Source organism: Coturnix japonica, chromosome 4 (genome assembly GCF_001577835.2).
Source record: "Coturnix japonica isolate 7356 chromosome 4, Coturnix japonica 2.1, whole genome shotgun sequence".
NCBI lineage: Eukaryota > Metazoa > Chordata > Aves > Galliformes > Phasianidae > Coturnix > Coturnix japonica.
In genome coordinates, this window is record NC_029519.1 from 3,489,230 (window position 1) to 3,593,165 (window position 103,936).

General features: G+C 47.5%; 1 protein-coding gene across 1 annotated transcript; it reads right to left on the bottom strand.

Annotated features, from left to right (window-relative positions):
* Positions 1-8,473: 8,473 nt before the first annotated feature.
* On the bottom strand, positions 8,474-102,891 carry HS6ST2 (heparan sulfate 6-O-sulfotransferase 2). Its single transcript, XM_015860409.1, has 2 exons — positions 102,278-102,891; positions 8,474-11,134 (listed from the first exon to the last, which is right to left on the bottom strand). The coding sequence occupies exons 1-2, from the start codon at positions 102,787-102,789 to the stop codon at positions 10,435-10,437; spliced, it is 1,212 nt and encodes a 403-aa protein (XP_015715895.1). The 5' UTR covers positions 102,790-102,891; the 3' UTR covers positions 8,474-10,434.
* Between the last annotated feature and the right edge of the window lie 1,045 nt (positions 102,892-103,936).

The following is a 103,936-nucleotide window of genomic DNA, read 5'->3' on the forward strand; positions in this document are numbered from 1 at the left end:
AGAAAGGATGGGAATGCACTGGGCCTATGTGCTTCTGGACAGGGCAGGAGAGCTGAAGGGACCATACAGCTGCCACCCAGCCTACATCTCATCCACGTTCCCAAACCTCCTGTGCAAGAATTAGAGAGGAGAGGAGGGATATGAATGGGGTTTTGTGCAGAAGCAGGTAGATCTCTCACCCTTCTTATTGCAGTCTTTATGCACCACGGTGCACTCACCTCATCAGGCTGTGGAAAGCAAGGGACCTTTTGCTCCTTACTACTAAATAAATCATCACGCCGTGCCAGGTAGTTGTGATGACAGAGGCAGAAACACACTGCACATCTTCCCCTTTCTCCCCCAAGGTCCATCTACACAGCAGCAATCCTTAAATCCCTTCAGGTGATGCCACAAGAACCCATGCATGTGGACTGGAAGGAGCCTCCAGTCCCCTCACAGCCCCCTCTCCACCACGCCATCCCCAGCATCACCCTCCTGGACAGCTGTCTGCCTGCACAGTTAGCAGGTCCAGGGCTGTCACTGCCCTCTCCATTGACACAACAGCCATGCTTTAACTTCAGTGTTGGCTCACTCCCAGCAAACCCATTTGGGTCCCATTCTGGGAGTGCTGTGAGCCCGTGCCCAAAGCACAGCTGCCAGCAGCAGTGCCTGGGCACTAGGACACATGCAGCATCACTCCTGCCTGTCCCTAATGTCCCCTCGGGGCCCACTGCCTCCTGCAGAAGCACTGCTGGCATGCACATGGCTCCCCATAGAAACAAATCCACGTGCTGAGCAGAACGAGGGCTTCAGAGCTGCATCCCAGTGATGATATGTATATATAAACACCATTACAAGGAGCATCTGGGAGGAAGCCCGCTGCAGCTTCCATCAGGGCTGTGACAAACCACAAGAAAACCATGGAAAGAAAGCATGTGGAGCAGAATATTCACCCTCACATCCCCACAGAGCCTTGCCTGCTCTCCTGCCCTGCTCTTTGCTCTCTAACAAGGCGTTGCATTTCCTTGCTGAAGACCTTGTGCAGAAGGTTGTTCCCAGAGGACAGAGGCTCCAGGTGCGTCTTTACCTTGCACAGCTCTCACACCAGTGGTGATGACACTCAGCTTTGCTGTGCCAGGCTCCTACACAACATTCCAATGACTACACTACTGCAAAAACTCTGCAAAACCCAACCTCACACAGGCAGCAGTTGCTTTGAATGGTCACAGTTGGATATCGATCCTGCATGCGATAGATACCACAGTACTACAGCTTGAACCAAAACTTCTTCTGGCAGCTGGGCACAGACTTCAGCTCTCCTTTCCAGCAATGGCTGTAGCAAAGAGATATGGAGAGGTGGAACAAACACACCATCTCGCGTCGTGGTGACACTGACAGATGTGACGGCGTGGGGCTGCATGTGACGTTGAGATTTTTTATTAATAAATCTGCACTGCAGAACTGAGTTAGGAAGAGAAGAAATGCCTCAGTGCACGGAAGGGCTGCTTTGTTCTTTGGACTTGCAAGAGAAGTCATGTCACAGTGAAGGCAAAAAACACCAGAGGGCAATAAGGGCTGTGGGTAGCCAGGCACAAGCAGCAGACAAGATGGGTGTTGAGGCTCTGCAATGAGCTGCTTTGCACCTTCACCCCTCTCCTACACAGCCACTCGTCAGGGGAAGGCATGGCTGTGCAAGCAGCCGGGCAGCACTGTCACTGTATGAGGAACACACTGTCCCCAGGCACATTGCTGAGCTGTCTGGGGAGGGAAGCAGAGCCCCAGGGTGGGCAGCAGCGGGGCAGGAGTCCCAGGCCACACACTGCATGTCAGCATCTGAAGGACGAGTGAAAGTTGTTGCTCTTTGGCTAATTGCTCCAGACATTTGGGCTTTGCTTTCACATGCCCTCTTTATTTTTTCTTCCTTTAATTAACTGTGAACCCCATCATGGCTGTCAAACAGGGATCTGCAGAACGGAGGCTTGTGGGAAGGCAGTGATTTATGGCTCTCTGGAAACGAAGTGGCATTTCTGAAGAACCCCACCCAGGCCTGGCAAATACCGTGGCTGCGGGATGACTCACTGCCTGCTGGCACTGCTGCTCCCCGTGGCTGGAGCCTGCAGCCAGCCTGGGCACACGCATGGCAGCGACCCAACCCTGGCTCTGCAGTGACATTCATTTCCACCTGAGAGTTCCTGCCGTGCCCTCCCGGTGCCAGAGGAGGTTGGGATGGGAATAGCAGTGTCGTAGGGCTGGAATAGCAGTGTTGTAGGGCTGGAATGAGCTGTGAGCAGAGCTAAATGAAGCAGCGTGTTGGCACAGCCCAGTGAGGGCTGAGAGCCTCCTTGTATTCACCAGCACTCAATCACCAGAATGCAGACAGCAGCCCTGGGGAGCAGCCCCTGCGCCCTGCTCCACCATGAGAGCACATGGGTGGGATGGGTGACCTTGAGGAGGCTCTTGCAGAATCCTCTGTGTGCTGCTGGAGGATTAGCTGAAGAAGCAATTGCCCCATGAGCAACTGCCATAGAGTGGGAGAAATCAGTTCAGCCATTTGCAGGTGTGGTGAAAAAACAAAGAGAGAGAGACAAAGGCATTACCGCCTGGTTAAGATGGCCACTGCCTACTCAGCTGCCTGCTCCCTCACACTGATGTATTGAAAGAAGTCCCTTTGGATGGCTGTGCTCCCATCGGCTGCACAGAGCAGGCCCCTGCCCAGCTCGTGGAGCATCCCCAGAGACCCACAGGCTGCCATACACCTGTGTACCCCATCCCAAGGCTGCTCTGTCCCTGGGGGCATGTGCTGCAGCCCCTTCCCTACCCCACACAGTGGTGCTGATGCGGTGCCCCAAGTCCCGAGGGTGAACCAGCTGGGCTGCTCTTCCCCTGCTGTTTTTCCATAGCTCCTCATCCAATAGCTGCTGTAATAAAAAAGGCAAATCAGAAAACAATGTGCTCTGTTGGTGTGTTGTAAACTGGGAGAACAGCTGCTGCTCCTCGGCTGAGCAGGAAATGTCGGTATGAGAGCCATAAAAGCTGAGCTCCTACTTTCAGTTGCTGCGTCGTGCTGCAGAGCCGCTCCTGCCTCAATGCCTTTTTTCATAACTAAACCCACCGTGGCAGTGGGGAACAACACAGAAAACTGCTCTGGCTCTCGGTGCTGAGCTGTGGTTTTGGAGAACCTAAAATGCATCAAGAAGGAGAAAAAATGGTTTCCCAATGGTACCCAGAGTGCAGGGAATCTCCAATGAGAGCCATCCCTGGAGCGTCCCTCTGGATTGCAGCACTGTTGGGCTGAACCAGAATGGCTCACTGGTGGGCTCAGAATAGGGCTGATGCTGAAGAGGATCTTCCTTTTTCCAGAGAGATCCCCATTTATTCCTCTGGCATCACTGGCCCATGCACAAGCACATGGTGGGCTCCCTCAGAAGCCGATGGCTGCCCTAACCCCACCTCTTGGTGCGGCTGGGCAGTGTAACCTGAGTGCTCCCCTCAGGGCGCAGGGACACACAGAGATGCTTTGTTGAAGCATTACTCAGCTAACATTATTTTCCTGATTCACAAAAGGTGCGCTAATCCCTGTGGGAGAACAGGAGGGCCGGGAAGGGTTGTGAAATGCCACACATTCCTGCACCATGATGCTCCAACCCTCCGTCCCTGAAATGCAGCCCTGTGCTCACCCAGCTGGGTGAGCCCTGCACCAGCTACTGTGTCATGGTGCGGCTGGAGACCCTTCACACCATTTCACCCCCAGACTATTGCTGGAGCTCCTAATTTTATAAAATCACAATCATTAGGGTTGGAAAAGACCTCTAAGATCCCCAAATCCAGCCCCAGCCAACCCCACCATGCCCATCACTGCATCCCTCTGTGTCACATCCCCGCAATTGAGGAGCACCTCTAGGCATGGTGACCCCAGCACTCCTTGAGCAGCCCTGTGCCACTGCAGCACCGCTCTTACTGAGATGAAATTTTACCTGATCTCCAAGCTGAACCTCCTCTGGCACAACTTAGAGCCATTGCCTGACACAGCTGGGAGGCAGGAGGAAATAAATAAACGGGAGATGTCTACTCTTTGCTGAGAATAATCGTGCTAGACAAGAGAAAACTTCCGTCCCGTTCTCTGTTTTATCAGTGGAACAGCCCTTGACAAGACCAGCGCTCGGCTTTTCTTCTTGCGCCGTTCAGAGGGAAATGTTTCTGCCTTACCAGAAGTGCTGCTTCCTTGCAGACAAAAAGGCAGCCCTTCCCCGCGCTGCGGCACAGACAGCTCATCAAACTGCAACAAAGCTGCCCTTGTGCTGGAGCACAGCTCAGCAAACAGCCCGCGAGTGCTGTCATTCAGGCCTCACATACACAGCACTGTAATGACTACGGATAACCAGCACGGGCTGTGTTCCTACACCTCCGTGCTGCTAACACAGCTGCAAGCTGACACTGTGGATAGCGGGTCCTGGTGCGTGGTGCAGTGGTGCTTTGACCTCCTTGAGGCTGCAGCTGTGATGTTACCATCACCTCCTAATGAGAAGTGTGTGCTCCTTCCATAGGTGTGTGCCTTTCTGCCATCACCCTTTGGCCGTGACACACAGCTGAAGGAACCCAAGACTGTCAGTCCCAGTGCTTCAACATCAGACCCAAAGGTTTTAACTGCGTGCTGTGCACATGCAGAGGGGGCAATCCGTCCTGCTCGGCTGTATCAGAGCGTTCCCAACATGCTGGTGCAGAGCAGGAGCACAGATAACTTCAAGCAGGGAGCTCAAAATGCAACATTTTGGAAACAAAAGGCTTTTTTCCCATCCGACACTCTGACAAACATCCCTATGACCCCTACTAAGAGAACTGCTGCCCCGGAGTGCCATGCTGCCCTACTGGGGCGCGCTCCTGACATCCGAGGGGAGCGGAGCGCAGGGCGCAGGGCGCACAGCTGCTGCATTGGCTTTGCCGGGGCTCCCTCTAGCGTGCACAGCCCGGAACATCCCTTCCAAAGGATGGATTTGATGCAACTCGAAATGGATCTAAATACGATGGTCACTTGGCTTGGACTTCCAGAGAAAACGCTCGCTCTGGGAGAAAATCCATCATTTCTGTGCTGGAAAATGGAACGGCTGACGGCTGTGTGCTGTGTGCTCACCATCCTGCAGATGGGAACTGAAAGCTCAGGGGTCAGAAAGATTCCTCCGTAATAGAAGCTTTGGCCTAATTTTCACCTATCACTTTTACTTTTATTCCTGTCTTCCTCGGGGACTGATCTACGTATTATTACAATCAGGTTATTTTCTGAGTCTAATCTAAGAAAATAAATTAAAAAGGCTGAACTTTCCATTAGATCTCGGAGAGGCGGCATTTCTCGGTCAAGGAGAACGGAGACACTCGGGAATAGATGGGTGGCAAAGCGCAGTTATTAATGATGCATATGAACACACACAGCCTTGTCAAGCTCAGGGAAGGGGCCTGAGCCCTGTGTGTTAAGTAAATAGCTCCTTTGTTGGTCTGAGGAGTCACACAGCAAAGCAGCTCACATTTCCAAGAAGCCGTGGAGCAAAATAATACAAAAGCTATTAAAATCCAGAGGATGACAGATTGCATTACGCTGCCTAAATTAAAGCCTAAATTAGTACGGATGTAAACATTAAGGTCCCTGCTTTCCTGCAGTTCTGAATACTAAACAGAACTTGGCCAACAAATACAATAAATCTCTTCAACAAATGTTGTTGGTTTTTTTTTTCCCTGTAATTTTTTTTTTAATCTTTGCATATATTCTAAACCCAAAGGCGTGACTGTACTGGAAAGAGCCTTCGGGTAAATGAAGAGCAAGGAGCAGCCCCTGCTCTGCACCCAGTGCTGGCAGCTGAAGGATGGAAATGGAAATGGAGAGGGCTCTGAGGGCAGGGAAGCCCAGCACTGCTGCCCAGAGCTGTGGATGCCCCATGTCTGGAGGTACCCGAGGCCATGGATGGGCCCTGGGCAGCCTGAGCTGTGGGGTCAGCCAGCCCATGGCAGGGGTGGGACTGGGTGCGCTCTGTGGTCCCTTCTAACCCAACCATTTTATAGCTCCATTAAGGTGCAGGTGCAATCCCTTCCCCTCTGTGCGAAGCAGCAATGTAAAATTAATGATTTCTTTCGTCTCTATCCTTGGCAGCTCGCTGGGGCTGCTTGTTCTACTGACAGCAATGATTCAGGAAGCTGGAAAACATCGTTCTTCATTTACAGTATTAACAGCTGAGCGTACAGACACAGAGACTGTAGTTATCCTGGAGGAAAGGTGACAGGATGAGTCACCTTTACATCTTCATTTCTAATGTTGCCTCTGCAGCTTTGGGACAGAACAGCAGTGGGGTCAAACAGGCTCCTTTGGGGTTAGGGTCAGGGCACAGTTCCAGACTCACTGGAGCAATTTGGGAGTTTGATGCTTCCATTCTGAGTTTCCTTCTCCCCCCCCCCCCCCCCCCCCCATCCATAACACAATTCTCTGCTTGTAGCAAATCAATGCAGCAATACCAGATAATGCCAACCCTCCGCCCTGCGATGGGGAAGGGAGAGAGAGAGATGAGCTTTGACAAACGCAGAGGGCCACAAATTGCGCTGCCTTAAAGAGACATCAAAGTAATTTTCAGATCAATGTGATGCTTGACACAGAGCCGGCGCGACTCCTTCCAGATGGGCAGTAACATCCCCAAAGGGCCAAGAGCAGCCACAGCTCTGCAGCAGCGCTCTGTGCACTCAGGAGCCACGCAGCTTTCTGTCAGCCATGAGAAAGAGGAAAGGGAAAATAAAAAGTCATCTGAGTTGAGGAAGACCCAACCAAGCAGGGAAAGGACTCAGCAATGACTTAAGCCATCTGCCTGAAAGGAGCCAAAGGAATTAAATAGGGATCCAGAGCCCCTCCTGCTCCCCTGCTCCAGGGAGGTTGTGGAGATACGCACTCTGGCTGCACACCATGGTCCCACCAGGATCTGTCTGTGGTCCCACACAGCTGTGCCATGCACCGGTTGGTTCCCATCCTGGGGAGGACAACAACCTCCCACTGAGTTGGAAATAGATCATCACAGATCTGCCTGTGGCACAGCTGTGTGCGCAGGTCTGAGAGAGATTTATGATTCTTCACTGCTGTTGCCATTCCTTATGCCTAAAAGGAGCAGCGTGTCAGACAGGGGAAGACATTTTTCTACTGAATGAAAATAACGTGTCCATAAAAACCTCTGGGGATGACATCAAATGGGGCTATGGCAGCAGTAAACGTGCTGTCCAGAGCAGCAGCAGCACAGGTCATCCTCACTGTATGACTGCACCACCAGTGCTGGGAATGGGGAAAAGGAGCCCCTGACATCAACCTTCAACCCGAAGCAGACCTCAGGAAAAGGCAAAAAGGCGCCAATGATGTAGATTTGTGCCTGCCCCATTACGGGAGGTGACCTGATGGTGTGCATAGCAGGCAGGGCACACAGTGTGGTGCTCAGCACTGTGGGGTTGTTGCTTCCTCCTGTGGCAGAGCAGCCCCAGCTGCCATGAACTGTGCCGGCACAGCCCTACGACAGCAAAGCTGCATTGATTTTGTGTTTGTACAAGAGGATGGCTGTGCAGGAGGCCAGTGCTCTGAGGGGCTCTGGGCTCATCCTACTGCTGCTGCAGAACCCTATGCTGAGCCTCAGAGCCCTGTGCAGGATCTGGCCTCCACCCTGTCCCGTTTCTGTGAGGTTTGGCTTCACAGGGAACAAGAAGCTGAGGGTGCTGTGGCCATTCCAGCTGCTTTATCCATCAGTAATTAGGCAGGCATTGTATGGCTTCGAGATTAATCCCACTTTTAATTATTTTGAAACTGTGTGAGTTTTCCCAGGCATTAAAGATTATGTACACGCTTGCTGATTCCACAGCAATTATTCTAATGTAATGATGTCTATTAATACGCTTCCCAGCTTGCCATGCCCAGAGGGGAAATTCCCAGTTTCTCCCTACAGAGCACACATCTCCAGCATGATGTAGGACCATCCACCTACCTGCTCAGAGCCCCTGAATGCTGGACTCCATGGTCCCACTTCAGACGTTCTATGCTGCTTTCTGTACAACAGAAGAGACAACGTTCCCTCTTGATGAAGCTGCTGGGATGGGGGGAGACCTTGAGGAAACACAGAGCTGAGTTCCATGGGGCAGTTTGGGAGCTGTGCCGTAAGGGAGGAGTGAGAAACCCACAGCTCAGCAGAGTAGGGGCACTGAATGCAAGGAGGTTGAAGTCCATCACCCACTTGGAAGCGGTCCTTGGCAGTTTGGGTCCGTGCGTGGCTGAGCCAGGCTCCCGCAGTTCCCACATGGCTCTCTCAGAGAGAGCTCAGAGCAGCTCTGCCCTCGGAGGCTGCAGTTTCAGACACACGTCAGAAAAGCCATGCTTATAAATTCACATATTTGCCTGTCAAGAGCTATTGCATTTGTGTCAAAATCAGCCCTCAATGTGAACTGCGTCGTTCCCAGCACACCTTCAGATAAGGAAATAATCACAGTGAAATCAGAAGACTGCAGTTAAATTTTATTTATCAGTTCTATTGTTAAATTACACAATCAAAGTCAGTGGATTGTAAATCTACACGGTAAGACAGCATCTACAGTGGGAATCAGCAGAATTGGATATGATCATGACAAAACGGCATCCTTATATTGGTACATCCTCTATATACAACTGACAGTATACACAAAGGAAATGCAACTAGTCGCTGTAAACCATGCACACCACAGCAGGATAACAAAACGCACCTTCTGCAATGGGCCCTCAGCTCGTTCCTGATTCAGCCCCGTTTACAGCAGCGCCTTTTGTTTCAAAGAGCGACTTAGTTCCCTCCTGCCAAACCCAAAATCCAACCGAGCCTTCGTATTGGCAACCGTGATCCTCATTAAAACGGTGATAATTGAAAAAGCAAACCCAAAGAACTGCTGTAGGTGGCGCGGCACTCTCCTGTGCCCAGCTCTTCATGCTGTGGCACAGGGCACAGAGATGGGCCACGCTCCTACAGCCTCTGTCCTCACTCCGTGCCCCTCTCTGCTTATCTGCTATTACAGGCAGGAGAAGGAGACAGTGAAGGAGAGCTGAGAAGCACCATGCACACGAGGACTGAGATGGTGCAAAGCTTGAGAGCGCTGCAGCCCACCTGCAGGGCCCGCGACCGCGCTGACTCGGGAGCCAAAGTCTCACAGAGGTGGCTTTCTTCTTTTTGTTTCGTTGGCTTGTTTTTTGCATAGAGATTACAGGAGCCCCTCACCTCCCGCACCAGCAGTGCCCGCATCCCGCCCCGCCATCCTGCGCAGCTATGGCTATGGAATACTTCTTCCCATCGTTCCAGCCATCTCTAACCTGTCAGCACTAAGAAGGGCTCGAGAGCGTAGAAAAAAAAAAAAAAGCCCTATTTTTACACTGCGTAGCAAAGATTTACTGGAAGTAAATCCTAATTCAAGTTTAAATCTACTTCTTCAGTCGAGCGATTCTCTTTATAATATTGCTGGGATTAGAGAGCTTTATGACTTCTCACAGACGCCGTACAAAGAGCCGCGACACGATCTCATCTAGTTTATATCACCAGTTATTACAGAATGATAAGCTCAGCATTATGTACTCTAATGGGCAAGAAGGACTTACAGTCAGATACTGTCACAAGACCGTAATTTGGAAAAGGCTTTATGAAACACGAGGATGTAACTCCTCCAGAATGGCTAAAATCACAGTGCCCTGCAGGCTCCAGAGGCTGTGCCTTTAACATTGGCACTGAGCTCAGAACAGTGTTTTGTGTTTTCAGTATGAGACGGACAGAGCTGAAAACTCTGAACAGCGGCAGGTAGACAACAGTTTAAAATGCTGAATATTTGTATGACAAGAGAAATTACTTCTAGACCCTTTTAAAAGCCAATATCTTACATAAAACCGGTCGGTATTTTTTCCCAGACCTTCAATGCTCTCCTCGTTGTCCACTCGTTAACTCGGTAAATACCACAATCAGTTGGTGCCCTTTGAAAGCCCCTTATTAAAGAAAACTAAGACAAAATCGAAAGGAAAAGGTTTTGCTTGTATACTGCATTGTGAGAGTATGCAAAATGCTCACTGTTAGGAAATGAGATTGCTTCCCAGATCGATTTCAGCAGAGCATCATCAACATTTGCCAGCATCCCGTTTTGTACTCATAACTAATTTAAGGATTTTTTTTGTTGTTGTTGTTTTAAATGAACGTCCAAGCAACCATTTCCGATGAGCTTACTTGGCTCCCGTACCCCATAAATAATCCAACGAACCTAAAAAGGACAATTTAATTACACACTAGGATTAAGTGTTCCACGTACAGTACGACATTTACTGCAAAGGCAACTGCAAAGGCAACGTTTTAACCTCTTTTTGCTTCCAGAAGCATCTTCCATCCGGACCATGGCCGGTTCCCACGTGGGCGCTGGGTTCCGCTTTGCTTTCGGTGTCCTGAGAGCGTTTCCCTACCGCCAGCGCTCCACGTTCCCCAGGTAGTCACTGCTGGAGCTGTTCTCTCCCTGCTCCCGCAGGTGTGCCTGCTTTGCCCGCAGGATCTTGCGCTGCTCCTGGCGTTTCCGCCGCGCCTCCTGGTGCTCCTTCTGCCTCATGTACTGGTAGCGCTGCAAAAACAGGTCTTTTGCATAATCGTACAATTCCATGTCTAAAAAATTGAGGGCCTCGATGCGCTGCTGAGTCTGCTCGTCTATCTCCACGCTGGAGGCCCTTGTGCTATTGTACTGCGTGAACGGCGAGATGAAGTTCATGTTAAAAGTCTTCTCAAAGAGATACTGAGTCTTCCTCTGAAACTCTGTAAGGCCGAAGAAGGCCATGCGCTTCAGGTTCTCCTTGGCACTGTCCAGCAGAACCTTGTTTCTCTGCTCCTCCGGCATGACCGACAGGTTGTAGCATCCCACCAGGCTCAGGTCGGCCAGCATGCGCACCTGGCGGTTGTTGGCGAGGTTGTAAGGGCAATCCATGAACTCCTGCAGGGAGCAGCCCGACCAGTCGTCCCCTGTGTAGCAGCTGGGCAGCTCCTCGGTGGTCGGCGAGCGCCCATCGCAGACATGCAGGGACGCCTTCCACGTGGCTCCCCGCTGCACGTGCCGCCATTCGCTCAGGTACCGGGAGACGGGGTCACGCAGGATGGTGATGTAGTAGAAATTCCTGCAGAGGGGAGAGAGGCAGAGCGGTGAGTTCTGTGCTACTCAAACACAAGGCAAATGGATGGCCCACATCACCAGAAACCTGGGACAATCTTCCCAAGGGAAGTGATGGAGTCACTGTTCCTGGAGGTGATCAAGAACAGAGGAAACGTGGCACTGAGGGATGTATTAAAGGGTATGGTGGGGGTGGGCTGGGGATCTTATTGGTCTTTTACAGCATTTTGTAACAGAAGAAATGCCCAAGGGAAGCAGTGGCTTTTGTTTAGTGCAAAGTGGCACACAGGAAACTTGTATGACATGGTAGCCAGGAGATATGGGACACCCCACCAGGATAAGAGCAATTTGTTTAAGTAAACTGAATTAAAGTGGCTCAATAAGTAACTGCCCTGCTTGGGAAGCCCACTCCTCCAGGACAGGCATGCCAAACACAGTGATGGCCACATCCTTGGTGCTGCGGAAACAAGAAATGGGATGTTGGTTTGCTCTCCAAGTGATACCAAAAGTGGCCACCCCACAGCCCAGCCTCTGATCTGTGCCGTTCCCTTCAGCAGAAAAGCCACTAGATGTCAATGTTTTACAGAAAATTGTCTCTGGATGGACTTGAAAGTGAATCACAGGCACCGAACGCATCCAGTAGCACAAGGGAAAAGGAAACGCAGAGAGTCGCCATTCCCCTTCTCATCTAGGGCACTCGAGCTTATAAATGAAGTAGGAAGCACAATAAACTCACCAAACCAAATAAAGCTGAGGAGCCCAGGAAGGCAACAGCAGCCAGACACGGCAGCACCTGCTGTCTGGAGCAAGGACACAGCCATCAGCACAGCCACGTGCCCATGGGCTCACCTGGCACCCTGAGCTTTGACTGGGGATGTAAACACACCAGGAGAGCCAAAGCCTTGGTGCATGGCCCAGAGGAAAGGTACTTTTGGCCTAGGAGTATCACTGCAAAGTGTGGGGATACAGGGACATGGCAAACCCAAACCCCTTCTTCAGCACCTGCAAGGACTTCTCACCCTTGGACCCAGTTTGTTGGGACCCTGCACTAAACTAATGACTCGATTCTTAAGCAAGGATAAATCAGTGCTACTGAGCAAAGCTGTGCTTACCCCTCTGTACAAAGACCGTGCTTCTGGATGGGGCCATGGGGTGCTGCTGGCAGAGTGAGTTGGCCACAAACCCATGCTCTGAGGTCATCATAGCAATCAGTGGGGGGTTCATGCACAAATGGAAACAAATCCCAAGCCAAGATGGATGTACCGAGCATCTTATCATAGCTCATATGCTCAGCTTCTCTCCTTTTGTGCTCTTTGGTCACAGGCAGTGACAAAGAGCCCCTCCCGGCTGCGGTTGTAAAAACAAAGGAATGAATAAAATGTGTACGTTGGTGGAAGAAACGGTGCTGTAACGGAGCACAGTCACTCTGGGGGGCTGACGGCCTCAGCCAGGCAAGTCTCTCCATCAGGAGCTGTCAAAGAAGTCGAAGGAGAGCAGCTGAAGGCAGCTGCACAGAGCTGCTCGCTTGGCTCTGCGGAGAGGTGGCAGTGCCTGGGCTCCCTGCAGCACCATGTGCTTATGGGATGCCCCACACAAGGCTCCTGCCTTGCCTGGATTGAGCACAGCATCCTCTAGAAGGTCAGGGCCGTGCTTTATGCCACGCTGTACGCCCCCAGCTGAATCCTGCTTTCGAGACATGGGGTCAATCTCAGATGTTTTGAGCACTTCTCCTCCTCTTCTTCAGTTTCGCTGTTAAAGTTCTACCAGAAAAGGCACCATTCCTTTTGGGAACACCAGCTTCTGGGTCAGCCCCAAGCCACGCTCATCCAAGTTTGAAATCACAGCAGCTCCCATAAAGCAGCCACACTGCTGTGAGTTTATCTGAATTGAGCTACAAAAAGTCATGCAAGCTTTAATGTGTCACCAAGCCAGGGCTGGATTCGGCCATCGAGCACCCAGAGCATCCTCCTGCTGCAGCTGGGAGGCAGATTAAAAGCCTGGCAATTATTTTTAGCTCTGTGCATAACGGCTGGTTCCCTCTGCTGCCTTAATGAGGGGGTGTGGAGCTCCTGCCCATTCCTTGAAGCTCGTGCTTCAGAGCCCCAGACAGCATGTCTGCAGGTAGAGCTCAGCCTTGGCTGCGCGTCACTCCTCTGTCTTGCAGAGTTGTGCTCATTGCAAGTACAACTTTCTAACAGAGCTGAGCTGGGCGCCCACGCAGCACAGAACAAAAGCAGCTCACAGGCAACTCAGAAAGCAGGCTGGCCATCAGGAATCCGAGGTGTGTGACAGCCCTTTGCTCCTGGTATCTCCCTGCACACAGCTGTTTCCCAGACCCACGGCTCCCTGTGCGTTCAGCTGTCTGCTCCATCAGGAAGATGACTTTGTGCAAACACACCAGTGGCTGAGCACAACAGCTCTACATGATCCTGGACAGGAAAAGGATGACTTAACTCCAACAGATCCCAGCAGACAGCACCTCCACAAGGACTGCACTGAGCTCTGGCTCTGCTGGTGCCAAGCAGAGGAGTATTGATCCCCACTGGAGGACTGAGGCTGTTTAATTGCTGGCAGAGGCAGGGGAAGAGTGGAGGTCAGTGCTGGCAGCTGCCATGCCTTCAGCCTGGAAACCTGAGCCCGGCCTGATGGAGCTCTGAGCTGGGGGACTTGCATCGCAAAGCTGAAAGCCAAGCACTCACTCAACATTACACCCATTAGCAGATCGGTCACTGGGGGAGGGACTAAGCAACCTTTTCCCATTTCCCTTAAGAAATGAGGCTGAAGCAAAAGGGGCTACAGAGAGGGAAAAACCTGCAGCCTACACACAGGGAGCACACAACCCAGGGACACCTCAATCTCCTGTTGAGGTGGAAGATAACACCATTTTGGCACAAAGCTGAGGAAGCAGAGCTGTGACTTCCAGGGGACATGCCAGGACAGTCCACTCTCCCAACAAATCTAAGGCTACCCTAGGAATTTGCTCAAGCACGTCAGCTTGCATCTAGGTCAGGCTCAGCCAGGTGACAACAGCAGTCGAACACACCGATGGGCTTCTGCAATGAACGGGAGGTAATTCCACATCCCAATGTGTTGGATGGAGATGGGGGAGGAGGAGAAACTTGAGAGCATTCCACTTCTGGAAGATTGCTTCCCCACAGGGGCCCAACCGGGGGCTTGCTGGTCTAACAGCACAATTGTGCAACCCAGTTACACTGCAGGTGAGGATGGACACAGTGAAAGACATTTAGAAGTGGCACTGAGGGACGCGGTTAGTGGGCATGGTGGGGATGGGTTGATGGTCGGACTCTGTGATCTCAGTGGTGTTTTCTAACCTTTATGACTCTATGGAAGTTCCCTTTGAATAGGGCAGGGGGACAGATGAGATCTGTATTGTGTCCAGTGGGAAAGCAAATAAAATGAAACCAAACCCTGCAGCAGGGATGCTGCATACGGTACTAAAAAGAGAAGCAATTGTGTGGTTAGTGCCCAGAAGCCCACAATCAGAATTGACCAACAGCACAGAGACGACCAGCATCCTCCCCACTCTTCCCATATGCTGCTCATACTCCCGAATTAAACAACAGAGCTCATTTATCAGAGCACATTACTTTCGTCTTTTGAAGCCAAAGAGTTTGGGTTTCTTTCTTTTTCCTCACCTGCAACACATGGGATGAGAGGCACACAGCTCCCCTCCTCTGCACAGCTTTACAGCTCCAAAGCCACCTGACCTCTGTGTTAGTGGGTTTTAATTTTCAGTAGATGGGGCACAAAGCTGGCGTGGGTCTCCCTCACCCATCCATCATCCCCAGCACGTCTCCCACAGAAGTCAAACTCAATTACACCAGGCCGGATGCCCAGCGCTCCCGGCTCCTGCTAGGTGAGGTTAATTCCCATAAAGAGCTGCCCACAGAGAATTTGATTTGCTAATACTGCAAATTGTTCCTCAAAGAGAAGCACTGCTAATTTGTGAGAGGCAGGCATCTGTTCGGAGGTCACCTGGAGGGAAGCAGAACGTTGATATATAACATTGCAACTCACCCTGAATCTAACAGATTTTATCACCTATGGACATAACTGTAAGGCTGGGGAAGAGCTGCAACCAACTGTGCCTGGGAAGCCCCAACACTGGTAAACGAGCAGCTTTTCAGGTTGGGAGGTGCCCAGGGCAGCAGTGAGCACACAATATTTGGTAAGCTCAGCCTCACTGTGCTGGGAATGGAGAGTTGGCTCCAGATTGGCCCCAGATGCTTCACATCAGCAGCCAAAAAGCATCCCATGGTTCTCCCCTGTGCTCCCAGGGAATGGAGGGGAGGAGCAATGAACCCCACTTTTCCCTCCAGCAGCAAACCTAAACACACAGGGACTTCTATCCCTTTGCTCCGGTGTCACCATGGTGCTGGAGAATCACAGGATGCATTAGCTCAGAACAACGGCCCATGAGGAAAAGAGATAAGTATTTCAGAGCTGTGAATTAAAGCCTTTAGCAAATGTAAATTTACATTTCCTCTAAGTAATCATTATGTTTTCACTTCTATCAGCACCCAGTGACTCACGGAGATGTTTTGTCTAGAAACACTAATGGTGGGGGTAGGAAGCCAGCAGCCTGCCCACGGTAACCGCCGCGGGAGGAAAGTGCCAGAGGAACCCATAAAAAGGAGCTGGAATTTGCAAGAGTGGCAATTACAGCAGCTCACCCATCGCCTGTGGAATTATCAAATGGGAAAGGCTCGCAGCATTCATCGGATGGGGAAGATTTTCAGCATTTTAGGGGCAGAGGAAGGCAGAGTCTTCAGATATTTCAGCTGAAGATGGGTGTTCATGTATGTGCGGGCATGGAACCTGGATGCTAATGTGCTGCAAATCAGGATCTAAATAAGTGAGAAATATGCAGGCTCACACAGGCTCATGCCCCCAGGCACCCTCACGCACCAACCCGTCACCCGCAGCACTGCCTGCGTAGGGGAGAGCTGCCCTGCAGATCTGCCAGAGTGCTATTAATTTCCTAATTGCCTGTGTTATTAAGATCTCTGCAGGACACCCTTGCACGCAACCGATTCAGCAAGAACAGCAGCCCTCTTGTTTATGTTTACATACATACAGATATATTTTAGTGGCCGTTTTTGGACTTGGCCAACAGAAGGGTGACTTGGTGGTGTGCCCAGTCCCAAACCCACCGCTCCACCCTATAGAAAAGGGGATGATGTGCCCATAGAAACACCCATGTCCCAACACAACCAGCACTCCCTGCTCTCTCTTCGGGCTTGTTGCTGCAAAGCACAGCAGCCCTCCCAGAAGGAGCTGGTGAACAACCACAGGACTCTGCAAGAAATGAGATATTTACTACACTACTCACCCTGTCTAAATGCTGTTGCAGGAATTGGTTTCTGCTTGTAACTGATATTCCTGCGGCACGGCAGGCAGAGGTTTGCAAAGCCGACACTCCATAAGCGGTGGTTTACAGAGATGGAATAGTGGCAGTTTTTCATTTTCCAGAGTCCACTCACCCTTCCAAAAATCTTAATGCCTCATTGATTCATAATGCAGTACATAAAGATTTCATTTTTTCCCTGCACACAGTGATATATTATGGAGGCCATCTATTTTGCTACTGAAAAGTTTGCTTAGCAGAAAAAAATCTGGAGTTTCGACATTCAGGAAATTACAGTCATCTGTAAAGCACGACTGATGTGCCAAGGCCAACATTTTCATTGCACCTACGGAGCTGGGATAGCGATGCTAAATATTTATCGTACTTAAAAATAAGTAAATAAATTCAAAAAAATCCAGATTCTTGCTTATAAAAAGCGTGCACTTTGTATTAATGGAAAAGGCTCTCTCCTTGCATTTGTCCACCTTTAGTGTGCTACGCCACTTCCCAGTGGCAGTAACACGTAACGCTCCTCCCAGCTCCTGCAGGTACAAAGCCAGGCGCCATGTGAGCAGCGATGGTCGCACTGTGTGATCTCTGTCCTTTCCAGCCTCACTGCTTCCATCAGTCTCTGCTTTACCGCATCACTCCCCCCCCACGCTGGAGGAATCCCAGAGCTTTCGAGATCACCCACGTTAAATTCCAGAACTTCAAGTATCCTGCAGCAGGGAATTAACTCCGGAGAGATAGTCATCATCTACCTAAACCAATCCTCTTTAATAACCCATATAGGAATGAGGTTTGGCTCCTGTGAGGAAATGCACGGCTGCTGCTGTTGCATTTGCAGACACCTTCCAGCTAACACAGAGTGCTTTTAACAGCTGAACCAAGGATGTGCACTGCGCAGCAAAGGCATGTGGATGCAGCTCGCACGTTGCTTGCTGTAACCATCGGACAGATGGAACCCAAGGAAAACCTCTCACAGCCCTTCTAAAACGTAGTCCAAGGAAGGCATCTACTGAAAACGCATCTGAAATGTAATTAACGAGCTGGCACTAATACTTTCTCATTCGTACTGCTGAAAGGGATGAGGATGGACAACGTGCCTGCAGCTGCAGCTTGCTGCAGTTTTCATTTCGGCTTTCATTGATTTCATTTAGCGCCGTGAGACCGAATAATGAAGAAATCTGTATCAATGGAAAGCACCAAGCGCACTCCTGCCCCACCAGGGCACTCCAGCAATATCGTGGAGTGGAAGGGGATTCTCCTTTAATTGAATTGGAAATGAGACACACATTAGCTAAGAAAACTTAATCAGCGCAATAATATTAAAATGGGCCACTCAGACAAACTGTACTGATTAAGTCACTTGCAAACATTTCCGTCCTCATCAGCGAGACTTGTGGCGTTAATGATTTAAACTCACTTTCCTACTCCAGGGAACAAAACTGTAATTTCGTAGGAGATGATTAGAATGCTTTAAACCTTCCTTCGCACATTACAATGCAGTCTCCTGGTAAAAGCACAGAACCCGATCCTGCAAGGACACGTGCAGAGGCACAGGAAGGCTGTGCAGATGCCAGCATGTCATCAGATCTTTGATTTAAGCCAGGAGACAGCCCAGAAGGCACCTCCCTTGCTCTCTTGCTGCTGAAGCATTCCCAGCAGCTCCTCCGCTGCCTTCATCTCTAATCTTGACTCCCTGCACCGTAAAGCCGTGAGCTCCGTGTACCTCCCAGCACACCCGCATTTTAACAGTCTCGCTCACCCACAGTTCACATAACTGGATTTAAAATGTTGGTGAGATAGCAGAATGCGTTTCTATTAAAGCTCTGCCAATGCATTTGTGGCGCCTGAGCTCAGCTGGGAGGGGTTTTATTTCAGCTCAGCAATCAAGACTGTGCAGGTATTACAAGAAGAGCAGAGCACCCATTTCCCACATCCACTTGTTGTCCCACATACATTAAGCCATTGCTCAGCCTGAGCAGTGCCCTCAGGAAGGCAAACTCCTGCCTCTCCCACTGACCCAACACTGGGCCACCATGCCAGGACTGAGCTGGCAGCCCTTCATCCCAGCTTTCAAGGCGGCTAGCAAGAGCACATTCAGCACAGCTATCAGCTAAGACACACTGTGCACCTACCGATCTGAGGCCTCCTATATTGTTAATTAATCTCTAGCATTAAGATGTTCAAAATCCTATTTCAGGACAGCCAAAACCAAATCCCGTTTTTGCATCTTTTCAGTGCTTGTGAAGCAAGCTTCAGCCAAATGTCAGCTGCTCTGAGGTCAGTGCAGAGAGGAGATGCAGGCACCAGGCCAGGCAAGGCCCTGCTCCCTTCTGTGCCAGCTGAAGGGTGACAAGCAGCATCACCATGCAAAAAGCACAGAGATGCATGGCCCACAGACAGCGCTGCTTTCTTCACCCTTTGTTCAGCTCTCCTGCAGTGAGAATGACACAAAGATGGATCAAAGCCTGGCCTTTCTCTCAGCATCCTCTTGCTGTGGTCCTCCAGCCTGCTGCACCCATCACCCCCAGCTTCACACTCACAGAGCTGACCAAAGGCAGCACTAAGGAACTCCAATTCTCCTCTCTGAGGAGATAACCAGCAAGCCCAAGCACTGAATGAGCACACCCAAACCACAACAGACCACAAACGTTCAGGGTTATTGGATGAGATTGATGAGCTTTCAAAAGGAACTGCCATTGGTCCCATTTTTCTGCCTCACTTCTCAGAATAAGAAACAAAAAAAGGCAAAAATCCTCTCCTTAAGCAGCAGGGTATGGTTCAAAACAACACCGCTCCACCTGTTAGCATCTTCCGAATGATCTTCAGAAGATACAGCTCTAGTCCTGCCTGGATTACACTGGCTAAAAATGTGTGTGACATTTTAATTATCAAGTACAAATGTTACTGCGAGCAAGCAATGAAACAGATGGTGTCCTGAATTTTACAGTACAACCACGTTTTCCAGCTCAAATTTCCAGTTCACCAATCAGTGAGCTTTAAGTCCTGCCTTTGCCGTGTTTCCCCCAAACATCTGAACCGTGGTAACCAAAGACACCAGGAGCACAGCTCTGGGAGCAGAAACACAATGTGAGTCATCCTCCCCCAGGCCAATACACAACGTGTTTACAACAAGGAACCGAAACAGCACAAATCTATACAGCCCAAAAACGTGGGGTGTGTGAATTGAGAGAGCATCACTGCCCTGGAAAAAGGATGAGTACAAGGATGAAGGAATGACTGTCCTGCTCAAGGGGGAAAAGAGGTGACCTTGCTACCTCCATCTCAGTGAAAGGCTTCACTTGTTCAACACTAGTGAATCCTACCTGGGTCAAGACCGCCCGACTGCCTTCTCTTCCCCTCGGTGTGCACTGCCTCAAGGGGACGGGATGGGAACGGATGTATGTTCAGTCCAGTTCAAGCACTGTGTGAGGAGAGGCAGGACATGGGGAGGGAGCTGTGGTGGTAACAAATGAGTCACAAATAGGCTGTGTTTTTGGCTGTCATCGTGCTCCGTGTGGGCTATTTCCCCTGTCAGCCTGAGCTGCCCTCTCCAAAGGGGCTCCTGATTTAATAAGCTGTGGCAAAACTTAATCACAGAGAGCTTTCCTGATACTCTGCCCCATTCATCTTCACTACTGCAAGCCTAAAATGCTGGGGGGAGGAGATGCTGCCCTGGCTTATGGCATCACTGCTGTATTTACTACGAGAAAACATCTCCGGTAAGGTGTCTCAGAAAATAACACGCTGAACACTTCCTCACTTTGGAGCACAGGTGCCCTCCTGAGCACCTCTCCCCTGCAGAACAGGGAAACCCACCTGAGTGTTTAGTTACCAGGGCAGAAGGCAACGCACCAGCCTTACCGCAGACCCTGGAAGCAGCTTGGTTTGCAGCAGCTTGAGATATCTGCAGCAGGATGGAGATGTGCATGGTAGCAGCATGGGTTCTGCTCTCAGCCACGCCGGCAGCTGGAGTGCTCAGATAAATAAACCTGGAAATTGACTGCTTCTGAGTGACAAAGGCCTCCCCGCCAGGTGTTCATCCCTGGAGGGGTTAATATAAAACAATCCGATTTCTCCCCCAAATTGCACAAAATCCAATAAGCACCAGGCAGCGGTGTCTTCTCCCATTTAGAAGATTAAGAAACTCTGTTCTACCGACCCGATCGGAGCAATTCATTCCCACAGAATTACGCTGGGTTTTGAACCTGAAGTTGATACACCCCATTCAACCAGCAGGCTGAGCCATCCGCTGCAGGGCTGCATCACAGCACTGCCAAGCACCACCTGAGCTGGGTTTGCTGCCAAAGCACCTGAGCTGGGACAAGCATGAGAGCAGTGTGGGGCAAGGGGTTCCCTCCGCCCCCAGCTGCCACGATGAGGTCCAGCAGCAATACCTTCAGCAACATCCCAGCCATCCTGTTGTTAAACCAGCAGCAGCCGCGTAACTCATTTCGACATGCCGAGATGGGGCTTCTCTTGGCTTTATTTGAAACAAAATGACACTTTCTCTAGACACCAAAATGCATCCTCGTCTCATCCTATCAGCGGAGGAAGCATATTTCTCCTCTTTATGTGAAAGGTGATATTGGGTGCATCATGCATTGAAATCGTTTGCCGGCTCCCTCTCTCAACATAAATAAGGGAAAAGTAAGTCAGGGAAGATTGATTTTAAAGATGTATACATATGCATGCCGTTCTCTAACCCAGAACATTATTAAATTCTTTCATATATTCACGCCAAAGATTGTGCAGGTAGGGATGCTATCACTCGTACTTTCCCAGAGTGAGGATTAGGGAGCTTTCCTGCTGCTGAAAGTGATGTGTTTAAACAACCTGTGCTCAGCCAAGCCCTTCTGTGCAGCAGTGTACCCCAACCAGAGCCCCGCTGGGCTGCCCAGCAATGCCTGCAGGGAGCCACAGCAGCACCCCAAGGCCAGGCTGAGCGCAAGCTCTCTTACGCCCATCAAAGCACTGACCTTCTGATGGCTATTAAATGCCTTCTAACATCTCCAGCCTCCCCATCCAGCAGAGCAGAGCACAGCTGAACCCCACCAGGACAGCACTGCCTAACGGTGCTGCAGAGATCTATACTTTAAGCCACACTACATCCAGCCCAACACCTTCACTTAAGAGCAGTGTGACATCCTGCTCCCCAGGCAGGCATGTCTGCCACCAGCACTGCCTTCCTGCCTGCATGAACTGCAAGTCTGCAGCAACGCTGCACAATTACCTTAAAGACGTTATTTAGACAGCCCTGTGGCAATGGGTGCCTACACAAAGCCCAAATCCCACAGGGTTTCCATAGCAGAATTTTTATCATGCTTCTTAAAGATTAATAATTTAAGGCAAGTTGTAACTGTGCTAAGATTTAGTCTTATGTTTTCATCACGGCTTTATATTCTCATAAATATCCAACATTCCCAAGTATATAGGAACGTGAAATGCTATTCAAGAGGAAAAACTGCAACCAATATATCTTCCATTTATGGAATCCAACGTAAGATCATATTCAAAGCGCTGCATTTACTGTCTGATTTTGAATACATAAAGCACACAGCCATTAGAAATTCACCTTTCATTGCAAAGCTTTGTTCTTGCAGTGACATAACTTACAGCTGGATTAGGGCCCTAAGTGCAGCTCGGCCGTTTTTCTTCTCCCCTGCTCCCACAAACACGACTCAGAGAGACAGGTCGTGCTCTCTATCAAAGTTGCACTTGCCACACAGCAATATTGCAACACGTCCCATTATAGTTATGTCTGCAGAGACCGTGAGCACAGACTTGGCTGCAGGCACCTCCTAATGGAATTACATAATTGGAGGCATGTCATCTAAATCTGAACAAATTGGATTCTCTTGTCATGCACTATTGAATCAAAACGGAAAGAACACTCCACGCTGTTATCTACGGTAAACCAAAGGCGGCAAATCCGGCGTCACTAATATTTTGGTAATGTGATGTGTATTAAAAACAGGGCAGGGGGAGGAGAAGAGAAAGGGCTCACGTAGGGCACACCAAAACTACGCTGCGTGCAAGAACAACTCATCCCTGTTTGGTTGGGGAGTCACATTAAAGGCTTGTAATACCAGAGAGGAGAGAAGCAGCAACAGAGCTGTGCAGGGTTGGTTGCCTGGTGGAGCTGGGGACCTCAGGCTCTTCCACCACCTCTGTGCTGGGAGAAGCGACAGCACAGAGGCATCTCCCCAGCCCCAGCTCTGCCGCTCCTCCCCCCCCACCATACCCAGTACCCAAATTAACATTCACATCCCCTATGAGTTCTCCAGCCCTCGTAATTCGTAAGCATGCCCTGCTTTACGTTTACAAGTACGTTGACTTTAATTTGGAATTACTGAAGGAATCATAACTAGGGAGCCAGAGCTGAGCGTACCCAACTGCGCATTCAGGGCAGATTTTCACCAAGCACTCAGCTCGACCTCCAGTTCTGCACGTATGAGAGAACAGAGGCATTAATTACATTACCAGAATCACTAATCAGCTCACTGCATCTTTACATTTCATCAGCGAACCGCTGGTGCAAAACCAGAGCCTTTCTTTTCCTTTCATTTGGCTCTTTGAGCCTCACCATGGTATTTCCACGTGTGCACACAGAAAAAAAGAAACCCACAAACATACATTTAAAGAACACCAAAGCAGCACAGAAAGAGGCATTCTGATGCCATGTGGAATTCACAGCTGCCCCAGCTGGAGGAGTCACGCTGCTCTGTACCACTGGGGAGCCCTGAGGACAGAGCAGGGTAGGGAACAGGGAGAAGCGCAGGGCAGCATCCCACCAGTGGCCAACCCAATGCATACTGTGCAAGTGGGAACTGATTTAAATGGTGGTTTCCCAGGGCAAGCAGAGGAGCAGTGACAGGAGGGCTCAGCATCCAACTGGGACTGTCCCACCACTGCTTCACAATGGCCACATCACCCCCCTGTGATGGCTCCCACAGCCCCAAACACTGCACTCAGATTTAGTGACGTTTCTAAATCTAAGTGAAGGAGAAGGGAAAGGAACACCCCCATCCCTCACCGGCCCAGCACCTCATGAGAGCTGCAGAACGGTGCTCTCAAATATTCCACCGACTCCCTTGCTCTCTACTGCATCTTTTTCTCATTAAAAGGGTTTTAAAATGGATATTTATGTGGAGTCAGGAACTGGACTCTGCAATCCTTATGGGTCCCTTCCAACTCAGGATATCCTTGAGATGGTCTGATTTTGGGTGGCCCTGTATGGAGCCAGGAGGTGGACTCAGTGATTCCCTCCAACTCAGGGTATTTATTCTGTGTTTCTATTGCTACTTGTCCAATTTGGCTTAAACAGAGTCAGGGCAAACATGCAGGTTACGAAGCTCCTTCATGTGCTCAGCCTCCTTAATGTTAGTAATATCCATTCATAATTAACATTTTACAACTAATTAATATCGCTAATTAATGAATCAGAACAAGGGCAGGGAGATAGGAGAACATTCCTTCTGATAGCTGTGAAATGCACTAACGGGAGTTGGGTCGGGAGATGGCTTCTCTCTTTGGGGAGATTTAACCAGTTCGATTTGCAATCAGAAAAGCTCTAGTGAATATTTAAAGAACAAATTATAAGAATAGGATGAAGGAAAGCTATCTAGCAGTTCACATCTCTGCCTCTAAGAATAACAAAGGGGGGACCTGCACCATCCCAGCCCAGGTGGGCATCCCAGCAGTGGGGTCACAGCAGGGACCACAGCCTAGGGAGGGCTATGGGCAGTGTTGGGGTATATCATTAACAGCCACAGGGAATTAATTAGCACCTAATTAACAGAAGCGCTGGCGGCATCTGGGAAGTTGGACATGAAAGGCCAAGGTAAGCATTTGGGATGCAGCAAACACGTTCAGGACAAATATTTATTGGGTCAGTAGTTGCTAGCGAGGAACAGAAGCCATAAAGTGGAGATAACAAGGAATAATGGTGCCACAATGGGAAATTGCACTAATGACTTAACAGCTCTTTGCACCTCTCTCTAAAATGCTCCTAAGGGAAATCTCTTATTCAGTGCCGAAGTAGCAGCGGTGTAAATCTGCTCGTCATTATATCTGACCCCCTGCACTCACAGCAGCTGCTGAGCCCGGTGCTGCACAGCCCCACTGCTCACCCACCACCCGCTGCCACCACAGCAACTCCCAGTGCAGGGCAGAGCAGGACACGCAGCCCAGGGATGGGGAACTGCCAGTAGATCTAAGGGACCACTGGAAAAAGCTGTGCCCCCCAGCCATCACATCTCACACTGAAGGGCATGGCAGGGTGAGCAGCACCACAGGGCAGGAGAGACCGCAAATGCAACTGTAAGAAACACAGCTTAACTGTCTTGTTAATTAATATTCCAAACTAGGTGCGAGCCTTTAACACGCAGCAGGATTGCGGTGAAAGATTTATGAGATTGGTTCACCTTTCCCGAGTGCTGCCTTTGGGTCATCAGCAGAAACTTATCAGCCCACGTACCAGCGGAGATCGAGTATGAGGAGAAGGGTAACATCTGCACGAGACGGTGTGACCTACTTTTACAGTAATTTGAATGCATATCTGGGAGAAAAAGAAAAAGCCTCTAAAATTTTAAGGGAGAATTATAAATCAAGGCATGACGGTAAACAAGTAATTTGTGAAGTCGCACTGTCTACTCTGTGCAAACAAGGGATTCATCAAATAATAAAATACTACTTTAGAAGAAAACAAGCATAATTATTTTATAATTACGGCTGCTCTCACCTTCTGAGGGCAGGAAACCTTCCTACCTCTATAGAATCATAATCAAGACTCATCAAAGTCCTGTAAAAGCAAATCAATATCTGCTCTTGGCAGGACGAGTTAATTAATAGCGGAGAGCTCCGCTGCTCTCATTCTGACCACGGTGAGGGTGGCTCTGGGAACGTTCCATGCAAAGCACCCAGTGCTGCTGCTCTGCCCTGCTGTCCAGGCATGCAGATCCCACCATCGCCATGTGGGCTGTGCGTGGTGTGGACTGCTGGAGATCAGCAGGATGCAATGGGCTCCACACTCACCTGGTCCTTCCATGTGCCCAATACAGTGCTGGGGGAAAGATGGCTTGAGCAGCACCAGGCAGCTCATCTGCTGGTTTATCCACCAGCATGCATGTGTGGAAATCAAAGCCACACTGATTTCACCACTGCTGCACCAGTGGAGCTGGCTGGCTTTGCAGCACCCATGCTGAGCAGAGCTCCATGCTGTCCAGACAGCACTGTGCACTCTGCCCCTGGGAGGGCTCACGCTGTGCAGATGCCTCTACAAGCATTGACAACCAGGGCACAGGTTTCTGTCTTCCCAAGGCGAACCCTGTGCCATTTACAGGATGCCTGTTCCATTTTATTTTCTTTTTCCCTTCTTACGAGACCTTTAAAGCAGAGGTCTGGTCTGCCCTCAGTGATTAGCAGAAATCTCAAGGCCCTTCTGAAAGAGCAGGGCCTCCTATGAGCAGGGAAATTACAGCCAAGAACATGACAGCAGTTGGATGTGCAGAGCTGGGAGGGGTGAGACGCACTCAGCAGACTGCTTTGAAGCAAAAGCTCAGTAAAACATTATTAAACTTATTTTTAGCCTCGTTTGCTAAAGAGAAATGAGCCTTTCCTGAGCACACTGTCTGTCCGTCTCCCTCCCCGCTGACAGCCTCCTCATAATTATTTAATCAGCTGCTTCATCTGAGCATCCCCCGCTCTGCTAGAGTGGGGCACAAACAACCACAGAAGGGGCATGGGCACCCCCCGGCAGTGAGGTGCCTCTGTGCTCACATGCTGGTCCTTCCCACGTGCAAGCAGAAAGGGAGAGAGTGGGGAATAACACAGTAGAAAAGGAGACAAACTGCAGAAATCCATGGGAAAGCGGGGCTTTATGTACTGCTTTGAAATTAAACACGTGTACCCCACAGAGAGCATCTCCAGCCACGTATTTCATCTTCCCCGTCTACGTTACATTTCCCACTCTCCACCTGATCTGCAGTTCTTGGAAAACTCTCTGCGACCCAAATCTGAGCTGCTCAGCAAAACAACAGAGACTTGGGGAAGTCAGAGCACTGCTGGCACCCACTGTAGGAAGGGTGGCAGGCAGGAGGCACGCTGCGCACTTCTCAGTTGGAGGCGATCCCTCCCTCTCCCCACACTGTCTGCCCTTTGGCTGTTTACTTTAATGGAGCTGCAGTCATTTTTAGCACAGAACTGTCAGCTGCAGCTCCCACTCCATGGCTCTGCAGAGCAGGCAGTGCTTACCACGTCCCAGGAGCAGCAGCGATGTTCCAGAGACCCCACAAGGACTGGGCCCTTGCCAACAGGAGCTGATGCGCCGCCTCAAACCAGGCGTAAAAATGGGACAAGACCAGGAAAAGCCACTTCTGCAGAGCAATGCTATTTAACTGCATTATTGCTGAATGCTTGGCAACGCAAACCCAGCAGGCTAGGAGAGCAGGAGGGGAGGAAGGGCTGAGGAAAGGCCTCCAGGGTACAGAGGTGCAGAGGGCAAGCACCTCCCTGTGCTCCTCTTCCCCACAACACCACACTGCAGCAATAAAGATGAAGGTCCTTGGTGCCCTCATACTTTGCATTTTTGCAATGCCAGGCCCAACATTTCTGCTCCCAGCAGGCAGAATGCCCACCAAGCACCTCACTGCCCCCAGACCCAACACCCCGACCACTGCCTGAAGAGGGCTGCATGGATGGGAAACGCTGCAGGTATCCATCTTCTGCAGGGCCCATCTTTTGTGGGGATCTGGCAATTATTGCAAACAATACAGGACAAGCTCAACAGTAGGTGAGTGAAAAATTGGATCTGACAGCACTAATTGAGCCTAAAGTCCCATTTACTGAAAATGATCTGGCATAATTAAAAATTCACATTTGGAGACCAGTTGTGGCGAACCTGATACATTATGGTTACTCTGAAGGACCCCATGAAACAGCCCCGCCTCCCCCCAACCCTCTCCCCCTGTGATTTGGACTCACAGACAAAACAGCTCGTGCCACATCAATGGAGTCACTGGGAGGAGTCACTGGGAGAAGCAGCTCCAGATTTTGGGGGATGATGCCCTGTTCACACCAAGCACATGTCTCCAAATCCTCCAGTCACTGAAGGGAGCTGTGCTGCTCTGCATGCACAAAAGGGCTCTCAAACCTTTGCCCCACGCTAACAAGCAGCTTCCCTATTGCCCTAGCATAGACACACATGGACTTCTGCAATTGCTTTCTCCTTATCAACCTAACTAGGCTTTAATTCCAGCACATAATGTGCAAGCTTCACTTAGCCTGTGACAACTTAGAGGGAATGCAATTGGAAACACCTTCACTTCTACTTTTAATGAGTCACTCTGGTAAACAGTGTCTTTGCATAAACCCATGCCAGTCTTCAGCAGGGCAGGATGTGCTCGCAGGGATATAAAGACTCGATTAACAATGCACATTCTGCTCTGCACACAAACATACCAATCACAGCTAAATCACAGGCCTTGGATCATTTATAATAACCCATAACTTTCCATCTGTGTTTTTAAGAGCTGCCCTCAACCAGGAGATTTAGCAGAGCGCTGAAGGTATAATCAAAAGCTCTGTTGCTGCACCGCACTCGACAGGTAGGATGCTTGCAGGAGAAAAGGAATAATTACTTAATCATTAGCATTTTTGAAAGCCCACATACCCACAGTGGTTAACATCGTTATATTTTTATCTAGACAAGGCTGCTGATCCCTCCATCTGATACGTAAGGCTGGAATGGAGATAGCTTGCCACGTGGTCTTCCACCTCCAATGGCTTCTGTTGTTTTTCCCCCCCTCTAGCCCCATAAGCTGCTCTGAACCAGCACAGCAGCCCAAACTCTGCATTGAACCACCCGGGCAGTGACTTGTGCACAGCCCTCACTTCAGAGGAACAGCGAGCTGTCATCTCGGCAGCACTGCGGCATTCATTAGTGATGAGACACCACGGATCCTAAAATAGGCCATCCCAAAATAGGCCCTGCAGGTAGGAGAGGAACAGAGCCTGGCTAGTGCTGCAGGGCAGCTGGATCCCCGCTGTGATGCTCACCAGAGCACCCAAGTGTGAGAGGAGCAGCACTGTGCTCATCTGATGCCAGTGGACAGCAGAGCATCCCCAGGGCTGACCCTTAGGGCTCTGCCCAGCTGTGACACTCTGTGACCCCTCCTTAAAGCAGAGACAGCTTCCCCAAAGGTGGTGATGGATCAAATGCTTCCTCAGTAAGGAAACTCCATGCTATCCAAACTCACGTTCCCTGTGCAACAGATGATGAAGGGGAAAAGCAATTGTGAGCTTTGCTGGCAAACAAATGCTCTCCTACATTTCCTTTGAGATGTTCAGACATCACCATCAAAGGGCACCTTAAGACACAGAGGCAAGGTGAAAGTGATGGGAGTGGAGCTTACGCTACCCAAGAGGCTGTGAAAGGATTCTGGCAAACACAACCTGTTATTAAACACGGAGTTTTCAGGTATTCTGCCCATCCCCCGGGCTTGCTGGGAGCTCTGCAGAGACATGAGCCAGAAGCAGCTCTGCCTTCTGTAAAGGACCATTCAAGTGTGCAAACGCCTGACTTAGTACATCCCCAAACCACAGTTGAGCAAGGCACACGGGAGTCCAGAAGACCCAAAAAAAACCCCAAAATCAGAGTGAAACCAACCAACCAAATTCACTCAGAACAAAATATTCTCCCTCTGTGCCTTACAACTATAGATTTTCATTATGGTCGCTGCTGTTCTCTGACACAATGTTCAGGACAATAGAAGAGACTGCTCTGCATAGCTTCTGCTATTATCACACCTGCAGTTTGTAAGCTCAAGTATGGTGTATTGCTTATACTCCTTCTCCTGGACAAAATCTCCACCTGACTGAGGTTATTGCTGCCCTAGCTAAGCTTTCATGTTGTCCTTTAAGGTGTCAGCAGATGCTCACAGCAAATTACCTCCCAACCAGAATCACACTGCCTGTCCTCATCAACTGCTGGCAAGGATGCGTCTGAGTTAGCCCAGGAAGCATCTTGCCTCAAACAAATCCATATGTATAGGTTCCAGATATATTTTTCAGCTAGAGCTTATTACATCCAAGGCCAATAAAACAAGAAAATTTAGGTCTACACGCACGCTGGATCTGATGAAGAAAGCAAAATTTGCATAGCTTTGAACCATAATCTCCCACAGTAACCACTAATCTGCCAGTGATTATCTTTCTATTTGCTTATCGCTGGCTGTATTGACAGGGAGATGAAACGGGACAGCTCTGCATTAGCAGAGGGAGAGCTGTGCCAGAGATCCCATAATCTGGAGCAAAGGCAGCCATCCAGGTGCTTGGTTCCAGATAGGCTGGAAGCTATTCCACCTCCCAAATACCTGCCCTTCCCCAGGCTGCTGGATCCCAGCGTGCTTTACAGCCTTGGAAGAACCTCCAGGGTGCCCGGTCGGCTGCCAAGTGATCAACTTTCTATCTATTAAACATCTGAAAACGAGCTCAAATCTGGCGAGCTGCCACCTCCCAAGCCCACAAATAACAAGCTCATTGTAAGTCCTTTTAGCATGGATTAATTGGTGCACGGAGCCGACAATGTGAAGAGGGCAAGAAAACAACCCAGCAGCTCCCCCTCGGAAAAGGCACAAAGCTCATCAAATTTCATTTGCTCCGGATACCAGACGGGTAAAGACTTCCGTACGACACAAGCAGGCACAGTCTGTCGGTGAGTCTGGCATCGGATTTGCATTGCCCTGCTTCTCCACTGCTATTTTAACATTTCCTGCCGTTCCAGTGGTTGTATGGGAGAGGAAAGAAATGTAAAAGCATCTGGAAACGCTGCAGCTATCATTGAGGTAATTAAATGAAAGGAAAACAGCCCGAGGTGCATCCGTGAAGACAGGGAAGCAGAAAGCCGTGCTCCCAAGGGTGCTGTCCAAGCCCTGTGTTCCCATCTCATCCATGTGCTGGAAAGGCATCAGTGGCTGAAAGTACAGTGGGGATGCAGGGAAGAGTTTTCTGGAGGTACCTGCACAGAGTTCTGGCTATCGCTGCCCTGTTAGGAGTCCCAATTGTGCCACACCAAACCCAGGAGCTATCAGCTGTTCTGCAGCTCACAGAAACAAACCCACATGTGCGGCCAACAGTCTCCTGTGATAGCATCAGCAGGACCAGCATCCATTTCCAGTTAAACCCTCAATAAAAACCTGAATATCACTTCCTAAGAGCCAGCCCGACCTGAATACACACACTACATCCCCACTGCCTCCAAGATGCACTCGCTGTTCTCCTGGCCTGGCTGTAGCCAGATAAATACCTTCAGCTCAGCAGATTGTATCTGTTGAGAAGGGCAGATCCACTCCACACTACCTGGGGCACAGGGTTGGACCACCAGAGCAGGACCTGCTCCTTTTGGATATGCACAAACCCCCAGTGCACTCACACGGGCACTGCACAACTTGGTGTGCGATCCCAGCAAGCACTGAAGAGGAGAAAGCACTGTGATGAGAAACGGGGAGAACGTTTTGACATCTTGAGATGCATTTTTCCTGACAGTTCACTGGGCAAAGGACAGTCAAAGGATTGTGTTGTCTAATGAATCAATACTTTTTGGAGAGAATTTCATTAGCTGTGACACCTCTTCCCGATACAGGGGGAACTGGAAGTCATTCAAGTCACCAGACCCCGTGATAGTATCTGCATACTGATGGAGAGCTAATTGTATTTGGGACATTAAAAGGTCATAAATCAAACCGCCTTCCTCCTGGGAACACAATAACTTGATTCATATACGAAGGACTTTTTAAATTTAAACTCCTGATCAAACAGGGAACTACATTTATTAACACTTCTTCCGCTGTGCTTCAACCCCTCAGTCAAGTGGCTGAATTGTCCAAATGGGCTTAAAACTACAGTTAATCAATACCGAATGTGTTATTAAGCAGCATGCAGCCAGCAAACTGCCTGCTGCTCCATGTCAGCCCATTCTTCTCCCAGAGAACAGATGACGAGAGCCGTCCCTCCATTCCATGTAGACAACTGTGAAAACCCAGCACCAAACTTTGGTTTCATGCCCCCACCTGTCCTCTCGCTCCCCTCCTGAAGCCTCTGACAAAGGTTGGCCTTGCTGCACCCCATAGGCTGGAGGGAAGAGGAGAAAATTCTGCTCTACCAAGTTTTCAAGAGGTTATACAGCACACCAAGGATGCTGGAGGTACAGCACAGCCTGCCTTGGGGATAGGATGGGAATTAACTCAAGTCTGGAGTGCAGCAGGTGAAGTTTTAACATCAAGAACAATACCTGGGTGTAAAGCAGCCCTAGAGCTTGCACATTCCCTTGCCCACGTGCTTTGGGAAGACCCTCCTACTGTAAAGCAAGTCCTGCTAATTGGCTTCAGTGCAGCACCAGCTCTGCAGCTGCTGCCTTCCCCTGCAAGGTGCCTGCACCATCAGCAAGCGGCGCTCACCCAGGGGTGCTGGGAACAGTGAGTACACAGATACACAAAGTACTGTGCTCTGCATGCTCCGCTGCCTGGTTTAGGGCTGAATCAGCTGTCATACGCTGTCTGTGTCACAGACGAGTGCCCTGCCCCCTCTCTTGCAGTAATCTCTTTTTCACTATGCTGAGCAACAAATATAGCCCTAAATACAGGCTCATAAAGGTCCCCCATCATCATCTTTGCTCACAGATCCAAAGGAAAATTCCCACACTCTAATGGCAGCTCATTCAGTTCACCCTCCTGCAGACAGCTGAGCAGGAGTGAATTAACTCTTCTGGGGTTACACCTTTGCATACCCAGCATGACCAGGGCAGCTCCAGCACCACCCTGCTTCAGGGCACAGCATGGGAGCACCCCACAGAGCAGCATCTTCCACCCTGCAACACTGGGCAGGATCCTTCCCTCCCAACTCAATGCATCACTGCCAGCAGCCCAAGCACAGGGCAGGATGCTGGGCTTGATCCTGGAAGATCAGGGTGAAGGAGAAAGGAATTAGCCTTTAGAAATACACACACTACCTTCCCTTTCTGCACAGGAAGCCTCACTTGGGTAGGCTTTAAATTCCAGGCAACTTCTTTACACCTAACAGGTCATGGGGATGAGCTCCCCCCACTCACCTGAGACTGCCCAGGGAGCAGCATGTTTGTATGAAGCACTGCAGAGTGAACCTGCACGCAGAGCTCATGACACCTGTGCAAAGTGTGAGAGCAGAGACAGCTGTGTTCCTGCAGCACAGCCTCATTCTGCAAGCAGTGGGAGCACACGGCGACAGATGCAGTCTGTGCTGGCAAGCTGGGAAGAGGAGCTGTGTCCGGAAAGGTGAATGCCCAGAGCTGCTGAGCCCAGCAAGTCCCTGAGCCTTCCAAAGCTCCTCCTTGCACTCTCAGGGCACACTTCCAGAGTTGAAATGTTGCAGCCACAACACAAACAATAAAGTGCATGGAAAACAATGCTCCAGCCCCATCACCCGCTCACCCACCAGCGACCCATCCCTCAGTGCAGGCAGCAGCACAGGGGACAGGGCACAGCCCGTGAGCTGCCCTTGGATCCACACTGCAGTCACAGCACCAGTCTTGCACAGCTTCCATGAGAGGCTCTGAGAAACACTTTCTGTTAGCTGTTTCATTGCAGACTGGGTAATTTATCTTCCCCTTCTTCATTTTATAATTAAATCAAACTCATACAATCTAAATAACAAATTCTTTTCTTCTTCTTTTTTTTTAGTTTTTCTTTGAAGCAAACCATTGCTTCTTGATGTCAACCTGTGCAATGACAACAACTCCCCCCCTCCAAGAGAACACTGTCTGGGTGTTCCCAGACCATCCCTCCACATTTTTAACATCCAGTGTAGTCAGCGGAACATGAAATTATTATTATAATGGTTTCTAAATGGGCAGGTGCTAATTTGAAAATCACAATCAGACAGACGGGGGAGAAGCTGCAGGTGCATTTACTTCAGTGGCTCATTTCCAAGCTGACGCTGTTTTGGGAAGCCCATCCTGCTAAGGGCAGGGAGGAGTGAGCAGGGCTCTGCACAGCGTGCACCTTTGGTGCTGCATGCAGGCTGCGGGCTGGGTGGGCCTGCAGAGGGACTGACACAGGAGGAGTCACTTCCAGCACGCTCATTCACTGTGCACTGCACTTACTGCTGGAAACACAGCCCGCTTCTTCCACTGCCTTATTCCTTGTGTTACCCCCAAGTTCTGTAAGATCAAAGCAACATCTGACATCGATAAGCCGTAAGACTCTAAGCTCACACGATGCCTTCGGCATCTGCAGATTGATAACGTTAAAGGATAAATGGTCGGGGGGCTTTCGGGCAATCTGTGGAGAGCCCTGCAGAGATGAGACACTGGCTTATGAGGCTCATTACGATCATACTGCAGCAGTGACCTTCAGCATGCAGCAAAGGAAAGCAGGATTTAGTGTTCATGTCAACAGCATAATGAAACAACTCAGGGGAAGGCCAGACTCAGCCACAACTTTCATCAGGCTAAAGAACTCGCAAAGCCGCGGCGGCGTGCAGGCAAAAATAAGAGGAAGCTTTCAGCCTTTTTATCCCAGGCTCCCGCATTATGGAAGAAGTCATAAATAAGGCAACAAAACGTTTTGCTGGATAAAAAGGCATGAGAGGAGACGATTCACAGCTTTTCCAAGGCCCTGTGCTGCCCTGCAGGGTGAGTGTGGTCCCACAGCACTGAGCCAGCCCCGACCTCTGTCTGCCAAAGAGGAGCACTGGAAACTGTGTGTGCAATGCCTACTTCAACATGACCATCTGACTATTAATACTCCTCCAAACTCACGCAGCTAGAAAATGCCAGCCTTCCTCTAATGCCAGTTGCTGTCACCGGGCAATGAACAAGGCACCACAGGGCTAGTGACAAACCCTTTTAGCCTGTGAATTAGCATCCAAATTCATCAATCCTAACACAAGTGATTTCAATAACGTGACAGAATAGCATCAAATCTGCATTGCTGATTTGCTCTGGCTCTGATAGTGATTTCCTAAGTGTACTGCAGAACGAGGACAGCAAGGAACCGTCTGCAAAGAAGCAATGGCATTCTCTTCATTTCCTTACTCAGGTAGGTCCCATTAATAGCCAGACTGCTCAGAACTGAGGAGGAGAACAAGAGGAGACACCAGATGACAGCTTTTGTTCTTCTGTCAGTCTATGGATGAAAATAAGATGCAAGAAGATGGAAACTGCAAGCTTGTCATGAAGGATGGGATGACCGGAGATGCTGCCAAATTTGGCTCTAACTGTAAGATTTACTTTCCCTGCCAATGCTGAAGACAAGAAGCATGTTTCATCAAACATACTCATTTTCCTATATATATACATAAATATGTATATACATATATATATACATACACACACACACACATTCCACCCTTGGAAACACAAATCCCAATTATCACAGGAATTTAACAGCCACTTTTGATTTAAGACCAGCTTAGTGGGGTGGATGACTGGCAGCAATGGGGATGCCAAGCTGCAGCCCATCCCTCAGCTGCAGCTCCAAGGGGAGTGGGTCCCCTTACACACCAAGGCCGGGTCCCTGCACTGGGTTTAGTGGTCAGAAACCATCTCTGATTGCCTGCCAAAGCAACAGTGGCAAAGCTGCAATACAACAATGACCCAAGCAGTGTTTTTTTAATTATACAGATGACACAATCCAAGTCTTAAGTAGTTTTAAATGCTTGCCTTGGCCGTCTTCCCTCTTGGATAATGAGAATCTGCCATCGAAATGGCAAATCATTTATTGGGTGAGGGGGAACAAAGAACCTGCCATGTCTGAGCGGCTGGCGACAGCTTTGCAGCCAACAAGCTGCCCAGAGAAGAGAGAGATGTGCAAAAGTAGACTAATAGGCAAAGGTATATCTTTATTATCTCATCTATGGTCCTTTATAAGCAATCCTTAGGAAAACATTACAAAAAAAATCATAGGGCGTTTAACATCAGGTTGGACTGAGCTCTGAGCACCTGATCGAGCTGTAGCCGCCCCTGTTCACTGCAGGGGAGTTGGAACAGATGGCCTTTTAGGGCCCTTTCCAACCCAAAACGATGCTGTGATCTTTATCTCTACTTACATGGACTTCACGCCCACCAGAGCTGTTTCATATACCCACAATGCTAAGAGACAACAATTCCCACTGCCACAACACGGCATGAGCATCCCACAGCTCCTCCCAAGGAAACACTGCTGTTTCACCCACACATCCTCATACACCACACTCATCTTTGCAGGACTGCACTTCTTTGGCAGACACAAAAATCCAGTTGATGCTCCCTTTCAGTTTGATTAACGTGCTTTAACGCAATCCAATTAACAAAGCATTATGGCTTCCAGCATCAAAGCTCTCACATCCTTTCCGAACCAGGAAACATCTATGCCATATGATACAGCCATTAGAAAGAAGCTGATAGCTTTCGCTCCAAATGCTCCCCAGCACCTGACCCAGAGCCAGACAGGGTCACTGCAAAGACATGCACTGACTCCAGCAGTCATGGTTCAGGCATCAGAGAGGAAACCTGCATGTGCCCTTCCTCTGGGATATCACTGAACATTACTGCCTCCAGTGCATCAGAGGGGAAAAGGACCCTGGAGAAGAGCTGCAGTGTTTACACATGTAAATGAACAATTCCATAGCGCCCTCTCAGATATAAAAAAAGAAATTCCTTGGGAATTGGAGGTGGGGGGAACAGGGACCACAAATGACTTAGTGAGAATTACAGCAAGATGGATTAGCTGAGCAGCAATAGGCCAAAGCTGTATGGGAACATCAGACAAGGAGCACTTGAAAGCTTGCACAAAGGCTTCCCTGGATTGAGTCCTTCCACTGTTCTTCCTTTCAGCATCAGTAAAAACAAGGTAAGATGAATTCCTTGTCAAGCTTGAGAAGAACAGACTCCAGCACAGAAATAAACACAAATTGAATTTACTTTTGTGGCTTCAGATAGGTCACATCAAGCCCAAACTAATGCGGTATTGACCCGGCCTTACTTAAGACTACATAACAAAGCAGCAAACAAGATTGCAGGCGCTGCGAATTCGTTTCATTTAATATCGTCTGGGCAGCCAAGTCTGTGCTACAGGCTGCATTCAATAGACACCTATCTGCCACAGGGAAGCAGGATGAATGCTAAAGTTGGATGCTGAAGCACTGCCTGGCAGCCAGCACTGCTCACCGCAGTGGGAACTGACCGCAGCTGCCAGCATTGCGGGCCCATTCACTCCTTCATGCCCCGGGAAGGAGGTGGCCTTTGGGTCTGGGAGGTTTGTTTATCCATTTTCCTATGAGGCAAGGAACACGCAGGGAAAGATCTGATAAAGCAAAGCACTGAGTGGTGCTGAGCTGACAGCAGAAGGTAGTTCTGAGCAGTCTCTCCTCCTCCATGCCCTTGTACCGAAGGTGACATGGCACCAATTACAGAAGGGATCTCTCATATTTTTCTTCCTACACTCGTAAAGCGCCATAAAATATTCATCATATTCCTTATCTCCTTTAATGGAGCCATGAGCTGTTAGTGTAAACGCCACAGAAACACCTGAGGTGCCCTTTGGCACCAGACAGAGCTCTGTGGGCACACACCTTCTTGTTCTTATCACAGAATCATAGAATGGCCTAGGTTGAAAAGGACCACAATGACCATCTAGTTTCAACTCCCTTGCTATGTGCAGGGTCACCAACCACCAGACCAGGCTGCCCAGAGGCAGAGCAATGGCCTTATCTCAGCCACGCAATGGAAACCACAGTGTGGAAATCATAACACAGCAATGAGCACAGTTACTACCATAGCTATAAAGGTGTCTGTGTTGGTATGGACGTTAAACTGATGCTTTCCAACTCATTTCTGCCAGCTGTGACTCTATCAACCAGCCCTCGCACAGTGGGCTGCCCCACTCCTTAATGCAATGGTGGATACCACCTAAGAGTCATTTCCACAACTCATTCACAACTGCAGCGGCCTCCAATGGGAGTCAGACCATACATCAAAGGGCAAAGTAAGTCACATCCGCTTGTGCAACTAAGGGAGAAGCCAGACCAAGGATGCGCGTTACTATGAAGTTTCCATCAGAGGCCCCACAGTACCCACTTCAACCCACATAGACAGAGCAAGTCCTGGTTGCAGAGGAAATGCAGGACAAAGCTGCCAGAAAAGCATCTCGAAGCCATGCAGAAAACCTGCCTGACGAATCACCTGGGTGCCCTGCTGAGCTGGCTCTGATCAGCATTGCAAATACGGCTGCAGGACTGGACGGCAGCCCTGCTCACACGGCTCTGCATCTCATGCCTCTGAAGAGAGCATTATTTATAGCCTCACACTCAACCTGTAATAAACGGGGATCAGATTAAAAACCCGTTAATAGTTCATATTTATTAGCAGTGCATAAAAATAAGTAAATTACGTTGGTGCCAGCCTGCACATTCACTTCTTTAAATGAGATTTTGGGTTGATTGCATATTAAATCATTCGGCTCTTAGATTACACAGTATTATCGTGTTTCAAGCTCTGCCCTTTCAGTGAGCATGTGCTCCGGCTCCCCAGTTCCACCTTACCAACACAGCCCTATGTCATGGAGCTCAGGCTGCGTGGCACAAAGCAGGACTTGCCTATGGACATTTCAACAGCTTCCAAGAGAAGTTCTACCTAACAAGCACAACCCTTCTGACTGCTCAGAAGGGCACATCTCCCAGCTCCCAGGAGCCAGTCTACTCCTTCACACGTGCCAAAAATCAGGGCCATGTATGCAAAGTTCCTCTGCCAAAGTACACTTTATCTGCTGGAACTTCCAGGCAGAAGCAGAAAGCAGGGGCAGATCCCACCAGGAGCAGCTACCTGCAGCGCTGCCTGGTCCCTCTGCTGAGCCTTTGCTTGGTGTGACAACAAAGAGATACAAGGGGCCATTGTCTGGGAGCTGAAACGCAGCCTTGACTACATACATTTACATATATTTCACCGCTCAGACAGAAGCCTGGGAAAAGACGAGGCAATGGCTAGTGATACATTGCAAACACAACAAATACAATCTGGTTACAACCAACTGCAGACCTTATGATACCGCTGGCTGCGGAGAAAAAGAAAGAGAGGCACTCTGAGAATTGATGTTCTACCCGTCTATAGAGAAACAAATGAGTTTCTGGTGCTGAACAATTAGTACTCCTGTTAATTATGCGTGTGGGTTAGAAATAACACCAAGCTTTTGGGACTGCTTCCATTTTGATTGTTTTCTTTTTGCACAGGATAATAAAAATACATTCAGACAGCTAAATAAATCCTTCATAACACTGATGGGACTTCTTGTTCACAGCAAGCAGTTATGCAAATTGCTAATTATGAGGCAGAGATAATGATAATCTAGCACATTTATGCAACTGCATGTGCAAGAGGGGAAGCTAAAGCAATAGTTGCCTCCTTGTCCTCGCTGCATTTTTTTTTCCTTTTGATTTTTTTAAGCCATGTTGACAAGCTGAATCACTGCACGCCATCCCAGTTCAATACAGCTACACTGTGCACTGAGCCACAGTGCACACTCACCTTGCTTCTGTTTCCTAGCCCAGTCATTCCAGCTGAGAAAAACCAACAGTTGTGACATCGTTTCTACTTCAAGCTCTCAATTCAGAAGCTTCCACACTTAGGAACACAAACTGCTGTAATGCTGGGGAAGGCACATAACAACATCCAAAAATACCCCAAACCTGGAAGGCAAGAGCCCAGAGCTTCTGCCTCAGTTCACCACTGCTTTGGCAAGAGGAAGGGATGCAGCAAAAAACAACCCTGTGACTTCATGCACCCAAAACTCAGAGAGAAGCTCCGGATGGGCTCTGAACTGGAAATGATGGATGTAGCTCACTTGCACTGTAATTACATCTCCTTCCACGGAATAAGAACAGCAATCTGTGTCCTGATGAGAAAACCTGCTGCATCATGGAAATGGGAAAAGAACGATCAGGCAGACCTGGAAGAACTGCCAAGGAACTGAGGTGAGATATTAAATGCAGAGAAAGAAAGAAAGAAAAGCAGCTCCTGAGGCCATCACAACGCCCAAGGGACCAGCACACTGATCTGCAAAAGGCACAGGGCAGCAGCAGGGAAGGGCTGCACCTCAACACAAGCACTGGTAGACCAAAACTAGCAGTGCCCTAAAACTGAGCACTGTGTAGGGAAGATGAAGAATGTCATCTAAAGGGAACCCAGGATCAAGCCTTCAAAAGCTGAGGAAAGCCCCAAGAATCCTCAGATCTTAAAAACAATCATTTATATTTCACTCCTGCTCTCAGAGCACTTAGGCACTTACCCTGAAGTTCTCTTTAGGAGCTAGAGAATTAAAAACCTTGTTTGTTCCCGGCAGATGAATGATGCAAGCAGAACCTTAATTCATAGCAAGGAATGTCAAGAAATACCCACACCAATTTCATGACATGATGGAATCCCAAGAGCTGGAAGCATTTGGCAGACCCCACTATGCTGTGTTTGACTCTTTAACATGGCACACTAAGCTGAATTTTAGCCTGCCTGGTGTGTGCTTTGCAGCATCACTGTCTAATTCTAGGGAACAGAACAGAGTACGTTGCAGACTGATGAGTTCCAGTTGCTGGTTTCCCTTCCCAAGCTGTAATGTAAAATCTAGGATAGATCAACGACACAGATCCAAATGCTTCCAATAAAAAATGGCCTTACCTTGGAGCAGGAATTTCCACAAGAAGAGTTAAGATGAAGAATGCAAAATGCCCAATATGCAGAGATTTCAAGCATTTCCGATCATTGCAGGTGAAAGGCATTAGGAGAGAAACAAAAAGAGACTGATTAGCATCACAAGGATAGCGTTTGCAGAACAGATTTTTATCACTCTTAATTGCAGCCATAACTCCACTACAAACCGAGAGTTCTCATTCCTGTTTTGTATATCTCTTTTTTTTAAAGTCTTGCTTGTATTTAACATTGGTTTACACACTGTTCAGAAGGCTGGGCTCCATCTTACAGCTCTTACTCAGACAAAGCTCCCATAACAGCCATGGCAATGCACAGAAAGCATTGCCTGAAGGCCCAGGTCTCCCAGACAAGAAACTCCCCCTCCTCCCAATAACCAGTTAAGGGGGCAGCTGTAATTTATACCCCATGGCAAGCAGAACTTCCAATTCAGAGTCTGCTCTGCTTCTAATAAGATTTCTATCTGCAGCTGGAAGGTGCATTTCAAATTCATTCTTTTTTCCTTCTGGAAATCAAAACAAAGCCATAAGAACCTCATTTCAGCACCAGTCTGTTGGCTGCCTATATAACTTTATGTGATCAAGCCTCACATAGCCGTAATAAAAAGAACTCTGTAAAACATAGCTTTATAATACTTGAGCACACTATTAAACAGCTGAGGGGTTCCTCCAGCCTGATGGAATGTTCTGCTTCCCATCTATTCCTACGGACAGCAGTCTGGGATGGCTTTCATGGCTTCTCCTCTAAGGAGAAGATGCAGACAGCCATTTCAAAGGATATGGGACGAACAGGTAGCTCCTTACAGGGCTGTTATGTATTAATTCATTGTATTAAATCATTGTATTAAGTGCCAGGCAGCTCTGCTCTGCAGTTGGGTGAAATCAGAATATGAACATAAAAAAATTAGTAATTTCCACTCCCTGATAACTGGGAAAAGCTTGAAAACATGATCCCTGAGTGCTCAGTATAAGCAACTAAAGCAAACCCAGGTTTGGCTCTGATCCTGCAAAGCACTTAAGCACACGCTTAGTTTTGTGACAATCAATGGGACTTGGTGAGCTTCTGGAGGACTCCAAGCACAAGAGAGATTTGTGGAATCAAACTGGGGGGGAGAAAAAGAAAAAAAAGATTAAAAAAATGACAGCCTTAAGCCTTCACTTAATGGTATTTCAGATACTCTGAAGCCTGGCTCATGATTTTTAATTTAAATGCGGAGGACTGAGCTCTATATGCTTGCATGAAAAACATTTACTCAGAAGGCTTTAGAAAGGTGAGAGGTCTTTGCAGACCTTAAGAAGGTGAGGGAATCTTAGCAGACACTGCCCAAACCCCCCTTGCCCCTCTTTGTAATCCCTGCCATGCATTCTGTGAGCTGCTTCAACCCTACCAGGCTTAAAATGGGGAAAGAAACAGACAGAATTGCTAACATACTTCATCCCAAAGCACCACAGCCTCAGTTACAGCCCTGAAAAACAACAGCAACTCTCTACATTATGAAACTCGAGGAAGAAAAGAACGTGTAAGGTTCCATTCAAATGTCTGCCCCGCACAGTAATGCTGCAGTCAAGGTTGCATTCATACCAGCTAACGAGGAGCGATTATCAGCATGACCTCAGAATTAGCTCCAACGCTTCTAAAATGAAAACCAACAAACAAACCACGCTTCTCTCAAAACTGAGAGGTTTCTGATGCCAACTCCGTGCTTTATTGTCTCCCCAAGGGTCGTTCCAGCCAGATACTGACAACTGAAGACTCAATGACACTCAACGCCTTCTCCCATTACTCCTCATTTTTAATGAGTTCTTCCAAAGGACTCCAAAGGGTTCTTTAGCAGATCAAATGGAAGTTGATACAGTGCGAGGAGAAGGAAAACAAAACAGACCGCACTGAAGCAGAGGAGAGAACAAGCAAACAAGACAAAGTTATATTGTACGTGCTGAAGTACTTTCCAGCTGGTAATGAAGTAGACTAAACCTCTGCTGTAGTCTTTTCTAATACCTACTTGCAATCAAAACCAGGAGAGAGCAGACAGCTAAAAGCCATTAACCAACTACATTTTGAATTACTGCTTCATCATAGCTGTTAAACTATAAGAATGCATCCTACTAACGCTCATTTCTCACTTCTCCCCCAAATGTTATTTTTACTGCTGGATTGCTGTGATAAACACCACCGACTTTGATATTCCTTCTACTTACTTGGAGAAGGAAAGGCGCATTCCCCCAGCAATGTATTCACCAAGGCACCAATCACATCTTTTAAAATAAGTGGATTTGATGATGAGAACTGCTGAACAAATCTTCGGCAAATGGTGTTTATTGCCTATGCGAATGTTAAGCACGCCATGCTCGCTGATATACAGGTCCTTAAAGCACTCTGCTCCCTGTATTTATGGGTACATCTCTGCCAATCTGGACTGTGAATTAGCTGAGCAAAGCCTGGTGTTCCCATGCCACCCCAGCACCCTCCGGTTTTCTTGCAGCCCAGGGCCAGCACAATTTGCATTGCAGGCTTGCATGCTCAGCCGAGCACCTTTGCCGTGAAATTTGTTCCTGCCTGAAGCTTTGCAAAGATTAAAGTCTTACGTGCTGAAATTGGCTCACCTCAAGTGATTCCACACTACCTCAGGAAGAGGCCTGCCTAAGCAGACAACTTCACATGCCTCCTCTGATGGCAGATTAAATGTGTGACTTGCCCAAGTGCAGGATGCTTGTCTGCATACGCATGCATGTTCCCCAGAAACGCAAACCACCTTGGCATTTTCTTCAGGCCACCTGATGTAAACAGCCCTGCTAGGAGGAAATGGTCAGAAAAGAGACAGCAGACATCCCTCCCAATCTAACCCAGCCAACAGCTGAGAAAACACCTCTAAGACCACCAAGTTGAACTCTCAGTCCCTCTGCACCAGGCCCATAACCCAAGTCCCTCAAAAAAAAAACCTTCTTTCCATCCAACTGGTTTTCTCCAGCAAGAGCCTGTGCTTTCAGCTATCCAAAAAAACACTGAAATCTCACACAGTAAAAACAAAACAAGCCAAGGACAAAGCTACACACCTCATTTCTGATGTGGATTTTGCAAGAATTTGGAAGATATTTTTTGAAGCCAAGCTGATTAATGCTATTTTAATGCGCAATAGCTTGTGTTCAATAACCCCGGCCTTCCTTCTGAAAGGAGGAAAGCATTTTACAGTTCAGCTTTTTACAATCGGTTTTGCAAAGGGCTAGCACTAGATTGCAGCCGTAATTTTTTATGCTGACACTTCAGACAGCTGATGGCAAGCTGCCATGACAGAATGCAACCACTTCCAAACTGTAATGTTTTTGGGTAAGAGAGGACAAAACATGGCTGCAAGAAGAAGAAATGTGAGAAAAACAAAGAACCATTGGCCGGGGCTGCTAATGGGAGCTACCCAAGTACATAGTTATTTCAGAGGTCTCCATCCCTTCTGAGCTCCTGGTCCTCTCACTTCTGCTTCCTTGGAAGCTGTTCACAATGTATCAGCAATTGAAACCAAGCTCCGAGCAGATATGCTGAAGCTTCTCCTCAGTCTACAGATAGCTGGCTTTATTAACACATCTCTGGTTCTGCAAGGAGCAAAGCAAAAAGCAAGGGTTTTCTTAAGATGAATTCCTTCCATAGCGAGGGCTTCTCTTTTAATTACATCACTTTAAGGTTACAAATTGTTTTCTGGCTCTTATACATTATTAAATATAGATGTTCGCTGAGCTTAATGTCCGTTTAAATTCAAGGCCATAGAAAGTAATTTGTTTGCATGTTCAATGAACAAACCATTTCTTGCAGGTTTCAAAGAACGATGCTCATGCATGATGTATAAAGGTTGGCTTTCTCCGAGCTGAAAGGTCAAGCAAAGCAGACCTGATATTACACTTGATCCTCTAAGGAGGAAGTGAAGGCCACGGAAAAACAGAAGTTAAACTTTTTATCTAACTATCTTAAAAACATAGAGGTTCCAAATTTCCCAGGCCAGCTAACACCAGAGTTGATAGTGTGATCCCAAATACCCAGGCTCCTGCTAACATGAGCTGCAGACAGCAGGATAACCAAGTTTGTGTTGTTTCTAATGGCTTAGCAGGGCCCTCCCCATGCTCACGTGCACGCTGCACCAACAAAATGCTGCCTCAAAGCTTCACAGGAAACCTGCCTGCTCCCAAGTGAGCGTCCCTTCTCCAGCACAGGCCTGCCAGATCATCCAGAGCCAGTGCTGGCTCTCAGCATGCAAAAAGGCATAAGAAATGCTTCTGCTGAGTTACTAATCCCAGGTTTCACCCACCCACTGCACACACATTTTTTCCTAAAAGCACTGTTCGATCCCCTAAAAAGCGCACTGGAAGGACACCAAAATCACTTGCTTCTCACTAATTGCTACTGCTTTTGCATAGCTTACCAAAAATTCTTATTCTTTTTATTTCAATACCGCAGCAAAAGTTAGCAGCCATTGGACAGCTTGGCTCAATTCTTCATTATTTTGCACCATTGTTGGAAACAACTGTTTCACCACTCAAACCCTCCATCGAGGCAACACAGGCAGTTTGTCTGCACTATTCTTCCTGCACATGGATTGCACCGTCCCTTGAGATCAGCCCCTTTTGCCACCCAACCCCTAACAAACCAGGTCTGAAAACCACACTGAGCTGCAGCAAACTGACCTACCTTCCACCTGCAATGCTGCTGCCATTCATTACCTGCTGCCTGCTGGCAGCTTCCCACACACACACCAGCCTGACGGTGAGCCTCAATTTTTGCCCTCTGCACAGCACAGGATGCATCGCTTTCTCCCTGTGCCTGCAGCTCCCCCTTCCCTGCTACCCAGCATATTTTTTACCACCTCACCTTGCCTGCTGTGTCACACTGCTTACACCACCCGCCCCAGCTCCCTCCCTCCCCTCACCGCCCTGAACCTTTGCATTTTATCTATTTCAAAGCTGAAATCCTGCAGGGAAACTGGAAGCACCCTGACAGCTGTGATGCTGCATCATCACTTCTTCGGAACCTCCAATGAGAGACACCAGAGCCTTCCAAGCAAGCAGAAATTTGGCAAAGAGAAAAGGGCTCTTGTCCTGGGCAAAAACCAGCAGGATTTCTCTGGTATTGCTATTTATTTATTATTTCCAAGCTGGCTGCACAGTAAAGTATATGCTGTGTCATTAGTGATGTAATACAGGCAACATACATTAATTTAGGTTGAAAATGGCAATATTCCTCTGTTTTGAAGGTGCTAGATGCTGAGCCATCACCAAGTCAATGCCAACATTTAGGCTGAACAAAGAGCTTCACTCAAAGCAAAGACTTCAGCGTTTTGGATAGTAACTTTAAGGAGAACTGCCTAAAACATGCCAGTAAAATCCCTCAACACTGAGGCATTTCAGAACCTGCTTTCTTGTAAAGGCTCTAGGGTTTGCCACAACTGAACCATCTGGGGTTAGGAGGGAGATGATGGAGGAAGCACTACATCTTGCTATCAATAGTTAATCTACTGTGTCACATTTCTTAGAGAACTAAATGAAATGCAGCAAGCACTGTGTAAAATCGGAGCTAGGGAGCAAAATGATTTTGTAGAGCAAATAACTATCTCATACTGGCTGTTTTATGCTCTATTGAACAGCCAGCAGTTTATGAAAACAAAGTTCCATAAATATCATAGCAGGTTCCTGGTAGAGGTTTCTTTCTCATGCAGCAAGGACTCCCTGGGCTTGCAGGGCTGGACACCAGCAATACTGCGCACACAGCTCAATTTCAGGGCTCTACCCAGAGCTTCAAACACTGACCCATCTCTTCAGACCTGTGTTTATGTCAGACCATAGCTGTAGGGCTCAGGGATATGAGCACGCAGTGCCCACCACCTCCAGCAGCAGTCAGTCTGCCTCCACTCACCCAACCAGGAGCTCTTCCAGATGCTAGCAAAGTAAGGCATTCTATTTTAAACATCACAAGTACGGCCAATTTATTCTCTGAACCTAAATTAACACCTATTAAAGGTGTCAGGAACAAACACCCAATGCAGGAATCAAACATCTCCTCCGCTCCCTTCTCCCGCTCCTCAGCATTGCACACACACACACACACACACAGAGACTAATGCTGTCACACAACAACTTCCCATGTGGATCTGCAAACGATAACAGAGCTAAAGAAAAACAAACAATTACTGCAAACCACTTTGGAAATGCAACAGACAACCCACTGCCAAATCGGGATTGAAGAATCATTCACTCCAAAAGCCATTTCACTACAGGAAAAACACAATCTAAATGCCAGTGGATCTGAAGGAGAAGCGCTAACTACCAAAGTAGCAAAAGCCCTAAAAGCGACCCAATAAAACGCAGCTTTTATGAAGTTCCCTTGCAAAAAGTCTTTATTAATCACAGGCCCCGCAGGCTGCGGCAGATGGCCAACGGGAACGGCCAGGTTCTTGCCATGCTGTGCTGATGCCAGCTATGTTTTATAGTCTCTGGACACCACCACGCGATCCCAGCCCTCTGCCCTGCAGGACGTAAGGCTGGCATTAAGCATGCTGCCATTTTCAAGTCTCTCCTTGCCCAATAGAGCTGCAGAATTAACTCTCTTGCATCCTTTCCATCAGCATTATTAGAAGGCCCCTGCCTGCAGCCTGACCCCAGCATGGGGCTGCTGGTTTGGGAACACACTCTGGTGTGTGCAATTCAGAGCATTCCCCCATGAGGCTCTCTGCAAACACCCTTTGCACTGCAGCAATGAGCAGTGAGCCCAGTGCAGCCCTGGGCATCAAAATCCAGCCCCGTTTCCCAAAATCTACAGCCAAACAGCCCACAACCGTCATGCATGTCTATGTTGCAGAGGGGACCTTTGCTCAGCCCCATTCCCAGAGAACAGGGCTTCTGAATGTGTCCCTGCAGTCTGTTGGCTGCTGTGCTGCCTGCAGGGATGCTCATTGCTGGCACATTTGGAATGGAATAGGGCAAGTGAAGGAAAGGTAACTGTCAGCAGCTGACTTTCTTCAGTTGACCCTTTGATAGTTTCTTTTTTGCTTGTTTGTTTTATTTAAACGATGTGATAAAAATCAGCAATGAATTATGCAGCACCACTCGGTAAGTCCAGTCCCAGCAGTTCTTGAGAATCCCATTTTAAAGTTAAATTGAAGTTCAACCCTTTATCTCAAAGCTTTAAGAAACTCAGCCAACCACCTTCCACAAAGGTACCGCTCCCCTTGCCATCATTCACCCTTCGAATGCCCAATTCCTCCTTTCCTGAGCACATGGGAGCCATGGGAAGCTCACACAATCACAATCCTGCCCATCAACAGCTCTGTCACGGAGCACCTCCAGAACCATCAGTTTTCCTTGGCCTTTGCTCACTTCCACTGCCTTTTCCAAGACATCTTTGCTGTGTCGATGTCAGCAAACCTCACACCTGATTCACAGCCCAGCTTTGCACAGGTCATACTGGCCCTGGAGATCTCCCCCTGCCCCAGTGCTGCCATGCGTGACGGCGATGGCTGCCTAATTGATCCCAGGGCAACTGGCCACCTTCTGCTAGGTGGTACCATCAGCAAGAAAACAGCTGTAGCCATTAGCAGGACAAGTATTTTGATGGATGAACTGTCATGACACTGCTTGCCGTAACGTTTCATATTGCAACCAGCTCGTTTCTTGCCAAATGATGGAAGACCAAATCAGCAAAAGTGGTGTTTTTTTTGTTTGTCCATCTGCTTTACCCACTACGAGCAGCACTTCTGAAGTCTCCAGCCACAAATGCTTTAACAGTTCAGTTTCCAGTCCTCTGGGCTTGCTCCACAAGCACCTTTCAGAGATAGGAATGCAGTGATTCAGGCAGGATTGCTGGGCAAAGAGGTGAGCAACACCACTACAGCAGTGATGCTGCCTTCTGGTTTCATATGACCCAGTGCAACAGCACAGGTGGGAGCCTGAGGGACATTGCATACGTAAGACATTCTCTTTCCAAAAGAAGGCAGCCTTGTGCATAGAGTTAAGTGCAAGAATGGCATGACCACAGGGCTCAGCAATGCAGCACAGGGTCTATGACGCTCAAGTGTTGTATTCTGAAAGCTGAGCAGACCCTTGCTGCAGGATGACTTCCTGTTTGGGAGCTGGAAACAAGGACACCACATAGCATGAACCTTACTTACAGAATGGGAATGCTTTACCCCCCATTTTGGCAGAGCAGCAGACTTAATGGAGCCACTCCAGAGGGGAAAACAGCAATCCATACCTCTAACAAAAGCCATTTCCAGATGCTAAAAGGCTGCACGCTGCAAGCAAGCCAGGCCACTCTTGCTACAGGTCCCGCTTTCTTTGCCTTGCCATTGATGCAACCCAAATGGACAATTTAATTAATGAAATTAAAATGCATTAAGCAATCCAGCAGGAAGGCAGGGCTGTCTATTTCAGTTCTTCTGAAGCATCAATTATTACAGGAGGGGGAAAGAAAACAGCCATCATCACAGACCCGGTGGCATTAAGAATAACAGCCAGGGAAAAAACAAGTGGGAGCAGCATGGGGACAGGGCAATGCAGGCAGAGCTGCTCTGGGACAGCCCCAAAGCACAGCAGTGAGAGGCACCTGGCACATGCCCAAAGACAAAAAATGACCCAATTCCACCTCACTTTGAAGCCAACAAATTGTTCTGACAGAACTAAGGAGACAAGGTGCCATGGGACTCGCCCTCCTCATTGAGAAAATCTGTCTCTACGTCAAGAGCATTTTTTGGGACAAAACTACATTTGGAAATGCCACAGAACGATGGCACTCACACACATCCCTATCTGAGAACTCAAACATCTCACTCCACCAACCTGCTGCACGATTTGGCAACAGATGTGAAAACAAAACACATCCTTGTCAGCTGATGCAGAATGTAGAAAGAGATTCACCTGGCACAAAGAAAACAGCCCTCAAGTAAAAGGCAGTGCCTTGCAATAGAGCTATTTGATGTCTCATCTAAGCTGCCTTAGTACTATAGTATATATACTTAGTATACTTAGTACTATAGTATATAGCATATATATAGTATATAGCATAGTGTATATATAGTACTATAGTATATAGTATATATATAGTATATAGCATACTATATACTATAGTACTATACTACCAAATTATAGGTGCTGGGAGCAGTGAAACCCAATAGGAACCTTAATGAAGATGGGGTCTCCAACACAGTTAGTCTCCTCCTGAGCACATCAGTGCAATTCTGTTGAGCTCACTGACTCATCAGTGCAATCCTGTGCTCCTTCTCCTGCCCGACCCCCACATTTCCCCTCCACTCTGCAGGGCTCCAGCAGGGCACAGAAAGACAGAAGAGCACACTGCTTTTATTGCGCTCAGAGCTTCCCTGCTGCGCCTGGAGATCTAGACGCACAGCATCCATTATTAGAACATTTATCTTCTGGTACAAGGTGTGTCATATGTATCTCCACGAGAGCCACAGGCAAAAGACGCAGGCATGGGGACAGAATACATTGCTGATGTTTTACTTTTTGCAAATAAAACGAGATTAAAAATAAAACGAGAGAGCAAATGCAGGATGCCAAGCAGGAGCTGAAAGGATGGATGTCAACTGACAGCTATGGGTTCTTGCAGCCACTGGAGAGAAGTTGGGGCACAAAAACGCTCCATAAAGATATCACTTTATAATAGTCGTTTGTACTGGTCCCGTCCCATCGCCCCTACCTTTTCACAGTAGTAATAATAATAAATGGATTCTCCATTATTTGCCCATTTCCCATCCTGCACTGAGCAATACCACCACCAAGATAAAAAAGCAGCTGCAACAGATCTCAGAAGTGATTCTTCTCCAGTGTCCTGCCGACTTCTGATGGAACCTGCAGAGCCATTATCAGGGCTGGCTCCCATCAATGAGCCTTTCATCTGCTAAAGCCTCCTATTGACACTCACTTATTTATAGCAACTGCACTGCACCATTCATTTAAACACATCAGCGTTTCGAATAAAAGATAAAGTGGGCTTTGAAGGATCAGCCTCAGAACACACCACCCTGAAATGGGATACCGAGCTCTCTGTAGGTTAAGCTGCCAACGTCCCCAGCTCTCCTGTGACCTGATCCGTATCTGCAGAGGGTGGATCTCCATTCTGCAGGCTTCCATCTTCCCAGACATTTGGTACAGCGGTGAAGGGCTGCAACGACTATGGTATTTCTTGGCTTCAGCTTGTTCACCTTTACACAACAACTGCTTTTCATTATTTTGTTTGATTTAGTATATTTCAGATAGAAAATGCTTGCCACAGACTCCTCTGCCATTGAGTTCAGCACTACCCATCAAATGGTCTGGGAAAGCAACTCTACTCTACTCCCCAGAGCAAAGAAACTGAAGAGAAAAGGAAGAGCTCTAATCCCTTCCAGCTGCAGCAAACACAACTGTAAGCAACAAGAGCATAAGAATAGAACAAAAACATTGAGAAAATCCAGGGACAACATGGAAGCAAGATTTAGAGACCATGGCCTGAAGGGCCTGTGCTTTCCATCACAGTTCATGCATTGGGGAGGTCAGTTTTTAACCAAACAGAAAGCAGTGCTGGAGCTCTAAAACCAAACGTCTGAGCAGCAGGAGGGCAGAATCGATGCTGAGGACATGGGGATTGAACAGCACTCAGATGGGAGCATCCAAATGTATGGGGTCTTTTCAAAACCCCTCTCTGCAAACATGAGAATCTTCTCAATGCCACAGTCAAGGCTGGTCTCATGCCAGCCTCCAGCAGCTGAACTGGGGTTAATGTGGATTTAAGTGCAAAGGAAAAGAAAATCAAGTCTCATTGACTTTCACGTGACCTCATGACACCCCTCACAACATTTTACATTCCTATAACTACAGCCTTTGGCATCTGAGTTTTCAGTTAGAGAAACATTTGGATCTTTGTCATTCTGGAAGTAAGAGGAAAACTACCAAAAACTCAGTGTAACTCATGCACATCCACAAAGTTTGCAGTGTGAAAGGAAAAAAAGCCAGAGCAGCACAATTTCTATGTTTCAGTCAAGTATAGGCAGAAACTGCCACGTGTTATTTTGCTGCTGTAAAAACTCCAGAAGAGCAAGCAGAGGGGGGAAAAAACGAGACCACATGCGTGAAACATGGGATATGTTTCATCTCCAGGGTACAAAGACCCCAATCTCACACTCCATCAGGCTGTATTATGAAATCTGGGGGGGGTGTCACTGCTGCACCACACATTGAACAGTTCAACAGGACCAGTTTTCACACATACATCAGCAAAATGGCCATGCTCACAGGCACTGTGTTTGATCAGCGCTGCCTGGCTCACACCATAGCGGGTTGGGAAGCACTTCCCTTTAGGATCTTGTTCTTCCATGACTGGTACACATTGCCATGGCTGTGTACCTGACCCACTTTCACAAATCCATTCCTGTGTGTAGTTGACTAATTAGAAGTGCTCTTCCTTTTATTCTTTTCCTCCCGCACCACAATATGTGATGTAATGCTATGCTTTAAAAAGAAAAGACTTCGTTGGAGGCAGCTGTCAGCATGAAGGCTACTGGTAAGCACTGGGGAGAGCTTTGCACAGGAGAAGAGCAGGTCTGAGCTCACCTGCTTGGCTCTGCTCAGCAGCACTCTGGTAGCTAGCACGAAGGGCAGCAATGCTGTGAGCTGCTTACCTGGCACAGAAAAATAGAAATCACCCCTTTAATTCACCATCAGAAAATGTTTAACAGTCTGCAGTCAAAACCCTCATTCACTCAGCAGTAAGTGCACTACTTTGTGCTAATGTACAATCCTGGGCCCACAGGAGAGCCGCGATCCTGCGGCCAAGCATAGCAAGCAACTGCTGCCGAGATCGATATTGCTTATCAATGAAGGGGAAAATACATCCAAGCCTTTGAAGACATCTAAGCCTATCGTAATGAAGCTTCCTGCTCTAATCTAGCCTGTGCACACAACAAAACCAGCCAGGCTTCTGTTTGCAATTCCTGCATTTTAAATAATTCACAAAGAAATCAAGAGAGCTTATCGCAGCGTGCCGGGAATCACAGCGGGTGCGGTTTCACTGCAGCATTCCTCCCCAGGATGCTTGTTGTTCATGGCTCCTACATGCCACTCAGCAGCCCCTACCACACCACAGGCTTTGGGGCTAATAGCTCAACTGCAGGGTCTGGCTGCTGCTTGAGTCCTGCAGCACGCTGCCACCACCTGATGCATAAGGACACAATGCTGGCGGATGGGTCCCCACATGGAGGTACACGTGCAGGAATGGGAGGGAACACCAGGAAAGCCCCCCAAGGAGATACAGCCCAACCACGCAGTGAAAACACATCTTTAGTGCGATGTTTTCCCTTGTTCTCTTGCGCGTAAGCATTGCCACTCAACCATGTCCAGCCAAGCTGTCGTTACTGGCCATGGCACTGCTGCCCCAAGGCTAAATTAGTGCTTCCTCTGCAGCCAGCTTGCTCTCGCCTGCAGGGCTGCCAAGAAGGGGGTGGAAGAAGGCTCCTTCCAGCAGCCACCCTCCCAATGTGGACATGCAATGCTTGCATAATTCACTTTGAAGTTCCCAGCCTCCGGGCACAAAGATGCAACCAACATACAGTTGAGTTCTACAAACAGTCAACAGAAAGCATTTCTCAGCACAGCATCCTCCCAAGGTCGGCAAACCTCACAGCTGCTTCTCCTATCATAAGGAATGGATTCAGGGGAGGTGAGGAGGCAGCAAATCTTTCCTGCTGGTGGTCCCGCATGCTGCAGAGGTGGGTTTTGCAGCTGCAGGAGGCCTGGCCTGCATCTGCATCTCTTGCACCTTTATGTTTTGCTTTCCCATGGCATGTTCTTGCAGCCAGCAGCTATTTCTTAAATGTAAAAACTGAAAGAAGAAAAACAGGAAAAAGTACGCTTGCTTTCCTGATAGCAATCAGAAAACCTCAGAAGCAACTTAGCCTGAAGGATCTGTTGAGTTTTTTTTCAAATGATGAAGAACTGGAAGAAATTGTTCCCACCAGAACAGCTTGCCTAGCTTGGAAACTACTTTCTGGTTCCTCTTTCCCTGGAACACCCCCCACCCCTGCCCCGAATATGCTCATCACAAGCACCACAGCAGCTGAGTGGGACAGGAACAAGGCACGAAGCCCATGGCCTCTCCTCCCAAACTGCTGGAAGGGGCAGCAAGTCCCAGAGCAAGCTGCTGACGTTGTACAGTCCATGTGCGTAAATCTCACACGTTATTCCAGTCCCTCCAGAGCCAAGGTACCTCATGGCCTCAGCCTTTTAATCTGCTGTTTGCATTTAAGCATCCTGCTAATTAACCAATCCATTGCAAAGCTGGGCTGCGATGCCTCTCCCTCAAGGCCCGAAGCAGGGCAGCACCATTAAGTGACACGAGCAAGCTGGCAGTGCTAATAGCTTTGGGAATAGGATGGCATCAGCCCCGAGAACACCAGTCCCCCACAGCTTCAGGATTATGTTACACTTCAGCTTGTCATCCATCCAACCCCAGAAACCAATCTCACTCAGTGGAACTAAAATCAATATCTTTCTCTCTCTCCCAGCACCAGGGGATGTATTTTGTCTCCTCTCCCAGGGAGAGGAAGGACATGATCCCAGATAACGCATTAGGGTGGTTGTGCAGCAGCTATGGACATCTGGCACATCACAGTGGGCTTTAACCACGGGCCGCTTCTCTGGGTCGAAATCCCCTCCTGCTGAGAGGCTGAGGTCCAACCATCAGCACAGAGCAGTGCAGGTAAAGCCACACAGGGCAAAAGAGCTGAGCTGCAAACAGCACCACTGACACCTTTGGTTCTAGAAATGCAGAGTATTCCTCGGCAGGAAGAAAGCACTCATAACCTACCACTGAACACCCCGCAGAGGCTAATTGCTACATTAGACATCTGAACAAACAACACTAATCACCGCATTAAACAACTACAATTAATGCTGCACTGACAAGCAAAGTGCCATGCTGCATGTCATGGCTCCATCCCAGGAGCCCTGAGCAGCAACCCCTTCTGCAGGTCACTTCCCTATTACTGCCCACAGAGTTCTTGTCCTGCTGGTCCTGGTGCAGCACTGGAGGCAGCACACTCATAGCTCCATAGCTCTCTGTCTGAGTCTCCCATCGATGCGGAGATACCAGGGCTGCTCTCAGGGCCTGGGGGGCTCAGCCATCGTTTTCACTTGGTTTGTTAACAAAACCAGCATTTTTATGGCGAGGCCAGGTGAAAAGCATAAATAAAACATTTTATGTCATCTTGGATTTTCACACAAGGAATCAATAGAGTTTTGATTTAGTAATAATGAGGAGGAGAGCCCTGCTTATTACCTGTCAGCAAGGCAACAAAAAAGCACCAAAGAATCTTGCTCACTCTTTCAAGCATTCATTTCACACTGGCAGTGTGCTACCCCTCTGCATCGTGAGGAAAACACCCCACACTAGGCAAGCAGATACATAAATTCCCTATCCTTTCTCCTCCCTTAACATGCTCCTGATGGCTTTAGGCCTCCATCCTTTTTACATCATGGTCTACTCATGCACAGATTAGAGATGAGAAAAGATGTTCTGCACGCAGCCACCCCCAAGTCCCATAGCCACAGTCTGCGCACACTGCCTTTTCTCCTGCACTCCCCAGTGCCTGCAGAACCAAATGTGTGAGACTAAAAGCTGTGCTTCCAACTAGAAGAGGCCCACATACAGGACAGGTAGAGCTGGCACTGCTGTATGAGTGCAGAGCGAGTCTGAGCTCTGCACATCCTCTTCCCCGGGAGATGCTTTCAGTTCTCACTGCTTCTCATCTCATCCCTGAAGGCATTCAAGGCCAGGCTGAATGTGGCTCTGGGAAACCTGGTCTAGCAACCCTGCACACAGCAGGAGGGTTGAAACTAGACTATGGTGATCATTCCTTTTCAACCCAAGCCATTCTATGGTTCTATGCATACCCCTCACTAGGGAGGGAAAACATGGAAGCACTTACGTGTGGATAATTTATTTCCTCTACTGCATGTTTCTAGGTGAGGCTGACAAGGGTGGAACCAGCAGATGCAGGACAGGCACCAGGACCCAGCTTGGGGCTGTTCCAGGTCCAGGCAAAAGCAGGTACCCAAAAGACAACACTCTAAACCCCTCCACAACACCCAGAACAACTTGCAAGTCAAGTCTGCTCACAGTCATCATCAGGTAGGTACACGGCACTTCCAGCTAATTAGTTTCTAATGTTTTTAATTACCTGTCTTGCAAGCGTTTTACATCAGACGTACAATGTTTAATTTCATCCGTAAGAACCCAGAGCACTCAACTTCCACTATTAATCGGGAGGACTTTTTTTTCTTAATGCCTGTCTCATTTCACAACACAATGCCAGCACTCATGGAAGAAAAGCTCTGCTACACCCTATCATCTGGCACTCCCTTATCGCCCAGCAGCACAAGAACCACATGCTGTTGCTTAATTAAGTCCCCATAGCACATGGGGGTGTGGGGGGGCTGTTTTGTTTTTTATTAAGAGAGGAACCCCTGGGGGTTGGGTTCCCTGCAGCGCTGCTCCTGCAGTGCCCTCATCCCCTCTGCAGAGCGCAGCCCTCAGCACTCAACAGGCAGCCCTTTCTTTCCCCCTCCCCTTCTTATTTTTCTCAGCCTGGAGTCAGGTTTGCACTCACTGGCTGCCCTGAGCCAGCTGCTTTACAGTTTATTTTGCAATTTAGAACGCTGCACATGGAGAGCACCTCACCAAACGTTTGCATTCCCCTTCCTCGTGGACCTTAGTGCCCTGTCCTTCATTAACTGCTCACTCCAAGCCTGAAAGGAGGCAGGACCGAGCGAGGCTGCAGGACAGTAAAGCAAAAAAGGAGCACAGTGGGGATGGGTTGATGGATGGACTGGGTGCCCTTCCACCCTTAATGATTCTGTGATCCTAAGGAGTTTCCAGAACTGGAGCTGGAACTCAGCTGGCTTCTGTCAGCTTCCTGCCTTATATGGGGGTGGCTGGAAATCCATGCTGCCATCTAAAACCATCCTAATTTCATGTCACAAGTAACACTAAGTGTGCATAGGTATAAAGAGTGAGGTCCACAGATGCAAGAGAGGATGCAGATGTGAACAGTGAGGTTGGCAGGGCACAGCCACAGTGCTCCATGCCAGGAGGCAGACACCATGCTGGTGCCCATGGCCTGGCCGCCCAGGTAGGCCTCACCTGCAATATCCCAAGCTGTGATTCCAAGAAGCTTTTTTCCTCCCACATCAGCGCCTTGGGAACACCTCAGAGATGAATTTCAGTGCACCAGAGATGCTGAGCCAGGCCTCCACAGGGCCGTGCTCTGCCAGAACAGCTTGCATTGATGTGCAGCCGTACCAACAAGAGAAAACACCATCTGACTGTGAGGAAGCAACAGATATTAACAGGGAAACTAGATCCAGATTCTACTTCTCCAGTCTACATGCACCAAAAATATCAGATATTCGCTTTTAAAATGCTAAGGAAAAAACCTTTCCCTTGCAAAACATGCTGCAACTGTGGAATGCAATGCTGTAAGGCAGAGGTCTGCCACCCATGGGCAGGACTACCAGACTTGCAACAAAACCTTGGCTTCAAACCTTGCACATAACTTGTCTTCCTCCACTTGGGCTATGGTCTATCAGAATTCTTCTGAAGTGTCTGGGGCTAAAAGACTATGAGACCAACTCCATTACTGGTGGATGGTACGCTAGATATGAGTCAACACGTAAACAAATCGCAACTGTATATTCCATCCCAGGAACATCTCCACTGCCATAACAGAAGTTACTTACATGCAATGCAACATACACTTAAATACACATGCACAACAACAAAAAAAAGGAAAAATATCAACGTAGCAACTTAACCAGAAGCATTACCAAATCCATACATCTGTTACTTGCTCAAGGCATTGGTTTAAGAAGAGATATAAAAACAGCCTCAGCAAACAAACTGCCCATTGCTAATAATCCCACCAACAGTGAAAACTTCACAGCACGTACTACAGCTATATGTCCTGTGCTAGAGGAATTGCCACGAGCTCCCAAGATACCACAGAAACACATCACCACAGGAGCACATTTCTGCAGAAGCAGAGAATGATGGAAAGATGTTTGCTTATTTTTAGCCTCTAGAGGTCACAGCCTCACAGCTAAATCCCTGAAGTCAGACAGGCAGTCTCTATTTTTCCTCCAAGACATCACTTACATATAAGACACTGCAATCTTTTAAACAACCCGATTTAAGGTCTCTATTTTGTAGACATCAGAAGGAACTTTGTTTGGCCTTTACAGCTCTGCATCACCCGCTGGGCTGGGCGCACGAAGGGTGTGCACTGTAATGCTTCAGCTTGTATAAGTTGCATGGGTCCTATTCGCGACCCGCAGCGCTGAGATGACAGAAGTGGGCAGAACTGCCCAAGCATGAAATTGGTTTAAAATGATGAAGCGAAGATCTGTTTTGCTTTGAGATCAAATCACATCTGAGAACACCGACAGCAGTCTATTTAGGTCCCTTGAAATCTGATCCATAGCCTTGTTGTTTTTTTTTCCATCTCCCTGTTTCCCGTTCAGAAGCCACCGCTGACCTACAAAATACTATTACCTGGGAGTTTTTCACTTCACCAAATGTCACCAGGCAATTTGGCAATACGTCCTTGAGATGAGGAGGAAGAAATACCTCCCCTCAAGTTCCTGAAGACTGCAAGAAACGGAGTGCAATCACCTACACTGTCTCACTTTGGAGATGCTCCCAAAGCCACTGTAACACAGGGCCACTCAGCGCAGCAGCAGAACCAGCTGGATGGAGCAATGTTTCTATCAGCACTGACCCACAGGTACACACAAACTCAATCCATCCACTCCTGGCATATGGTTCAGCCCAAGCACAGCACCTGCTTGGAACCACCTTGACACGCACCATTTGAACAAGGCAGGAAATGGCCAAAGGCTTCAGAAAGGAGGATGCTCAACAGACGAGGAATGCAGGGTTCCACTGCTTCCAAGTTGTTTCTCAGACTCTTCAAGCACTAGATTCACGGTGCCATTCCAGCTAGGCATCATGTTGTCAGGATACATGCTGCAAAACCTTACAAGGGCCTTTTTCCAGAGACAAACAAGCCCTATTTCTTCACACTGCTCCTTGTATATAAATAGTTCAAACTCATTAATTACTTAAGAGCAGGTGATGCTTGGTGCGGTTCAATTACAGCTGGAGCATTTAGTGTATTACCACTCTTTAGCATGCCTCAGCCATGTATTATCTTGTAACCAGATAACAGGCATCCCCATGGGGACTGAAACCTTGACTTCTAAGCAGGCAAACTGGTTTTTTTGGGGGTTCTAAAATTTATTATTTAATATTAATTAATATGAAAGCACTGTTGCATTTTCTCTTTCTGGATACAGAAAAAGCAGAAGCCCAACAACCCAGACCAAATCAAACATACAAAATGAAGTCTCTATTTCACAGATAACACCAGCTGGACTTCCTCCTTTCTGCCTCAGAGACTCGGCCCAAATTAAAACCCATCACTGCAGAAGTCAGATTTTGAATTGCACGTTAAAGGATCTCTCCTCCAAGCATTCGCGCACACATCCCACTGCGGTCCTTAGCGCAATGCTTCCCTCCATCCTTGTTACTAGAGCAAGTAGAGATTTTATGGGCAACAGCCAAGAACACATCCCGAAAGAGTAAAACTCAGCCCCTTCATTCCCACCCTCACCAACAGTAGGTCTGACTGCCTGGCTATTAAAAACTAAACACCAAACACACGCATCCTTACCCTAAGCAGCAACACCATGACTGGGCACATTCAAGGATGTAGATGTGGTACATAGTTACAGAGTTAGTGGGCAATATTGGTGGTAGGTAGATCATCTTAGAGGTCTTTCCCAACCTTAATGATTCTATAAGTACTTGGCACATCAACACCCACAGCTGCCAGTCATTAATAAACCCTGGCCTAGCACCAGCAGTTTTCTTCCTCTAACAAACTCAATCTGAAGCAAGAAGAGGCACTGCTTGCAATTAGCTGGTAACCATGCTCTTGCCACAATGTGACCACAGGCCAAAAATAAAAAACAACTTAAAAATACACCATAGTTTAACTCAGCCTGTGTCACCACACAGAAACCACAGAGGCTTGAAGTGGGGAAATATTAACACCAGGGGACAGATTCTGGATCTTTAAGGCAGCTTAAGCAGGTAAAAGCCAAATGGCTCCTTCTGCTGCTCACTTTCACTGCCCCAAAGCTTTCAGAAGGGGCTGACAGAGGAATATACATCAGCACTACTTATTCCCTCTTCCAGCTTTCAGTCAATTTCTCAATTTCAAACAAAAACCCAAACTAGAAATTATTCTCTCTATCCTTGTTAGCTAAATTGATGAAGGTAATTAATGGTACAAAAAGAACAGCATACATCCCACCTCCATATTCTCATAACCACGGAGATGCAAAACACTTCTATCATATCAACATGGAGGTGCTAAACAGGGTGAGGCTGGACCAACCCACAAGTGCTGCTGGTACCCAGGCACCGACTCAAAACATAACAATTAACAGCAGCCCCTTGTAAGTGCTGCTCTCACCAGCTTCTCACCCAGCTTACAGCCCACCCATACTGAGCAAATCTCCCCCTTTTGGCTACAAGGATACTGCAGAAGACTGCAGTCTTGATGGTATCAGAGCAGTAAAATCATCAGCAAGAGCACAGACTGCAACTAGGAGGCTCCCTGGTACCGGAGTAAGCTTCGTCCACCTCCTCCCCATCATCCTCTGCCTACTGCAGACATCCTCCTTGTTGGCCCAACTCATGATCCTGACTCATCAGCTCTTAGCATGCATGTATGCTTTTATAATCCACGGTGGAAACCGAAAATAACAGATCCATCTGCATGTGACATCCACATCTTTTTGGTTTGACCTGCCCACAGATATTCACCTATTTTCCCCCTGAACTGGGGTTTAATTAAGAAGTAGCACCTCCCGCCTCAGTACCATAAAAAGAGCACAATGTCAGCTTCAATCGTTATGAAATGACAGTCAGCTCAAGATTGCCAACTTCAAACTGAGCTGGGCCATGGTGGTGCTTTGGGGGGATGCTGCTGATGTGGGTAGTATCCATAACAGAAGTTAGCTATAGCTATGAGGGCTTTTCTTTCAAAACAACCCTTCATATCCTGACGGAAGGGAAAAAAACACCAACTTTAAAGAGATGAAAATCATCCGCCTGCTGTCATTTTAAACCAAACTGCTGTTATTTTTAAACATGCACGTGAATCAGCACTCATGTGCCTGCTTAGGAAGGGAGAGCTGCACCCTGATGGACTCCTGGGGAGGCTGAGTGCTCATTCATTGCACTGCACCTCCCAACCAAAACAGCCCTCTGCTCAGAATTCCTCAGCTGAGCTCTTCTGCTCACTGGGAAAGACGAAGCTATTGTTAGGAAAACGCACTAATTAGGATTCCTGTGCTACTTTCAGGCTGAGTTTTCTCTTCAAAATCTGCCTCTAGCAAATGCTGAATACATTGCTTTTGTTTAACTAAAAAAGGCTTATTTTCCTTCTTTTTTTTCTTTCTTTCGGGATACTTTAAGGCTCAGATTTTAGTAACAATTCCAGTTTAGAAATGAAAAGAGTTCTTGCCAAGAATACATTCCTGTAACATTGCAATTTGATGGTACGCTTCACTATTTTTCCCCACTTGGATGTTTATTTGGAAATGATTAACCGTGCTGCATACTGCGCACAATGCAAGCTATCAGTTTTCACCTACCCTTTGTCTGCAAGGGCTTCGCAACTCTGAGCCAACCTGCATATTTAATGTACTTTAAACCAGTTGTATTTGCTGCATTACTGCTGCGGAGCTTTGGATGACATCCAAGCGTACTAAGTTTAGCTCCAAAATTGGCTCTTTTAAAACAATTCCCTAGTTAAGGAGCTGAATGCAGAGCTTCTGGCCTGCTTGGCAATGCAAGAATCCAGCCTGAGAAGCACTCGTGGGCGTCCAGAGAAGAGCTGGAGGGCTTTGGGGGCAGGCAGGTCATCAGGGAAGCTCCAGGGGACCCTCATTTTCCAGCAAGTTATTACCCAGCCCTACTAGAAGGGTAAGCATGAACAGAGTTGACGCTTCCCTTTGGTAGACCCCCATCCATCAGGCCAGGATGCTGCACAGGAAGCACACCCACATCATATGGGCACCATAGCACATCCCCTAAGATTTAACCGGACTCAGAGGAAAATAACTTACAAGACAGCATGCAGCCACATAAATATAGATTTTCTCTAATGAATTACACTCAGCATTGTCTTTATTAAGTATGACTTTAGATGTGATTCTGGCAAAAACCAAAGAGTTTCCAAGACTCACCCAGAGTCCACGCTGGGGAGATCTTTGTGCAGAAATTCCAATAACATGGTACCAACCCAAAGCTGTAACACAGCTTCACACTCAATCTTTTGCGCTCAGCACAGACTCACATCCCTGGCTTCTTCTGTACTGACTTGAATTGGCATTTACAAACACGTTTCTAACTACATTTGACTTTCATACAGATCATACGCTAAAAGGAGAACTGAACATTGCACTAATCCCAATTAGATTTGAGTCTATCTATCTCTTTATAATTATTATGAGAATATATTCAATTTGTACTTTCATCTAACAGCAATTACAACTGTTTACTGGTTCTAAGGCGCATCCTTTAGGAAGCCATGAGTCGTATTTCATGCTAATCGCTGTTTGTTTGGTATTCTCTTCTAGAAATAAAGGGATCAGTTCACAAACCCTTCAATAGGAATGATAAGAAAGGGGAAAAAAAAAGCTAATCAAATGAAGTGGTACATCAGAAAGAGGAAAAAAATGAGGTCTTCCACACACTGCATAGTTTCACAAAGCATCCATTGTAAGAAATCTATCCCCAGGACAAATGCTGACTGTAAATAAGAATGTTCAAGGCAGTTCTTTGAAGGAACTTAGCAAAAAAAATTAGCAGACGCTCGTTCAACAGAAACCTCCCTCTGAGGAGATTTAAGCTGAGTTTTACAACAGGATGGATTCCAGCAGAGACATCCCATTACTGGACCACTCCACAGCCCACTGCATCCTCCACAGGCTCCCAGCGCAGCCCCTGCTGGCACCATGCATGGCTTGGGGATAGTGCCAGCAAAGCCCCCTCCTGCTCCCTTCCTCCTGCACTCCAAAGCATCAGGCAATACACCCATGCCATAAAAGCACTTCTCCTTCCTTGTTACCAAATCTGCAGTTTACATTTGCAGGCATGACAATACCCACAGAACCTCAGTCTGAGTAAGAGAAATGTTTGTTATCACCCAGGAGTGGTACAAGGAGGAGAATCCCTCTAGGCTGTGGTCCTGCAATTCAGCAGCCAGCTCCGACCCCCTACGGTTTATATGTACAAATGAGGAAGCCGATAGCTTATCTTCTCTTACAGCACTGCTCCCCTGCACAGCAGGGCACAGAGCCCCAAAACACAGCTCCACACAGAACTCTGTGCACATACAGCAGCACAGAACCAGCCCCTGTCTATTCCTATTGGTGCATCTAAAACTAGCGGGAAGCAAATGCAAGCTTAATCCAATTATTTGCGCTAAATTAAAATCCCTCACTAATCCTTTATCGATGCTTGGTTATTTTACCAAGGAGAGAAGCTTGGTGCTACTGCAACTGATGGAGAATTGCACAAGGTAATGGGAGCTGGCTGCGAGCCCTGAGAGCCTGCAGGAAAGCTTGCAAACCCTCAGGCCACTTGTCACCTGCTCCTACAGAGCAGCCCGGTATAAGGGCATGGGACAGCACTTGCACAGCCACAACCCACACAGCGACCTGCTGTCTGAGCACAGCCCTGCAGTCCTGTGCTGCCATGTCTATCACCTTCGATAGAATGAGAGGTGAGGGCCTTGAGTTGCAGCAGGGAAGGGTCAGGTTGGTTATTAGGAAAAATTTCTTCTCAGAGGGAGCGGTGCTGCAGTGGCACAGGGCTTCCCAGGCAGTGGTGGGGTCACCATCCTTGGAGGTGCTCAAGGAACGTGGAGATGTAGCTCCGAGGGACATATTTATGGGCATGGGGGGGTGGGATGGGGTTGGACCAAATGATCTCAGAGATTCTTGCCTGGTAGCAGAAATCCCACAGTCCACCCCAGTTCCCCCACCAGCCCACAGTGCTGAAAAGCCAAAGCCCTGCAAACCACCACAGCACCCCAGGGGTGCTTTTGTTGGAATAAGGCAAAGAGCAGGCTTTGCTAAATTGCACCCTATGGAAAGAGAAGGAGAAGGGTCAGTAAAATCCTTCAGCCCTTATTAAAATGTAATGTGAGTTCTATTTACTACACCATCCCAACAAGTGCTTTCCTGCTTTAGGAGGCATCAGCAAGGACATGACCTCTCACGCTGTGTGCTAGAGCAGGGAGGGATCGGTGTCAGAGGTCCATCTCCTATGGAAGGAAGCAGTTACAGCTCACATCCACCTCGTGGGGATACTTCACCGTGAAAATAAACAAACAGTTGACTGTAAACTCACATGAAACATCCTGAGATTTCATTCTGACCACCACGGGTGTGTGAAGAATTAATTATTAGTCCTATCGCCATTAAAAAAACAGCCACCAAAACCATTGAGCTGCAGTAAAACAGCTCATTAAACTTTGTAATCTAGCTGGGGAGGAAAAAAAACCACTTCTTTCCCCACTCATCAGTAAAGGGAGGTTTGGAAAGGTCATGGGGTAAAATCCTGAAGTTTAAATGAGATCTCACACAAACCCACCGAGGAAAACCATTAGCAGAAATCTATGCATTCAGCTCTCTCTGAAAACATGGAGTGTGTGTGGGGGGGGAGGATTTTGCATACTTACAAACATCTGCAGTCAAAGCATCAGCTCCAACAGCTCCTCTTTCCTCCCCACACATCTCAGGGCAGAAATCAAACATTTGGGATCCTCACAATTCAAGCTCCTTAAATGTTTAATACTATATCAAGTTCCCTTCATAAGGCCCACATTGGGCGCTTCTTCTAAAGGGCAGGTTGTTCTCCTTGTTGGCTTTGTTTTATGGTTGGTTTGGCTTTTTTGGAAAGGTTTAAGAACCCCCCCGATAAATAAATAAAGCACTGCGTATCAAGAAGTCATAAAGTTCAAATAAGATAACCTTGAATTTCGTTTCCCGCACATGGTAATGAAGCTCCAGAGTATTGGAAATTCCTGCTGCCGTGGAGAAAAATAAATTGGGCCAAGGCAGTGAGTGCTATCCCTTAGTACAAATGAACATAAACAAGATGCAAGAATGCAAAGCCAGCATGTGAGGCCGGCTATAATTTTCTGTGATTAGAGACTAAAACGAAATGTAAAACAACATCCCTGAGTGTCAAATTAGTGGACAAAAAAAAGTCAGGAACAACATAAAAAGAGAGGTTTGTCAAGTCTTTGCAGCTCCCTGTAAAAATGAGGGAAATCAAAAGCAGATCCATCTTCCTATTAAATGAGTTCCCTGCTTTGCTCCCCCTCGCACCCATCATGAGAGGCGATGAGGCACTCGCCCAGTACATATCAAATGTGTTTTCCAACAAGGACAAAGCACATCCAAGGGCAGGAAGATAGAATGGGTTCAGAAGAGGAGCCAGGTGTATCCACAGCATGTCATCAGTTTAGAAGAAACTCTCCTTTAGGAACATGGCAATCAAAAATATCCCCCAATTGTGCACAGAGCAAACACACTACACATACAAATCCGGGTACGTAACACACACACAAGGATACAGGTCACTTCAGACACTGGCTTTTCACCTGGGCCATGCCACTATCAAATCACCAGGCAGACGACTCTACCCCACTTGAAGAGAAGTGTGACAGCAAGGAGGAACATCCTACCATTGGGATGAGCAATTCCTTTCCCTGTCCTTTAAGAACTACTGGGTTCTGGATCTCATTCCACCCGAGAGCACTGCAGCAAGGCTGAAACGCCAACCTGGAAACAGCTCCCCAACAGCAGCACTGCTTCATCCCATTCCTAAAAGCTAGCACGCTCCTGGTCATGATCAGGATTTGTCTTCCCCAAGAGGCTGCAACAACCTCTGGCTCTAACGAACATTTCAGCCTCAGTTTCTATCCAAAATGCATTTCAGGCCAGCTCATTTCCACAGCAACACACTGCCCCTAAGCATCCAACTTCAGGTTTGAAGCCCTGCTAGCGTCTGAAGATGCATCTGCTTCCCTGCAGATAAACAACTCTGCTGAGGAGGCTCCAGACAACACATTAATCCTTCTAAAGTCAGTTGTAATTTCAGGTCATTAAAGAAGCTTAAATTTAACGAACTCCAAGAGGAAAGCTGATGTGGGGGTGTTCCTACGTGCTGTCACATCCATCAGCACAGGGCTGCTTCCCAGCCCAGCTCTTTGCTAATCGAAGACCAGGAGAAAGAACCACCGAGTTCTGGAATGAGGGTCAAAGAAGTGGTACAGAGATGTGCTCTCTCACTCTGCCCTTCTACCCCTCTCCCCTGCTGGCATCCCTAGGTTTGCCATAGAGCTGCGCATCAAAGTCACAGTTTGCCCATACTGAAGCAGCATCCAGGAGAAGAGCAAGGCTGGCTTAAAACATAAGGGCTGTGATGCTTCCTCAGGACCAAGATCTTTCCAGCTGCTCATCCTAAGGTGAATTTGTCCAGCCTTTGAGCTCACACACACTTTGAGTACCTGCGGTGATGAGAAGCCACAAGGAACCCGCTCCCATGGGTTGTCTGAAGTTGTTGCCTGCAGGCCCTGGTGCTGTAAGAACAAGCAGCCAGCCCTGCCTGGCCCTCAAAGCCACACATAGGATCTGCTCACACTCTCACCCTATCACCTGTTTTCTTGGCAGCATTTGTCTACCACTCAGCAAGCAGCTCCGTGCTCAAAGCATCCCACTGACAGGTGAGCCCTGGGACAGACAGCAGACAGTGGTGGCAAGAGAAGTCTCATTAACTAAACGAGGCTCAGGCTGACAATAGATAGATGCAACCAAAAATAATTAACCTAGTAGTAAGTCTATTTATCTTTTCTTATTTTAGCTATACAGTGGATGCTCAAACACACGGCTTTATGAGATGCTCAACAACATTATCTGGGAGAAGTGGAAGCAGCACAATTGTTACCCTGTTCTTCAGATTGATCACTATGAAAAGAATTTCCTCTCCCCTCAGATACAAAAACCACAGATCATAATCAGACCCTCCCAGGAGCATCCCGTACCCACACACAGCTCAATGGGCACAACCAAGCCCACAGCATGTTATTTTCTGACAAACTCAGTCTGGAACTATAAATATCCTTATCTTAAAATACTGCTTTAAAAAAAAAATCTTGAAAGGCTTTTGCTCTTTTTTTTCCCCCCAGCTATTTGAAGGTCTTCACAGTTGGTTATTCTTTCTCCCCTCCTTCACAACAGCAAGTTTTCCTCAGCCCCCAGGAAATCCCTCTACATGGAATGGCAAGAATAAAGGAAAATGCTTCATGGGCAAAAAAAAAAAAAAAGCAGAACGCAACAGAAGTGCTTTTAAATTCTTCTTGATTAAAAGAAGATATGAATTAAGAAGCTACAAATGTTTGAGAACTGATTTCATACACTTTTCTTCCCCCCAAATTAGGCTCAGTTTAATCTTCGAAATAAAGAAAGTAGCGTTCTGCATCATAAATTATTCCCACTGCTGTGCCTTGAAGGCTCCGTGAGCTCCAAAGGAGTTCTTCAGCCAGCCAGACTGCAGAAACATCCTTAACACAAAAGACAATGCTCTGCTATGAGCCGGACCACACTCCTTTCAAACTCAAGTTACATCCCAAGTAATTTGGTGGTACTTTTTACATGACATTTTCAGGCTAAAAATCCAGCAGCTCATTCCTGGCAGAAGGGCAAGGAGGGAACAGCTGCGTGTGCACCAACTTCCCAAATTAATTGGGGTCCAGGGCCACCAGGAGCAATCAAGGGAAGCACAACACGCAAGCAGAGCCGTCTGCACAGCCAATTAGCACTTCCCCTCCTTCCTGGGAATGGGGAACATTACCCGCTGCTTTGTTAAATACAGCACCCAGCATGGCAGGGCTTCACGTTCATAGGTAGCTTGAGAGAGAAAGGAGATCAGAACCCAGGATGCTGGGTTGGTTCAGAATCAATTTTGCTGCAGCCTGTATAAAACACGTCCCTAGTGGGGCTAGTTTTGTCTATCTATATATAGATGTATATATATTTAAACCATGTATAAGAAAACTCTATGTGGAACATCTACAATAAAGGCAAACAGCTAAACTCAGGTACCTCTACCCCCCAAGCTATCTAGATAGAAACTAGCAGGAGTCTCTGCAAGGGATACCTCTGGACTTACTCTCTATAAGGGGTGAGATGCTTATGGTAGGCTAAAACAGAAGACAAGAGCACTTAAGGAGAGGAATATATTCTTACATTTTATATGGCAGCCTTGCATATTCTGCAGCATGCCCATTTCCATGCAGCAAAGCATCCCAAGATCACTCAATTTAGGACACCCTGCTGGGACAGTCTTGTCTACTGGATTCCACGTGCACATCCCAGGAACAACCCTCATTTTAAGACCATTTTATTTCAGTGCTAGAGATGTACCTTTACAAGTGATAACTCCAACAGCAGCACTGCGCGTTGCCAGTGGAGATCGGTGTTGACATCTGTACTTTTAAGTTTAAGAAGAAAATGCAATTTACAACTAATGCACTTCCAGATGAAAGAAATCTAGTTATCTTTTATGAAAGCAATTATTTAAAGCTATCAGAAATAAGACAAAGCAACGTGTCTGACGAGCAACGTGCCCCCAGAACTGATGGAACACAACATAGAGAATGCCATTCCCACCAGCCTACGCTAAACAGGAAGCACCCATCTCTTCAGGTATAAATTAAATCGATGTCTCCAATATCATCTGCATCAGGAGGAGCGCAACACTTCCACTGACGAACAACTGGGAGCTGCTGAGCACCCCTTCCCACTGCTCAGAGGAGAGCAAACACCAGGACCGCAGCAAATGTAGTGCTGTTCCCAGTCCCACAGCTCAGCCTGCAGCCAGCAAGGCAGCCTGGAGACAGGCACAGTACCATCAAAACACTTCACCTGAGCAAAATACGAGGGGATATTAACTAAGCTGTAAAAATCTATAAAAAAAATCTGCTTTACAAGAGATATTTACCTATGAATCAGCAGTTGGGTTAATTCATTATTCAGCAGGCTTGTTATTTACAGTGTATTACAGCTTTGTAAATTATTTATACGTGCTTGTCTCTGTCTGTGCATGATTTTCCCTCAAGAGAAGAGCAATATTTATAATCTCCCACACAGGGAGGTTGTTTCAGTCAGAGTCAGGACATTAAAGCAGTTGATGCTTTCTTCTAGCCGCGTCCTGTTGTGTCTTTGAGTTCAGAACCCAGCACTGAGCCCTACCCTGATGCGGGACCCAGGAATCCATACAGCAGACATCAACCTGGAGAATGCTGCTTTGCATCACATAGCACCAACCCACACAGCAGCCACCTCCAGCCACAGCTCCAGGAGGAAAATAAAGCTTATATTTATTTATTTATTTTAAAATTTGGGTTATAAAAACACATCGTCAAACCCAGCTCCCAGCAGGGAGCTTTAGAACTGCTAATGGCAAATCAGGTTTACAGAATCCGCTGCCTGATCAGTAAGCAGACCCCAATAAAACCATCAGAGGGATCAGATGTGTGGTCTTCAGGTGGAGACCCTCAAGGTACAGAGAAGCCACCAAACACAGCAGGAGAATCTTAAAACCATAAAATGGCCCGGGGTTGAAAAGGACCACAACAATCATTCAGTTTCAACCCTCTGCTGTGTGCAGGGTCACCAACCAGCAGCCCAGGCTGCCCAGAGCCACATCCAGCCTGGCCTTGAATGCCTGCAGGGATGGGGCATCCACAGCCTCCTTGGGCAACTTGTTCCAGTGCGTCACCACCCTCTGTGTGAAAGACCCCAAGGAGAAGCCACCAAACACAAGAGCTCAGCAGCATCTCCAAACCAGTAAAGCCACAGACACAGGAAACTCAAATATTGTCTTGGATCCAAACAGCATCACCAGGAGTTCAGTGGATTTTTACAAGCATCCTAAAATCTGTCAGCCCCCCTGATGCCAGCTACAGATGAGTACTTTACAGTTCTCACGTAGCTATAATAAATGGCTTGACACTCACGTTGCTTGAGAAGTGACTCCAGTAATTCATCCAACCCAATCTTTCCTTTGCTTAGTAAATCTGCAAATAATGTTTAAACATGTTGTTTGTTGGTGGTTTTTTTTTTTTTTAATGCATCCAGCCTACTTAAGATTTCTCATCATCAACAACAACAGAAAACCTCAGACCATGTTTCCGTGTTAATTAAACTCCAACTCCATGCAAATGCAACCGGGCCCGCGTCCAAGAGAAGCAGCCTGTAGTAAACATGAGGTGCGGTGGAAGTACTGATTCAAAACACCTCATTCACTGACTTTGATCTCACAAAACTGAATGAATGGGACAAAAATAAGGGAGTGGATGAGTCCTGTGGGACTGCTCTTATGTTAGCAACCAAAGAACAAACCTGCTTGCTCACAATGCAGAAGGACCAGGAGGTGCCTGCATGGAGGGGCAGCCCAGATGTGGGACAGCCCATGGCAATGGCACTGCCCTGGCACACACTGTTACCCGCAAGCACCACGGTGGGATGGAAAATTAAGTCGTGAAAGAAAATGACTGAGGTTGTGTTTAACTCGATTAAATATTAAGAATGCTTCCATGTAAAGTCAGCATTAAATCACTCTAATCGCATTAACTTTTTTTCTTTTTTAATACTACTGGCAACGTCAAGCTTAATTTACGTCAATCCACGCCAACAAATAACTGCGGTTCTTTTTATATCCACAAAAACACAAAATATGACCTCAAATAAGTCCATCGTTATTGTTGCTTTCTCACTGTTTACTGATCATGAAAAGTTAATGAAACTGCTCGCAGATAGGATGAAAAGAAGTGTGCATCCCTTTTGAATAAAGCTAATGCATTTCCCTGCTGCATCAGGAAGCAGAGCGGCCCACAGAGAGTTGGTTCCTTGCTCTAACGACCAGAGTGCCTATCTTTAGGTCTTAAAGAACACTGGCTTGTTGGCCTGTAATCTATTCCTTAGTAAATGCTCAGAATGGGATTTGTATTTCTTTATGCTCGTTCTTTTACTTTTTCACATTCAGACTCTGCTGTGGTTTCTCCACTCTTAACTGGCTCTCATAGATAAAGATTCTTATTAACAGCAGCTTATTTTCTCCTCAGCCGACAGAAAGGTGAATTTATTAGCAATCCTTGCAGTGGCTCAAAACCTACACTTACACCTCTGCCATCAATTTCCCACCGGGATTCCCAGGGAAAGCGATATGGCTGCAAGACAAGAATATGCCGTAATGATTTGTGCTGGAAATCCACAGCTCTAAGAGCACAGTACTCTCAAAGCACATTTCCTCACTCTCTTATTGCTAGCCAAAGACTTCAGGTACATCTATTCATCACTTGTTACCCAGAAACAGGATTTTTGCCTCAGTTTTAAGGAGAAAAACCTCCTCCCACAGCTTGGAAGACTAGCAAAAATGAGGTAAAGCAGGGAATCTCTGGTGGGATCTTCTTGTTGGTGAAGCTCACCCTCCTATGTTTAGTGGCATGGGAGCCTATGCATCCCATTTTTTCACGTCCTGCACTTTCTCATTAGGAGAGCAGTCCCAGTGCAAAGGGTGTTGTGCTATTCTGTGTGTGCACCTCACACTCTCTGGATAATTATGATGCAGTAAAGCTTTGCAAGAGCTATTCTTGTGCAGATTCAATGAATCCCAGTTTCCATCCAAACAGAGCCTTGTACAAAAATCACAACCAGAACAACAGCAATTAATATATCAGGAATGATACAAATCCTAACACAAACACAAATCCATACAGCTCTCTCATTATACTTTATGGCTGCCAGCCCATGAGAATCACTTTAATAAACACAAACAGAAAACCAAAACTCAAGTCAGTTATTCAAATGATGGCTGTTGCTTGTTGATCTAAACTCAGAGGCTTAAATCAAACCAGTCTCACTGAATTTAAGACTGACACAACAGTGCCCATACTCACAGTGCTCTCCTTGCCTTGGAAAACCAGTGGGATTACCAGGCACCAGGGCATACCTTTTGGGCAACTGCTTTTGCTCTCCTCAACCAAGGAGGGCACTGAAATAACAATTTCCTCCTCTCCACTCTCCTTCCCCAAACCCAAACACCTCTCTCCATGCAGCTCCTGTACTGGATCAGTTTGGGCACCGCAGCCCCGGGCTGGCTTTGGTTTATCACTGCTCACAGCAGTCATTCAGCCATCCTTAGAGAAAACCTGGCTCCCCAGCTGTGTGTATCGAGCACATATCTGCAGTGCAGAAGACTGTAAGCAAAAGTGAAATCGGTGCCAACTCTTCCCCCTACAATCTGGTGCCTATTAATTTAAAATTATTTGAAAACTCCAATGAAATATTGAATTAAAATGTAATTGCAGGGGTTGGGAAAGGTTGTGGCACTAAAGCTCTTCGGAAGCTGCTTCATCTACATGACATTTTGGCAGCATTTACTGCCAGCTTGCAATTTAAACATGGAATCTCATCACCAAAGGGAGGAAGATCCCAAACCCGCACATTCTGGAGCATCACCCCATGCTCTATTACAGCCACGCAGAGTGTTGAGTCAGGACACCTCAAAAGCCAGTCCTAAGCCTCCCCCTTATCCTAAGACAATTCAGATAGCAGCATAAAGCCAGAAAAACTGCTGTGGTTCATTTCCTTCTCCCCAACAGCTCGCCATCCAAGACTCAAAGCGTGTTCCTGCTTCACCCCTCTGGACACAATTTGGCAAGCGCTCCATTCAGAGGCACAGCATGCCACAGCCACATTCTCTCAGTTATTTTTACCCTGCACTGCCTCCCCAGCCTGGTTCCCCACGTAGCCCCAATAAGGGAAGCAGCAGAAGCAGCTCCAGCTGATGGAGAGAAACACAGTGCAAACCGTGCTCTCAAACAGCGTGGGCAGACACCGAGTTACATCCACATTTCCACACTCTTCTGCTCCTGCTTCCTAAGCATCACGATCCAGCAGTGCTCACCCACACTCTCCCATGGGCATGTGCTGCATCCCCCTTGCATGTAAGCTCTCCCCAGCCCACCCCACACACCCACTTGGGGCCATCCCAGCCACAGGCTCGGTGGCTGTATGGTGCCAGTGCTCAGAGACACGTCCTATAGCTGCTCCATCATGCTCGAGATGGGTTGGCCATAACTCATCTTTCCAGCATGCTGGCCAGAAACACTGCAGCTTTTGTTTTGCATTGCCTTGAGGAATGCAAAGACGCCTGCGCTGCTGGGATGCTGCAAACACACCGCTTGTCTGGCTAAATATATGAGGTCCTGTCTCCTTTCAGGAAAAAAAACAGATCCAGAATCCAAATTAATCAAGCCCAGCAAGCCCCTCAACAACCCGGGCTCCTCCTCTCAGCCCCCAAGAAGGAGGCAGCAGTTCGCAGCCGAGCTGGATCGTTATTTATAGGTGCAGATTAGCATAGAGGACTCACTGTACAGTAAGTCCCACCGAGACAGCGCCCGAGCCGACACCAGCGCAGACAGTTATTGATTACCAGTCACAATGAAGAACGGTGTGTTTGGAACTGAACAATTTTATTACAGCCTTTTCTACCAAGACACAGTGGCTCCTGAAGACAGGCTTCAGTAAGCAAATCTCCAGGCGATCTGTCAATGGCAATGCCAACCTGTTCTTCGATGGGGTTATTCAAGCGACCTTAAAGGAACTGTACAGACCTCTGATATTTGTGCAGGTCAGAGACTGTCCTCATACATTCCGAAGACATACACTAGATATATGGCATTGTGTCAAAACACAAAGTTTGGTTTTTTACTTCTTTTTCCTAAGTTTGTTTTTTAATATCATTTAGCCACAGGAAACCTCTCACAGAGAAGTAGAGACCCCACCAACCTCACATCAACGTATGTGCTTAAGTCACACAACTTCCCAGCAAGCACCTTGCAGAGCTCAGTTCCCTCAGTCTCCAAAGCAGGTTATTTCACCTGGCTGGACACTAGTGCCGGTGTCCAACTGCTATCACCTTGCAAAGCTAAGCTTAATTCCTAACATGACATGGAAAGAAACACAATGAAACAACTGCCATACATCACTACTTCTGCTGATGCGTAACTGCAGTTTTAATAACATGCCTCTGTGCAGGACCAGCATGACAATAGCTCAGCTTCAGCTCTTTGTTCTCCTTTATAGAGAGAGAGTCAATGTCTTTCTTATCAGTTTAGCTTGGTCCATACCCACAAACACAACAGCTCCACACACAACACAGAGCAGTGGGTTCTGCTAACATGTCAGCCTTCCAAGCAGCAGTTACACCTAGGTAAGCAATAAAGCAATGAGTCTGCTCACCAAGAACTCTTCCCACCTGCCAACAGATGCTTATAGCAACAAGATGAATATCAAACAGCCAACTTGTGCAGCACCGTTCAGCTCAGCAGCTGCTTCTCACCTTGCCAACAAAGCGCCAACAAAAAAGAGCAGTTTACACCTTCCTGGATCCGATGGCAAAGAGCAGCACATGCTCCAAACGTGCACCTTCCCACATATCACACCCACTCTGTTGTCATACTTGAGCAGGAAAATAATCATGTTCACTGCAAGTCTTGCAATTCAGACCTAGTCCCAAGCAGCTGTGACATGTGGGGTGGGGAATGCATATGTACCCCCGCTGGGACAGTTAACACCCCAGTGGCACTTCTGACAGCAGAGATCATAGAATGGGCTAGGTTGAAAAGGACCACAATGACCATCCAGTTCCAACCCCTTGCCATGTGCAGGGTCACCAACCTGCAGACCGTGTTGCCCAGAGCCACATCCAGCCTGGCCTTGAATGCCTGCAGGGATGGGGCATCCACAGCCTCCTTGGGCAACCTGTTCCAGAGATACAGGAGACCAGCCTCCCAAGGGACAAAGGTGAGCAACTGACCCATCCTGCAAAAGCACACAGACACTCACCTCCTTGCAAATAAGTAGCCACTTGCTTCTGAGAGGAAAACATTGCTGCAATTAGAGCTCAGAGCTCTTCAGGGCACTGCATGCATCCTGCACGGAAGATGCAAAGGGATGCACAGCTCTCTCATTTACCAGCATACTTGCCTTTCAAGTTCCTCCACTTGTGAACCTTAGCCAAACTAGTTTGATAATTCAATTTTTCTTCTTTGTTTCTCCCTAACATTGATTTTTGCTTTCTCACTCATGACTGAACCTGCATATATAAAAAAAAAGGGGGGGGTGAGGGAGGTAGGGGGAGGAATAAAAATCCATCAGCAATAAGAAATATACTGTTGTGTTTCTATAGTTCCCAACTGGTCCATTCCCCTTCTCCAACTACCTGCCGTATTCAGAAAAGCAGATGGCATCATTCAAACAAAATTAAAATAGATGAGCGCATGCTAACTTTTTTATGCCTTATGACGATCATCTTTATGATTTCCATCTGAAAGCACAACAACTAAGCCAGATCCAAGGCAGCATAACGTATGTCATGGGAAATGGATTAACAAGTGTCCTCCACTCCTACACTGAATGCAGACCCAGCTGAGATTTTTGCAGACCTACAGCGTTAATATTAATGGCACTGAGGTTGGCCGCTGGTTGGGAAAAGAGATTTTCCTTTTGCAGCAGGCAGTGACTTGTAAATGATTATGCACACAACACAGGGAAAAGCATCCATGAACACCAGTGAGTGTCACAAAAGGAGCGGAGATGCCCTGCAGAACTTCACAGGTGCCTGGGGGTGAGGTGGTGCCAGATGGATGCTTTATGGTTGGACTGGGTGATCCTGTGGGTCTTTCCCAACCTTGGTGATTCTATGATTGTACGGATGTGCAGGCAAGGAAAGTATTTAACTAGAAATGTTTTCTTGTGCTGCTTCATCAGTCAACATTGCACAGCAAATGGATGGGCAGACTGTGGCATTTCATCCCTACAGCACCATGGGGAGAGAAAAAGAAAAGACAACAAAAAATGGAAATGAAACGAGAAGCAAGGGTGGGCAGTGAGGTGTCAGGAGACAAAGCTTCCCAGTGCAGGCAAATCCATCTTCCCCAAAGCTCCATCACCTCTAACATCAATGTCACCAAGGGTGTATCTGCACGGCTTGGTAGGCCCAGTCCCAAAGCAGGAACACAGACTGCAAATCAGCAGCACTGCTCCTGTCCCACTCACACCTCGCTCTACAAGCAGCTGTGGCCTGGGGATGAGATGCTGCGCCTTGCTGCTCCTCCAGCAACCTCACAAAGTCATTGCAAAGACACCCCTGAGAATGCTGCTTTGCCCGGAGATGCTGTGATACACGGAAAGCAGCCAAATGGATTTTCTGAAAGCATTTTTCCTCCTTCTAAAGGCTCCGCTGCCGTTCTGGCAAAGTGTATCCTTGTCAGTCAGCGGCTAACCTTGTCAAGGGGAAGAAAAGGCTGGGAAGTGACAGGTTTGACAACCTGTCGGATGCCTGGTGCTCTGCTCTCCTCCCGATCTGATCGCTATCAAACATTAAACCACTGTTCCTCCACACAGGAGTGCAACTCGATGCCTGTGAGCCTCAGCCAAGGCTGATAGCGAGCTGGGAAGCTGCCAGCAGCCCTGTTTCACCCCCTTGCCTTGCGTGTCCTCCTATGAGCTGATCTCTGAACCATGTCACACTGGGAACGGTCCCTTAGGAGTCCCAGATAGGTCACCAAAACCGCGATCGGCTTTCAGGAAAATGAGAACTAGAGATGGGTGGTGGAGCTGTAACTCTGCAAGGAGAGATGAGGGTGACAGCTGCCTGGTTGCCAGCCTGCAGAACCTCGCCTACAAATCAAATTCCGAGCTCAGAAACCCTGGATGGGCCACAATTTCCTTCCCACCTCCAGCAAAGCAAGCAGCCCCTCCCATGCCACGCGTAGCAAACCCCAGCACATTGCACATCATTCACTCGGTTCTTACACACCCACTCAATGAGATCATCTCAGCATAAGGAACCTCTTTCCATGTGTTCAGAAGGGACAGAATATTTTAATTCATCTCATTCTCCCACACGTACACAAAAGCTCTGCTTTCTGGACCAGCTTGCCTTCAAGATTCATGAGCGGAAGCAGCAGCACTGGCTGCACTACCCTGCTCTTGATGCTCCTTAATTCCACTGACGCTGCAGGAGACAACGGCTGAATAGTCAGAAGGAAAAAGCATCTTACAATCAGGAGCTTAGCTGCACTAAGTGAAGCAGGAGATGCAGCACGTACCCGAAGAGGCCATTAAGCCAACAGATGCCAAGGACAGACTACAAGTAGCAATTACGTTGTTTTTTCACAGTGCTAATATTAAGCTTATGGAAAGATGGCTCACTCTCCTCCCTGTGGGCCTAAGTCAAAACTTGCATTTGTTTAACATGAATTTGTTTTCCAAAGACCTCAGCAGCAAAAGCAAGGTGCCTGCTGCGCAGCCCAGCTGCTTCAGCATGACACCCAACAAGCAAGTGGGCTTCAGCAACAGGCAGTTTGTGCTTTGAGTCCCAGCAGGCTTCTGAGCTCCTCACAACACTCTCAGCTCAAATGAAATTGCAAATAGAAAGCGGGAAGGTGAGCAACAACCCCTCCAAAGAATCCGCAAGAAGCACCACATGAGTAAGATGGGATTTGCATGGTGCTTTACCCGTGGTATTGTCCACCACCAGCAGCACCTTGTGATTCTGAACAGAGACAAAAATAAGCTTGTGCCAAGCTTAAAATTCAGCTAGGGATCTGGGGGTGGGGGGAAGGAGAAAATGAAACAGTAAGAACGTTCTTCTCTTTAAAAAGCAAAATTTCACATCTCCTGTATACTTCCAGGCTCGTTCCCTTGCAGCAGGCAGCTCGCTGTAAGGATCCTCCCTCTCTTTTTACACTCCGAGATAAGGTTTCCTTTTAAACAAACAGAAACCAGACTTTTTAAGACCGATTTCCTTTTTCAAAGCAGTAAGGAAATAGATTCCTTTTAGCATGCTTCATGCTTGAAAAGGTTACAGTGGCCTTTCAAAATACCACACGCTGTGCATTCCGTATAGCATTAATGACTTGGAGGATGCACGGATACTTTCTAGTACATCTTAACCTTTTAAAATTGGGCCTTCATTGTCTTACCTTAATAAGCAGTTTGTTCACCTTATGTCATTTATGTCTCACAAAGGCCACCCTGGCTGAAAATACACATTAGATGTAAAACCACATGTTTTGTGTCCGCAGTTCAGCACGTGAAGCTGCGAAGCTTCATCAAGCACAGCATCGCTCCTCTCCTCCCATTATCACTCTCTGCTGTGACTAAAGCTCCTCGTTCCCAGGTGAGCAGTTCTTACCGTGCTCCCTGAACCGCAGGGCTGGAGGGCACTGACAGAGGCAAAGGGATTTATTCACTGCACTGAAGTCGGGCAGCGCGAGCATGTGGCTTCCCGGGAGAAGGGGAGGGAAGGAATCAATGAGAAATCAACAGTGATTAATGCTGTTTGACAATCTTTTGCATTAATCATGTTTCCACGCTCTTGAGAAAGCGAAGTGGAAAATCCATAGTCATAAAAAGCGTAATTGGGAACGTTCTTCCTACTTGTGCCGAGACAAGGGAAGGGGAAAATCTTAAAATATAGTAATTACAAAATGCTGAATTTAAATGATACACACAGTAGCATCTGCTTGTTGAGAGCAAACCTGCAGAGCAAACCGAGCCAGGTATCCTCCTGCACGCTGCAAAGCACCGTTCTGACAACGATCTCTTCATCTGCTCCCTCAGCTCCACCATTAACAACCTGATAAAGAATTCATAAACACACACCTCGCACAAGTTAAAATACAGCCATAACAAAGAGTCAATCACTCTTCCTGGAGAACAAGCTACGAGATGCCACAGAAAGCAATGATGTCTTCATTAGCTTTTACAGTAAACATCCCTCTCAGAAAGCAGCCTTTATGACCCACCAAGGGCAATAAAGACGTCTTCGCAAATTGATGAGACAAATACTTCAGAGGCATAGTTTCCTCCAAAGCTAGTGTGAAACAGAGGGTAATGCCATTCTCTACACTCATAGAGCAGAATAAAGATCTTCATCCTTCTTGTGATGAGCCCACACCTGGACAAATGAGGGTCAAGCACAATATGGGTGTTAAGCACACTGGCAGTACAGCTGCGTGCTGAAGATTCACGTGGAACAGTGAGGGCCATTCGTTGTGACAGCTTTTCACCACGAATTGCAGCGAGTTCCAGAGCTATACAACAAACAACAGCAAAGGAAAACAGAAAGAAAACGAGGAGCATCTGATACACAACAGAGCTGATCTGAGATTCTCCTTGTGCTAACAAGGTATGATGCTGACCAACCACATTATACAGAAAAGCCATTTCTCAGCAAGGACTGAATTACCAGAAGCTGAAGAAATTCAATTTCCAGCCCTAAACTTGCAGTCTTAAAATTGAGTTTTATCCAAGCTCTTCTGCTAGCATCAAAACAAGGTACCTCTGAAGAAGACATATGTTGACATAAGCATACTAGCTCACTATAGAAGGATACCTATAGTGTCAAGAGAAAATCTTCCCCAGAAAACAAAAAAAACAAACCCCACCAGAAGCAATGGGAAACAAACACGCAGAACAGAATTCCCCCTCCTTCTGTGCCTTTCCTTGCCAACAAGGGCTGCTATGGCTGTTTCCTAACAGCACTTTGGCGCAGCTGGACTGAGCCCCAGGGCCAAGGAGTCCTCATGGCAGTGATGCCAACCCCAAATTCCTGCAGTGAGCCCAAACGGACACTGTTTTTGTCACAGCTTTGTGGCCAAAACAAGTAGGCTGCACCCCCAACCCACCACATCTCTCATTAAATCAACTCCTTAGAATACAGCCCCTATAGAGAAGAATAGATTCAGCTCAGCAGCCCTCTTGCTGAGATCCAGAAGGCTCACACACTCTCACACACCCTTCTCCAAAAGCACGGGATGAGCCAATCCAGTTTTACAAGATTTATTGCTTAATTAATAACTTCGATGTTGGCAATTAAGGTGTGTTTGAGAGAAGATAATGAATATTCTTTTTCCATGTGAAAGCACCACCTTTTGTGTCTCGCAATCCTCTCCGCAAGCTATAATTGATAGTTTGCTTTAACGTGGAATATTCCTGCAGCAATTACGGGGCTTTATTGCTCTCTGTTACTGCACTTTGCACAGGAAAATATTTTTGTTATCATAAATTCCTTTGCTAGCAGACTGCCTAGGATGGGAGAGAAACGAGCGCCAGCTTCTCCAGCATCACAAATTTTGCCTTATCCCTTACAACACAGTGGGAGAGTTGATACAAATCCACTCGTGCAATGGTTCACCACAAATCCATGAAGGGCTCTGGGATGCCTGCAGGAGCCTGCACACCTCCCAACTTGCTGTAAGGCATCGCAGCTCATGCAAAGAGAGCAAGTAGGAAAACATACCAATCAGCACCTCGCTCCTACGGGGAAGGCTACAAACTGAGGCAGGGAGAGTAAACATGATTTAATAGGAGTTCCTTCACTGAGGAACTGAAGTCCAAATCCTCCCCGAAATGCCACCACCTTTTTTGCACCAGGGACCCCAAGGAGAAACAGCAGAGATGGGTGGTGAACGTGGAGCAGGAACGTGGGGGCAAAAGGCATCAGCTCTGTGAAAGTACACAGACATGAGGTTCGGAAAGTGCTGAGCAATTCAAACAGACTTGCTCTAAAATAAGTCCTGGAGGAAATGCTAAATTTCACTTTATAAGCACTTAAATAAATTTAATGCTATCTATAGCTGCAGATCTAACTATAGCTACAGCTGAACAGCCTCGCAGAGTTGCAAATTGTTTCTAGTTAAGGAATGTCTTGCAATGCATCAAGCTATATAAGGTGCTGCTTCTTACCAACAACAGAATAGCAATTTAAATAGTACAAGGATGGGAAGAGCACAATTTCCTGGAGCTCAGAAGGCCCACCTGGCCCTTAATGCACTGATGTTGCTGTGTTCACAGAAGTGCCATGGACCTCCAGCATCACAGCGGGGCCAGAAGAGTGACTTTCCACAGCTTTACCCCAGGCATCTGCTGCTGCTCTGCACAACTAAAAAAGGGGCATGCCCCTCATCTTACGGCAAATACTGAGGCATCACTCATAGGATGGAGGAAACCATACAATGACTATGACCCAAAGCCTTCTACCTCTGCTCCCTGATGTCAGGGAGAAGCAACAGGCCCACGCACCTACTGCTCATCATAGCAATCACAGAAGCACTACGGTTGCAAAAGACTGCCAAGATCACCTTGCCCAGCCATCAAGGAAGGCCACCTCCTTCCCCAGCACTTCCCACATCATGCTCTCTGCTGCGGCACAACTGCAATTCTTCCACAGCGAATTGAGCCCTAATTACTGAACAGTTTGTGAACAACTGCCCTTAAAATGTTAACAGCTGAAATGATGATAACAATAATTCTGTTTGCAGTTACAATGGCCTCTCATTAGAGCTGCTTAATTAAATATTTTCCAAAACTATCTCAGGAAAAAAAAAGAAAAGCGTGCTCTCTCAACTGTAGAAGCAGAACCCAAAGCAGCCGTGAGGAAATGGTGGCTTTTTACAGCTGAAATATTTCCTACAGCCAACCACAAGAAGTGACCTCACACACGTCCCCAACGCGGCTGACTTTGCCATCATTAATCCGCTCATTCAATAGGAAAAGACGCTGCAGGTCCTGGTGAGCGCATTCCCCTGTGAGCGCTGCGCCAGGAATTAGAAATGCTTAAATCTTTTACACTTATTTAGCCTTTATGCTCACCCAGAGCCTTGGTTGGATGGAGAGATGATTTAACATCCTTCCACAGTCGTGGGGTACAGCCGTGCCTCCTCCAGCACATGCACAGAAGGGCAAAGGGGCAGTTCTCATGTATAGAAATGCTCCCAGCATCAGCAGCACGCTGTCCCTCCTCCTCCCCTCTGCTCAGGCACATCCGCTCCTCTCAGCCACACACAGCTATCTCCCACTCCACGTAAATGAGACTGAGCAGAGATCATGTAAATACATTACCATTTGTTAGCTAATTAAGATTTAATGGCAAGCCCCGATTGGTTTACTGCAACACACACAGCTGCTTACAAACAACTGCAGAGAGCTGGTCTAGGAAGGCATGTGCATACAGTCCTACTGTTCATTGCTAAAACATCTTGAGTCCCAGTGATGAAAATCAGGTAGTTCTGGCCATTTTAAGTATTGCCAAATACATATAAAGAGACACTAGCAGCGCCTGAGAGTTTACACTAGGTTGTCAGCTTCAATAAAATCTATGAGGGAATAGATTTGGATTCTTTTTCATACTTCTCCCCGAGCATCTGCTGCTGGGGATGGGCCAGGGGCTGGACAGGTCTTCGTTCTGACCTGGCAGATGTGCAGATGCTACCACATGGCTCTGACATCGCTGTACCAATGCGCCTGGCAATTTAATGGGGCCACAACACAACAGCTGTGCCTTCCAGCCCAGAGCATCCCTGGCACACACTGCCTGCACAAGGCAACAGGGCAGGCACTGCCATCCGTGCTCCTGTAGTGAGCAGTGCATTTGGGGAGCAGATGAAAAGTGACACAAACACACTTTTTTGTTTACTTTTTTGGTTCTCCTACTCATGCTGGGGCACGCAGTGAGCTGAGGACATGACTTCACAGAAGGACACAGCAGGAGGCTATGGAGGATCAGCTCTGCTCAAGCCACTCAGAGAGGGCTGCAGAGGATGAGAGGAGGATAACAACTCCCTCCTTTGTAGCTAAATCTTGGGCATTTCTGTTCTAAACTCACCCTGCTCCCAAATCCATACAATACCAGGGGGAAACTCAAGTGAGAGCCACCTGAGTCGGCTCCACAAGCTGAGCATCTTCAGTAACCCACAGTTCAAGGATTAATTCATCCTGCTATTCCTTTTTGGAGTGAAATCAATCTATACAAGTTACGGGGGACAGCATGTTTCTGTCACTGCTTACTATAAGCACGTCATTCTGGGCAATGAGTGGTATTCCTTGTTCTCCAAAGCCTGCATCCTGCTTTCCTCCCTGCCACTGCAAAGACACTGCTAAAATCCTCTTTTTATGAACCTTTCCTATAGTGCTACAGATACCAGCAGGGCTGAAGAACCCACTGAATCCTCAGATGGGCACTATGCAAAGCACGCCATAATCCTTGCAGGGGATTATGCCTTTGCAGTCAGAACACCAGTTTGCAACTTAATAATGCACCATTAAAATATCCACCCCGTTCTACTAATCTGAGGGGGGGAAAATGGGGGGTAGGGGGGCCCAGCTTGCTCAGACACGTCTGAATTCATTTTTTATTTCTCCTCCAAATAAAACATCAAAATATTTAATTCTGCCACCTATGGAAGAATAAGAAATAATCAGCTGTGACTTTTCAAAAGCCACAGCTGTATTATGTTGTGATCAGACTTGAAATCAAAGCCATTTAATAGTTGAAAGTTGTCAAAGCCTCAATATAAACTTTCACTAAGGCACAGTCACAGTGGGCTGGGAATTTAAATGGAAGGACATCGAGGTAGGCTAGGAGTCACACCTCTGCTTTGGTTTTATTTGGTAAGATTTACATTAAAAGCCTCTATTGAAAGCAGTGATAACTTGCTGAAATCTACACAGCTGAGAGCCAAAAATGATGCTGAGGAGGAAAAAGGAAGGTGGGAGAGGACAGAAAGCTGTGTGAGTATAGGGGAGGTTCAACAGGGATCCCAGTGCTCAGACCAGCAGCCTGTGCACACTAGAAACCTGTTTGCTACCCATACCTCCCTCACAGTATGGGACACCAGCACATCCTTAAGCACCAGCTGGAGCCCAACAGCACTTCTCCTCCTGTGAACTCTGTCAGGCAAACATCTGTCAGCACGTCTCAGTTGTTTAATCACACCAATGTTCCCCCCCCCACCCCCTTTTTTTTTTTCCTTTGGCACCTTCTACCAAAATAGACTATTGCAAGATGTCTCTGTATCACACTCCATCAGCGTAACGCAAAAGAAAAGCTGTTTATAAATAAAGGAGGCGCAGTCTGAGCCAGATATTAGATTTCATGTGCTTGCTAGCAGCCAAACATACATAACATCAGAGTAATTGCAAATAAAGCACAAACATATGCTCGAGACAGGGACAGAACCCCAAGCGCTTTCGCAGTGCACTTTAACTTCCTCAAACATTGTCTTTCTAACGAACTGGGAGAGTGATGAATGATCACCTTCCTCTGCCCGGCTGCACTGGGGCTATTCCCACTGCTGCCTGTTGCTTACTGTCCCCTGTGTACCTTGTCTTTCCTCACCTCAAAGTAGTGTTTATTTAGTGTTGATCTTAACACCAGCAAAAGAGATGCGGTGAAAAGAGGAAATGTATCCCCCCTATTACTACGGCAGCTCTCCACTTCAACTAAGGAGCATTTATTTGGTGGATCGTATGTCTGAAGATCTTGCCAAATACCAACTGAATGGATACACTGCAGGGTAAATTAACAGGAAAGCAGTGAATAAACTCAACGGCTCCTGTACTTAGTACTCAAGAACTCCTGTACTTGGGCAGAGCAGGGATGGGCTGATGGATGGACTAGATGATCTCCACAGGCTTTTCCAACCTTAACTATTCTGCAATCCTACAATTCCTTTCTGGAGTTTGAGACAGGAAACCACAGCAAAGTTCCATCTCAGTAAAAGAAACACCAGAAACACCCAACACGAGCTGTTCCGCTAACACAAGTTCTTCCAGGAGGCTTCTCTTTAAAATGAGCAAAGTTTAATCAGAGGTAGAAAGCAGAGCAGGGAGAGGATGAGCTGCCTTCCCTCTCTGTGCTCAGGTGTGCTCCCCTCCCCAACATTCTTTTCCCACCTTCATCTCTATGCTCATCCAACATGCTTTTAACAAACCACCTGAGATCCCCCCAGCCAGGCTGTATCTCAGGCGTGCAGATCCTTTCTGCATAACATTTACCGAACAACCTTTCCTCCTCAGCAGCTCCCTCCTGGGGACCTCTCATCTCACAGCTCAATTACAGCAAATTCCTCTCCCCAGCCCTGACACATACCTCACTCTGCTGAGATCTGCTCAGAACACAGAAGGGCAACAGCCCTTCCCCCAGCCAGCAACTTCTGTGCCACCACCCACACATCCCTCCAATTCTTGCTTCTCCCCCAAATCAGCTGATGTTTCCTACTGCAATTTTGCTGGAGAAGGCAGGAGGACACCCCGCACTGCCCACAATTACTCAAACCACCAAAAGCTCTGCTGTTCTACTCCAACAGAACTACCTTCAAGCAAGTAATAGCCACGGAGTCTCTTCCATCCTGAGATTCTCCAGTAATTTGCAAACCTAATGCAATATGTGCATTACTTGCATGTATTACTAGACATGGACACATCTCAACAGGTGACACTACAGGAGGGCTTGGAGCACAACTTTGCTCCAGTTACCTCCTTCCCGAACCATTCTACTTCCTCCTCTCTCTCAGGTCCACATGTCACAACCACGCACTAACAGAGTCTCTGTTAGTCCCTGTCCTGGCAGTTTGCTCAGGATGCAGCCAGTAAACCCCATCCAACAACAGCGATTGGACAGGACCAGGTGTACACTGAGCAGCAGCGCCTGAATCAGCCCGCTTAATTACAGCAGAAAGGCTCATTCATTACTTCCTTTTCAGGTTTAAACATGAGCACTATCAGGTTAACACCCATGAAGAACAGGCAGTTGGTTTTATGGATAAAACTAATCAAGAAGCTCAAACAAGCTCTGTGTTTAACTTTCAGCTGATCTGGACTTGTTAAGTCATCTCCCCAGTCCCTGCTCCAAGATATTCATTACCCAACCGCATACAATTGGAAATTCTTTCTTCTAAAGTCATACTTTAAAGTACCCCTTAATTATTTGTGGTCTGGCAGAAGCTGTAATGCTAACCTATTAATGTTAATGAGAGAAATATAGCAGACAATAATCACCTGCTGCTTTATACACGCTGAATTTAAAGCGAGCAGGTTAACTTAAGCCTAAAAGACTGTTTAAACTCCAAGTTTGGAAGCAGAATTTGATGGTGCATGATTAAGCCTCAAGTTCTGCAACCAGGCAGGCCTTAATGGAACAAGATCACGTTAACTTTACAACAGGACAAAGCTTTATGAAATCTTCCCTGCAAAAATAAAGGGGGGAAAAAAAGAAACGAAGCTTAAAAAAAAAGCACTACCTGTAAAACACTGTTTTGCTCTCCTTCCACAAATCTTTATGATTTACTTTTGACTCGGGAGCTCACTAAAATTAACAAGCTGAAATGATGTTTTGACAAGTTCCAGTGCTGATGAACAGATTTTTCAAATCACGAATCCAGCTTCACCTCGTTCTTCCAGCACAGCTGACAGTTGAGGAGTGAATCATTCCTTCCTTCTGGTCTTTGTGTGTTTTGTTGAATGCTACACTGGGAACAACCAACTTCAGTTCCCTCAAGTAATTCTGTAAAATGCCAGGCTTCGTGTTCTTTCACACTTTAATAAAATTAAGTTCCATAGGAAGGAAAACACCCGCCTTGCCAAGCTCAACCATTTTGACCATATGTTGCCATCAGATGAACCTAACCAAAGCTGAGCAAAAGAGATCTACTGTATGAAATCCTGTCACTCTGAATGCATACAAAATCTACCACCGTTCCTTGGCAGCAGGCAAGGTTGCCTTCTGCATACGCTTTGGGTTCCACCTCAATGAACAGATGGGCACGATGGTTACACTTCATTTAGGATAAATAAAGGAGATTACTTGTCCCTAGAGCCAAGAAGCTGAACTCACAGCATCCTCTACCCAGAGGACAGGCACATGCAAGCAGCACGTGTCCAATACCAAATGGAATACGCACAGAGGAGCTTCAAAGCTTTACAGAGAAGGTCCAGAACAACCTGAAAAGCAGCCAGAGCAGTCCCAGAAACTGAAGACTTGAGACAGTGAGGGGAGAAAGCCAAGGAACATTTCTAACTTGAACACCTGTTATTAGAAGCACAGCAAGGAGACTGCTGCCTGTTCTAATCTTCCCTATACTTAAATGAAATAAGATCCAAATACTGCATTTATTTAAAAGGACATGCAGCTATCTAGCTTTACTGATAGCAATACCCAACTTTCCACTTTAGCCAAGGGCATCAGGGAGGTCAGGCTGTCCGCTGGCTGCAAGGGCACTTCCTCCTCCTCCTCCCTGAAAGCACAAAAGTGGAACCTCTCCCGCTGGGGCAGCACCTACTGGAGACAGCAAAGTCAACGGGGCTGCTGCTCCTGTCTGCAGCTGCCAATGTTTTATGCATTCTGAAAAATTCAAACGACACAGCTGTGCGATGTGAAATATGACTCAGTGGAGTTTGCGTCTTTCTGCAGGCAATCACATTTATTATAATAAATAACTATAAATAAATAATGAGGTTGCTTAACGGGGACACGGGTAACCTGTCTAGACAATCACGGAGGTGACGTACTTTGCACTGGAACACCCTCAAGATTTCAACAATGAGTCTTGATTAAAATTAGGGTTTTCTTTCAACTTTGCTTTAAAAAAAAAGAAAAAATAGGGAGAAAAAAAAGCCCTAAGCAATGATTGCTTACACAAAGATGTTGAAAGCTGCTTCTCAGCATCACCAGCATGCACCTAGCAAGTTCAGCTGGTAATATTTTGCTCCCTAGCAGGCGTCCCAGGTCATTTCACTGCCTGCCTAATGGAGAAATGCAATGACCAAACTAATAGCTAGAACATGTGACCTTAATTAATTAGCAGACCTCCTGGAAAATGCCAACTCTGCATTGTCACTGCCTGCTCTCAAGGACCCTCTGCCTGCGTCAGCAGGACAGACGCTGGGTCTATTAGCATTTGCTCTGGGATAAGGACAGATGATGCGAGATCAGCCCCAGCAACCTCATACAGGGGACAGACAAGGTCTGAAATACAAAAACAAGCCCTCAGGAAGCAGTTTGTGGTTGGTCTTCCCTCTCCATAAATGTTTCTCCAACGGGCTGTAGGAGAAAGCCATGATGAACAAACCGAAGGTCAACTGGGAGAGACCAGGAGGGGAGCAGATGGCCACCTGCCACCTCCCCACTCAGCAGCATCATTCACTCCATCTGCATCCCAAAACACGACCTCACTTCCTCCTCTCTCCCTCTAGCTGCCTTCTTTCATCCATGCATTGTACTCATTTAGGTTCCAGGACCTTTTCAGCATGTAGTGGGGAACACTTGGGAAAGCAAACAAAATATATCAGGCCAATACCTTCCACTGAAATCCTACCAACAGCTGCAAATGAGCAGTGCTCTGATAGGAGGAACACAGAAGGAAAAAACAACAAACCAAGACATTTCCTATTCTATAAAAACAACCCTTTGACTTCAAGCAGAACTGCAGTCACAATCAATTTCAATAACAAATTTTATCAATACCAGGCAGCAGCCTACAGGAAAAGATCTCCCTTTCTCCCCTAAGCAATGCATCTTCCTTTGGAGAGGGGAGAAAGTAAAATAAACAGCACTCAGAACTTTTAAGAAGCAAATTGTGCAAACAGCCACTCTGCCACTGTTTGCAGAATGGCCACTGGGAGCTCAGTCAGGCTCAGATCTGACTTCCACGACAGATGCATGCTCACATGGGTGCTCTTTTGGCAGTCAGGTCCTAATGTTTGCTGCAGATCTCATACATCATGGAGATGAAAACTGCAATCACAGCTGCTCAGCAGAATTTCCATTATTATTTCCAAGGGTCGTATTAGGGAATGAAATATCTCTGATTTTAGAATGAAGTATCTTGTTATTGCTTGCACCTCTAAACATGCAGATGCTGCGTCAAGAATGTTTTGAATATCAGTAATAAATAACTGAAGTCCCATATGGGCTAGTTGTTTTTTATTCCAAGGGACATGAACTTAAGAACCAATCTTGCAATTTAGCCCAGAATTCTCCCTCAGATTTCCTAGCTTTTTTTCCCCACTTGTTTGCAAGTTTCATCAGCACCTACTGCATGACTTGTAATGCTAATCAAACTTCTCCAGGTAGAGCCAGGGCCTATAAATCAATCCCAGCAAAGTAAATACATCACCCCATTTTGGTACAAACATTCCTGCCTCTCATTAAGCTGTGTTCTAGGAGCCTGCAGCATGCATTTCAAAAGGGTAAAGGAAAAATGCATGCAGACAGCTCAGCACATTTCCATCAGTGTGACCTCAGCATGACAAGGGCTGGGCAGGTGGGGGGATGTGATGAGACATTACGATTAAGCACACTGCTTTCCTTCCTTGCTTTCCCTTGTGTCTCCTTGCCTGGGCTGGGATCCCCCCCAGGGCTGGTGGTTGTGCCCATCCCTGTAGGGCTTCAGGTGCAGGGATGGCACAGGATGAGAGCTCCCAGAGTCCTCAGAAGCTCTGAGATATTTATAAGTGTCCACAAGACGAGTTGTACTTCCTTCCTGTTTTATGCTAACTACAGGCACCTGTAAGGAGCAATCAATCGCAGTCTGTGCCATACCCTAAGAACCCTAAAATATTAAGTGCAGGAACCATCGCAGACGAGACATTAAGGCATTTATATAGGCTGGGCTCCTATATCAAAAGCTATTTATACACTAACTCAGCAGAGTCTCAGTGTTCATCCACCAACAGAAAAGCATGAGTGGTTTAAATGGATGAGAACCGGACAAAAGCACAAACAGTGCCGTCTGGTTTCAGGTGCGACCACTGCTAAAACCTCACCCACGGAAGGTGGATCTGAGTACTCGTGCAAGGGCAGGAATTGCACCTCCACCCATTGGGAAGAGGCAATTTCTACCTCAAAATCATCTTGATTCCACCCACGTTGCTCCAGCCAAACTGGGCCCTTCTCACCCACTCTCCTCATGAAATAAAACCTCAGTGGTCCAGATCTCTGACTCTGATTCTCTCTCTTCCAACCACGGACACGATATGATTGCCAATTAAAAAGTGAAAGTGGAATGCAATGAGATACAGAAGCAATTAAACTGGAAAAAAAAATGTCATGAGAGCAGAAATGAACACGGCCTACTGAAAGAAAAAGAAATTACTCCTTTAAAAGAGACAGTAAAAAAACCAAACCCACAACCTGCGTGTACCAGATTTGATTTGAAGAAGATGTTAGCAGTGATACATCTGCTCAGCTGAGCTGCCAAAAGGAATTAGTTTAAGAGAGAAAAAAAAAAGAGAAGTTTAAAAACACACTTAGAAAGCAATAGCGCTCTGTTTTATGTCCTGCCACTCCTGCATGCTGCCACATTACGGAATGCTCCGGAGATCACAAAACGGCCTCCCGTCACCGAGATGAAACCCAGCAAAGTGCTAATGATAACGTTTAAAGCAAGATGTGGAAAACCGGTGCTAAAAGTGAAGAATGTCAGAAGCTGTGTGGCTTGTTTCAATGAGCCGGCCGGCTGCTGGAGAGCTGTTCTCCCCACACAGCACCCCACAGGGCCACGACAAGCAGGAATCGCTAATTACAGTGGTTCAAGGAGGATGCAGCAGCACTTCTTTGTAAAGCTGGAGCACTCGGTGCCCGTATCACACTGGCTTTTAATCTCTCATCCCATCATATGACTCTTAATAGAGTTCTGCGGTCCCGGCATTAACTGCGTGGAAAAGAGCTGACAGGGCAAGAAAGCAGCTCTTATCGTTGCAGTTAGCCGGATCCTGCTCTTCAGGAGGATGCAGGGCATGAATTATCTGCTTCCCAGGGATGAGCACCACTGTGCAAATGGAGACCTGCTCTGCTCAGGCTGGAGGCAACAGGGGGTTGTGTGTCAGCGCCTGGTACAGAGCAGAGCCCCAGGATTTGTGCCCACACCACAGCATCCCCTTAGGCCTTCCCGTGCACTTGGATGCTTGCAGGAGCAAGCTGAGGATGTGCTCCTAAAGGCACAACAGCCAGCACAAACTCCTTCCCCAGCTAGTTCATACTCCTGGCAACCCTGTTGCCATGCTACAGCTCTCAAAAAACTCAAATTTCAACACAAAACCGAGGGCCTCTGATGTTACCTCCTTCTAAGAGCTCACCCTGCGCTCACCAATGAAAAGGGCCCTCAAAGTCACTTTCTAAAGCAAAGAAAATGAAAGGGTTGGACAATGTGTGTGTTACACAGTTTTCTTTTTGAACTCCTCAGACTTCTAAGCAGCTGGTAAGAAGAAAGGGGAATCTGACCTGAATTAGCTAAAAAAAAACCCTAAATATTTTACAAAGCTTTATCATTAAATTCAGCTATTGATTAGAGCTTTGACCTTTGTGAGTCTGCACAAACCTTCAATACCTCCTCTGGATACTGAGAAGGAATCCCAAACCGAGGCCAAGTCTCAACAATCCCAACTTGTGTCCATTATAAAGCACGTTATTAAATCATCGCCATTCAAATACTGACAGGGAAATACATTCAGTTGTCCTGCGGGCACCTCCAGCACCAGTTGTTGCAGAAATAGATACACCCTGAAAACAAAGGGGAAAGAAGGGCTCTGGGATGCCCAACTGCATGAGCTTGCACATCAGTCCCAACTTCATTCAACACAACACAACATTCATTGTGTGCCAAGGCACACAAATCTGATGTCTTCCTCATACAAAGTTGCTCAGTTCTCCATTTCATTTATTTTAAGGCAATGCAAGCGCTTCCAGATTGCAGGCCATCACCTTGAAATCACGTGGGTTTTAGTCAAGCAGAAAGAAAAAGGCTAAAACTCTACTGGAAAAACTGCCTGCTGCTGGTTTGCCCTTGACAGAGTTGTTTATCCAGTATCTCCCTTTCCCCTCCACATTGCTTTTGTATTATGCCGTATGAAACACTGAGCAGCAGATGGTCTTTACCTCCTGTAGGATGCTGGAGGAGCATCTTGCAGAAAGGATGAGTACAATACGTGGCTTTGAAGGTTGGTGTTGAACTGGACACTGTAGCTCCCAAGTAATTGTGACTACCCACTAAATCACCGTGTGTAATGGATTCCTCTGAACACTTATAGCTAACAGTCCCATTATGCTCTAATCTGGAAAACATCTAAATGACTCTCCACAAAATATTAGAGGGGAACATAAACGTCTTGATAAGAACGAGATTCCAGAGGTACTCCACTTAACCACAGTGACATCTGTAATATAATGTCTAGTACAATAACATCCATTATAGCACAGTCATTTGCTATTTGATTTTTAAACTCATGCTTCAAGACAGCAATTCAGAGAGCGTCAAGTCTATATGAGAGGTGAAACAAAGAACAAAGCTCTGGGATGGAGCTGGGAACCACAACTGGTAGCCCCGATGGCCCCAGGAAATATTCATTGCAGCACACCTTGCTCATCTGCCCCCATTTACCTCCTAAAGCAGTGATTTCCAAGCTCTGAAGTTTTAGGGTAATACAGCCATGGAGGAAGGCTTGGAGATGGCACCTTACATCTCCAAGCAGTCCCTGCTGTCCTCTGCTGCCAGGGAAAGGTGCCACATTGGTGGGGACAGAAGGGCTTTATGCAATCAAAACCCATAGACAATGCTATTAGCTGAGCAAAGGAGAAGAGGGAAGTGTCACTGATTCACTTCATTTTCCAGGAGAAACCTGAGCTGTTGGAGGACAAGCTGAAATATTCCATTAAGGAAAAAACAACAACACAAAAACATCTTGTTTACAAAGAGAAGGGAAGAAATCCCTCAGGTTAACGTTCAAGTACAGCAGCAACAGAATTTACCACAACAATCTCTGCGAGGCAGATACTCACCCTGCTCCCAGCCCAAGGAGCAGCACAGCTTACAAACAGGCTGCACTCGTTTAACAGAAAAACCGAGCAGAAAAGAAACACCACTAAGAGAACCTTCAAGAAAGGAAGGGAACAGACTCTGCCTTTTAACATTCCTCCCAGCAATTCTGCCCATCTCCCTGCCTGTGGGGCATGTCTGTAGGGAAAGCTGCACCCAGCAGGGGATGGGGCTGCTGTCAGTGACCCCACCAGCTCGAGCAGCGCTTGCAGGCGTCAGTCTAGACCGGGGACTTGAAAGCACTTCACCACCACACCTTCCTGAGCTGTGCTGTGCACTCCTACACCGCAGCCAAGGATCAAAGCCAAGCGATGCTATAAGTGGCTGCAGCACTCCCAGCCCTGGTACCTGCATTAAAGTGAAGGCTTTTGCTTTTGTTCTTAACAGAAAGGAATGTTTCATCTCAACTGCCCGAAGATGAAAAGCAGCTTGTAAAATAAATGGATGCTGTCCACATGAGCTAAGAAACCCAGGTTTTTTCTGCTTCTCCTCTCCAAACATCCCAAAGCGACTCCAACACTCTGCAGAGCTCAGGACCACTGACATCAGTACAGGTCATGCCCTTGGACCACAGCATGTTATTCAGCACCTACAGCCTTACTGAAATCCACTTCCAGAAGTGAGTGCATCTCTCAAGCCCTATAACATCCTAAAAACCAACTCCCACAAATACCAAAAGGCAGTGCCTTCTAGCAGCCCTGAACAACAATTGCTGCCTTTAAATCACATCCCAGATGCCCACTTTTCATAGTAAATTAAGTCCGTCCTCTGCCGTAACAGAAGCCATTAGCTGCATTGTAAAAGATGCAGCCCTGGTTAGGCAAGCCATCTGCAAGTGCTCCTGTGAGCAATGACTTCTACCTGACCTGTGTTTGCAGGGTCACCCCTTACTTGATGCCTAACCTAGCGTGGCTTGCTATGAACAGAGAGCAACTCAAAGAGCACCTGATGAAATACAAAGACTGTTTTATTTGTGTTTTGTTCTTAATAGAAACAGTCACACCAAGAGCTCCCTCACAAAGATGCAAACGCATTGCCTCACACACTGCAAAAAGGCTCTGAACACAAGCAGTGCCCCAGCACTGCTCACCATCACCTCCAGACCTCCCACACCACTTCAGACAGGCAGTGATATCGGGTGTCCACCTCCAAGCTGTACTCTACAAGGAAACAAGCTGGATGCACAGAGCTGAAAGTCACAGGGCAGCAGTGTTGTAACACCTAATGCTCCGAGAGATCATCACGAGATGTCAGAGCCCAAGTGTAAGCAACCTGGCTTCCATTATGAGCAGTAAGTAGAAGTACTGGGATTCCACCATGTACCGTGAGACATATAAGCAACCCTAAAAAGATCTTTTAATCACAGGAGCAAAGAGACCTGGATTTCACTTAGCTTCATATAACTTTATATATAGGACATTAAATATTTTTACTGTAGGGGGAAAAAATAAAGTATGATCCTGTACTTCACACCCATAACTCTTCCCTGAACACACAGGTTTATAGCAGGAATCAATTCACCCTAGGGAGACTGTGACTTCAGGTGATGGATGGGCACAGGAGAAGCAAAACTGTCCTGCGTTTTCCAGGAAAATAACAAAATATGGTGGGAAGGTAAAAAAAAAACACCTTCAGACGAGAAACAAGAGAACCTAAGATTCCTTTAAAAAAAGAATACAGTGGCAGCCTCCAAAGCAAATTAATTTGCAGCTCAATACACAAGTTGTCAGCCTGAAAAAGCACAGTGCTGCAGGGAAGCAGCAGCAGGGCCGGGCGGCTGCTGCCCGCAAATCCCCAGCACCACAGCCAAGGCAGAATCTGCTTATATCTTACAAATAGCCAGATCCTTCCATAATCCAGGCTCTGAGAAATTTTTATCTCTCTTGTGAGCTCAGCTATTCTCAAGTCCTTTCTGTGACGTTTTAACTCTGTGTGGCAGGATACACTGACGGATTTTATAGCAAAGATTGGTTGACATGAGGGCTGGATTTGGGTGAGATGCAGCCTGCCTTTTGGCCCCACTCTCCCACAGGCTGCTGGAAAAGATGTCCAAACTCACGCCCTCCTGAAGCTCCAAACCAACCCTGCCAAGCAAAGGCATCTACTGCTGCAGAGGCTTCACTGCTATGTGGAACATTGCATTTGGTAGCACGTTGGATGTCCTGCAAAATATTGGGTGCTAAGACAGCTTGCCAAACTATTCCTCAGTTAAAATTCATCCCCAACAGGCTGCAGCCTCCAAAATCCAGCAGGTATTACTGCTATATCTCAGCTCCACCTTATAAATCTAACTCTATCCATAACATTCTGCGAGTGATCATATTCCAGTCCAGAGTACTGCTGACGTCCAAAATTTGACTAGCAGAAGGAAAAGCAAGCCAGCAGCTTCTCAGGAGAAGCAGCTGCAGGTGCAGCTCCTCTGGTTTCATTTGTGCCTCCCCCCCACCATATAGATGGGGTTAAGAAAAAAGGCATTTATAACCACAGCCTGCAAGTGTTACACTCAGGAAGATGGACTCATGGGGAGTGTGACAACGCAGATGCTTCTTGCCTTCCCAGTGACCAGCTGGCAGCTCAGTAGAACCGAAAGAGTTAAAGGCTAATTTATGCCATTTATGTTTTTGCAAGTCACTCAGCAGTCATCAGGCAGACACATCCTGTTGCGCCTGACATTTCCTTGAGCTCTTTTGTCTTATTTCTCTGTGCTCCCATTGCACTGATGAGATCCAACACCCCCACAGGAAAAAAAAAAGCTCTCTAAAACACAGAGGCCACGCAGCCCCTTCCTCCCTCCCTCTGCACAGGCAGTGGCATGGGCTGGAGGTGGAAGGCTGCCTGAGGGAGGGACAGACAGACAGCTGCCTCCACCCACAGCCACCCCACTGCAGAGGACATGGAGCACTGGGGCAGGACCCAGCAGCATCTCCCCATAAAAATACAGCCCCAGAAGAGCTAAGGATTGCTCCTGGGAATAGCCTTCCCATGGGTGAACGGACAGCAAACAGGAGGCAACACATTAAGCACTTCCACCTAAGTGTCAGTTTCTTCAGCCAGCAGAGTTTTGAGTATCAGATAAACTAGATTAACCTCACCTAGACCTGCTTAAGGATGCTCTCTCCTTGGTTAACCTGAAAAAGCAACCAGAGAAACTTTTGACAGGTGAAACTTTGCTTTTCTTAGCAGAGGGTTAAAACAGCTGTGGTCTAAGGAAGAATACAACCATTCCCAGGGAGTGCTTTACCCATTTGGTCCGTCTGTTTGCTGAAGGACCCTACAGTTCAAACTGCACCTTTGAAGGGCAGATTCCTGCTGCTGGGAGCCTTGCAGTGTTTTAATTTACCCAATGCAAAATGCAATAAAGGAAGAATTGATCTCCCAGCTACTCGGACCTCTAAGAGCATCAAAACTTCACAGTCCTTTTGATTATGGAAAATTAGGAGCATTTGCTACAAGGATCTCATGAAAGGCATCGTCATCTTCATGCTTTTATGTAAATGCACAAAATCGTTTAATGCTACAAGATCCTCTCTCTCATAGCTGCATATATTTAGTGCTCTCACATCAAAAGTTTGGCTCCTCCAGAGTTGCATAAGCTGCCGAGAACCAAGAAGTAACATGATTTGAGTCTCATCACTAATGGATCTTAGGACTCGTAGGGCCTCTAAGCACTAATGATTTTTTTTTTTTCCAAGGCTAAATAAACAGAGATTTCACTCAAAGCTGTAAACAAGCAATATCTCAAATGGATTCTGCCTTTAAAAGCATGAATGGATGATGGAGAAGACTGGGGTCAAGGAAGAAGGAAAAAGCTAATCCTAATTGTCACTCACTCAAAAACTTCACCTTGCTGTATGAGTATATACACTGTCCAGCCAGAGATACCCAAGTGTATGGAAAGAACAAGTGCGTTAAGTGCTTACCAGCTTCTTATTTCAACCTAAACAACAACAAAACCCAACAACCCAAACCCACCAAACCACTGGAAGTTAAAAACAGGTCACACCCAGTGCAAACGTGCTACAGGAATTACACATTTACTACCTATATCAGCACTATGAACTTACATGCAAACAGATATATATATAGCTTTGGCTTCTTAGACTCACATTAGAAAATGCAATTATCTTTCATTAATTTTACAGAGCGTTCACAGTACAAATTAAATCATTTTTTTCGTGTCTGTTTAAGAAAAACTTTACTGTGTTAATTATTCATAAATACGAAAGTCTGCTACTTATTACTCATCTCAAATGTGATTCATTTCAATAATGCCTGAATAATTCGCCGCTACCCTATTAATCCAGGAACACACTGTACAATTGCCAGCACCAGCAAATCAATCATGAGCAGTAAACCATGCTGGCTTGCTGGAGGAGGAAGGCAGGAGCATGCTCCCATACCAACCCCTCTCATCCATAAACCCCATCTCACACCTCTGTCCTCACCAGCTGTGCCCAGCAGGCTTCCAGCTGCACACAGGGAGCAAAGAAGGGCATTAGGTAGCAGTACAGCAATGAGGAACAGCAGCTGGAGAAGTGGGAAGAAATGAATCCCAAATCCCCTCCAGTACACAGGAAGCATGCACAGGTAATTCCAAAATAGGCTGAGAGTCAGGAGGGCTGCTCAGCCCCAGGGAGCCCATAGCACAAGATAAAGCAGAGAGCCATGCCTGCAGCAAAGTGGTTAAATAACGCACTGCCCAGAGCTGTGCATCCTCACCCATGGCTGCTCAGGGAGCAGAGCCCAAGGCTGCAGCTGCACAGGCTGGATGTTACAGGGAGGGGGATGGAAAACTTATTACTGCAGTCACAGATTTTCTGTCATTACAATAGTTATTTTATAAAACAGATCTGACCACACACATTTCATCTATTAAAGCTTCTTTCCCCACGATAAGGTCAGTGCTTTGGAAAGACTTCTCTCATCCTTACAGTTGATCAGTGTTTGCAGGAAGGTCCAGTCCCACACTCAGTGGTCAGCCACATATTATTATTTTGCTCTCTAACAACTTACGTGAGTTAATTTGAGCCGATACCGCACAGAAACACCGCCTTTATTATTATGGTCATGGAGAAAGTAAATTAATGCAAAGGATTGCACACAGAGGCCTAATCCATTTGAGGTAAATCAATGCATTGCACATTTAAATTGCTCCACTTTCCTTCAGAAAAGTACATTGAAGTGATTCATTAGGCCCTGAACTGTTCACAAGAAACAGACCAATTCTCTTAGGCATGCCAGTGCATCTCTGCTAGTTAGATTTAAAAAGCAATCAAATCTACTAATAAGTCCTTTTTGCCGACGTTTACATCAGAAGAGAACATGATTCCTGACAATTCAGATTAAACAAACGAGGGACAAATTAATCTCGGTTAATACACCTCCAAACTGATGTAAAACTTACAAATCTGCCTTTTAATAATAACAACCAACTTATCGGTGACGCTCGACTTCGAAGCGCCTTCGATAACCTTTCACAAAGGTTATCGAGGTATGAAGAGGAATCACATGGCACAATATGAGTCTATTTTAATACAGTTGAAGCGCATATTTATAGTTTCCTTTTAATATTTATACATTCCTAGGGGAAGAAAAAAAAAACAACCCACGTATATTTGCAGAAAGGCACCTTTTCAATACACAGTAATGGTGTGTCTCGGTACTACAGCACTGTGCTATGGTGCTCTCATCCCCACTCTGTTCTTCAGGGAGGGCTGACCTGGATAACAAATGGAACAAGCAGCACAGGGAACCCTCCCTGCCTCGCCTCTTGTTCTGCTGCCATCCCTGCTGGTTATTTACTGCAGTAGAATATTCATCCCTCACCCCCACAGACAAATTTCCCTCATTTGAAATAAAAGGCGGTAGGAAACGTGCGCTAAAAAGCCACATTTAAATCACCAAAAGTCACTTTGCGCTCTGTTAAACGTTTAGAGCAGAACTGAAAAGGCCTAATAGGGAAAATGATTTTTCTTTAATCCCTTTGAGATGGTCCTTTAAGAAGTCCAAGGCCCTCTGCAAACTGGCAGCATCAATTTAGGGAGCTTTCGTGCAAGCTCTAAAATAGCAAATTTAAGTTTGTGACCAAGGCCTCCAAGGTCAGGCCCTGTAAGGAGCCAAGCAACCTGCAGTATGGCAGTGCTCCCACCATCCCCTCAGAGCCCCCAGCCTGCACCACCGCCCCATCACACACCAGGCCCAGCTCAGCTCTGTGACAGAATGGGAGCCCCATGGCCATGGCAGGCTGCTCCCTGCCCTTCTCCCTTTGCTCACTTCCAGCCTTTTGGTCACCAGCATCGTGGTTAAGTGATAACCCTGCCTAATTCAGGCAGTATCCAGATGCAGGAGCACACTATCAGCCTCACAGCATGAGCAGCAACAAGAAGCCAGCCCTGACATGGCACAGGGTATGACTGCTCCCCAGACAGAAAGCACCTCTGCAGAAAGGGTTTCTGCTCCACCAGCTTCCAGTGGTTTTTAATTGCCCACCTCCTGCCAAAGCTGGACAGAATCTCATCATTATCAGCCCTGTGCATCGGAGCACCTTGGGACCTGCCTGAAGCCCTTGCAAACGGGGGAAATGCTGCACTGATGCAAAACTTCCCTACAGCAACACCTGCTACACAGATTTTTCCTCCTTCAAGCATAAGCTGCAAAAAGCCAAACACAGAGCACACCTCAGGAGCAGCTGGGAGCTGATGGCCACACTGCCTGCAGCAAGCCACCTCCTTCCAGGGGCTCTACCAGCAAGGAGCCCCACATGTGGCCTCCAAACATAGATTTGCAAATGCAACTCCCACCATATCGTCCAAGAGTGCAGCAATTAATCTGCTCAGCCAAAGGAGCTAAACACCATAAATGCTTCCAGCGTGCTGGAAAACGTTTGAATGCATCTTTTATTTAGATTTTCATAAGATATCCCTTGATGTTAATTAAACCCTTCCAAGTTACATGGCAAGGACACCCATGCAGTGCCAGGGTTTTTTCTGTCACAGTACAGAAGGACAGTGGTGCCAGCATCAGACTCACCCAAAGCCAGCAACTTCCAGCCCTACTGCTGGCCCAGCAGGCTCGGATGAGCTGTCTAACACTGCCTCCAGACTTCCTGGCTCCAGACTTCTGAGAGCTCGTTAAGGACATCTCCTCCTTTCAACACCAGCCAGAAGGGACACCAAGTACAGCCTGACTGCTACCCACTGCCGCAACTCCCCCAGTGAGGGTACAAAGTCACGACACCACTTAAAAACACAGGTATCTGTATTTGCTCCCTCGTCTCATTACATTTTCCAGCCTAACCCCAAAGCCCTTTTGTTTCTTGCAGCGGTGCCACTGGATTTATTGCTATAGACAAGTTCAGTAGATACCTCCCATAATAATTAGCCAGAGCCGAGTGGAATCTCAGTTGTGGGATGCTCTCATGCACAGTTACTTTGAATGCTGCTTCAGTTCAGTGCGCCAAGAGCTTTGAGGCTTCCACAATCAATCAAGTGACCCAAGTCAGTCACTCATGACTAGGAAAAGGCACATCTCCCCTTTCTCACCATTGATGCCAAGTGGTTGAGACAACCCCTTCCTTTCCACCACTGCCATCAGCCCACTCCACCAGACTCCCAGGCAGCAAATCCAGAGCTCCCAAAAGCACCAGCTCTGCCTGTTCCCCTTCCCTTCCCTGAGCCTTCAGGATGCTGCAGTGCTGCTGCTCCCTTCTGTGCCCATTTGCTAAGGCCAAATGGAAGCAAAGCCAGCTGCAGAGAGAGGGGGTCAGTCAGGAGGACGAGGCAGCAGCTCTGTTTATATTATACTCATATTATTATTATACTCATATTAAAGAGCACAGGCTACCACTCCAAAGCAAAGCAAGTTTTGGTAACTGCCATGCTCAGAGGCAGGAAAGTACAGCTGGGATAAATTAAAAGTTAAAAAAATGAGTATCTATCACTAAGAGCCATCCCCAGTATTTATTTCTACAGCTTCAGTGAAAGAACTTCAACTCTGATTCGCAAAGAAAACAGGGGCAGATTGCTGATGGGATTAAGAGTGGCTGAAGAAGGAATGATCCAGGCAACTAGATTCTCCACAGGCAAAGCCCCGAGCCTGATCCCATCATGGTGATGCTGAACCTTAGAGATCCAGGAAGGGATCTTCTGGACTTCCTAAACAAAGGCTCAACTTTATATAAAAGCAGAAGCTCCTGGGGAATGGTCCAGCTAATTGCCAACCTAACCAGCCTCCAGTAGGCACCCCATGCTCCTCAGCACAAACCTCTGTGCAAACTAATGACATACAGATGCAAACCAGAAAGTTTGCTGGAACAACTCTTTCTCATTTGGCTATTCCCAGACAAGGCTGGGCAGCCAGGATACAATAACTACAGAGCATTAAATGCAGCTGCCAAGCCATTCAAAACACCCTTACAGCGGGTCCACTTTTTAATCGCTCTCATTATAAGCAGGAATTCCCACCCTCACTAAGCTTCCCTCGAGGAGGCTGTGCCTCCCAGCTCCTGACTAAATCCTTCTCCATTCCCTGATGCACCCACGCTGACCTTACAACCCCCCCATCCCCCTCCAAAGACCACAGCACAGGGACAGCCAGGCTGGCCCCGCTCAGAGCCGCAGTCAGCACGGCTCCTCCGCTCAGCCACCTCATCCCACACCTTCCCTGCTCTGAAAGGAGCTATTATCTGTCCAGAACGCTCCTGGATGAGTGTCCCTTACTGGCACTCCGAATAGGTGCTAATTAAGTGGGTTGTCAGCTGAACGTCGCTAAATAGAGAAGGCGAAATAAAATTAAACACGGGACATCACAATGTGCAGAAAGACCTGAATGGACTAGTGTTCATTTATGAACGTCTCCCTCTGTATTTTTAAACATTTAGAAGTTGCAGTCCAAATAATTACTTGTGTCAAGGCGTTATTTGGGAGAATAACTGTAGCTACTAAGCAAGCTGTGTAATTAGGTTATTAAAAACGTAACGTAATTTCAAAGGCTTTTAGGGAGCAGACTTCTACCTAACACATAATCATCGCAGCTTTATCTTCTTCGCCCTCTGGGTTTCCATCTCAAGTCAAGAGGGCTCACAAAGCCAGTTATGATGGTACACGTGGCTTTGCAGGACAAGGAACCATCGCCCTGAGCTCCTGGGAAGGGCTGTCCCATCTTTCTAACTAACCCTGAGCACCAAGGGGACCCAATGCCCCATAGCTGTGCAGGGCACAGCCATCTCTGGGGTGGGGGGGAAGGAATGCTCACTCGAAGGTGTTCTGCAAGAGACAGCAGTTCTGCATTGCCATCTCTGCCGATAAACAACACAGCTCATAGGACAGGTAAAATAAAAGTACACAGCCTGGGAAACTGGGGAGGAAATATACCCAAAGGGCAAAGAATTCGCTCCTGGAGCTTGCAAATGGAGTGCCACAAAAACAAAACGATTGAATCGGAAAGCAAGGAGGGAAACAAAAGAGCAAGAAACACAATAGCTGAGTCTCATGAAGAGCTTCATCTTGGCTACGGAAAGATAACGACGCTAACCATTTTTCTACTAGATGGCAGTGTGGTGTCACACTATATAAAAGGAATTCTAGAAAGAAATTGCACTCTATTTCAAGCAAATCCGTGCTCAGACTTGACTTCAGACAGCATGATGTATACCAGCACCCTCATTGTGAGGAGACCTGCCATTAATCTCCCAGCACAATAGGACCGACACCCATAGCTCCTCATTTCCCAGCGGAGCAATGGATAGGAACACCCAAACCCCAACCGCGGTGCTGCACAGCCCGTATGTTGTGAGCATCGCAGCGCTGTGTTACAAGCTTTAGGAATGCGGGGGCACCCAGCTGCACTCCGGTCCTGTTGGCAACTTCTATGGGAAGCTACGGGCTGCTAAAACCCAAAACGCAGACCTAAAACAAACAGGGATAGAGCTGGAGGGCAGCACAAATATTTACAGCTAACACTCAGAACAACCTCCAACGCTCTGCCAACATTCTCATAACCTAAACTTCAGCCCTTCCCAGCAGCACTTATCCCCGGGGCACACGGAGCCCCACGGCAACCCGGGCCTGACCCACACTCGCCGGCAGCATCTCGCTAAGCTCCTTCTAATTGCGGCAGCCTGCGGGTTATTATCACTTAAACGCACAGCGCGGGGGGCGGCTTTGTTCGCCGCAGCTCTCACCTGGAGGGCCGGAGCCGCACCTCCTTCTTGCTGTCCACCACCGAGGGCACGCAGTTGGTGAGCTCGGTCCAGTCGGCGTGCAGCCCGCAGCTCCAGCCGGTGGAGAAGCGGGAGAAGAGCCACGTCTCCCGCTTGCCGGGCCGGTGGCAGGTGCACTTCTTCTGCCCGGCTCGACACTCGCACGGCTGCTCCAGCTGGATGTTGCGGACCAGGTGGCGGCCGAAGGTGGTGCCGCCCGTCTTCTGGATGTGCAGGAAGACGATCAGGTCGTCCCCTTTGATGTTGAAGTCCACCCTCCGCAGCAGATCTCCGGCGGTGAAATTGAAGCGAGGCACGAAGCGGGCCGGCGTCTCGTCCTCCGCCCGGTACGGGTCGGCGGCCGCGGCGGGGCTGAGCGCGCGGAGCCGCAGCAGCTGGCACTCGGTACCGGGGCAGACGTACTGCAGCACGATCACCGCGAACAGGAACAGCATCACCAGCGCCAGCAGCACCTTGTGCGACCGCTCCTCCATCGTGGCCGGCAGCGCCGCGCATCGCCGCCGCCCGCCCCCGCCGCTCACAGCCGCCAACAACGGGGGCCGCCCCGGCCGCGCTCCGCCGCCATCGCCCCTCCGCCGCCGGCCCTTCCCGGCAGCCCCAGCGCCGCCGCCCGCCCCCCCGGCCCCGGCTGTGCTCGGCTCCGCCCCGCCGCGGGCACAGCGCCGCCCCAGCGGGACGGGGCGATGCTCCACGTGCCGCGGGTATCACGGTACCAGAGCCGCCCCGCACACACACCTACACCGTATGAGCCTACACCGACGGGTCGCCCTTCCGCAGCACCGATCCGGCGCTATGTGTATTCATGCCGTGCCAATGATGCTCAGCCCTCGGCTCCTGGTGTATTCACGGCGCTCACCCGTGCTGCCTCCTTTCCTCCACTCACCCCATCATTGGACTCACCCAGCTGGATCTGCCAATGCTCGCAGCAGCCAGCAAAGAAGATAATTCAAAATCACCCTCCCAGGCCTTTATTCATGTCACGGGTTACTTAGATTTACCGATGCCCGTGACAGGGGAAGCCACCCCATAGGGCCCCCCGGGGCCCGGAAAGGAGGGGGAAAAAGGGAGTGGGATAAAACAGCGACAATCTAAGGAGGAAAAACTTATTTTACTAAATATGATATCGAAATACAAGATAACACAATATAATATAATTGAGGCTAATAAATCGAACGAAACAGAGAGTCCCCAAAAACCGAGAGGCCTACTGTGAACTCTAGGCGACACGGCTGGAACGCTTCCCACTCTCTGAGAAGTTCGAGAGAAGAAGAACACTCCAGCCTGGGAACAAGATTATATAGCGTCCTGGTCCCGTGACTTATCATTACCTGTGTTGTTCTCTGGGATATATAGTCTTCATCTGTGGACTGCACATTCAGTAAAAGTATCCATGCTTTACATGATGTTATGATGTGGAATACTGATAGCAAAATTACGAAACCATGACAATTCATCATAAAAAGAACAATACAAAATCCCAAACAGCCTCCATTCTGCTCCTCCCATAGCCCACCTGAAGTCCTTCCACCAAAGATGAGGGGTGTTTGGAGGGGCTGTGCTCATTGTTTCTATCCCCGTGCAGCCTCTCTTTCCCTTCCCGCTTTCTTTTCCGATGCCTCA

Bases quoted from the DNA above. Each gene is read 5' to 3' on its own strand.
- HS6ST2 (XM_015860409.1), bottom strand. From the start codon at position 102,789: ATGGAGGAGCGGTCGCACAAGGTGCTGCTGGCGCTGGTGATGCTGTTC. The intron at 11,135-102,277 runs GTGAGAGCTGCG...TCCCCTCTGCAG, and splicing joins GTGCGGCTCCGGCCCTCCAG to GAATTTCTACTACATCACCA.